General features: G+C 32.2%; 2 protein-coding genes across 2 annotated transcripts; one reads left to right on the top strand and one right to left on the bottom strand.

The window, feature by feature from the left end:
• Positions 1 to 35,882: 35,882 nt before the first annotated feature.
• LOC123689930 lies at positions 35,883 to 37,631 on the top strand. Its single transcript, XM_045631998.1, has 2 exons — positions 35,883 to 36,083; positions 37,339 to 37,631. Exons 1-2 carry the CDS (start codon positions 35,895 to 35,897, stop codon positions 37,471 to 37,473), a joined length of 324 nt encoding a protein of 107 aa, XP_045487954.1. The 5' UTR covers positions 35,883 to 35,894; the 3' UTR covers positions 37,474 to 37,631.
• A 23,974-nt stretch (positions 37,632 to 61,605) lies between these two features.
• Positions 61,606 to 123,829, bottom strand: LOC110992232. Its single transcript, XM_022257955.2, has 7 exons — positions 123,662 to 123,829; positions 86,652 to 87,014; positions 79,427 to 79,544; positions 70,640 to 70,809; positions 68,001 to 68,072; positions 64,914 to 64,992; positions 61,606 to 63,092 (listed from the first exon to the last, which is right to left on the bottom strand). The coding sequence occupies exons 1-6, from the start codon at positions 123,738 to 123,740 to the stop codon at positions 64,925 to 64,927; spliced, it is 870 nt and encodes a 289-aa protein (XP_022113647.2). The 5' UTR covers positions 123,741 to 123,829; the 3' UTR covers positions 61,606 to 63,092; positions 64,914 to 64,924.
• Positions 123,830 to 144,179: the final 20,350 nt, after the last annotated feature.

Genomic DNA, 144,179 nt, shown 5'->3' with positions numbered 1-144,179 from the left:
CTTCAAGTAAATGCAAATTTTGTGATAAATTAATGTCTCTAACATTAAATCAATACAATTAAATTTAGAATATAGAGTAAGTATATAATTCTACTATTACCAAAAATATCTAACTAAGCAAAATGGTGTATATAAACGAAAAACTGCGTCAATAACATAACCATACAACAAAACACCGCACAAACATTTTTCAATATAAAACAAACTTTACAACACTCGAATTCAAATATTTTGATACAAGTGTAAAGATGAGTTCGTTCAGTACATTCACTCATCGTAAATCAACAAAAAATATCCGTGTATTCTTAGAAATTTCAGCAACATTTTGATTGATTCTCGCAATATTGAAACAGAATCTGTTTTGTACATTACAAGTGGCTTTCATCCTGATTGGAAAGATATTAATCAAGATACGGTTCAGATTGATGCTTACTTTGAATATTATTTGGATACAGAATACTACTTTATTCTTTGAGCTGTAATATCAATATTAATATAAATTTTGATAGCAAAAGCAGAGTTGGGCTAGTGGCTTCAGCGTGCGACTCTCATACCTGAGGTCGTAGGTTCGATCCCCAGCTGTGCACCAATGGAATTTCTTTCTGTGTGCGCATTTAATATTTGCTCGAACGGTGAAGGATAACATCGTGAGGAAACCGACATGTCTTAGTCCCAAAAAGTCAACGACGTGTGTCAGGCACTGGAGGATGATTACCTACTTGCCTCTTAGATAAAAAAATAATCATGAAACAGATTCAGAAATCTGAGGCCAAGACCTCGTTGTAGCGCCACTGATTTTTTTAATAGCAAAAACACATACTTTTGACTAAAATAACGTTTATTTATGTCCAGATGATGCTTTATAAAGTCATGGGAAAGATAGATAAGACTCGCGTAAGTAAAAAAAAATATTAATTTATTTTGCAAGCTTTAAACGTAGTTGAGCTTTTAATATAAAAGTAACGAGTCTTACTGTACCTACCGTTTTCGTTAAAACTGTCTCTTTTTATCACAATGTTGACCCAATAGGATGGAAATAAAAGAAAGTCATATTAGTTAGAAGTGTTATTTGATTAATTGCGAGTATCTATTTACTGTTATAATTGGTACTTAGTCTATTCTACCATTTAAGTACTATTACAAAGGTATTAGTAGTTTTGTTCACGTTTCAAACCGTTATAACTGCGATATTTATTTCACACAATCTTAAATATGAAAAAGCGTTAAAAAGTCGTAAATCAAATCCTCAAAGTAAGTCCCTTATTTATCATATACGTAGTACGCACGCTTGCTTTTGATCTCAGCCACTCAGTGCCTATACACCTCAATCCCTTATAAACAATAGGCGAGGGTGTAAGCACGTAGAAATTTGCACCCTCAAACATAGGACTTTGTACTATTGAAATCAAGGTTTAATGCTCATTTTCATTTAAACAATAAAATTTTCTTTCAAACAAATATAGTACATGTGTTCGTATTGGGAAATAATTTGGGTGTTGATTGTGTTTGGACTTTGTGGGTAATTTGTTTCTATATGCGTTTATACATTGCAATTATTTGCAATGTGAAAGAAAATGTGAGTAAATAGGCGCTTTTACACAGAAATAATAATCTTTCAATAACAATATAACCATAAAACTTTAAAATTCACTAATAGTATTAAAAGATAATTTTTCTAATTGTCCGTTCATATTATGATTTTTTATTATTTCAAAAAATTCTTCAAATCTGATATAATATATTGATAACAGTCAAATATACAGTACATACAAATTTGATTAAAAATTATTAAAAAGAAAACTTAAACAAGTTTAAAAAGTAGGGTCCATGTAGCAGTATACCTTTTTAAAAAAAAAATAAAAAAAAAAATTTTAGATTTTTTTTTTTATTTTTCTCTCTAGATTTTCCTCGCCGTGTTGCGATACTTATTCGTTGTGCAAGGAAAGCACCTGCTATAGGGTCACCGGTACTATCTACAATTATTCTTATTTTAACCTTCAATTTTACCTATTTACTTCACACCATACTACTGTTACTGATTACTGCTGTGTTGTGTATTTATGTGTGTGTGTTTTGTTTGTAATAAATATATGTCTATGTCTATGTTTATGTATACCAGGTGCCAACTTTAAGAATCTTGAAATCTTTTAAATCTGATTATATTTTCCAAATACTTCAGATCTGAATTATCTGAGGTTTAAGTCATCCAGATCGGTTCATGGAAGAATTAATTAATAACTTCCTTAGATTTTTATTAAGTTTATTATTTATTTACACTTCATTGCAAAGAAACAATAACACAATACATAAAAATTATAAGGGATGCAGCGGGGGGCCTTATCGCTAACAAGCGATCTCTTCCAGGCAACCGTAGTAAGAAAAGAAGTTGGTTAAAAAGCTAAGCATACCCAAATCTGTATTTTTTTTTCTCTTTATTTTACAAAATAATATATCACAAAATGTTACCAACCATAGCAGTCTTGTTTAGGAGCGCGACAAATGCGTGTTAAAGTAGTTTTTTTTAATTTTGAGTTTATGTTAGTTAGTGTTAGGCTATCTGTTATCTGCTTGGGTAGACTATTTATTAGCCGCGGTAGCAAATACCGCAACGTTCTCTCGCCATATACGTTGTTTGCTCTCGATGTACAACAATGCAACTATGAGGTACGCCTAATGTGAATCATAGTTGTTGTAGTATGTAAACAGTAAAAAAAAATTTATAGTCTCGGGTCAACTATGTTTAAGTATATATTATATATACTACATTTACTTTATATGCATATAGAAATATAACTTATAAACAATGTTCAGTTTAGAAATAGAATACATATGTGGACATTGGCCAGTTACTTTTGGAATAGTATTAACAGATTTTCAAACATTTTCAAAAAATTCAAACGAATTCAAATGTCAATTGCCAGGTTGCATCACATAAAATTCGCCTTTGATGTTTTGAGTGGCACTCCCGGAGTCTGGCTCAAAGTCCCCTTCGTCTTACACTTCAAACGTTGATTCGCCTTTACACCTTAGTAGCAGTTAGTTGAAATCGTAGATGCAAGCTCGTCGCTAATTAAAAGACCTGCAATTAGTGTTTGTCTAACTTTTTGACATGCTTGGATTTTACGAAGGCGTTTAAGAATTTGTTAAGATCGTTTGTCTTGATGTTTTAATTTCAAGTACACAATTTATTTAATGGACTTAGGTGAACTTTTTGTACATAAAAAAAAGGATAGATTCATTTAGTAATAATAATAAACCTTTAAATAAGTTTCACACGGATACCTGAAACGGTTTTTTGATCATTTATTTTTTAGAGAGGATTTTTTTGTCGAACGAAATCACAATTGAATTGATGAAGTTACATTTATTTATACGCATACAATTATGTCAATATTTTAACGACCGAATGCTGCCGAACGCGGGGGCTTATTATGCCTTTTTGTCGCTTATTCTGCGGTCTCGCTTGCACTTCAAGCCTTAAATGGAACGCCCCAGAGCGTGGTAACGCCGCATGCGTCATGTTTTTTTGTGCGTGCAGACGGCTCTATCGAATTATAGGACGTCACGTCAAAAATTATTTTACGCTATTTAATTATTATATCTGAAGGTTTTATAATAATTTCAGTGACGTAATATTGAATGTAGTGGTTCAGCAGTAAATGACGGTCACGCTTTAGTTTTTTTTCACAGTTTTTAGTAGCGTTTAAGTTTTTACTAAATATAGTCCATTTTGCATAAAGTATTTAAATTGTCAGTTAACTATTGTTCATTATTCTGTTCAAGCAAATGCATTCAATTTAATAAAATGCATTTCGTATGAAATCCTACGCTTTAAGTTGTTTATTTTAAGTCTTATTTAACTTGAAGAGATTAGTTTCTCAGTGCAGACATTTATCTGTTTCCGGATAAGAATTCCGTTTTTATTAACTTTTCTATTAGACGTGGATTGCGTTTGTAATTAGATTTATTCTGAGAAAAGATTGTACGAATGTACTTGGTGAATATTTCTTTAAACAGTTTTTGTTTTGTATTTCGTTTATCGCGTTTAAAGATAAGATGGACAGTTGTTAAACATTATAGAACTGAAATTAAAGCAATTGATGTTAAGATTTTTAAGATATTTAGAAATTAAATAATTATTTTGATAACATGAAAATTAATAATAAAAGATCACGTCAAAAGCAATTCTTTCATTCTATTCTCTTTCACTTCATATAAATTTTAGAATTTATATCTATGAATCATTATAATCAATATATCTATCATTATGAATGCTTCAAATCAAATTTCATTTATTCGTATAAATAATTAAAAATTATGTAGATCTTCCGCCTTATTAATTTTTTGTTCTACGTAAATATAATTATCAAATCAATGTATACTTAAATACTTATATTGTGAAACTATTTTAAAAGAGCTAATAAGTATGGAGTTTCTTGCCCATACTTCTCCATATGAAGCAACCTTTTGGAACGGGCAACTATTTTATTTAATATTTTTAAGATATAATATGACCTTTTAATGCCTTTTGCATAGGCCTAATTGAAAAAAATGATTTGACATTTTTATAGAAAAGATACAACAAAAGTGTTCGGAAATTTTGTTTTTACACTTCTTTATGCTACTACATTCTTGAATTCAAGAATAAACAAACTACTAACTTCTGACAATTCTATAAATTTATCATTTATTAAAAATTTATACAGAATTCTACCTTCGTCTGTAGTCATAACAAATGGGGGAACTTCATCTCATACAAAGGGTTAATGATATCAATATGCACCTATCCCTGTATGAAGCCATAAGAAATTATTACCAGGGAGTTATAAAACGAGTTCCAATCGCATTCGACGTGAGCTTAAAAAGACATTGTGCTATTCAACATCAAAGTGTCATATTGAGTAACTCTTTGCAATTAAAATTTCAATGCAGGCTTACAGTTGCCAATTAAGTAGGTCTCAATGCTAGTAATCTGGTTACAGGATTTAAGTTAATTAACTTTTCAGGCTGTCAAGAAGATATTTTCTTAAAACAACCCTTTTCAACTATTATGTCTCAATTTTCGATTGACACAAAACTGCATTTCACTGTGAAAGTACTATTCAGTGTTTTTTAGGTTAATTCAAATTAAGCAGGAAACAAAATACCGTATAACCTTGATGTCATGGATGGAGCGTTTCTTATGGCAATTTTTGCCCCACACTACACCTATGTGGCCCACTGAAATAATTCCGAAACAATTCTAATTAGGGTCATTCAAGAAAATCGTAACAATTCTTAAAGGCCGCCAACACACTTGCGAACCTTCCGGCAATGTGAGTGTAGATGGGCCGCGGTAACACTTAACATCAGATGAGCGTCTGGCCCGCTTGCCTCATATGATTTATTTAAAAGATGTTTGTAAGTTTGTTTTAGTATCATATATTCCAAGAATTTGTGAAGTTTTGCTACAATTGAGCTTACTTCATTGACCGAAATAAAAAACACAAAATATTAAAAGCTAAAGAAATAATAAGTATAAAAACCCTTGCCTTCCAAATGAATGAAATTATGTCAGGGCAAGCCTATGCTGAGTGCTACTCAAAATTTATAAAACTGGCATCGACAATAGATCGAGTCATTATACAAGATCGATGTGAAAGTTAATTGGATCGGATGCCACTTGAATTCGTAATTGGGAGATTATACAGCCTTGAGTGCTTTCTCAAAGCAAATGATTCTATAGTTTTATTCAAGTCATTTGCGCCGTTTTCATTGCAATCTCTCTGATATGACAATGTCGGGAATGATTTTTTTTATTTTATTTAAAACAGACTAAAACTTAGTGACATTACGTGGAGGAAAAATATTTTTTCTCGACCGGCCATCGCCATTTTGAAGTGAAACTTCCTTAGGCGTATGAGGGTAAAAATTTTACGGAACGCCACGAAGATGTGCAGCGTTTTAAAAGGGTGAGAGCGATTGAGATCCCATAAGAGAGAGTGAGAAAGGGAGATCGAGAAAAAATACACAATATTGGTTGATGTATTCGTTTAGTAGTTACATATTAAAACTTTAGATGGAAATTCTATCTATTTATTTATTATATTATCATTAGCATGTATACAGAGTGTAAACAGTATACAAATACGTGAAATCAGTGATCATATACTGGAACATGATCATCCGTTGGGGCTTTCATCTTAGAATTAATAAATTTACAAAGTAGTTTTACTTGTGACATGTGTACTTTGTACACACGCACTTTTTTTGTTAGTCATTGCTTTGATATCTTTTTTGTACTTATTTTGTTCATAGTGACGACCTCACTTTAAATTTCGTAGTGAGTGTTGTGTACGTTTTAGTGAACTATTGTGATGTAAGGTATAAGTATCAGTCTAACTTCTCTTTACCATACTAATACAATTTCTCAAAATCCTACCAGCTGACAATAGTGTACGTTTCTTCTTGGAAATGATACATCAGGACGAGGTATGTGTTCAGGACTTATTATTTAGGTATAAATTGTGTATTGACGGCCACCGAACCGTTCTTTACAAACTTAAATTTTTTTATTCACCAAAACAGTAAATTTGTATATATTATATGTAAGTGTATACTTTTGCGCACATTATTTATGACATGACGTCAGCTGAATGCTTTCAGTATTGAAGTGCCAGATCTAATTGTGTGATGTATTTTATACTGTGTGTGTGAGCAGTGTTAGCCTAGTGGCTTCAGAGTGCGGCTCTCATACCGGAGGTCGTAGGTTCCCGGCTGTGCACCAATGGACTTTTTATGTGCGCATTTAACTTTTGCTCGAACGATGAAGGAAAGCATCGTGACGAAACCGTCTTGTCTTAGAACCAAAAATTCGACGGCGTCTGTCAGGTACAGGAGGATGAACACGTACTGAGTCCCAGACCTAAAAAATATGTGTTAAATTAATTAAGTATTGACTTAATGAACAATATATTTTTGTCAATACAATTTAAAAACACTAAATAATTTACAATCTTATCGCTCACTCAATTGAGTCTGAATTTTTAATTACAATTTAAACCCAACAATTCAACGCGTACCAAAGAATAAAACAGAAGAACCGTTAACAAATAGTGACTTTAACCGGTGGACGTAAATCGCTTTCCGGTTAAAAATCGCCCAATAACACCTGATAAGCTTAAATCCGCAACGTTAAAACTAAATGAAGTTTCCACAATGGTTCCGTAACGATCCATTTGCTTGTTACAATGAATGGATCGAGTTATCGCTCATCGGCGTTGTTCGTTCATTGCAGTCAACTGCACAGCTACAACGACCTAAAATTACTAGATGTGATTCTAATTAAAACCAACAGCTGCGCGGTTGAGCGAGCATGTTTATCGGGCTTACAGCAGCCCCAAAAACACATTGCAAAACTTAGTTACTCACTGGTTCTTGGACCCAAATAGTTTCTTGGAGTACAAAATGACAAACTTCCTTTCAGCTGGAGTCCTCCTCCCCTACTCTGTCGATTCAGCGGTACCTCCTGGTGTCTCACCAGGACGAATCCGCTAAATTTCCTTCACCGCCCGATCTTTGTCCAAGGGCTCAAGATGCCCCAGCCGATGTAAAAAGTTATGAAATATGTAAGACAAAGGTATGTATATTTGAAGAATCATGCACAGCGCTTACCTGATCTATGCTTCTTCCGAACAAATGCCGAAACAAAAGACTTTGTAGTCCTGCTCAACATTACAGGCGAATACAATGATAGTCAGTAGAATAGGCTTTTATTTACGGTAGTTGTGAGACAATCAAACAGATTAAGACATGTAAGACAGAAGGTAGATGTTCCTCAGTATCGTGGCTATGCATCGAGCAAAAAATATCGTTTGTACTAGTACTTGCTTTTTGTACTAATTCCACGTTAAAGTTAATTAACGTAGATGTTGTTTTCTCTTACTAATAAAAATATAATTATAATTTTGAAAACAATACAGTACAAGTAATTCTGTTTAAAGATTCTTAATTAATAATATCTCCAGGCTAAAAGGGATACATAATACTACTAACATTAAATTATACTATTTCTGTGTTTTATAACATTCTAACCTTTTTTATGGATAAAAGCTTGCCAACACTCGGCACACTGATACATTGGTAAACACAAACACAAAATACAAATTTTTAATGTGACAAGCACTTACAGGCAAACATGACATGCACAAATAATACAATTATAAAACAGAACAATTGTTAAATAAAACAACTACCTACCAATAAAAAATTAAGATTACAAAAACAAAACAAAACTCAATTTTGAAATGTGAGGACGTAGCTCGTTTATTGGTTATACAATGCCTCTAATGTAATGTATATACAAAATGAATTGAAATTACACAATTCGTTTAAATTACATTTACCTCATTTGATTTGAGTGTAAAACATTATCAAACGCTAAATTATTTATTTAATTTTAACATCACATCTAGCATTAGTATATCTGTTTAAGTGCCTAAGAAAAATGAGGCAAAACAGCGCGAAAGAGTCACTGTATTCCAACACCAAGGCTTTTACCATAATGGATGTTCCTTGTTCATTCGTGCTTCACTTTTGTCCTACAAATTATACGCTTCGCAAACATTAATTTACTCTACATATTGACTTCTATTACGTTTCAAATATCAGTAAAGATTAAATAACTGCTTTTCTAATTGCGCAATGATTTAAAATGCTGTGCATTGATTAGGCGATAAATTATCTACAGATTTCAAGTCAATATTTTTAAAGCAGCTATGTACGACTCAGTTTTATATATACTTAGTATCTTGGCCAAATATATCATATTTGTCTCCGCCCCGATTACTAGGCTTTAATGGTTACATACGTTGGTGCGGTGGTTGCAGGCCTTTCCGACAATAAATGATACTTGATTAATTTGAGATCTAAACGTGTTTAAACATTCAAACTTTCTTTTAAACTCTCTACGTTAAAAAGTTCCTACAAAGTCTCGTGTTTATTTTAGTATACCGCGACTTGCTTCAAACACGAAGTCCTTATCAACAGCGTATAGGTATAAATAAAACCTCATTTATTCGTAAGCCGAAATCATCTTTATCACAATAAAGATATTTAAACTAATTGGGTTCTTCGTGTTTAAAAATGTACGCATGCATAAATATATCAAAATAATCTTGAAATAAAATTTCATTATTGCTAGAGATTTCAATCGAAAAACGTTTATAAATTATGTAGAAGTTGGAAAATTTAATTCAATCTTTGTATTTTACTTACAAAACAACAATAATGTTTCATTAGGTAAACAACTCGTAACTTCTCGTAAATCTCAATAAACGGTTCCCTAAATACTAACTTTCTATTATACTTTAATAACATCTAAGAAAGGCATTCATTATACTAAATCATTCGTAAACTTTTAGCTTATATTTATTTTTAAATTATACGAGTAAAATGTGACGAATACTTAAATGATCCTAATCCTTGGGATTGATTTATTCCAGTTCAAACAATTTGTATGAAAATCTTAGCGGTTAAAAAGAGTGGCGGAACGTTTCTTGCCAGTTCTTCTTGCTCGCTCTACGCTCTTGACTTGCGAACTGGTGCTAAATGTAAATTTAAAATTAATTACATTTTTTTAAGTGTACTTGTTTACCTGTATGAATAAAGATATTTTGAGTTTTAAAAAGACGGTTTCCAATTATACGTGTATATATTTAGGTTGACAATAATTGTAAAACGAATAAATGTGAACACATATTGTAATTCATTGAAATTATATCACCATTATAATCGTACACTATGACTAATGAACATAAGCCCGTATGAAATCTTCGGTAAGGCGTAAAAATACCAGTGAAAATCCTTATGTCATGTACGGAAAGTATTGATAATAGAGCACAATGATGTACCACAGTTTATAGAAGACATATAATACAATATGTCTAACTTACTTAATAACATGAATTTAGGCTTGCGGTGCGGGGATTATCACCGCAAGGAGGTGGGTTTGTTTACAAAAATATGTCTGAAGTATATGAAATAGATTTTCAAAGTAAAAATTGGAGTGATTCAGCAATATCTATTTTTAATGAGTCTTAAAGAAAAACTTAAGCTAATGTTTCTTTTAGTAAAAATACAACTTTGAAAGGTCAAAGTGAGGAAAAGCTACAAAAAGTAAACCTAGAGTAATCCTCTGCAGGCTTTCACTTTGTAGGCTTTGACTTAAAGGTGGGAAATGCGCTTTTCTCTCTGGTTAAGAATATCTTTTAAAAACATTACTTTTAGCTATATTAGTAAAGATTTTAAAACAAAGAATTTTAAAAGAAAAATATGATATTTATGAAAAAAATATAAGAAGCAGTAAAAGTATAATTCATTGGTTCATCTATATATATAAAAATGGATCCCTATTTCCGTCTGTCACGACATCACGCGCGAACGGCTGGTCAGATTTCGCTAATTTATTTTTTGTTGTGTTTGTCTTTGTCCGGAGATTTTCATTTAAATTTCAGAATAATTGACCAACATATTAAGGAATTCTGACTTTTATTACGATAACAATTTTTTACAGTGCTTTTACAATTCAAACATGTTTGATGTAACCCTATGGCGTTTGACATAACATTGACAGATTGTTTGCTGGAAGTATCTTCAAACTGGATGTAAGAAAAATGAATATCGTTTGAAATGAATAACTTCGATTATGTTTCGATCAGATCAGATCTTCGATATTGATAAAATACATATAAAGTAACTAGCAGACCGGCCAAGCGTTGCTGTGGCTAAGGTTTTTGTGACATTACATAGTAGTTATTCAAGGGAAACTGTAGGAGAACTGATGTGAAAGGTTGGTACTTTTAACACAGCGCCATCTGTTAGAATTCAATTCAATATCAAATAATAAACAAATAATTTGCAATAAAATAAAATTGCGACTATAAATAAAGACCTAAGCTATCCTGTCTCTTAAGTTGGACCAGACTGCTCACGGTGTGCCAATTTAATTTAAAATCGGTTAAGTAGTTTAGGAGTCCATCGCGGACAAACATCGTGACAGGAGATTTATATATTAAGATTAATGTATGATTTCAAAAAAAATATTCTTCATTCACATCAACGTTTCAGTATGTTTTGATAAACTAACATACACGTTTCTAACATAGCACTTGGTATATTTGATTACAAAGATGAAAAAAGACAGCTTAACGTCCGTCAGGTCCTTTATTATAAAATAGACGTAAATAATAACATATAATATTACATATCACTCTCAACCTACAAATTGGATTGAGAAGGCTGGTAATCTAATAGCATGCAGCAAATTGTATGAAATGCATATTTTTAAAGCTAGTTTTGCGTCCCTAACGAGGTCTATTCATGCAAAACTAAACTCGATTAGCTACTATACGCTACAAATTAATTCTAGGATTAAAACTTAACTTTTAAATACATTTTTTTATACATTATACAAAGCTACAAAATATATTACATGTAAAATAATTTATTTATAGTAACAAATGTGTGGGTTTTATAGCTGATTAAGCATATCATTGCACATCAGTAGGTTTTTAGATATTTGGCAGCCCTAAACTTATTTGAAATGATCTAGTTTTACTCATAGTAAAACTACTTATTAAAAAAAATTAATAAATGACATTCAAAAACTAATATAATCTAGTTTGAATGTCATTTATAATTTTTTTAAATAGTTTTACAATAAGTCCTTCAAGAAAGGAGCGTACCAATTTTTAAAAGGCCGGGAACGCACTCGCGCGCCCTCTGGCATAGAGAGAGTCCATGGTGGTATGACTTAACATCCGGTGAGTCTCCTGCCCGTTTGCAACCTGTTCTATAAAACAATTCTGAAATGTACCATGAGATAAACGATTAACAACAGTTAGTAACAGTTCTTTCTATCCATTATTTGGGATGGTCTTACGCCCGAACCCAATAATTAATCCACAATCTCAGATTGAAAACAATCTGAGATCAGACGATGATTGATCGATCTCCTTTCTGCATCCTAAGAAACAAACCCTACGAAAACAATCCATTTTTAGCGGCGGATATAATAAACCAAATAAAGTAAATAAAACCGTAATATTAAAAGATACATGTCTATCTTCAAAACATATCAAATAGATTTATAATTATTATAAAAACTGGTGTAGGTAACCACACTGTCATTTTCTTACAAAGGTGAATCCACATACACCAATCCGACCTATCATGGTTAACTTGTATCGACAGATGGCTATAACAATCCGTGGATTTGTTATTGGCACGCTTTTATCAATATTTGGATTAAGATGTCTATGCAAAAATGGATTGAAATAGGTTATTGGATTTTGTTGTTAGGCGAAGACATCAAATATTAGAATACAAGTGTATTAGCAAGTAAATGTATGTAATATGTGTATGTTATAAGTAAATTGATTCAAATCAAATCAAAATATCTTTATTCACATAGGTAAAATATGTAGGTTAATGTACACTTATTAACGTCAAGAAAAACAAATTAAATTAAGTAATTAAAAAGTAATGTATGTATGTAACAACATAAACAATATTTAAGCAGTATATTTTACGAAAATGTTTCGTATTTTAAATTATAATGAAACAATCCGGGCTCCACTTTAATTTCTATAATAAACTTTTGAAAAATATAGCAGAAGAGAGAAATGCAACAATTTTATTACCGTGAAGCGTCGCCTCTATATTTTTAAATTAGTGTATTATGTTCTAAGGAGCTTTTATTACTTAGTTCACCATATAACTAGATTTATTTTAACTTTGAGAATAATAATTCAGAGAGAATTAATAAAAACTGTGTCGACTGAAATAAGTTTTTTTTATGGCTTTAATTTGTGCCAACAGTGTGTGTGGAGAAGGCACGAAGAAGATTGATCGGTGACTGAAATAAGTTGTTGCAAGAATCAATCAGACTTAAATGACACTTGACATACTTGACAATTAACAGGAAATTATTGTTAAAAATAAAATTGGCGCGTTCTACTTTGTCTATATGTAGTATAGTCTGTGATTTTTTTTCCAAACTACACTAATATGAGTTTTATACTCTATACTCGGTGACTTTACATTACACACATTACTGTCGATCTTAAGTTCTATGTGGTGTAACTGACACGACTTTGTTTTATATATTTAGATAAAATTTAATCAACTATAAAATGATTATTCAATTACAACCACACTCTTCTGACATTTGTATATACATTTTCAATTACCTCTTGTATAGGTATAATAATATAGAAACCGGAAGCGGGCTCTCCCAAGCAAACCTAGCATCTTTTGTACTTGAGGCAAAGAGGGCCAAAAAGACTTGGAGCGAGGTGAAATACAAGGCTCGGGACTGAATGCGACGGACAATTACTATGGACAGCCTTTGTCCCATCTATGGGTTAAGTCATAGTGACTGAAATATATTTACAACTAGCTGACCCGGCGAACTTTGTTCCGCCTTAATGGCAATAAATAAGCAGTTTGGGTTTTTTTATTGGAAAAAATACAAAAAAATTAAATACCTACATTAATCATTCATTACTATTTCTGTATTTTAGTACATAGGTTGCTCTTCACTTAAGTACCTTGTGATACACATTTTTTCATTTTTTGTTTTATTATCAGGCGCAAAAACAAACAACGCTGATGGTCTTCCGACCCGTGAACATGCCACGTATAATTGACCATGGGAAAAACATGAATGTTCTAGATTTAAACCACAAACTTTTAAGGATTGGCCTTGTGATTTGTTGATGGTCATGGCAAATGCAAGACGTATCGGAAATTGAAGTCTTTTAAATTCAAACGGCATATCGGTTGGGATCATCGGGATCCTCGGAATAAGAACTTCCTCACCTTTGAATTTTCCTATCATTATCGTAGCGTAAATTACATTGTTCTTCAATTTTCTAACCACCAAACGCATACCATTATGTAGTTCAGGTCATCTACATCGTTATTCTTTTTCTTCTTTTTTATCAGTAAGCAATGTAACTCTCATGTTTGTTGTCAGCTGCAGTTTCGTCACATAGCGCCATAGATTTGACGATTTGAGGCAAGCGTTTTTCGTCGACAGCCGTAGATCTTGGAATTACTGGCAGTATTTGGCGGAAATCGCCAGACAGTAAAATCATTGCTCCTCCAAAACATCTCGATTCATTGCGTAAATCTTTTAATGTTCGGTTAAGTGCTTCCAATGCACGTTTATGCGCCATTGTGCATTCGTCCCAGATGATGATTTTCGATGCCGCTAAAACTTTGGCCATTGCTGAGTGTTTTGCAATATTACACGTTGGTTCTCCAATAGTTTGAAGATTTAACGGTAATTTTAATTCTGAATGAGCCGTACGGCATCCTTCTAACAATGTGGCTGCTATTTCAGAAGAAGCAACTGCAACCGCTATGTTGGATCTCGCCCGAACAGTTGCTAAAACTAATGACATGAGGAATGTCTTGCCAGTTCCACCAAGGGCATCTAGGAAATATAATCCACCATTTTCATCATCGTTTGCCTTCATTAAAGTATCATAAACTTCCTTTTGTTGGTATTTCAACAGGGGTACATTCGTTTGAACTACTAAATCTAATTCCTGGTGATCATATTCACGTTCCCGTTCCAATACTCGATTAAATGCGTCATTCGACAACAACAACAAATAGAAACATTCATCATTCTTTGGATGAACTGTATACATACGACAATACCGAGTTTTATAGTTCTCTTCACTGTTTATACGAATGGGCAATAGCACTATCATTATAATTAAATTGTAAATTGTAAAAATAATTAAACGTATTTATTTAATAGAAATATTTTGAATATTGATTTCTTACAAATATCAAATTGTCATATATACGTCATTACATAGCTGTCATTATACGTCAATTACATAGCTATCATTTGCGTTTTATTATTCCAAGTCTGATTCTTATTTGTTATACCACTTTTTATAGTGACTGACGTTTCATGTCAAGTCCCACGGGAACGCTGTCGAACGGGATAAAAAGTATCCTATGTCCGTCTCCTGGCTCTAAGCTACCTCCATACCAATTTTCACTCAAATCTGTTCTTTCGTTCTTGAGTTATAAGTGGTGTAACTAACACGACTTTCTTTTATATATATAGATTACGACTTTTCTCAAAAACATGACAGATATAATTTATTCTGAATACAGAAGGATCTATTATCGCAACATATGGAATGTTGCGATAATGCATGCCTCAACTCTATTTGACAAAACAAAAAATTACACTGACTTTTCAAATGAGGCAGTTACAAAGAAAAACATTTTATAAGAAAATACATGCTTACATTTTATTTGTGAAGATTATCTTATGAGACGCATGCAAGTCTACAAAAACAGAATTACAGAGTAATAAGAGGAAGAATGGCAATAAAACTGCGACGTTATTATTATATACTTCGCAGCCAAACAAAAATAGACATGTAAAAATATTTTATTTGCTTATTTTGCTTATACTGGTATCGTAAATTACGTATACCATTGAATATAAAGTATGCATTAGTATAGAATACATTCATATCATCAGCTTAGTGCGATTCATTTCCTTTGTAAAACATTCTTCCGTCTTATTATTATGTACATTAATATGCCATTAAAATATTTTAGATCAATTATAAAGTTTTTGTCATTTCGAGTAAAGCATACTTTTTTAATTCCTATCAAGTTTATGAATAGTATTATTACCATATTATAATAAATTTTCAATATGTAGGGCTTGGTTAAATAAAATACGATGCTAAAAAAATATAAAACAACGTGTCCAAATTAAGATGGACGAACATTTGAAACGGTTATCGATATGACGATTCAACACATATATTCAAATATCATAGATTCAAACGAAATAATAAACATTGATATTTAGATACCTTCTCATTGGAGGTTTTCCTTGATTTCCCAAAACAAAACGAATACCAAAACCAATTCGACTTCGGGTCCTTCAAGAAAAAAGCGTACCAATTCTTAAAAGGCCAGTAAAGCACTCGCTAGCCCTCTGGCATTGAGAGTGTCCATGGGCGGCGGTATCACTTAACATCAGGTGAGCCTCCTGCCAAACGGGCCCCCTGTTCTATAAAAAAAAAATGTACCCGAAATAAAAAGAAGTATTCATGGGATCAAACGATTCAGATATGCAGAAAAACGCATATAAAATGCAAAAGAAATCACTTTATTCAAATATAGCAGAGAAGATAGGAGCTGCCGCTCTCTCTGTATGGACTCTGAATCCTGGGAAAATCAAAATCCAATACGTTATTGATATACGATGTGACTATTCACACTCTGAGTAAGATTCTGAAAGGTGAGAAATAGGGCTTGGCGTAGACTCCCATGTCGAAAATGTATTTGTTTTTAATATACCAAAGCAATAGTTTGAGCTGTCTCATTTTTAAATTTCACTTTTAAGTGCCACAATCGTAGTACGTCCATAAAAAAGAGGAAATCCAAGAAGTCTTATTACCAGGAGGAAATATAGTGCAAAATTCACCGTACGTAGATAAACTTCGTAATAATATATCTACATGAACATAGCTATATTTTCCGGCCATTTCCTTCGAACATGTGAGGCCGTATTTTATTTCTATTTACTTGCATTCAGTTGTTTAATGTTTTGTAAGGTTGGTACTCCATAAATCACTCAGAACAAAGGCGCAGGAAAATAGGAATAAAATGCAAAGGGGAAAATTTATCTTTTTTATTCTTTGCGGAATAGAAACGTGGGTATTACTGTTTATCAGGAAGCCAATGGTTATTTTATTTTCCTTAACCTTTACAAGCTCTGTGAGACCCTTGAGCTCGAAGTCAATTTTTGTAACTTCCAGCTATTTTCAATAATTTTAAACTCTGGTATGTCAACCAGCCCCGCTTTACCAAGCACAGATTGACCCCCATGATAGTCATATTGACATGTTATAGGCATTAAGCGGATGATAACGGGATATCAAGGCCTTACTTAGTAAGGCTCAGCAGAAATATTCTCACATATAAAATAAATAATTTCATAATGAATATACAAACCAATCAATAGATTGCAAGCACTGATATACAAAAAGCAGCAAACAATGCAAATTTATTCATTTATTGCATCTATACAGACAGAAACTTCGTCAGTTGATAGGTACCATATCAGTTATTTCTACCGCAACTAAGCAATTGCAATTAGCATTATTGAGGAGGCTGGAATGATAAGGAGGGAAATTAATTAATTAAATAAAAATATGTATTTCTTCCTTTCTATACTGGATGCCCTCTGTCCTACCTAGTCAAATAGTTAAGTACAGGACGGTACACTAAGATAAACATTAACTCAAAGACGGTATAAATAAATTTGTGAATCACCAAAACAATATTTTATTTATTATGAATTACATGAACAGTTGGTGTTTAAAAAATGTTAATTTTAGAGAACAAAATAATTACTACGTTTATCTTCTCGCTCCGTATATTTTCTTGCTTCGTTAAGCACATTGTGTTAAATATTTTTAACACTATGTGGTCTATTCGAACAATGTAAATGTTTTTAGACTTGGCTACATAATTGGATTAGTACGACCGCGAAATTGAAATGATACTTTTCGGTTCAGTTCAATTATTTTTTCGGAAATTTGTCTAAACATTGTTAAACTCGCATAATAAATAACCAGTGTATTCTTTAATATATTGGTAAGAATTTAAAACAAAAGACGAATAGATTACGATGTTCTTATGTTAATTGGTCAATCTAGGATAGTGAGCGTTTGGGGTCGAAATAGCGATACCGTTCAGAAATCATAGGCAAATAATTTTTCATTGATCTACTTTTTACCACTTTTATGTCGTTTACTTTTATTTTATTGGAATTACGAATAGGTAATTCCAATACATGTAATATAACGATCGATAATAAAAAATATGTCAACCTGGCTTAATGATCCTGGGTTCGATAGCTGGCAAAACAATAATTATGGATATATAGGAATATATGGAATTATGAATATGAAAACAATGTTATTACTATAAAATACGTAATTAATGCCATATTAATTTTAAATTGTAACGAACGGTTAATACCTTAAACGACATCACAGGAGAACGAAGAGCTGGCAGCTACCTCGCACAAAGAATTAATCTAGCTATTCAAAGGGGGAACGCTGCCAGTATCTTAAGGTTAGTTATTAGGTATATTATTAGAATTATGTTTTTTAATATATAGAGATGTATCTGTTTTGCATACCTTAATTGTATATTTGAAATTTCAGTAATAAAACCTTTAAAACATCCACTTAACTCGACCATGATTGGGCCTGGTAATTGACAACAATAAAACATAATATTTATTCCTATAATATAAACGAAGATATGTTTTTCTAATTAATGGTCATGTCATGTCAAACACAACATATCATGTTCACAAAAATACCGGTTTTTATGACAAATGCGTTGCTGTGTGGTTCGATGTTATTGAAGCCAAAACATTGCTCTCTGGAGAGCGCTCTAAAAAATTGTTTTTGTATTTCGTTTGGCTAAAAATATATTGACAATAATGCTTGATTAGTTTATTTCATAGTATAGTCTTTTATTAACATAACTTTGTAAAAGTTATGTTAATATAAAGAAAAACACTCTTTTAACGGATTGAAGTTATGTATTATAGTAAACTTATAATTATTTAAACATTATTTTAAATTTAACAGACGTTTCGCGTGCTTTACAGCGTGCGTGGTCACGGTGACTGAAGACAAAAGGTGTTAAATGTCAAAAAAGTATCACAGCTGTAGAAAATGTTGTATTACAGTACTACAAATATTTTAGGCATCAGTGTGAAGTCGTAAAAACGCGCTTCACTCTTGTATCTCAAAACTAATTATGTTCATGACAAATGGAAATGTCTCGACCCTGAATGTAAGACTTAGTACCATAAAAAAAGTTTTATTACCTTTATCAATTTATAATAATACTTTGTAGGTTAAAGAAATTATAAAGATTGTATATATGTTTGTTATAAATACGTTTTATTAAAATAATATACAAAATGTATAAATGCAATATTAATAAATAAAATATTTGCGTGGACTCCTAAATTATACAATTGTTTTATTCGCTCCCAATTAATTTAGGTTAGGCCGGCCATTATCGTTGTTATAGATCGTATTATTATTCATAGAATTGAGATTGAACCAGTGGAGCAAACGAGCTCGCTCTAGGGATTAGTTCCCGTTCCTCACTTAGCTATTTAGACTGGACAGTTAATAGCAACGATATTTGGTACGGACCAACTTAAATATTTAGTATAATAATTAAAAGCCAGCATATTCTAATTATCACTACAAATCTTATTTATAAACCAATCCCATCATATCGTGTGTACGGCTAGATCGATTTCGCTTATTCTTTCAAAATAATAAAATTTAAGAATACTAACCACGATGCCTTAATTTAATTCATACGTTTTTGATGTAACCTTGGCGTTTAACATTAGATGGACAGAATGCGTGCTGCAAATTGCAGGGGATGTAAGAAAATTGTGTTGATAAAATAAATATAAAATAATCAACAATACATTTATTTAAAAAAGGTAAAATTTATTACATTTCGCATTTCCTATGACTTCCAGGATTCAATGACAGAAAATCTAACTGGTATTGTAATAGTCTATTGACTATATTTATGACTAGATCAGCACACTACATCAAAAAACTTTTAAGTCAAGCTAAAACGATAGATATTATATACCTGTATAATATCTTTATGTATAAAATTCTGCTGAAAGTGTGTATGTCACTGAACTCCTCTTAAACGGCTGAATCGATTTGAACGTTATTTTTTGTATGTGTTTGGTAGGCGCCAGGAATGGTTAAGATAAAACCCATATAAATCATATAAATGTATTTAATCGTAATATATAAATAGAACAATAAATGAAAATAGTCTTATAAAAAATATTTAAATAAATAATATAAACTTGTTATATCAGACTATGCCATCAATGCCATATCTAGTATGTTTTGCTTGGTTGACCGATCAAGTTTATTATGTCTACCTACATTTTTATTGCTGTTTTATTTTGTAATTGTCTAAACGTACCTACATCTGTGCGCTCTAATAATTATTAATCTTAGTTTATATTGTTTCTCAGTAAGTGAATTATGTATTCAATTCTTATGAGAAATAAAGTTATTTTTAACATTAACCTTTCTTTATTCAGACCACCTCTTTAAATACAATCTTTTTGTAGATAACTGGTAAATCAGTTAAAAAAATATGTTATAAATTTCGCGTCTCTTAAAAGATTACAAAATCGAGATTCGGCATAGGATAATAAATTTATATCTTCTAAATAAAACAATCAGCAGCAAAATCTCTAAGGAATTCGGGTTCCTTTTTTAAATTTCAAATTTATCGGTAAGCGTTTCCGGAAGGACTTAAGAGCTTCCGGCGATTATTTCTGTTTTTATAATATTGTACTGTTGAAAATCAAATTTTAATTTTAGCCTAATGACAATATAAAACAAAAGAATCGGTTTTCTGTAAAGTCGGTTTACTGACGACAGTTGAACGTGACAACGTCCTAAGAAAATACTGATGGAATGGTAGCGATTTAATTTTATGTCTATTTGTTTGATATTTATTTTTCATGGATATAGAGAAGGAGGTAAAAGGAAATCACAATTGAATTGATCAAGTTACATTGAGAGAGAGAGAGAGAGAGAGAGACAGACGTCGAACGCTGCCGAACGCAGAGGCTGATTGTCTTTGTCGCTCGTTTCGCGCTCTCGCATGCACTTCAAGCATTAAATGGAACGCCTCAGAGCGAGGTAACGCCGCATACATCATGTTTTTTCGTGCGTGCAGCTGGCTCCATCGAATTATAAGACGTCACGTCAATATGTCTCTAATTTTAGTTCTTAAAAAACTTCTCTTATAATCAAATAAGCGACTAAAGTTCAATAACGGCCCCCGGCTACAAGAATATTTGAAATTCCCTTTAAAACTGCCCTTTATTTTCAGTATTTTAAGTGCTTTCCCGTGTCGTATTGAAACGCCTTCAAATAAACAGAATAAATTAAGTGAGGAAGTTGAAAGCGAATAGGTAATTACACGTCTAATCGAGTGGCTATTGGTCTTTCTTATTAAGTTGTTTATACTTGAAAGCAAACATTTGCTAGAGCTCGCCGCAGTTTCTATCACTTCCAGGATTCAATGATAGAAAATCAAACAGGTCTTCTAATTGTTTCAATATGTCCATAGATTTGCGTTTTTCTTGATTTTCTTTTATTTTATGTTAAGGCAGGGCAGGAGGCTCACATGATGCTAAGTGGCACCTCCGCCCATGGACACTCGTACTGCCAGAATGTTCGCAAGCGTGCTGCCGGCCTTTTAAGAATCGGTACGCTCTTTTCTTAAAGGACCCTAAGTTAAATCGGTTCGGAAATACTTCCGTGGGCAGCTGGTTCCACATATTGGTGGTGCGCGGCAGAAATTGCCTTAAGAATCGGTTAGTTGTGGAACGATGGACGTCAAGGTGATACGGATGGTATTTTGTATTCTGCCTGTCCGATGATTTTTATCTCTCCAAGTAAATAGGTAAATTGTATTGCTTGTGTTATTCTATGTATTGTATTCTCCAACATTGAAAGACTCATGAAAATCAACATTCCACTTGTGGCGCCACTTCTATGTTTTGTTATTGTATGTGTATTTTTTCTGTCCTTTGTGTTTCGATTTCGTTTGTAATAGTAAAGATATTTATATTTGTATTTATTGTACCGTCCTCAATAATTGTATTTCATTTATGAATCATGAGCAGATTTACTGCAGTACCTATACCCCTCCCCCACTTCCCCTTGTCAGCATAGCTCTCAAAAAATCTACTGTAGTATTATTTTTTTGTAAGAATCCTCAAATATGGCATTTCAAGCAATAGGTTATATGTGCAAAAAAGTAAATAATTAGTGTCGACGTAATTTTAAGAAAATCAAAGACAAATTGTGCTTACTTAATACTTGACGGCCCCTAAATGCATTTAACGCATATAACAATTAAAAATGTAAAAATGATTGAGTATTAACTATAACAAATATCTAAATAAAGCACTAGAACAACGATACATTTCATATTAATGTGATGGATTTTATAAACGTATTTTTTTACAAATTATATTAAAGTTCCATCTGTTTTCGTCTTTTCTCATACATAATTATCATTTGTGTGTTCGATAATTCTGAAAGGATGATTCATCACTAAAACAGACGTAAATAAAACATCACAACGGCATTCCTTTCAACAAATGTCAAAGCCATTAATTCTAACACTCCACGTACGTGAAATGTATTCGGTATGAAAATTTAAGAATGTTGCCCGATACTCCCAGGGGATATGACCGCATCACGCTCTCTGTGTGACGTAGATATCTCTGACTGGACGGTTAGCAATTTCATTAAAACATTTATTTATTTTTATTTAATTGTTTATTTCGGAAAACAAGGTTCCATAACAATGTTAGTAATTACAATTTGATAACTTAAATCTAAGTGTTAGTAGGTTTACATTATATTCATACCGGAATCATTCCGCATGAAGTAGCAGAACAGTGATTGTATTTATAATTTGTTACTATAATATACATAATTATACATATAAAAAACAAAGAGTAAGTAGGTGACATTAGTTACTATGCAACGGACGGCCTTACCGCTAACAAGCGATTTCTTCCAGGCAACCTTAACGTGGAACAAGAAAATATAAACACCTACAGAAGGTAAAGTTCAAGAAGTCGATGATTAATTAACAAAAAGAAACTCAGAATAACATGCTTCTATAACTAAAATAATATGTATTCACACACAATTAATATTATATAAGTAGTAACGAGGCAGAAGAAAAATGATCAAAAAGAAGACATTATGCAATTCAGATCTTTTAACACTGGAACGCTGAAGGAAAAAATACGCGTGTGTGTGTGACAAAAATAATGAAAATCACCTACTAAATTGACAAATGATATCATGAAAAAAATTTAGAAATCCCAGTCCTTAAAAAGGTTGTAATGGCACTGATATACTTTCTTTTTTTTAAACAAAGAAGCTAATTAATCAAGACATGAGAGCAACAATAACGTTTCATGCGTCTCCAAATCCTTATATATCAATGATAAAATGTATTTGAAACAGGCTTGACATTTTTCAGATTTATTTAATAGAAACGTGCCACTTAATAATCTGTGATCGCTTTGAAAGATTATTGTTTAAGATTTACATATTTGAGGACCACTTAAATTATTTGCTTTTGCAAATCTTTTTAGCGTTTTCTGTTATAAATCAGTAATAAGTAGTTAGTAGTAGTAGGAAAAAGCGAGCTGAAGTAAGTTGGTGGAGAGGATTAGGAGAAAAATGCGCAAAACAGAGAGAGGTGAAACCAATTGGAGGAAGCCTATACTCAATAAGAGGTCCTTGAAAAAAAAAGTGATATATAGATATTTTATGTGTGTGCATATTATGTATTTTGGTATTGGTATATTTTGTACAAGGAATAAATGAGGCTTAATTATTATCATTATTAAGTAGTATTAAATTTTGTAGTAGTAGTAAAAAACTTGAATTAAATACAATCATTTTTATTTTGTATTATGTATTTTTTAATTTCGTAATATTATAGCTAAAAATATTTATATAGAAGCATTTATACTAAAATATAGCCAAAGATACATTATATTTACAAAAAGGTAAAAAAAAATTATAGATAAAATAAAATATAACTAAGTGATACCTAATTTGGCTGTTTTGTGTGATAATGTAACAGGATATGCTCATGATGCAGGTAATTTTGTGATATGGATATTCTTAATACAAGGAGTATCATATCAACCATAATGTGCGATAGCTTTGTCCGGGCTGGGTAACACTAAACTGAGTTTTAATCATAGTTAGTGTTAATGTCAAAAACATTTAATAAAGCACGACTATGGTTCTTGTAGGTATCATATGAGAAAACATTATATACACTAAAGTATTAGTAAATATAAAAAAGCGTACCAATTCTTAGATAGAAGATAGAGAATAGCCAGCAACACACTCGCGAGTCCTCTGGCATTCTCTTCTATAAAAAAAATATAGTAAAAAGAAAATTTCATCTATTTTATTATCTTTAGTTCTGTGTCACTTTCCAATGGCGGATATATTTACGATCGTATTTCATTTCATTGGCTTTGTGTATATGTGATAAATTGTCTATTTAATAAAATTGTATTCCGATCAAATTTGATATTTGGTACTAAGCACAACTTAATCAAATTATACAACGTTTCACAAAATAATTTTTAATATTGACTATTTTTTACATACATCAAATGCATAATAATAAATTTTATAACGGAATTTTGTATTGTATATTTGACACTACAATACAATACTACTGGGCCAATATCAAATACCCTTTTCTTATTGATGTGGGTAAGTTTTAATATGTAATATAGGTTTTTTTATAACTAGTCTGGCCATAAATACTGTTACATAAAAACTTTTCTTTTTTCAACTTTTTAATTATTTTGAATTTGGAACACGTATATTATTTTAAACACTTCTTTTGATTTTGCGCCATTTTATATTTTTTCCTATTATATGTTCTATCATCTGAATCAATCATCAAAAAAATCATCAGAATGTTCTGACATCATTCAAATTACAATATGAAATCGGGTGTAAAGAAAATAGGACAATATGAATGAATTTTACCTTTCAAAATCTATATGCAAATAATATTTTTCAATAAATAAATATGTTTAGAATATATATTCTAAAATAAATACATGCATACACCAACCATCTGAGGCCACAATATATTAAGCAAATCTTGTTAAATTACCTAGAAACTCGTTCTTCATATTAATATTTACCATCGATCCCAACATTTCCCGCTGCGTAACACATAGCTACTATTACGGAGATAATCTCCAAACCCTCGTATATCAAGTGGCTAGAGATTCAGCATTTACACCGCTGGGTGCCTTATAAATTAATTACACTAAATCACGTATATTCACCGCTTAATTTCAACGTATTCGGTAGGCCTTAGGTTTAGAGATTTTCTTATAAGTGATGACAACTTATTAGAGTTCTTTATATTACAAATCATAACAATATACTGTAAGTACATTCAATGTCATACGGAGCAATGTGAAATGATAAGGCAACTTAACTGTAGTTGTTAATAAAATACAAAGTCAGTTTTTAATTTAAAAAAGTGGTGGAATTTTTTTTGTCTTTTTCTCGGATTGTTGTTGCAAAGAAACACAAATAACGAAATGTATAAAATAAAAGTGCAACGGGCGACCTTATCACTAACACGCGATCTCTTCCAGGCAACCCTAGTAAGAAAATATATTAAAAAAATATTTATCAATAGAACCTCAATCTAGAGGAAAACAAAAAGAATAGAATATAAAAACAAAATCTCAATACAAACAATCCACATGCACGCTGTAAAGCACGCGAAACGTCGGATAAATTTTAAATTATGTTAAATAATTATAAGTTTACAATATATAGCGTCAATCCGGTAAAAAAGTGTTTTCTTTAAATGTGTAAAAGCTATGTTAATAAAAGACAATACTAAATCACTTTGACCAAGTTTCGAGGAACTGATTTTGATTTTTACATTTACGTTTATGTATGCAAACAGTTTTATAGCATCACAAAGTTTATCTGTATGCCAATAAACAATCGTGGTAGTGCTCGTTATTCAAACAAGACTAGGTATAAGCTACATGAGAAACCGGGGAGATTAATTTGATATGAGCCTCTTTTTCCTCTGTATAATGGAATTTTATACATATTTTATTTATATTTAATTATAAGCAATTAAGTGTACCCAAATACGTAAAAATAAATTCGAAAAAATTGCCATAGGCATTCGTTGTAGCATTAGTAATCCATTTATTTTATTTATTAACACTTGCTTGAAGAAATATTACTTAAATTTAAAGCAGGGCAACTGGCGGCCTTATCGCTATCGAGTGATATCTTCCACGCAACCACTGCGAGAAAAAAATTATAAATTAGATGACATAAGCAAGAAGTGCAACAATATATAAGACCTACAGTGATTTATACAATTGTATGGAACAAAACAAAGCAATTACTGATCAGAACAATATTAAAAAAAGAACAAATAAAAAATCTTAATAAATTTTAATATTTTGCGTCTTATGATGTATTCACAATTTATACAAACTTATACAAAAATTAATACAAATTTTATACAAACATTTGAATATGAAACCATAAATGATTAAAATAATCATCAAAACTATTTGGTTATTATTATTGTTATTACAAAAGCGAACCTTAATCCTAATCACGCCGTGTAAAATTAAACCGAAATTCAAATCTCCAAAAGCTTTAACAGTCATTGCTAGATATCCAATTTAAATTTCATGAATATTAACTTGGACTTACTATATTAGGAACTTATTTTCCTTTATATAAGGAACTAATAAACTTACTCTGTCTTGAAATGGGCTTCATATTGTTATTAATACATAGTGCATATATTATATATTAACATAGTTATAACATTACTATAGAAAAAAAACAAAAGTCAATACAATAAGTTTTTTATAATTAGTTATTTTCTTAAGCCTCTTATAACTAGTTTTTCTACCTTTAATTAAATCACAATTCCTTATTTAGGCTGACCGACATCTAAAAGCGACGCTATTATTAACAACCGAAAAACATATAAGCAAAGATTATAACATATAACAAATTAAAACATTACATATATATTAATTGTTAGGATAAGTTCAGTAATATACTTGCCACGGCTCGGGGCAAATTGAATTACCAAATTAAAAGTGTTCAGTTGTAAACAATACAAATATGGTAATTTCAAGTAAAAAAATTTAATTAGTAACGAATAAACATCCGAGTATTTCCATAAAAAACATTCCTTTCACGAATAAAACTGTCATATTTACCACAGTAGTTTGTCACAGCTATAAAGCACGGGCTTTTAAGGCATTTCTGATTCCATTTTCAGGTAAAGGAAGTGACCTGATTCTGAGCGACGTTTCAGAATTGCATTAACGCTACCGGCATTCAAATCCTATTTGCTCATCCTTTATATCTTAAGCTTAGAGCTAAGTTTTAACAAGGAAATAGATTATACACTCTACTTGCTTCAGAATATATTGCTATTCTGCGTTTTTGGCGAGATATTGTCGCAGGTCCGGTTTCGTCTCAATAAAATCTGTTTAACAAAAGATGGACTAGCATACATATAGATTTATTAGTAGGATTTAAATTCTTGAGTCATAAGGCTTTTTGTATATGAATGTTTATTCCTTGTACATGTCGAGCTGTGGGGTTGATCTGTATCTTCGACCACAATTACCATCTAGAGTGTTCAGATGTGTTGTTCGGATTAATTCTGTGTTGCATTATCGGACGTTAATGCAGAATACAAAAGACCATACCATTCCACAAGTTTTACCACGCATCACCACTATGTGGAACCAGCTGCCCACTGAAGTATTTCCGAACCAATTCGACTGCTTCAAGAAAAGAGCGTATCCATTCTTAAAAGGCCGGCAGCGTACTTGCGAGCCTTTTGATAATGTGAGTATTGCTTAACATCAGGCGAGCCCATTTGCTTCCTAATACATAAAAAATATTAAATACGCTTATGAAAATACTACGTTTATATGAAATTGCTAATTTAAAATTTGGTTAACACGAAGATTCTTATTCTACTATTTTACTTCAAAGTGTATCATTATTTTCATTCCAAACCAATAATATATTATATCTATATAATTTAATTAATTAAAGAACTATTATCAATATAGTATAGCTATAGACCACCTGTAATATGCCACCTTCGACCCTATTTCTTGTGCAATAAGACAATAATTTTTCTGCATTTTATTATGTACAAAAATGTAAACAAATAAATATTAAGGATTCAGTAAGACAAATGTATTTACAGTATGCAACGATTCTCGTGCTATTTACAGCGCTTCAAAACTCAAATGGGCCAATTGATTTCCAAGCACCTCAATGGAAGCACTTAGAGCAATGATCTGGCGAGACGAGAGTTGTAATAGCTCTGATATCTAAAATCCAGACATTCCTATAGTCATTGCGGTTACTTCCAAGTTTTGAAGTGGATACTGGAATCCGAATGCAAAATAAACTTTAGGAATTCTTTTATGATGTTTTCGTACAATTTGTTGAGACCAAATACTGCAAATAATTTATTAGCATTTAATATGGAGTTCTACCTCGTTGTAACTTAAGTGACAGAGAAATCATAGCTTTCAATATCATTAGCGCTGGTGTTGTAACTTTGAGAGAGCAAGGAAAAAATGCAGCATCGCTATTTAGATATTTAAGATGCTTCCATCTGATTTAAATAACTGCATAGTCCTTATTTATTTTAAATTTATGTATGGCCAAATTTCAATGAAAATATAAAAAACCTATTATACTAAGCTACTTTTATAAAATTAATGAAACCCTTTTGCAATCCATTAATATTATATTTTCTAAGTACATTTTCAAATCATTGTATTTTACCGCCATGTTATGGTATATCACCACCCATCATAGCGATTTAAGAATTAACCTTAAGTCAAATTGGTTTAGAAATACTTCAGTGGGCAACTGGTTAAAACGGTGCGGATAAAACTGTCTTAAAAACACTCAGTTGTGGATCTACGGACGTCGAGGTGGGAGCTTGATGACGTTGGACATTGCGAGTTAAATACACAACAAAAAGATGTTTCCGGCAAAAAATTCCCGCACGTACAGTCCCATAATCTCTCGAATAAGTATGCGTTTTCTGTAATTCATTATGCTTAAACCAAATCTTGTAACGCATCTCGTGTGTATGATGAGATTTACAATAATAATATCCACTCGAGATCCAAGTTGATTGCAATTATATTCGGGATGAAATATATTAAATAGTTAAACATAATTACAATTACAGTATAGACTAAATACAAGGACACTCAAGGGCCTGTGCAAATTTTGATGTTACAAAGAGTGTTAAATGGAACGAATGGAAATGTATATTAAAAAACAAAAAAAAGGACTTTTAGAAAGTTTGCTACGTATGATGCCGATAGTCGAGTTTATTGCGGGCTAGGACAATAAAGCGACAAAGTAACGTACACAGCTTCGCGGTTTTAAATTATTTCGGCAACTTATAAAGTACTTTTATTATTTACTTGTCGTTATTGAGGGTTACTGTAGTTCTATGTGGAGTCATATACATGGCTCGACATTCAGTACATTTCATGTCCTGAATGTCAAGCCTATTCAACCCCTATTTCACCACGGGCCTAGAGAGAAGACTGAAAAGGGCAAAACCATTTGAACTAGTCAATTAGTGTGTACGTTAATAGTTAGTGCTCCTTGAAGAAAAGAGCGTAGAAATTCTTAAAAGGCCGGCAACTCACTCGGGAGCCCTCTAGCATCGACAGTGTCCATGTTAATGTCCATCACTTAATACTGTAAAAGCCGTCGTGTGCGGACGCAATTATACATTTGACACGGATAAGCTACAAAACAAATACTCAATGTTTTGAAAAAATCTTTGTTTACCAATTGTTACTCAATCCCCTCATATTGATATTCACAAGAGAATTAATAAATAATCCATAATGATTATGTAAATCTGCGATACACAATATTTTCGTTTCGATTGTAATCGAAACATGAATCCCGACAAAGTTTAATCGTTAAAGCCTTAAATCTGCTGTAGGTTCCTCGTATTATTCGCTCAAATATGGCCGTTTCAATTTCAGTACAATAATGTACAATTTAGTATCGTCGGAATTTATCTTATAATATAATCTATAGAGCTAATAATATAAAGGAAATATTTGTATTTATCTAATGAAAGAAAGAACTGGACTAATTCCAAAAAATATTTCACTATTTAAATAAAAATATTTGCGTAGAGATGTGGGATCTCCCTGCATCTTCTACCGCATTTACCATGGAGAGTGTTCAGAGGAGTTGTTCGGACTGATACCTGCTACTGAGGTTCATCATCGGATGTCAAGGCAGAATACGATTCTTAAGGCAATTTCTGCCACACACCACCACCATGTGCAACCAGCTGCCCACTGAAGTATTTCCGAACCAATTCGACTTAGGGTCCTTCAAGAAAACTGCGTATCGATTCTTAAAAGGCCGGTAGCGCGCTTGCGAGCCTTCTGGGAGTGCGAGTGTCCATGGGAGGCGATGTCACTTAACATCGGGTGAGCCTCCTGCTCGTCTGCCTCCTGTAACAAAAACAACAAAAAACACGTTATCCCTTAATAACATACTACCAATATGATATCTTTTTTCAAAAATATTAAAGAATGGCGTCTTACCAGGCCGGGATAGTCTGATAGACGGAAAAAAATAGATATAATCACACAGTTAGGAGCTGATAAATCAACAAATTACGAATCTAGTTAAAATCTCTAATTTGTCAGCCTAAAATGTAAATACCGCTACATAATAACAAGATAAGTTTTTTTTAAGAATCCAAAAATTGTGTTCTGTAACATAAAACTCAAAATTAGTATGTTTTGTAGATCTATTATACAAATCAATAAAATGTCAAATAGCAAAGGTTTTTCTACGATCAATAATTGGATATATTCATAAAAGTTTGTTCGCTAATTGAGGACCTTGTAACGTTAGGACTATCACAAAGGATTACGCTTTCCATAAAGGGTTAGAATTAGTCTAAATTAGTCTAATTTCAAGTTTCATATACGTCTCTTTCTGTCAAATTGCTTATACGATGTAATGAAAAGAGACTTATTATTTTATTTTTACTATTGAAACAGCTTACAAGTTTCGTAAATGAAAATACCTGGCAATTAAAATAAGAGTAAGAGGCGGTGAGTGTCTTGTCAATACATCTCGTTCGTAGAACGGATTGGAGATTTTATTTGTTTTAAAAAAAAACAAAAAACACACGACCACCTTGGTGTCGTTTGGAGGTCTGAATCCCGGCTGTGCATTAGTGGGCATTTTGTTTATGTATGATAATCATACGATGAATGAAAAAGTAGGCAGAAAATTGGCTGGCCGTAGAGCTAAATATTTGAAATACAGGAATCTGAGCCCCAGACCCATAGGTAGGCCAATGGATAATGGAACAAACTATTAGTTGTTAATAAACAAATGAGTACCAACAAAAATGACAACCAAAGAGAACAGAGATTTTACTTAAATAATCTACATAAAACCTATTAAATGTTAATTTAGCTAACATTGATTTTGATACGACTAAGAATTCACAATCATTTGTTTGTATCACATAATATGTAACGAGGCGTCAATAAGTAAATGCAAACCATTTAGCCAATATGAACGATAGAATTCCAACCAAAATACAAAACGGTCACCAGTGCCCATACATTTGTCCCGCGCCAAATAGAATTGTATATGATCCAATCCCATTTTACTATTTCCTACAAATCCAGCCAGATTTACTAGAGACATCCCAATATTTTTTCACTCTCCCTAACCTATATGAACGAGGGCGTATAAATTTTCAATGGAACTCACATATTTTCATAGCAAAATACGAATATATTGTGAGGTAGATTTGTGATGATCGAGGGGTTAGATGGGGATTTACTTGTTTATTTGAATGGCAGTAATATGGGTTTAATGATGTTTTATTACTAAAATATTTTCTTCAATATTTAATGCTTAAATTTTTGAGACTCAATAACAATTTTATATATATATAACCGATATATATATTTTTTTTTTCTACAGCTGTGATACTTTTTGACATTCAACACCTTTTGTCTTCAGTCACGCTGTAAAGCACGTGAAAAGTCATTTTAAATTATGTTAAATAATTATAAGTTTATAATAATACATAGCTTCAATCTGGTAAAAAAGTGTTTTCTTTAAATGTGTAAAAGCTATGTTAATTAAAGACAATAATATAAAGCCGACTTCCACGAACCTCAGTCTACTGTTTTGTTTTATTATGTCCGATAACTCTCCATTCGTTTATATACAATATATATTCAATCGATTTTAGACGTTTTAAAAATATTAAAGTCAACATACATAAACATTGACTAAAGAATTAAGTGCGGGCCAGCGTCAATCCCAAAAAAACAAAATGTATTTAAAAAACTTTATCAGCCCGATATGTAAAGGTAGCTTATGTGAAACGTTGGTACTTTTAACACAGCGCCATCTGTTAGAATTGTATCAAAGAATAAAGAAATAATTTGCAATAAAATAAAATAGCGACTATAATTATTAAAGATCTTAGCTATCCTATCTCTTAAGTTGGACCATACTGCTAACGGTGTGCCAATTTAATATAAAATCGGTTAAGTAGTTTAGGAGTCCACCGCGGACAAACATCGTGATAGGAGATTTATATTGTATATTAAGATAATCAAATCAAATTCTTTCATTAATCAAATCATCCTATTCCTATATACGAACTTTTCGGCCTTCCGAATAGAAAAATAATCTTTTATGGACCGAGATTTCTTGTTTGATTTTTCACTGGCATTGGTCGCAGCTTCCACTATGAATTGTTTAATCTTATGTACTTATAATAACACACAGCTCGATTAATACTTTGTCGCGCCTGGCTTCATTGGCTTACATTTTACTTATTTCGAGCACATACTCCTTACTCTTGAATATTTATATCATTTAGATTTTCACTTCACTATTTGCCATAAACAAATTGTTAATACAGTTACTAGTCATCATGTCATATTATAACAGTTACGAAAGAGAACAAAGACAAATATAGAAATTTCTAAACCAGTTCGTTATTTCAGGCCATATTGTACAATAAAATCTAGTGTTCAAATTGTAATAAGCACTGACAATAAAAACTGGCGCAGTATTTCAAATAAAATCTGAATTTTTGTCATCAAAATCATAACGATATCAATCGGCTGAGCGACTTTTAATTCAGTTACAGAATGCAACGATTATTCAATATTTTATTTAAATATCAATCATAGTCTTCGTGTATTTTTGTGTAATTTTTAAATAAAATTTAAATAAATCGCGAGAGAGAGAGACTGACATAATATAACATGTACAAGTGAACCAAGGACAATAGTATGAAGAAGGATATATTTATGAAGTTTTTTGGCGTTGACGATTCTTAAAAATTAAAAACTGAACCGCTGAAGTTAGATATTCATTTTAGTTTTTTAATAAGGCGAAAGATAAAATTTTTGAAAATATTTTTATTTTGTTACGCCAATGAAGTATAACTCCTGACGAGTGTACATATACACACGTTTTTTCTTTTTGGTTTTGTAATAATGGTTACGATGTACCCCAAGATACTGTATTCGACGGCACAGTTACCGGTAAAAACCTTACATACAACGATCAATAAGTACATGCATATATGTGGCTGCCATCAGCAGATACTTCAAAAATGTATTAAAAACAATATTGAATACTCATTAACTTATAGTTATGATGATGCATTATTTATTTTTCAACAAGAAAAACTTGAACAAAAGACGTCTGAATTATTTGAATCCGATTCTAGGAGTTTCTGTACTTCTGTATTTCAAACTGGAGATGAGAAAGCATAATATAATGGTAATAACTTAGTTTATACTTAGAGTCCTTAATTAAACTATTGCTAATTAACTTTTTCTTATTTCTTTCAATTTAATTTATTATTTTTATAATAAAAAGTACGTGATTTCTATTTCTTGTTCTTAATTTGATTGACTTTGTTTTTTTCACTACTCATATAATTTGGCTGTGTTGTGAGATGATCTGTATGTACTATTTTTTTTATAGAACAGGGGGCAAACGGGCAGGAGGCGCACCTGATGTTAATTGATACTACCACCCATGGACACTCTCAATGCCAGAAGGGCTCGCGAGTGTGTTGCCGGCCTTTTAAGAATTGGTACGCTCGTTTCTTGAAGGACCCTAAGTCGAATTGGTTCGGAAATACATGCAAAAACTGCCTAGAAAAACGCGCAGTTGTGGACGACTGATGGACGTCGTGTACTACTGTATTATTTAATAAAGTAATAATAAATAATTGGTTACTAAGCTTACTAAGTAATTATTATATATATCATATGATATTTCGGAGAAATCTTAACACCCGAACCTATATAATCCTTACTTAAAACGTTATTAAATAACAAACCAATGTTATTACAACAAATAATTCCTATTAAAAATATGTCGCTAAAATGTTAATATTTCTCAGACACAAGCCATTAATGGTAAACAACTTTGCAATAACCGTCTTGTAAGTCCAATATTTCATCCTAGGCAAAGGGAGGAGATTAAAACTGCGTACTTCATTAAAATAGCCTCTCGTATAGAAAATTAAACCGCGCCGTAAAATTTTTAATGAACCATTATTTTAACGTTGAAGTTACAAAGTTCTAAAGCTTTTTATTAAAATGTGTTTAAACCTTGTTTTATTGCGTTTTGGGTTTAATTAGTTTTATTAATGTAACGAATAAGCCCAGTTATTCCATACAATTATTATTTACATACATTAATAAATAGTTCTAACTTATCATGTATGAAGTTTAGTGAAGTTTTTGTGAGAAAATAAATAAAGATTATTATTATTATACAATTATTTAAATGTTTGTTCCGATTCTTGTAATGCAATTCTCCAAAACATTATTTTGAAGTTTGATTTAAATCTGCCAGGTATAGCTGGCGTTACGTTCCATTGTTTTTTGTATACTCGTTTGTTGTCAGTGTATATCCTGTATTGTAGCTGGCTGATATTAAATTATTGTATTACATAGTATTTATAAATAAAAACCATTATACATACTAATAATCCGTTCCACAACTGCGCGTTTCAAGGCAGTTTTTGCCGCGCACCACCTCTTTGTGGAACCAGCTGCCCACTGAAGTATTTCCGAACCAATTCGACTTAGGCTCCTTCAAGAAAAGAGCGTACCAATTCCTCAAAAACCGGCAACGCCCTCTGGCATTGAAAGTGTCCATGGGCGGCGGTATCACTTAACATCAGATGAGCCTCCTGCGCGTTTGCCCCCTGTTCAAATAAAAAACATATAATATACTGGCATACCAATAATTATACAAAAAGAATTTGCTTCTGAATATTATAATATTTAAGACATAATTAATTTGGCAATGACCAACGACAACCAAATAATCCAAACTAATACGTCACACACAAAAAAAAAAATCCAAATATCTTAAACATTCAAATTTAAAATTTTCATATTTAACAATGCTACCTAAATTATAGTTTATTACGTTAATGACTTGGAACTTATTAAAATTCCTTATAATAGGGGAATCCAAGTAGGAAATTTAGTCAAATAATTGGCGTTCAAAAATATATCTTAATATATAATAAGCTGTAAAAAGTCAAGTGACGTGTAGCAGTGGGGTATACTGGACTAAACTGGTTTTCAGGCTATATAAGCACGGCGCGCTGTATGGTCGGGCGCACTTCTTCGACGCTCGCACTAGATATAGGACGTTACTATTGTTGTTGAAATTGTGGTTAATTTCGTGTAATTTAATTTGGTTATTTTTAGTAATTTTATTTGTTAATTTCTTACTTCAGTAGTGGGATTCGTTCTCATTTCTGATTAGTTTAAATTAACGCCCACGTGGTTTTATTTTAGTCAGTTTGAAACGCGAGTGATATACGTTTAATAAAAATAATGGAGGGTAGGCGGTGAACACGTAAAAAAAAGACGGTGTGCCCGTCTCTGGGCTTGAAGAAACGTTACAGTCGATATTAAACCGTCAACCGACGCAAGCGACTGAGCTATGTCCACCAGTGGTGTCACCACAACTGTGCTCAGCAACACCACCGCGAGGGGGTCGGCCCTTTGTACCGACATGCGCAACACCATCGGATTTGCTGCTTTCTTCCTTAAGCGACACTCGTTACCACCTGGTACTGACGGTTCGCACAATGGTACTGAGAACGCTCCGGTGCCAAGTTCAAGCAGCGCATGCGAGTCAAGCACTGATCTGGTACTTAATCAGGTGACCGACAAACTAGTAAGTGCGTTGAGCACAATTCTGGTAAGATCTAACTCCATTTATATTTCTAATTTTTTCGATATATGGTGTGAGGAGGAAGACTCTGCGCGGTTGTCTAATTATTGGGATGACCGTGAGTGCTTATCTCTGATTGGATATTGTTTGAAAGGGGATGCTAAAGTGTGGCTAAATGAGTGGCTTAGTAATGATCATAGTTGAGACAACAGACTCTGATAGTTATCTCATGTATTGCGTGTTGTACGAGGAATGAGTGAAAAGTAAATTGTCGCAGTAGTTATTCGGGGTATTAAGGACCCACAAGTTCGCGCCGCCGCGACTTGTGCTAATTTATCATCGGAAGGCTTAGTTAAATTCCTCTCATTATATACCCAGCCCCTAGAACCGCGCTCTATAATACAAAATCATGTTAAAAGGCCAAATTTGTGAGATAATTCCCGAAAACGATATAATTTTCAGTCTAATATTAAATGTTTTTCATGTGGGGAAATTGGTCATATACAAATTTTGTGTCAAACTAAGAATGAAACCGCACCAGAGTGGGTCTCTACATCAATTCAGTCATCTACAAACAATTCAAGTTTAGATAAAAGGCAGTTTTATAACATAAAAATTATTTGCACATTTTGTAATAAGGTAGGACATAAAACGGAGGACTGTTTTGTTCGACAGCGTTCCGAGTCGAGCGGTAGGCTAAATTAGTTATAGTTTACCGCCCTTATAAAATGTCGTATGATGAAAAATTACGCGTTAGAGATATCATAAAAGATGTGTTGAATCAATAAATAATTAGAGATAGAGATTTGTAAAAAAAAAAAGCGATTCAGATAGGCTTTGTGTCGACTTTAAACTTAAAACTCAAAGACAGTTGGAATACCCGCTTCCGTTAATTGAGGACCATAATATTGATTGGCTAGATAAAGCTACCTATTATATTTGCCTTGATATGGCTACTGGCTTTCACCAGATAAAATTAAATAAAAAAATCGACACCACTCCCGAGATTCGTAACACCTGAGGGTCATTATGAGTACATAAAGATGCCATAAGAATTAGGTAATGCACAGGTTGTATATCAACGAATTATATCAAATACGTTACGATTTTACATAGATTAGGCAGAGCCCTTGTGTGTTGTTATTGTGTATATGACGTATTATTACCTAGTAAAACAATAGAAGAGGGTTTAGGTACATTACATGATGTGTCAGAGATGGGGGTAAGGGTAAGGGACCCAGACAGGCCTTTCCATTAATTTAAAAAAAAATGTAACTTTCAGACTACGGAGATCGAGTATCTATGCCGAGTCATTAGCAATGGTCAAGATATGAAGACATCGTGCATTGCGAGGTTGACTCGCATGGGTGTGCATTTCAATGGCGGCGATTTTGCATTTGTGCCAAGCTGTTGGTAAGCTAGACTCCTGTATGCGCGGACCATATGTGGTTTTAGCGACGTTGTGGCAGGACAGATATGAACTAAAATTAGTCGCTGGTTCTTATGGTAAAGCTGTCGCGGAATACATGTTGCCCTGGCGCGGGGAATGGACCCCTGATATGTGTGCCGCATTCTTTGAGAGTAAGTAATTTTTACTTGCCTTTTCAAAACTTATGTATGTTGATAAATGTTTGTGAAAACTGTCATTTTATTAGAACTGCTTATCATATAGGTAGTACCTATTTTGGTAAAGACCTGCGGGAGTCTTGTGTGATAGTAATGGAGTCGCTCTTACTATCAAAAGCAATGGAGTCGCTCTTGCTTAGTGTGATGTACAGTAATGGAGTCGCTCTTACTGTTAAAGCAATGGAGTCGCTCTTGCTTAGTGTGATGTACAGTAATGGAGTCACTCTTACTGTTAAAGCAATGGAGACGCTCTTGCTTAGTGTGATGTACAGTAATGGAGTCACTCTTACTGTTAAAGCAATGGAGTCGCTCTTGCTTAGTGTGATGTACAGTAATGGAGTCACTCTTACTGTTAAAGCAATGGAGACGCTCTTGCTTAGTGTGATGTACAGTAATGGAGTCACTCTTACTGTTGATAGCAATGGAGACGCTCTTGCTATGTAAAAAAAAAAAAGAACTAATGTTGTGTCGAGAGTAATGGATGCGCTCTTACTTTCGATGAAGTTATGTTAATTTAACGTTATAATAACAAAAATGATGTAATTTTTAGGTGGCGCTGATGATGACGATAGTCCTTCACCACAACCACCGCACGTGATACAAGAGTCATCAGCAGGTCAAGTTTCAACATGCCAACCTGCCTATCATCACACGGGCGAGGACGCACCGTCGTCAGGAGAGGCCGAATAAGCTGTAAAAAGTCAAGTGACGTGTAGCAGTGGGGTATACTGGACTAAACTGGTTTTCAGGCTATATAAGCACGGCGCGCTGTATGGTCGGGCGCACTTCTTCGACGCTCGCACTAGATATAGGACGTTACTATTGTTGTTGAAATTGTGGTTAATTTCGTGTAATTTAATTTGGTTATTTTTAGTAATTTTATTTGTTAATTTCTTACTATATATATTTCTTGTGTGCGTGTGTATGTGACTGAACTCCTCCTAAACGACTGGACCGATTTAGACGAAATTTTTTGTGTGTGTTCAAGGAGATCTGGGAATGGTTTAGATTCACAATTTTGTCCGCTGGACAATGTTTTTTTAATTAATTTTCAATTTATTAGTTGTTGTTGATTTTGGAATGTTTTACATTGGATCCGACAGACGGCGCTACCATCGCAGTGTCAAATTTTAAATAATATTCGAATTTTAATTTTAGTCTGTCCCGAAATTTAAAAAAAGTTTTGTTATCATTGTGTTATATCGTGTGTGACCATGTGCTGGATCGTTAGATATTGTCATAACATTTGAATAATAATTTTCATCAAAATGGCTTATTAAAAATTGAAATTTTGAAATTAAAGACGTGTAGACAGGACAACGTCTGTCGGATCCGCTAGTTTTATTATATATAAGAGAAGAAAGATAAGATTTCTCTTTACTATGCAAATATCGAGTATAAGTATTAAATCGCTGAAATTCTCGTTTCAAAACATTGGAGCTCAGCTACTGGTCACGGAACGCAAACCGTGACTTTTGAAAAATAATATTTCTTTCGCCGTCTCAGACTCACCGTTGCATTTGTGCATCTGCAGTGTAAGTTAAAGGAGCTTTCTGATTCTAAGAAATCTAGTATTGTTATTTGTTTCATGAATTTTTGTTTGAAATTTTGAAACTTTATTATCAGTGTACGACTTGCGGAACTAAGATAAGGTCTTTAAAGGTGGAAGTATTGTGCAACACCAACACGACATCGGTCATGGAGAACGCCAAAAAATAAGAATTACAAAATAAACGTATTAATGAATGTAATTTTGTTAATGTGATTTTATATAACACACAGTTAATAATTATAGAACTATAGAATTCAAATTGTATGTATCTTACGTTTAAAAAAACAGTCAATATTAGATAACGCACTTTTGCTAATTTATAGAAAAACAAATGCAAACAGAAAAATAAATAAAATTTCACAAAAATTTGTCACGAAAATAATTTTATGATTCTCTATGTCAACGGTATTATGTATCGCCCACGTTCATTCTGATATAAACATAAGCTTAGAGAAGTGTTTAAAAATGGATCTTCTTAACAACTTCTTGCACTACTAACCCGTGAAAGCTTATAAATTAAACTACCCGATTACCATAACGTGGCCAGGTGTGGGAATAACTGAGTCGTCGCAATGCGGTAGCAGGGATCTCATATTCATAATATTGTGAAACGATGCCCAGGGACGTCAGAAAATCAAAATGTTTCTGTCACGTCGAATTTATGTATTCGGTGCAATGACTGGTAAGGCCATTGCCTTGGGTATTGGGTTTGAATCCCACGAAAGATGAGCTATTGATTCCGTTATTGTATTTTTGATTTATGTTTGTTGATACACTGTGAGCGTATGACCTATATTAAATATATTTTGATCTGAGTTTTTAGACACTTTTATTTAAACGTTGTTAAAAATTTAAGCCAGGTCTCCCGAGACCAATGCTTAAACAAGTTTATGTCACAAAGTTTATTACCTATTTATTAGCAGTGACTAATTTTTCAAGGTTAAATTGAATATTGAACTTTAATGTTACGTTAACATTAAACTAACCGAGAATGATTTTTAATAAATCAATAGGTTATCTAGTTTATTTTTTTATATAAATAAAATTCTGCATCTATGATCACTTTTTGTATTATTAAGGTTAACAACATTTATTTGTGTACATAGAAGATGAGATGTTGGGAATAGTTTAACAATAAGCGTGCAATCAGACTGAAGCACAAATACTGCTATAAATAATTCAACACTGTCTCAATTTTGAAGTAACCTTCGTAGAACGAAATGGATGTCAAGATGAAGGATTCATTAGCTTAAAACGCGTCAGGCTATCTCAAAGTATCCGTCGCCGCTATAAATATTCTACTAAGTTCAGATGAAGTAACAGTTTTCAGTGCAGCGAGGTTATATTTTATTCTCACGCCGGGGCACTTGTTAGTCGGCGTGACATTTACAGATGATTCATATTTTATGCCCATCCAGGTTTATTGAGGTGGAAGGTGGGTGGTGTTTCATGAAAGGAAATGGTAAAATCGACATATTTATTTACACTCAATAGTCAGTATGTATTTTATATACTTTATTAGAGTGTTGTAAGCATTTTGTAAGGAATATTTTCAAATTATCAGGCTTTTCGGCAAAAATACTTGATAATCTTTATTGAATAGATGGTGTTTATACTACGTATTTGCGTGTTGTTCTCACGAGTATGTAAGTGCTTGCTCCTATTTCACCATGCCTCCTGCTTATTTATAGTAGACAAATCTTTGTTTTAAATTTATTTTATTATTCTTTATTACTCAAGATGTCATATGGAATATGGCGTAATGGTTGCAGCTCCTTACAAACATCGTGTAAAAAAAACTTGGCAATTAAAAAGAGTGGCGGAGAGTTTATTGCTAGTTCTTCACTTCCGTTCTACGCCCTTGATTTGAGAACTGGCAGTAAATGTAAAATTAGAATCATTTAATTTTATATATCATTTTTTTTTTTGACGTTCATATGTGTACATTATGTTTCCTATATGAATAAATGATTTTTTGTTTGTTGTTTGTTTGTTCAAGTTTAACGTATTTAATAAACTTAAAATGACTTTCAATAAACTTCGAATTTAACTAGTCATATTAACCTTTATTTAATTATTATTAAAATTCTATGTAGTATAAAGAATTACCATATATGTGTGTAAAATGTATATTAGAAAAACAACATCTGTATTCCATATTACAATATACATGAAAGTTTAAGTATCAAAGGGTTGCCATCTGCAATCATTTCGTATGAAAAATATAATGGAATTATGGTAAAAGAGTTTTTACTGGATTAAATATGAACGTAATTGTTTATCAAATAACAAGCTTCGAGGTGTATTTATTTTCGCATTAAGGGTTATTTCGATGACTGTTTATTCGATATATTCAGTTCAGTTTCTTTGAACGTGGTAAATTATGTTTATTTTATTCAAATGTGTGTTATATAATTTTATAAGTAAATTTTCTTAGCTATTCTTCGAAGTAATTGAGACCAATATTCATTAAGTGTAATACACAATTTGTTGTTTTAATATTATAAATTAAAAGTTTAAGCCATGTAAAACACTAAATTTCAAGTGATGAGCAGTGCAGGCTGCTCAACTCAGATCCAACTGAGTGCATCTCAGCTGAATTGAAACTACTTTTAATTTTCAAAAAGTTCGGAAGGAAATTCAGCGTTCTTAATTCAACAATACCATAAAGTTGTGCCAAAAAAGTTGCTTCGAACCATTACATTCGTTCGTTACCTCTTACACTACTGGGTATTATTTTTAGAACAGTTTCCTAAGCGGATGCGATTGTACTGTTAATACAGAATATGTCTTATAAATCCATAACTTAAAATTTGACAATATTCTATGTGTTTTAATTTGTATTATTCTGTAGAATATTTTTGCCATGCGGAATAATTTTTTTTTTTTTTAAATCGAGAACAATAATAATACAAGTATCAAATAATAGTACGTGACGTTTGCAAGGTTTTAAAAACATTGTTGAGTGATGAATTTAATTCAAAATATTTATTTAATGAAATTTATATGAAATTGTTCAGCTTTATGTACGGTATAGGATCTGGTAAAGACAAAAAGAATAATGTTTACATATGCGTTGAAAACTTATTATAAAGTAAAAACACATCACACGCCCTCCAAAGGTTATACAGTTATATCAAAGTAAAAAAAGATTCAGAGAGAAAAATTCGCGCAAAGTATGACTCATGTTAAAAACGTAAGGAATTTAAACGGAATTCCCGCCTCAAACCTGGTAAGAATATCTTTCCTTCCCAAGACAAGAATTGATTCAGTTTAAATTGTATGCCCTACAGTGCATTATGATAGTACTTAGGTAATTGAGATGCGGATAAATTATAAAAGAGCACTTGCGTTCTCTTGGATTTATTAGAGCGTCAGTTTGCTTTGCATTTAAAAGTCAAGCAGAGAGCAGTAACTGTTTGTGGGAACTGATTGGTTAATATGCAATGGAAATATCAATCCATACTTTTATAATCAATGCGCAATTTTTTCTTTACCTCAATTTTCATACTAACTCATTAAAACAGTACATTGTAAAGTGTGCGCTTCAGACTTAAATATCTGTTTGGCTATTATTTGATTTTTGTAATGAGCAAGGCAAAGGCGAAGGTCCTAATATTTCCCTTGAGCAAAGCGAGTGTCATATACAAAAAATCTAAGGGTGTTGAATGGTTTACCCCTACATACTTTTATATATATTTTCTTAACTTCTATCTCTATAGTTTATATAATGTATGGTGAATTTTGCAGTCAGCGAAACCCTATTAATACTTATCATATGTAATATATATTGAAAAAGATTTAAAAAAAATCATTTCAACTTTGAAAAATATAAAAATGAGTCGAAGAAAGTGATTTGTTCGTATCAAAGGGTGGATAATGTATTAAGTCCGTGAGCCGAGAATCTATATAATTCACTTCCACGTCATTAAATCGAGATATATCGGCTCCGGAATATACGGTTACAAATGGATCTTCTAATGATATATTATGTACCTCTTAATTTGACCTAGACGTACTAATTAAATAAAGGTTACTTTAAATATTTAAAGATATAGTATTATATAGCTTTTATAGCGATAAATACATGTAACTTAATGTCCTTGATTCGATTTGGCATCAAAATAAGTAGCATTGGTAGATGTTATAGGTTATAGAGGTTTGTGGACTCTGTTTCCGCACTTAGATTTCACTAGGACTGTTTTGCGTGAAGCCCTGGCTGAGCCTGCCTACCAGAAGCACAGAAGTCTCCTAGGCACTTCAACTTCACTTCAAGGACTTCTGAACGTTATCTAGCCACAGCAATTCCAGGACTATGTGGGTGACTGATTCATCTGCACTGAAACAGCCTCTACACAAGGGGTAGTCTGTAGCACCTTGGACAAAAAGATTATGGAGACAATGGCCCGTACTATTGTTTGGAGATTGGTTCTATTTAAGCTTAGAAGTAGTTTTGTAGATGTTATAAGGACATGCTTCATTGTGATGATTTATATTTCCACCAAAACATGGCGTTATGTATAATGCATAATATTAATAGTATTCATTAAAAATCCTGAAGGCGCATTAATGTGGCTGCCCCATACTAGGACATACATCCATGAAGGACTTGAATCTATGTATCTAAGTATAGTTTAGTTAATTTGTTGCAAATAAATAACAAATATATTAAGTTTTTTCTTATAAAATTAGAAAACGATACATTATAATTATGTGTAATTTTATAGTATATGTAAAATAAATCGTAAAATAAATCGTAAAATAATTTAATTATTCGTTACAATTGTAATAACAGTCCATTCTATAATTTCGGAACTATAATTATAAAACAGGGTGTGGTGATTAGGGCGGAGCAGACTACCTTTGATATACATTATAGGTTCACAACGAATTTATGTTAGGCGTACAGGAGGCTTCAAAAGATAGTATAAAATAAATGTAGTAGGTAAAATCTTTTAGTTGGGTTGGTATAAATATTGCTAAAGTAAATAATGATCATGAAAAGGTTAAGGTAATTTAAATTCTAATTCACACTGAAATAGCCATGAATGAAAAGTATTAAATTGCAGAAATGCATTAACTTCTGAAAAAGAAACTTTTCAAGAACAATGAGTGTTACAGAGGGTAAAATTTGCCATTAATTTTCTGTGAACGGCGTTTGATACGAAACTTTGAAAAGGAAATATACTTTTAAAGTTAAAAGACTAATGATTCAATCAATTTTTTTTAGAATTATATAAAGTAACACAATTAGATGTTTCAGAGCTCCACCAACACGTGAATGTAAACAACTTGGCATCGCGGGCCTCGTGAGGAGATAGAAAAGGACAAAACCATTTGAATTAGTGCATGAGTGTGAGTGCACGTTAGTCTTACGAACTAAACAGTCATACACACAAAAAAATTGTATACAAGAACAGAGTGACTTCCCCTTTATAGACTCTGTTAGAAATATTATTGAACACTCTCTTATATTAAATTCAAATTTTAAATCATTTATTTACTAAGGATACATAATATGAACGTTAATAAAGAAATACATGTTTAATGCTTCTAATTTTATTGCTGCCAGTTTTCAAATCAAGTGGGGGAAAGTGGACGAGAATAACTGGCAATAAACTCTCCGCAACTCTTCTTAATCGCCAAGTTTTTTTTGTAAGGAGCTGCAACCATGTTCCATTACATCTTTAAGTAATTCAGTTTTTAGGTTTATATATTTATATACATATATATCTGAAGGACCAAAAATCAAAGATTTATCCTCTATCAGCAGTAGACAAGCAACTTATATTCTCTTGGGAACAACACTCCAATATCCGTTTAAGGAAATTAGATTGGATTTAAATTACTTATTAGTATTAAGTTAGGCTTGATCTTAATACATAAAAATTATGTCTTGGGCAGAGAAAATATATATTAAAAGATTATATTAATATTTATATTTATACTTTAATACTTAATTGACAGGCATTTAAAAAGGGCAAAATCTTAGGTCGGAAGGAATATAAACTGAATTTCTGATAAAATTACAGGCACCGTATCGTTTCAAATTGTAAAAAAATACCACTAAATTAATGATTCAAATGGATATTTGAATCATTAATTTAAGACACATTTACATATTGTAACAGTCCTATAACCATTTCTGAGAAGGACCTTTATAAGGTCCGTGCCCTAAAATATCCTCCATTTATATCAAAGGCATACTATGTCTTCTTGACAACTTGCAGTGCACATTGCAAGTCGCTTAATTACGTGCACATTTCTTGGAGCCATTCCATTCACTATTAATAATTACCAATTAATACGCTTACAGGTACCCTTAGTTGCTCAAGAAAACAGCGAAGTCTGTAGAGTAGTCTGTAGAGCCCCAGATATTTTCGTTCTTAAATTTTTTCTTCGTCAGTGTTCAAACTTTCTAAAATATCAGTGTTCGTTTATTCTAAAATTCTGCTAGTTTATAATTAAAAACAAAACGCGCTAGTAAAATCTAAAGTTGGTATGGAAAGATGCGTTACAGCGGTTAATCTTATACTAGTATCTGTATAGTTATACAAAATTTATCCTGTAAATTTAATTCAATGTTTTCCGTGACGAACGAAAAAGAACCACTTAATGACAGGAATTGATACGCCGGAATTATATTCATATATAACAGAGGCATACGGGCAGTAGACTTAAACTCTATATAATGTCTATATGTAAGTCCCTTATTTAAGAAACCATCTCACCCGCATCGCCACCCGATTATTTTGCAAAGCATCGGACAAGCTTTATAAAACAATCAACCTTACATTATACAGACACCATGTCTCCAGTTTTGTTAAAGAAATTCGTGACAACACGGCGAATGGATATATAAATTGATGTTTTCTCGTATTCCCATTTTAGGGCCCAAATGGTGAGTTGCCACTGAATTCACTAATGGATCGGTCGGCCTCATCACTCAGGTATAGTTCCCAATTTAACATCCTCGCTGCCTCACGAACTGGACCATTGATTCTTAAGTAAAGAAACTGTAGCATAATGTAATTTTGTGTATGAGTTTACAATTTTATACATACAGGAATTTCTACAACGGGAGTAATTAGAATCGGTTCTTCTTTGTGTTTCTTCAATGTTTTATATTTTGGTGCGGGCGGCACGTCTTCTTAAATAAGAGACTTACATATATATGGACATCGTCTCATTAAAGGAGTGTTAGTCAATTGCCCGTAGGCCCATGTTATATATGAAAATAATTCCACTGTATCAATTCCTACGTCATCAAATGGTTCTTCTTAGTCCGTGAAGGCAAAACATTGTATCTTAGATTTAAAATACGTGTGTGTGTGTGTAACACAGCGCGTGTTTAACAATTTCTGCGTGTAAGCTGTCCTTACAGTAGGTAAAGTAGTGAGCTAATAAAAAAACTAATTATAAACTACAATCGTTTCTGTTCTACTACATTCATTGATTAAAGCTCGTTTTGTAAATACAATCCTAATTAAGCTGTACTGGGCTGTGGCAAGATTCCTAATTACTCGATATCTGCAGGTAATGGACCAGAGGCCAGGCATACATCAACAGTGTTCAAGCGAAATTCAGTCCTATGTGACACTGCTAAGTATTAGATTCCTCTGACACGATGCAGTTATGCGAACCACACTTGTATTAGCACCTATCATATTAAGATTAGCATAAAGGATTTAACCATAGTGTTTGTTTAGACTTAGTTGACATAGCTTATGTTTTATCAATATGATGTAAGTACATTTTTTAATTACAGAATAAGAATGTGTACATTTTTTATTATAGTAGGTAGAATATTCTTAATCTTGTCAAATGCAAAGGCTTAGCTTTTATTAAAATATATAAGCAGTAATAAGTAGTATAGAATGGTGTATCCTTTATTAACGTTATAGTCTTGCCGAGAAAAATTAACTTGTAAAATAGATATAGCCATAAAAATGATGACAAACATTTGTTTTGTTTTAAGTTCAGAAAAGGCTTTAAAATTATTATTTAATTCATTTGGTAAGACAACCTTAATAGTCTACATTAAATATGTAGTTAATAAAACAACACATTTATAGTCGCGAATAAATTTAATATTGAAAATTTAATATACAAAGAAAATAAATCTGAGCCGAATTAACTTTTACAGTTAAATCATTAAATGCTTTTAAAATGTACCAATTCTTCCATTCACTGTCCCATTCTTATGATTACAAAATTGTTCAAGGTAATAATATCGTCAATTTACCATTCAAGAGATCACAATTGGCGTAATAGCTCCATCACTGGCAAATGAACACGAAAACTGTATAACGCTATGACAAAGGAGATAAGGTTTAATATTCTATAGCAGACCACAATAACTCCCAAGACAATAGACAATTATCCGAATAGTAAATCGAATAAGCGATCCGATGGAATTGTAATAGAAATCGAGATATCGATAAAATAATTTCGCGGCTTCGATAATGTTATCCTGACAGCTTCAGATATGTAATAGGAAATATTTTTTAAACTTTTCCCTAAAATATATCTTACAATTATTCTATAATATTAGCAATGCTTCTTAAATTTTTTTTTTTTATAGAACATGGGGCAAACGGGCAATGGTTTTATAGTAAATTTTAAGTACATACATATTAAATAAATGCGCAAACAATACAGCAATCTTGTTTTGTGGAAAACGATTGGTATCTCAAACTTATTGAGATGTCTGGAGTCAAACTAGACTTACTACTGAATGATCACTTTAAATTAAGCTAATTTTCACCACAGTTATAGCGGCCACCAAAACTATACTAGACCTAATGTTTCTCAGACGAAGAAATTTATTGAGTTATCAATATCTGTTCTTGTGGAAAACGTGCCGTTGGCTCACTTAGATTAAAATTCTGCCTAGCTACTGCTTGTGTTACTTGCTTTGTAGATGGAGGCTATTTATTTTATCGGAAAAATATTTTATTGTCTTTCAAACTAACCATAATATAAACATTAGATGTTAGGGTCCTTCAAGAAAAGAGCGTAACAAATGAGTCTATGATTAAATTATTATTTAGTACATTTTAATATCTAAGTTATTAAAGTTCTCTTTGAAAGAACAAAGCAATTGCAATAAATACACTAAATAAATAGAATGGCGCAGGATCAGCTAGTTTGTAAGTTTCATTGTCTGTCCAATAATAACTTTACTAATCAATTTTCTCATGTTATGGTGAAAGTTTTTCTATAAAAATATGTACCTTTACCTTTTAATCCAAAGTAATGTCGGATATTGGCGAGTTTGTCATAAACAGTGATAAAATAGATTGTGTTTAGGAAAAGCTCTTGATAAATATTTAAAGTAAAAATTAAATATATTTCGTGTTTGGAAATATTTTGTTGATGCCAAACTCAGTAGATATTAATTTGAAAATCTAGAGATATATTAGTAGTGAATTATATATTCTAGATGTCCTGGATAGGACTGGGACTTAAGTCTAGACAGGAATTGGAACCTTAATACTTTAATAACAACGAATTCCTCAAATTTAAAAAAAAATTGCGGACATACAATGATTTTGTATAACCATTTAATTTTAAATTTACACTAAGAAACGATACTCTTAGTTATTTTAAACTTTTCAATTTTCATTAAACGAAACATTCCAACCTTATCAAAGCGATAAAGAAAATAGAATTCGTTAACAACAACCATAAAAACGATCGCCCCGTGCGCAAACAGCCTAACTCCAAAACTCTTACCTAAATTGGATCCGTGAATAGATATCAGTGATTGAATTAGCCGCTTCATCGACGCTATCTGTTACATCGTGATTCGATTGCTCCGTGTGAAATAGCCTAAGTGTCGGGAAATTGTTTTTGTCGATCACGGAATATTATGCTTGTTTTGGCTAGGAAGTCGGATATCTTTGCCAACTGTTCCCTTATATAAATCTAGGAAAATAGAGCAAAGAGAAAATAATGAAACGTATGCACAATGGAACTTTTACTCATTAATATGTTATTTAAAATAATCTTATTAAAGTAACTAACAACAATTATTTTGAATGATGTATCTATGGCCGCGCCGTTACGAATAATATATTTTAACGCCAGAACTTAGTCTTTGCATATCAGTGACCAAATGCCTTAACGTTAGTACGTAGTAATGAAGAATTTTCATTAAAAAAAATCAAGCAAAGGTACTTCGATTAGATTAGCAGATCAAGCGACGCAAGCGGAACTGGATATGCCATACACTCCCAAGAGATTCCAAGGAAGTTCTGGATTGGAAGCGTGACTGACTGTCCCTAGGAAATGGATGACGTACATTTGCAGATGAGGTAAAGAGATTCAGAAAAGATGATGAATGCATTGAAGGCTCATTATGGACGGGCACTATCACATCCAGGGGTCGACATTAAAGAAAATTATTAAATATTAGTTTTCATAGAAGTATATGATAAATGTGGGCGTAAGTTTGTTATGGATCCACTCACTTTGGATCACTGAGCCCACGAAGTAATAATATTTGTATCGACAAAGGTCAATTTCACGAAGATTGTTCACATTTTATTTTTGCCTACTACAGCCCCGCTAAAAAGGCTTTTAATATAATCCATGTCCATTCAGGATGTTTCGTCTACTAAAATAAATGATACAAAAATAGCAGCGTTTGAACCCACGTTTACGAGTCACTGGTTTGTATTAACTGAAGTCTTTGATCGCAGATTTGATCAAGTAGACGGCAAAAAGGTTAACATTTACATTACACGGATTTAAGATGAATTTGTGTTTCTTAAAGAGTTATTATTTTCCGCATTCGATGACTTATATATTGTCAATACAAATTGAATAAAGGCATAATAACATATTCAATGGCAGCACATTAAATAACAATATTATAAATCTATACAATAAGGAAAGGAAAATCAGATATATTGTATCTTATTAGATACAACTCACCTTCGCCTTATTATTGTGTTATAGAAAAGTATATTTAGTTATAATTTATGTAAATTTATTAAACTCTGGACGTTTTATGTAAGAGGAAAATCCCAATAGTACGCCGAAATGTAATTACTGTATTAATTTTAAGACAATCCCTAGAACGTAGCGGCTCGAAAATTATTTCCTTTGAAGAGTAATTTTAAGTTATAATAGGCGTACTTTATTCAAAGTGTACTTTCTGACAAAGTCATTATGTATTTAATGAATAAGCTTAGAACACAACACATGTTATTATTAAGACAACACCGAGTTACGACATAAATAATATGATAGCGTAGCAGTGTCAGAGCGTATCTGCGTAGCGGTGCTACGAATATGCTACAAATTAATATTACGCCCGTGAGAAATATATAATAGTATATGGACCATGATCGGGTAGTGTTTTGCAAAATATATTTAAAATCTGATTTTAACGTAATCAGTATTTTTGGTAACATTTTTAGACAGTTACGAGAATGGAGCAGTGTTGGCCTAGTGGCTTCAGCGTGCGACTCTCATACCTGAGGTCGTAGGTTCGATCTCCGGCTGTGTACCAATGGAGTTTCTTTCTATGTGCGCATTTAACATTTGCCCGAACGGTGAAGGAAAACATCGTAAGGAAACCGACATGTCTTAGACCCAAAAAGTCGACGGCGTGTGTCAGGCACTGGAGGCTGATCAACTACTTGCCTATTACATTTTAAAATGATCATGAAACAGATTCAGATTTCTGAGGCCAAGACCTAAAGAGGTTGTAGCGCCACTGATTTATTTTTATATTTTATTTACGAGAATGACTGTGACGACATACAGTTTGAATATTATTTGAGCAAAAAAATATATTTCGAAAAAAAATTATGCTTAATACCTAACAAATATTAAACATATCAAAATGGCTATTATATGAATCTGTCATGTCCTCTCTCCTGATATTTGATTACTGCAATAACAGTAATGGGTGTTTCGATAATAATGAGAGACATCACGTTGGGGGCAATTGATTGATGACTCGTATTACGAAGTCTTTATTGTTAATATCATTTACGAGTCGCGATATCATCGGAATAATTTGAACACCTTTGCTATACATTTATTGGTAATATTAATAACAAACTATCTTAAAATACTGATTATTTCCTGGTATCAGATTCGCCACTTTAATTGGAATTCAATTTCTACCAGTTAAGCCTAAATTCTATGGATAAGTGGCATGAAATCCATTTAGCAATTATGAAGGTAAGCGAAAACGTACAGATAAACAGACAGATTTTTCTCAATCTTTTATGAAAATCGAGGCTCATGCACAATGCTTTTGATTATTTTTTTATTATGCACACACACAGCTTCACTGGTGTATTTTATTTATTAATAATAATAAATTGTTCGACGGGGAAAGTTGTTTCGTAACATATTTCATGAAGTACTGTTCTCATGGGGTATAAAATCAATTTGTATTACACAGTACATGGATTAGGAGTGACATAATTAAATAATAACTCATTGGCTCTGTATTATTGAAATTTATCATACCAATTTTCCGTATAGATACATCAATAAAGTCACTGTTTATAAATTCACAGTAACTGTCAGTTCAAATAGGCGTAGAATAGATGAGAACAATTCAGGACTTTTATTTTATAAGAAAAAATACTATTAGTAAAGTAAAATTTTAGCCTATTGTCAATTTCGATTAATAATTTCGTGCTTCAAAATATATTCCGTCAGTTTAGATATCTGTGCCTCAAGCTCTTTCTCTGTTATTCTTGAATTTCGTATGAAATTAACTAGAACAAATGTAACTGCTCTCACACAATTTCACTTTTCATATTATAAGTCAAGCTAAACTGTTATTAAAAGTTAAGTTAAACCTGAGTTCCGCTCCATTCTAATTTGTCTTTTCTATTTCGTAGACATATTCTGAGAGCTGTCGTACTACTGAATTTCGGTTTATAAGCTATTACTCAAACGGCAAATTATCGTGACCACTGGCAAGTCTTAGAACTAAAAATCTTATTTTACAAACGGCTGATCTTCTTATAACCTAGCGAAAGCGCCAAAATGTCTTAATCCTATACAATTTTTGTTTTAAAATAAGAGATATTGGATAATCTATACCAGGTATATAAAAAATAGCTCTATAAAAATGAAACTCACTTTTATAATCACCTCGATGAATTGAGGACAGCCCCTTTGAGGGGTTACCGTGGCAGTAATTCAACTGTGCCACTTCCAAATGTCGGGGCATGTCATAATGTACATAGCTGGAGACAGTTTAATCTATTTCGTGTCTCCGTTATGTATTAATTTATGTTACTACGCATTAATGCGTTTTTACTTAGGCATATATTTTTAATAAAAAAAATAATAAATAAGTGGCACTACAACCTCTTTAGGTCTTGGCCTCAGATTTTTGAATCTGTTTCATGATCAATTTTTTTTTAATCTGATAGGCAAGCAGGTGATCAGCCTCCAGTGCTTGACACACGTCGTCGACTTTTTGTGTCTAAAAAATGTCGGTTTCCATACGATGTTTTCCTTCACCGTTCGAGCAAATGTTAAAAGCGCACATAGAAAGAAAATCCATTGGTGCACACCCCGGGATCGAACATACGACCTCAGGTATGAGAGTCGCACGCTGGAGCCACTAGGCCAACACTGCTCTATGTTTTTAATTATACTTCGAAAATGTCTCTAGTTTATGTGAGCTTCAGATGTGCAATGCAAACATTTTTTTTTTTTATTTTTTTATTTTTTTTATTGATAAAGATTGCCAACGCTCGGCACACTGATACATTCGTAAAAACAAACACAAAATACAATTTTGAATGTGATGAGCAATTAGAGGCAAACATGACATTCATTTTGAGCACATACAAAAATCAATCGAAACAAATTTTTAAACAAAATAAACATTACAAAAAAGAAACAATTACAAAAAACTAAACCAAAATCGATTTTAAAGTGTGAGGGGAGCAACTCTGGATATCCAGACCTAGCTTGTTTATCAGAATGCTTAATCTGGACACCGGAGAGCTTTGACCAAAACGCGTCCTACGGAAAGGAGGGACAAATGAAATAACGGGATGCCTAGGGGATCGAGAGGGTACATGAATCTTAAATTTAGAAAGAAGGTTCGGACAATCAATCTTATTATTGAATATCTTTGCTGCAAACGATATATCAATAATTTTTCTGCGATTCTCCAATGACATCATATTAAAGTGTGCCAGCCTGGTTTCGTACGTTGGCAACTTTTTTTTCGAGATGCCACTGGAGAAAAGCAGACATTTGTTAAAACAAAGAACTTGCCAATATAAAGTGATATGACGGTGAGAGAAAAGTAATTAAAATATAAGTAAATAAATCATATTTAAATAAAAAAGAATGTTCAGAGTTGTTTGTTTGACGTCGAGGCAGAATTCAAAAGTCCACCCATATCACCTCAACGTTCGTCGTTTCACAAGTGGGCGTTTTTAAGGCATAATATTACAGTACATACAATAATTTCCGAACAAATTCGACCTAGACTTCCTTGAAAAAAAGAGTGTTTCAATTGTTAAAAGGCGGGAAACGAACTTCTGACCTCTCTGGCATTGACAGTGTTTATGGGCGGCGGTATACCTTTAAATTAAGTGAGCCTCTTGCCCGTTTGCCCCCCCGTCCTATAAAAAAAATACACACATCTCTCGCTGCTTACGAAACTTATAAAGTCCTAGAAACAATGGGCTCGAAACTGAAACATTGGTAAGAACATACTTTCACAAAAAAAATTGTACATACATTCAACATACAGTATATAAACTATGTGGGTATGATATACCCACTCATCAGACGCAAACGAGGTCGCGATTACAATTCATTCCCTTTGTTAAATTTGGTCGACAATTTGTTCGCCTTACGGTTTCTCATCACGCGCCTCTGTCAAAATTCTCATACGTTTTGATCGCGTTATTATGTGCGTCGCTGAAATAAATGACGTCACAACGAAGATATAGAAGCGCTTTACGAACTATTTCTACAAGAAATGGTTGTAGTTGGAGCCGTGGTTTTAGGTTTAGATTTTTTAGGCTATTAGGGTAAAACCCGGATAGTTGCCTCGGACGGATACATGCCCCGGTGTTTAATAAACTATATTACGATTATAATTTGTGATAGCGCTTTACTACAATAAGTTGTGACCACCCCGAAGGCCTAAATGCCGCATAAGCCATCGGAATAGGCGCACTTGTTTTGTCTGTGTGAGCAAAAATCTTCCGTGGCGAAACTTTGACGGGCGTTATAATTATATTGGTAAGTAATTACTATTGAATATTTTTATTACTGATCGTGGTTTCAGTCAACTTATTGCTTTTTTGCATGCATTAGAGTTTAAATTCCATTGTTTATTATGTTTTATTCCTGAATAATTTTTATTTATTTCGCAAATAAAAAAGGCAAGTATCCGCATCAAAAAGGATAGTCGCCCTACTTACTGTCGCGGATAGTTGCCCCTAGAGTGACAAAAAATTTCTTAACAAGCAAAGACGGATTTTATTTTTTTGCTGTTTTTTAAATTTACTTTGTCTCTAACTTGTTGTAAATTAAATAAATATCTACACCATAGTTTTATATATTTATTCTAGATAAGCAAAATGCCTCGCAAATATAAGCGAAAATCAGGCGTGGTGCCACGCAACATCAACTGGACAGAAGAGAGCTTAGCACTTGCCTTCGAAGAATTGAGACAAAAAAAAAGGTATCAATGAAATTTCACGAACATACGGAATATCCGCTCGAACCTTAAGAAGACGCTATGAAAAGAGTAACCAGCAACTGCTAACTCAAGGTATATTTTTGATTTAAAGGTGTATACTTAGCAGTATAAATACAAAATTCTATCTACATACCTACCTTCTTATCTGACCTTATTGGATTTTTTGTCTTTTCTAGGAAAATATCCTGTTTTTGGCTTTGAGAATGAAAAACTAGACTGGTAGCTCATATATTAAAGCTCGGAGACGCCGGTTTTCCTCCTGACAGAATTGTGATTCGCCAATTAGCTTATCAGTTTGCTGATAAGTTAGGATTAAAGCACAACTTTAATAATGAGAGTAAGCTAAGAAGCTTTCTTGAAAGAAATCCTGAAATAGCATTGAGACAAGCTGAGGGCTTATCAATTGACAGAGCGATGGGTCTTAATAGAACAGAAGTTGCAAATTTTTTCAAACTCTTAACAACTAACGGAGAATAATTTGCTGGATAAGCCAGATAGAATATTTAACAGGGATGAAAGCGGTGTCCAACTCAATAATAAAATTGGTACTTGCCCTAAGAAAGGTGCTAAAGCAGTTAAATCAGTTACTTCTGGCGAAAAAGTTTTAAAAACTGTTAAATGCATAATAAAGATTACTCTAATTGATATAAATTTCTTTCTATCCAAAATAAAAATCATACTGAGGCAAGTATCCCCCGAAGCATTTTCTACGCTAGGCTACTATCCGCCATAGTAGGCAACTATCCCTCTTCTGAGAGATAAAATAAAACAGTATTTACTCAAAACCTTTGTTAATTATGTATACAAAAATAGGCTTTTATAGAAGATAAAAGACCTATGTTGTGAGATACATACTGAATAATTTTCAGCAAGTTCATATTTTTAAAAAATAAAGCTTTTTCGAAAAGTGGGGCAACTATCCGGGTTTTACCCTAGGGTGCTAATAATCGAAATATTTCGCCTAATATGGGTTATGTGTATAAAAAACATCCAGATGGTCAAAGCCTGTGAAAAAATTTCACCCGAAAGAGGCTTATTAGAAGCCTTCGAATACTTTTATAAATTATCTATTCCTGTCATAGCCAAGAAATTGTTCAATTTGCATAACAATGACCACTTACTACTGACCTTCATAGGTAGGCTTTAGTATCGCATTAAAATTTCCATTTTTTTAATTTCCTATCCAGTATGTCTAGGTCGTTGTAAGCTCAGGTAAGTGAGGTTCCTCTCACGTCTGAAAGACTCAAGCGAGAATCACAAGCAGCCATCTCATACAAAATGAAATATTTTCATTCTAAACTAGTTTCAGCGTATCAACGACTTATTCAAAACTGATTCAAACGTTCGGGCCTACCATAAGCTCTAATTTCGGGCCTATTGACAACGAACGAACTGCATCGATTCCCAAACCAGTCAGTTTATGTTTCCTTGTGATTGTGATAATCAAATTATATTCATTTAATTTAAATGAAAAATTCCTGTGACCTAACCAAGTCAAAGTAAGAAGAAAGAAAACTGTGACCGAATAAGCAATTCTGAAAAATATAATTTTAAGTATTTTGTATCAGTGTCCGAATATAAAAGTTTAAATGATACCAAATTAAATAATTTGATTAATACTAGCCTATAAAGTAATAGTATACTGAGTAAGTAGAATATACTGTTATATTATATTTATCATATATATCTGATTATATAATAGGAGAAAAGAAGAGAAGCGATTGGTCACGTGATCCAATCTTCGATACCAGGGAAGCCCTGATGGAATCCTGTGTTTCCTGAAGGTTTAACTTACCACTAGTCATAGATGCTACTGCATCTACTCTCATCTCAGAATGACTCATCTCTGGCTAGTGACTCGTCATTACTGTTGTAAATGTGAAAAATATGAACTATAATGTACCTACTATAATATTTTTCTAACTGTTTTCTAACTTTTTAAAATAAGCGAGATGTTTTGGAACAGCTTTATTTTTTGTCGAATTCGCTGCCCACTGTAGTTTCCACCCATAGTTAATTTTTTTTATCACAATAGACATTTTCTAGAAACGACAAACGTATTGTTACTAGGTTCGTTTACGGTCATAAGAAGTGTGCTTTCAATAGTGTCTTTTGTCACTTGAATGTCTGAATGCTTCATCTCCATTATCAAAAGTTTTTGGTAACCCAGCTAGCTGCAACAAGCCAAGTCATGTATTGCAAATGATGTTCTACGGGTTTCTGATCCGTCTATTATATGCGTAACATATAAGGTCATAGAACTGTAACACGTAAACAATTTTTATAACGCTAAAATTAAAAAAAAAACAACTTTAATTTATCCCCACAGTTGTACTTACATATGTGACCATATAAAGATGAATCTATCGTGAGTATCAACTTCACATCTTCTGTAGCTGATACAATAATATCTGTACATTACATTCACACCCTCTTGACATAGTTTTCTCGAACAAATTACTTAGTTACATTCACAGTATGAACTAGAATATGAATGTCACCACTATGACGCACGATGCCAGCAAAGTTTGAACGCAGAAACTTGTGGATTTACTTATGAAAAAAAAACGATTCTTTATTTTAGATTAGATATGTTATTTAAAAATATTTTTATTATTTAAACGAACTCTTTAGTTTAAAATCTAGAGAAAGCGAAATCTGGGCTTCACATAAGAAATGACTTGTTCACTAAGACAGACGAAGTTTTACTGCTGGCTTTGAGGTATCGAACTTTATTTGTTTTGTGTATACGATTTCACTTCGTTATTGGTTAAGAAATAAACTCATACAGACTTTTCTCGTAAAATAACATTGTCTATACGTTAAATATACGTTGCTAACAAATTAAACTTAGCTTTGTAGTTTTAATATTAATTTGTAGTTTGTTCAACGAAATTTCGAGATTAAAAGACATGTATGGTTTTTGTTTTTAATGAAACTATATTTTATACGTATATAACTATAAAGGTATTGATTACTTAGTTATATATTTTTTATTGCAGTTTCCTTTTTGTACATTTATCTAACTTTTGTATATATTATGTATTTCATTTGTTGCTATATTTATAGTATAATTGTTTATTTTTTTATATACTTTTGTTATTGTTATAAATAAATAGCTGAATTATTCACTTGCTTTTTTTAAACCTCGCTCGCGTTTTTCAGCTTATATTTTACGAATATAAAAAATATTAGTTTTTTAGAGGCTATATTTTTTGGATACTTTCCAATTACCCTTTTAAAGTGCTTCATTATAATAATATGATATACTAAAACCCATACCAACCATAGATCATAAAACATAAGTTGTAAACAATGATTCGCATTTCCTTAATTTTAATTAATATATCAACGTATTACAAAAATTGAATATTAAAAATCACAACTAATCAAAATCTTACATTTTAGGCCTTAATATCCCATACTGTATAAACTTGAGTAGGTACCTATTCAATACGAAACGGTTTTTGAAGCCGACAATAAGTGAACTATAAACCTTCAGTTTGGTAAATAGGCAACCAGGCAACCTGATTTATTCTCATGGCCCACGGCAGCGTTCAATAATTGAGCCAGGTTATTCAAGGGAGCCGTCCATCGCATCTATTATTCAATTTGGTACCCAAAACTCTCGGGATCTGAAGCATTCGAAAACGATCCCTAACTTGATTCAACTACGGTTGGTGATTGATTGATTACTAATGTTTATTTCCCTTTCGATTTTTTATAAGAATTTATAGATAGTTTTCAACTGCTAAATGAGTAAGACATGTTTGTGACTGTTGTCACTCATTATGAGTAATTTCTACCAAGGCCCTTAAAATAGTATTAACCACAAGAAAAATAGTATTAAACACATCTATACTTACTGTATAGATGAAGACACTCCGTTCTTGTGTTTATTGGTATTTACTAATATTTAACACTTAAAAGTAATGTGTTCAATATTAATAGAAATATTATATAAATAAACAAATAAATACATAAGAATTAACCTGAAACTTCTTTAGGCACATGAGGATATTTTTTTCAGGGATGAAACGTCACAAAGATGTGCAGCGTTTTTTCGAAGAAATGTGAGAGAGCGATTTAGAGATCAAGAAAAAACACATGATACTAGGTGATGTATTCGTTTAGTAGTTACATATTGGTACTTTAGATGGCAATTTTGTGGCATCACGTATTGTGCAGAAAACGCAGATTTTTCAATTTATATTATCATATACATAATATATATAAATACTTGGATTAATCATATACTGGTAGATTATCATCTATTGGGGCTTTTATTTAGTAATAATTAATTTACAAAGAAATTTCACTTTTGACATGTGTACTTTGTACGCACACATTTTTTTGTTTTGTTCTTTGGTTTGATTGAAAGAGCTGTTTTACTTAGATTAGGGACTTTTAAGGAATAAAAAATAATAGTACACAACGACCCTTCAATTTATTTAAGAAATCTCACAATAAAAGTCTTCATTGGATCTTATCCATACATGGCATATGCACAGCGAATGTGACCTAACAAAACTAAATGCGTACAAATATTTACATTAGCCCTTATTCATGAACGGATGCAGTATTACATAGTAAGCTTATTATACATTTAATACAAGAACTGCTTCAGCTACACACATGTTTTCGGACCAAACAAACAAAAAATTTGTTTTTAAAACAGGGGAACACTCATCTATTACAGATGTTAAGTAAGCCTAAGAACACTGTTACAATTCGCTACTGTACTAATACCTCTACGGCCAACTGATACCACATATCGGTGGCGCGGTTGTGATTGACGTCGAATTTCCATCGTCACAAGTAACTTTCAATTGTATTCCTGTATTAAATTTAATATAGTAGCTTATAACGAATCTGGTATGTTAAAAACAATAAGACAAAACATGAAGGACATGGTTCGCTAAAAACATGTGTGTAGTAATAATGTTTTATACATTTATTAAATCATAATACTATCGTGATATAGTATTTTTATCGGGCCTTTTATACGGGCATTTATATAATGATAATATTTATATTATGATATATGATGCTTGCAAATAATAATTTAATTTCAAACACTAGAATAAGGGCAATAACATTGCTTTAAACATAAATAGTTACAAAATCAACGGTTACCCTGAAAGGGGAGAATGCCCCCAAAGTTTTTAATTAAGGCCAAAAAGTATATAATTTTGTACATAATATATACGTATATCGTTTAACAGTTATATACCGTGAACTATCCGCGGTTAACATTTCAATAAACATTAATAAACTTGACTACTACGGTACTAACAGCCGTACTTAAAAAAATACGTTTATTTTGGAACATAACATCATCCAGGTATCATTTATTCCACGTCATTAGACAGAGTGTATAGGCCGAGAGAAAAAGCCGGCGTAAAAAAACTCTCGTCGCTCTTTTAAAAAAAAGCAAATCATCAAACAATACTACAATATTTAAAACAAATATAGCAAATTAATTAGAAGTAGCCTGCCCAGCACTAGTCCCAGGCCCTTTTATACGTTAGAGACGTTAATTAAATGCTTTATGCTAATAAAGCCAGTAGGTAAAGATTTAATTGTATGGAGTATCACGCCCATAATTCGAAACCATATATTGTGCAATTCTTTGGAATATATCCATCCTATGTTCCATTGATGTTAAATGAAGAATTAATTATTAATATCGAATACCAAGAAATATATGCCAATGCCCAACAAAACTTAAGTTAGTTTTGAATTACAAAACGCATAATGTTACAATGGCATCGTTATTCTAAGATGTACGGCTGTTAATATTAAATTAAAGTAAAACGATCTCTTATGCCGGATATTATAAACAATTTGAGAAGAAAAGACAATTGCATGTTAGATGTTCATTTGTTTTATAATTGTCACAAACTACACTGAAGGTAAGATACAGAGTCGAAACGTTTGACGCAATTCATACTTAGACTTATGTTTAGACTCCATTCTTACTCATAGAGGTCATTGAAATAATCGATGTTGGAAAGGGACCTTATAAGCACATTTAAAAACCCAAAAAATCCAAAAATGTAAAATTAGAAAATAACTATACTTTTGACAGTTTAAAACTAAACGCTTTTTGAGTTAATTTCTGTAAAAAAATCAATTAATAATATAATTTACCTTGCCCTTGACCCAGTTATACTGTTTCAGACATAATTGCATTTAATCGGCCCAGACTCGTGCCCATAATGGCTAAATGATTCATAATTTACTAAAGTAATAAATTAAGGGACATTAATACGATTATTGACTCAAATTATTACAAAAATTGTCTGTCATTATCGTTAATTTTATTTGGGAATTCATTGGCAAAATGAGTCAAATATTTATAGAGTTTACTAACGTAATTCTATCATGGATTACGTGTTACAGCATGTTGCCACGTTACAATTATAAGCTCCATTTCTCTTAGAAAACATCGCTTAGTTAATGTTGACATCCTAAGGGCCTGTTTCACAATGTATGGATAAAGTACCAAAGAGCTATGCAACACATATTCGAAACATAAAGGTTCCGAATAAGATACTTCGCATTTCATGTAAAATTGCGCTATCTAACAGTCGTGAAACGCAACATAAGTGTTTATCCTATCAATAAGTAATAAATAGCTTATAAACTTATTCTGATATTGTAAAACAGACCCTAAGTTTAATAAATAAGATATTTGCTATATAAATTTAAATCAATGGTATTCAAGTGAGTAATTGCGCTGCCCATTATGTGCCTCATGTAATTGACGGCTTGATAGCGCCGATGAGATCACAAATTTCACTTCTAGATATTAGGTATAATCCAGAACATCAGCAGTGTTGGCCTAGTGGCTTCGGCGTGCGACTCTCATCCCTGAGGTCGTAGGTTCGAACCCCGTGTGCACCAATGGATTCTTATGAGCATTTTACAATCCCTTGAACGGTGAAGCAAAACATCGTGAGGAAACCGACTGTAGACCCTAAAGTCGTCGGCATGTGTCACTAGAGGACGATCACCTACTTGCCTATATAAACAGATTCAGAAATCTGAGGCCAAGACCTAAAGTTGTAGGGCCAAAGATTTTTTTTTACCAAACTTAGATTGCTTCTAAATTTAAATTCCAATGACACAATTTATTAAAGCGTAGGTAGCCTACAATCATTCCATGTGTCATAATAGTTTTGAATTTAATTCAATACCCATGCCAAATAATATTAACGTATTTATGACATTAATGATCAAATTAAAACCGAAGTGTTTAGGCCCTCCTATTCATCTATACATCCATATGTACATTACGCTAGAATAAGAAAAATACTTTGAAAATATTAATAAATTATTTTTTTATAACTGTACATTTTCATAACTAACATATATTATTTTAAGCTAAGTGGTAAAAAGTCTTATATTACAATGAAATTATAGTCTTTGACGTATTTTTGGTTTACGAGCGATTTATGCTGATTAAAAACTAAAATTACTAGATATAATGCCACAATTGTATTAAAAAGCCTATTGCACCGTACCCTGACCATACTAGGAGCGTGCTAAGAATAATATACAGATGCGACAGTTTTTTGGTTATAAAGTGCCTTTCTGAGCTCGGTTTCGTACCCGATACGTTCTTAATACGCTCATAATCGATCGAATGATACAGTTAAACAAAAAAAAGTATCACCTCCCAAAGTTACATTCAAACTAAATTGATGTTTGAACAATTTTAGTTACACACACAGTTAATAACAATTGTGTAACACTCGCTGCTAATGAAATCCGATACATTAAATTAATTGCTTAAAATTTACATTAACATTTCTTAGTTCAATATCAGCGCTGATTCCGATTATTATTAAGATAGGATCACCATCAGTATCGTTATTAGAAGTTACAGGGAACAGATCTTTTCAACAGAAAATCTCGTCCATGTTCATATGATCGGAATCGGTGCTGATATTGTGTAGTTAACAGATTTTATCTTTCCATATAAACAATATCAAGACATCTCAGAATGTTTGTCATTCGTCCACAAATTGTCTATTGTTTTTAGTAAATTAAATACAATTCCGTGTATAATCTAATTTATATGATTATAGTCTGTTAGCATTTGGTTGTGACTAGAGAAACGCAGCAAAGCAATCTGAAACAAAAATGAGTTTTACTTTAGTATAGTGGACGACTTGAACATTTTTCGCTGAAATAAAATCAATTTAATAATAACATCGTTTACAAACAGCGGGAACAAGATAGCTTCCTTCAAAATATCGTCACAAGTATAATGAAATATGATTAAGAGTATATTTATCAAGCATTGGTACGCTCTTTTCTTGAGCGAGGTCAAATTGGTTAGGAAATACATCGGTCCACTATTTCTGACCTTACAACTTTAAATATACTTGTATAACAATATATAACATCCTGTATATAAAAGATGATAACTAATGAAAAATTAAAAGCCACTCGCGCGGCCAATAATAATAGTAGCAACAAACAGATAAGGGTAAAAAACCGCCTTCACCGGGGAAGGCGATTTACACTGCGTACTTCGCTCACTCCAGTGAGCTTCCGTCCTGCCATTCAGGCGATTGACCACCCCGCGACGGCCTAAACCGAAGTGTGAGTCTCAAAGGAACAAAACAGCCCGAGCTGAACTGTAAAGGCTCTTAAAGCAAACAGCGAGATTCCATAAAAAAAAAACAATAGAAAGTATTGTTATTAAAAATCGATCTTTTCAACTCAAAATTTGATTACGTAAAACCCTTTCATTATCTATTCGATAGCTACTAATTGTAATAGCTCTGACACTTATGCCGACCTGAATTACGAGACACATCATTAAGGTCAACCTGACGACCCTTGTTTGGGTTCTTGACTTTATCACGTGTAAGGGTCTATGTCAACACTTATATAACCTTCTGCTCAGCGGTCTTACTATATACTTTCTAATAGTAGAACGTGTTGTGAATACCACTTAACAAAAGGTGAGGCAAAAATCAGTACAAATCATGACAAATTCAAAAAGGCAGTAAAGATGCATGTTATAATGAACATAGTTGACTAAAATTGTGACGGCTAATGGCGACGTGTATCTCGCTCGTATATATACATATTAATATTAATTTTCTCATGTAAATATAATATATCTGTTTTGTAATGAGAAATAAAGTTCTTTAAACATTACATTATTATAATAGGGAGGGACTGTCTTTTTCCAGGCAACTGTTTCATTTTTTAACTGTCAATTTGTATTTGACTTTTGTAATGTTAATACCATTATGTATGGTCCACGATTAATCTTGCTTGCTGAAAGTTGCTTGATTAAAGCATTTATGTTAATTTGATTAAATCGAATACAGCGTGTATATCTGACGATATTTTGAATGTTGATTTGTAGTTAATATATTAATATATTTTTATTATTTTATTTAATTAATTATAATTTATTTTTATGAGCTATTTAAAATGTTCTACAAGGCGATTTTATTGCTCCGTCTTCTGCCTTTAATTCGTCTATCCTAGACGCCTTACGCCTAAACCATTGTTGACCACCTAAGATAGATATCTTAATCCAAATAATGATAAAAGGGTGCCAATAACCAATCCACGAATTGTAATAGTCATCTGTTGATACAAGCTATCCATGGTAGGTCGGATCGGTGTATTTGGATAGACCTTTGTATGAAAATGACAGTTACACTGTGTCAATATGCCATCTTAAGATTTTAACTTATCTGTACCAGTTTTTGAAAAAGCAAGGATGCAGATAGCAGATCGATGGACAGCACGGCCTGATCTCAGATTGTTTTATATCTGAGATTGTGGATTAATTATTGGTTTCTGGCGTTTGAGGTGAGCTTTTTATTTTAGTAGGTTGATCGTATATTATCGGTAAATCACTGTATTAAACTCGCACTGAGTACTTGTGAATTTTGAGCACATTAATAAAATGGGTTAAAATTACCTCAAATCCATTTATGGCAAATACAGATTGGCTATAGCTGACAACGTAAGTATCGTTAATGCTGTTTGTACACTTGAACCTGAAACAAAGAAAATTGATCTATATTATTATTTATACAATTTAATATAGAACCAGCATTATCTTCATTTATTATAAATCCAAAACTAACCTAAGATTTTCAACTCTATAATGCTATGCATAATGTATTATGGTTTCATGTTAACGTCAAAGTTATTATTGAAGAGTTCGCAAAAAATCTACCTAGATATATATGTACGAAATCTTAGCGGACTGTATTAGTAATTTAAAATAATATGAATTATTTTTCAAATATATGTTAAATAGATGTAAGAGACAATAATGTAACAATACTTTAGATTAACATCATATTATAGTTGTTATGAATGAACCTAAATGACTGCTGAACAAATCTTACGCGGAGTTGGAGATGCTATTTACACACATAAACACTTACTCATCCACTCATGGTTTGGTATATAACTGAAGCAAATTAGTAATTTATAAATTGTAAAAATACGTTGTTAAATTTAAAATTGAAAAAAAAATCGTTATGTAAGAACTAGAAACCTTGACTTAAGTATTTTTTACTTAAAATGACCCTAACAATTGTCATGCATTATTTTTGTTTTCAAATTACTGATTACATATAAAATTACATTCTTATTACATAGTGCTTTAATCTGTTAAATAATTAATTGGGTAGTATTTACAATATTCTTAATCTACATATATATTAATAATCGAAATATAAAATTATTTGCCATTAAAACTTAGAACAAATTTAAAAAATGGTCCCTTTCACGCTGGCAGCATTTCCTCGCTATGTATGACATATTTATTCGTTGAACAAAGATATCACCAGCTCTGCTGTCACCGGTACTATCTACTAGCCGCAAACTTAAATCTTTAATTAGCGCCTGTGCACTTGAACCCCATGTCCCAAGAGTATATTATATACTACTCCAAAGGGAACAAAATCGAAGTTGGAGGAAAGACACTTATATATGAGCCGATTAATATTTTCTGCCTGCGAGGCTAACGTGTCCACACAAGAAACATTCCATACGAAAGCACATCGCATTCTCCAAGGCGACATCGCATTCTTCCGATATTTTATTTATTTATTTAGTATTTAAATAAGAACATATTCAAGCAGCAAACAGAAAATTCCTACATAACCTCTTTACAAACATCTATTCATGTCACCAACGCGTTTATAATATTATCCCCGTTACATTATAACATTTTACAATAGCATAGTAAATTGGGACAGATTCCAGTGCACAATTCGTCCGACAGTGTAGCGGAAATGCATTCAGTGCGCACTATAGTCCTGGGTATTAGCGCTATGTAAATGGGACGCTTGTATCAACTGACATGATTCCGAAAGGAATTTATCTTTATCCCTCTTAAATATCGGTAAATTGTCCCGAGTTTCATCAAATACGAATTCGTGTACGGTATGTTACTGTAGTTATAGTTATTAAAACTATTTGAAATATGTAAAGAATAAGCTTACACTACGTCACCGATCTCTCTGATGAATACGCAGTATGCGTTCCATCCCACTCAAACGCACCTGCGCTACGTCACCGATCTCTCTGATGAATACGCAGTATGCGTTCTATCCCACTCTAACGCACCGGCGCTTCGTCACCGATCACGCCAGACCGATGTAAAACACAGTATGCGTTTTTTCCCGCTGTAACGCGTATTGGCTGCACATTTATTAAGTCATCGTGTGTTAGGTTTATTTTTGTAACGGAATTTCTTGATTCGGTCGCCGCGCTCAATGCTCGCGATAAAAAGTTAAGCTTAAGAAGTTTTGGTCTAATTTTATATAGGTAATCCGCGTTGACACCATTGACATCGGTCTCTGTACTCAGTGGCAAAGAATTTTATATCTCCTGTTTACAACGTAGTCTCCACGAATAAACTCTTTTTGTAGGCTGGCTACGGACGACTTACATTGTGTGATTTATACGCTGTAGGTATATAAGGTGAAAACAAACTTTCGGTATTATAATTTCATATCTTTTTCTGGTCTTAGTCAAATTACATTTGTACTCTATTATATCTATAATGTATAATTATATGTATAATTGACATAATAGAATTAATTTTGTCTGATTAGACTGATCATTCTACTTCATGGATACTATGATGGATACTTGATACTCATCAACATAGTTAAATATAGCAATTAATTAATCAAAATACAAATTAAACCTGTAAAACGTCTAACAATTTATAATCCTAAGGGAAGATTGATAGCCGTTAATTGAAAATATACTTAAGAAAATCTCGTTAAGGATTTAAACAACAAATTAATTGATCAAATTAAATACTTGCTTAAATATTTTGTTCGTTTGGTTTTAGATATTGGTTTTAACGTTTTGTTACATATATTTATGGTATGTATCTATTTATTATACAAAAACCTACTTTAACTTTAAAAAATGTTTACTTATATACAGACAAGTTTTTTTTTACAAACCCTTTTACAATAAAATTAAATCAAATCAGTCCATCCATCAAAAGTATAACATAGACATAAACATACTTTTACCGTAAGAAGCTGTGAGGTCCATATAATACCAAGTCGGTTAATTTACACAAGCCCTACTTAAGGGACCTTCTGTCGCAAGTTATTACTTAATTAGCTAACCTAAGAAAATCTTATACTGACCATATAAATATTAAATATCTTGTGTGTTTTAATCTAATTTATGATATTATATATTACTTTTTATAGTTATAATTTTAAAACTGCTACTGTGAATACTCTGTGTTTATACAATGCCTGCTTGGTCACAAAGCTTTCAGTTATATCCACTAAGAATAGATCAAAAATTTCTTGAACTGTGAGATTAATATGCCGGCCGTGACGTTTTTTTGCTCGACGATTTTGGCAGATAAATGTCTTAAAAGTTCTCACAAAACAATGTTCAATCACTTAAAGAAACTGTTAACATTACATACACACACCAGACGTATATATTTTCTCTGAAAATAATTCTTCAAAAGAAGTCAGGCATAGATATTTTTTATAATATAAATTTTTACCTCTTGAACCAACAGCTGCTGCTAACTGCATGTCTGCAGCGGTTGGCATCTCTGGTGTCGTACTGATAGGACCTGGAGGCAAAGATATTTAAGAATTAAAAAAGCAAGAATTATATAAACTACTTAATCACGTCATACATGTGGAGATTGCACAAGCTAAGTGATAGTTCAGTAATCACTAAATGTTTAAGGTAAATATTAATTTTAGAAGCACAACTGAGTCTTTTGATTTTGGATTGTCGTTTCTTGGGCAAATAGCAAAGGAGTGGTCTTTGCCCCTTTCCATATAAATTGTCATTGTGTCAATCGCATTTATTTTTCAGTAAACTCCAAATGTCGGACTATAAAAGTGATAACTATTTGGTTAATATGTATTACTCAAATCTGCTACATTACCTTGCATCGGTTGTACGCTCTTACTTTAACTGAATAGTTAAAGCTAATTTACATGCATTAAAATCATAAAACAATACGAAATCACAACAAATAAAACTTGTCAACGAGGAAGATTAATTAATAAAAGCAGGTTTTCCACCATTTCTATAAGATAATTTTTCCAACAATAGCTTAAACGAAGCATAAAATTATTCGCGAGGACTGCAGGAAATGTGCCTTCCTCCTCGTTTAGATAGCTGGCCAAACTTGCCGCTGATAAAAAGCTTAAAGCCTTACCACAATTTATATCCGAAATTGTTATTTTCATGCCTACCTTGAGACACGTTTCTTTCTTCCGCTTTAATGAGCTATAAAGCGCTTAAATTGCTCGTTTTCAAGTTTAAATGTAACAAGACGATATCTGTTCACAATTAAGATTGTTCAAGTTTGTTGTTATATATTGTATTTCATATTAATTACATACTCTAGATTTAAATTAAGCAATTTAACTCCAGGTGTATAAGAAAATCATCTGTCTATATTTCAATTTGTATGTAATAATGAATTGTATTTTTGAGATCAGTAAAATGATAATTTTTTTTATTATTTTCTATTTTTTTATAGAACAGGGGGCAAACGGGCAGGAGGCTCACCTGATGTTAAGTGAAACTGCCGCCCATGGTCACTCTCACTGCCAGAGGACTCGCGAGTGCGTTGCCGGCCTCTTAAGAATTGGTACGCTCTTTTCTTGAAGGATCCTTCAAGAAATGTCTAAATGGTTCGGAAATACTTCAGTGGGCAGCTGGTTCCACAAAGTGGTGGTGCGCGGCAAAAACTGCCTTGAGAAACGCGCAGTTGTGGAACGGCGGACGTCGAGGAATATTTCACAAATCGTGAAAAATATATCTGTCACCATTTAATGCAAACCTGGATGGACGAGCTATAGTGGACACAAATAGTCCGTTTCGCTTGCAAAAACTTGCATTCGCACCAGTTGATTTTTACGCTTGATTAGTTAGTATTTATGCAAAACTATGTAAGAGAGCGAAACCCACAATTCCAAGTATGCCGTCTAAAAGCGAAATAAAGCGAAACGCCGGGGCGGGAGCTTGTGAGCTATAAAGCGCTTAAATTGCTTGTTTTAAATAAACATCTTTGCGGTGCCGACGACGATATCCTGAGACTTTAAATTTTCATTTTCGTGAAAAACTCGCAATTGTGTTTTTATTGCGGTTACAATTGTTTGGCAGTAAAATGTAATGGCGGGATTTGTTTATCTATGTAATTTGTTTTTAATTTACGATTATGATTTTTTTTGTTTTGAAACTTGTAATTTAAAATAAGAAACGCTGTGCACTTTGTCTCTTGCTTAATGAAGCAAAATGCGAATCTATGTTTGGACTTAGTCGAAATAAATGTGGTGAACATATTGTTGAGTCAGATGTTATTGAATTATTTCCACACCTTTTCTAATGTTTAAGACATCCTTACAAAGGTAGCGTAATATATCGTTTTCTTTATGTGTGAAAAGGAAAGTCATATTTCTGCGTTTGTTCATTGACGTTTTTGATTGTATTTGGCCAAATGCAGACAAAACAAATGTTATCTCGCGTATCCAGGACATCCATATCTTTGTGTTTTAACTAATTGGCTATGAAGACGATCACACCCTGTTAAATTCTACATAAACCCCTCGCAATGTGATAGTAGGGTCAACATAATAGATCACATTTGACATCTGTCAATTTAGATTCATAGTGTTGGAGACATTCAGTTCTCTTTAAAACAGAAATTGTTTATGAAATGAAAGACATGAAAGTAAATCGTAAAATGACTTTCTTTTGTCATTATTACAAATGAAAAAAACGGAATTTTTAAAATTGAAACAATTGTGCATTTTTTTAAAATAAATAAAGATTTTTACCCAGCGTACTTACGCCTACCAACGTAACCTACTTAGGTTACGTTAAAATTTTTGTTTGTCAAATCAAATCAACATTCGTTTATTCAGTTTAGATGCGTCTTATCAAAAACGTTTACAAAATTCGCGACAGCAAAAGTACGCCATCCGTTCGCAAAACTATCAGGAAGCCTTGTTCTGGGAAGAACGGGCAAGAAACTCAGCAAGTTTTACCATCCCTCTACATAACAATAATTCAAAGGAAAATGTCAAATGTGATAACCCTATATTAGCTACAGTGCTTAATACTCCTAACATACGGTGTTCTACGTTAAATAAGCTTGTACGGTATTAATGACCTCACCTGGATAGTATATAGCCTCTTTCCGCACTGCGTACTTGGCTTGCGGTATCCTAAGTGTGCATATGAACTCAGCTGCGGAAGGCAGGTCAGCGTCGAGTAGCGTCACCGTCGCCACAGCAGAATACCGCCCATTGACTAGCTTTAGGTGATGTGATACGCCATCTAAGTGCCTGAAAAAGATATAGCAATATTATATTTGATGGATATATATTTCTTGACGAATCAAGAACAAAATAAAAATGATTAATGAACAATGTATGTATGTATTGAGAGTCTTAATCGAAACATAACTACGCATACATATTTTACACTTTATCTTATTGCCTAACTGCCCCCATGAACTTCGTTGCTATTTAATGTGATTTAAGTTAGCCTACGTGTTTAGTATATACCAACATGGAACATTTTGCTGTGCTATCTCAAATACTTTTCGGTCTTCCGGATCGAAAACGTTTTAGGTTGTTCTTTGAATTTTCCTCTATATGAACATAAAAGATCATGTCATAAGTTTTTAATTAACGAATAAAAAATAGGGGTTAACTGTATAGGGTTGTATGTATGGTGTGTAAATAAAAAATAATCCTTTATTGAAGAATATATATTTTCGGATAGTAATACACTAAGGCGATTTTTAAAATCTAGTATTGTAAACCTTTATTGCCATACATAAGGTGTTTTTCCTTAACAGTTCCAGATTGATTTCTGGCAAAGCCAATTTCTTCTCATGCCTACTTCTTAATTCGACTTAAAAATATTTACATAATAACAGACAGACACTAACACGTTGTACGGTGTTTTCCTTCACCGTACAAGCGACTGTTGAATGCATACGTAGATTGGAAACGTGCGTAGTCTTTGTTAATCTCAGGGATAGTCGCACGCTGATGAACTGAACTGCTGATGAATGGCTTCAGCCAATAGGCCAACACAGCTCATTTATATTAGGAATAGCATATAAAAAAGGAATTTAGAGACTTGTGGACCCGAATACAGTAAGTGAAATCTCGAATAATTAACATATAAACAAAAATTACATTGTTTATTAAATGAATATCAATATTCTTTTTTAAATTAAACAATAATTCAAAATGGTTTTATTTCGGTATCGAATTCTAGCGTATAGCAGTGGATACGAACGTCAATTGTTATGATTATATAATTATATTAAAAATAAGCCGTTTATCGCTAAGAAACGTACAATTGAATATTAATTTCACGGGGACAAAATGTATAATTCTAAACACGAATTTAAACCCAAACGTTAATTATTCCGCAATCCGTTTTAAAAATTTATTGCCGACATAATGGGGAAAATTTCATATATCAAACGGGTTATGAAAATGACATTTAATAAAGTAATTTGGGAGGCGCTGGCAGCCTCCCAGGTGACATAGGCTCTTAGTTTTAATCACCGATACCTTGCCAAGTACACGGCTAGTTCTTAATAATCTTAACCTAAATTTTAATGTTAAATCACATCACATTTAATTGAACTCTGTAAAGAAGTCTTTTGTTTCTTTCTGTCAAATTGTGCTGAAAAGAGACGGAACGATGCCTGATTTTTCATACAAAAGCAGGCTTTTTGTCGTGTGCAAGGCCCCTTGTCTATTAAGAACAAGCCAAGAAACTGAGCCGAATTTTGTTTGTGAGAATAATGTATGAAAATGTATTCAAGCTGAGAGTTTTTAAAACTTTTTATGCTCTGTGGACGAGATTTAGTGCTAAGTATGACTTCTCTGAGATCGCGCCAAGTCTCAACTGTGAATCTAACTTTAAAGAGGAGTAGCAACTTAATATACAAAACGTTTTTGAAGTGAAACTTCTGTAGGCGTATAATGGTAAATTTTTCCCAAGGAAAGTCACAAAGACGTGCGGCGTTTTGGTTGAAAAAAAGAGAGAGACTGATTGAGAGAGCGAGAAAGGGAGATCGAGAAAAATACACGCTATTGGTTGATGTATTCGTTTAGTAGTTATACATTATAACTTTAGATGGCAATTCTGTCGCATAACGCCTTGAAACGCGGATTTTTTATTTATTTATATTAATATTACCACGTTTACAGTGTGTAAACAGTGTGAATATGTGAATATAAAAACATGCAGTGATCATATACTGGTACATAACCATCTATTAGGGCGTTTATTTTAGTCATAATTAATTTACAAAGAAGTTTCACTTCTGACATATGTATTATTATATATTATTTTATATTAGTGTTATACTTAATCTAATTAAATGGCTCTTAGCGCTAAAGACCTAAAGTACTTAGGCTAAATAAAACGATCCTTGACAAAGGGTACAAGAAAATGTGTAGTTAATGTTCACAGTATTACAGCCTCATACGTATTTCAAAAGAATTAAGCAGGCCTTTGACGCATTGAATCACATTATATTCTTTACAAAAACTTTTTGTATGAATGCTGCGAAGCCGACACCATTGAAAGAATTATTTTAATTACGTACGTTTGTTCCAACATTAATCACTGACTGTATAATTATTAAAATTACAACCCCCATTTTATAAAAGGAAACACTAGATAATATTATTTCTTGTAATTACAAACTACTGAGTAAATTTAAAATATTTCGGCGATTAAAATGTAAGTGTATTATATAAGTAAATAAGTTAAAAATATAATTGTAGTTAATTATAATATACGTAATAACTAACCTTAAATTATTAAAATATATTATTAAAAGGAGTCCCTTAGTATATTAATACGTATTGCTTCAATCCGAACTAAAAATGTGTCATCGGCAATGCCGACTGTATTAATAATTGTTGGTAGTTGTTATTTTCTTTCGCCTTAGTTTTATTTTTAAAAGGCTTCTGCTTAGTTCGATTGATGTATGGCATGTCTTTGGTACTATTGGAATGCCACAGCTTAAAGAATATTTATTCTGTAATACCATTTCGTTCAAGGCATCCTTCAAAGGCCGTGTGAGGCCAACAGGGAATACAAACACATTAAGTATGTATTTAAAAAGTATTGTTGAGCTGTCAAGTAAGAAAATACCAAGAGTAGCAAAAGTAATAGTGTAAAGGAAAGAACTTCTTTAGTGCCTTTTTGGCTAAATAATAAGTTGAGACAGACGTGAGCACTATATCTTTACACCTAACCTAAATAAAGTTCACAAAAGCGTGGTTTAACCCTTGGGAATTCATGTTTCTCGACAAACTGTTCAAAGTTACCGTTAATTGGTTTTATCCTTATGGGAACAATTTATTTAACAATATAATTACGTCGCTAATATTATAAACTCGATCTATAAGATTATTTTTAATATAATATATGCCTTCATCATGCATTTGCATTTTGTTACTACTAACATAGCTGAAACTTTCTCCGTGTCTACGCGTGCAGCGGGTACTTCAATGAAGCCATTTTGTTGTTCCGTTTCTTACATATTAGTTGAACACAATACTTTATCGATAACAGTATGGTGATTGAAAAATTATGTTTTTAAAGTTTTACATAAAATCTTACATCACTACATAGTATAAAACAAAGTCGCTTTATCTGTCCCTATGTCCCTTTGTATGCTTAAATCTTTGAAACTACGCAATGGTTTTTGATGCGGTTTTTTTAAATAGATAGAGTGATTCAAGAGGAAGGTTTATATGTATAATAACATCCTTTAAATAGTGTAGAAGTACTGTTATTTTTGGGGTTTCTAATGTGATGTCGTAAATAATTACATTTTTTCCGCTTACATTGCAAACGCAGGCTGAACTCTACGAGTTTTATCAAAATAATGTACTAAGTATTGTACACAGTTTTTCTGTAGTGTATTTAGTATCAGCATTGCACCTGTGCGAAGCCGGGGCGGGTCGCTAGTATCAAATATATTTAAAATATATTAACGAAATTTTTGCAACATTATGCTCCATTGAGAACTGACTTTTCTTGTCTAGCAACACAAATAGTTAAAATATGTCGTAACTACTTCAAATATAATCTAAGGACTGTTTAATGTTAACTGATTTATCTGCAAAATTTTGATATTAAATATAAAATTGACCTTTTACAATATATTAGCTACAAGTGTAATTAATACAGTATTTACAATTTTCTTAACGTACAAAGTAATAATAAAAATCATTAAAAAGAAAATCAAAATAAATTTTAATATTTTGAAACCTGTGGCTTTACCTTTAACGTGACATGTGACAACGTCTTATAATTCGATGGAACTGGCTGCACGCACGAAAAACATGACGCATCTGGCGTTACCTCTGATCAATTTAAGGCTTGAAGTGCAAGCGAGAGCGCGCATCGAGCGATAAAGAGGCACAATAGGCTGCGTTCGGCAGCGTTCGTTCGTTAAAAAATTTACATAATTGTATTTATGAGTACAAAATATGAATGTAACTTGATCAATTCAATATTGATTTCCATATATTCCATCTCTATAAGTATATCCATACAAAATATTTATCAAACAAATAAAATTACAATTTTCTTTTAAAAATTCAACCATTCCATCAGTATTTTCTTATGACGTTGTCACGTTCAACTACAGTAAACCGACTTTACAGGCAACCGTGTTTTGTATTGATTTTATGTTTAATATAAAGTATAAATTAAAGCAAATACATCCATTAGAATTCATAATAATATGCCCTAATTCTCAAAGCGCGTGACGCCAGTGAACTAAATTTAAACCTTCAAATCCAACACAGGTGTTTGTTTTCCACACCAATAAACGCGATCGGGCTAAATGGACTGTCAAATTATTTATATGCAAATAGTTATAAGCTTTAAAGCCAAATTGGGGCATTCCAATCGGAATTGCAATAAAATGCGAAATTTAAACGAACGCGCGCAATTGGAAAAACACAGTTATTTACCAGTCAGTATAAAAAATACAACTAATTATCATTTTCGTTCCAATTATCAAATGTTAACACTTAAGTTTCTAAGTTCTTTATTTAGCTCCATTAATTAAAAATAACACAGACATATTTATGGTACAGACGATTCAGAGTATTATTTTGTTTAAAGAATAATAAAATCTTTCTAAGAGGAAATTGATTTTCTATTTCAAGTAGTTTAAAAAGTCTGTAAGTTTCACTCTGCAATATAAAGTTTTCAGGCTTGTAATATTCCACGATGTAGTTTAGATTAAAACAATTGAAAGCTGTGCTGAACGAACAAAGATAAACTTTTATCCATATAATTATCATCATTTTTGTTTTACCTTTTTTTACCAACAATATTTTTTGTTGTTAACGCAAGAGTCAAGTGTAGTAGACATCCTTAATTGTATTGCACAAATTGTTTTTAGGTAGTACATATTTCCTGGATAATTTTTCTTTACAGGCCTGTTATAGATGATCTCTTAAAGATATTATTACTATGTATATAAACACACTAGCAGCTTAATAAGCTGATACGCGCGTATTTTGAGATTTGGAGAAAATATCCAATCGATTTTTAAAAGAGTTCAATGATGGTGCACTGATTACACTTTCCGGAAGCCTATTCCAATTGGCCACTACCTGGTTTGGGTAAAAGTTATGTTGCATGGTCTTAAGTTTTAAAGAACTACCCCTCAAAAAGTGTATTTTCACTTTAAATAATTAATAGTTAATCATATTTTCGTAGTAATTCAATTAACATAGTAAGCTTGCTGACCTACAAACTATATGAAAACCCTTATCTGAAACGTTACAGGATTTACATTATCTGGCATAATATTGAAATTATGGCATGAGCAAAGCATACCGCAGTATGGAATGTGTATATCACCTATAGGAATCAAGGTGCATGAGATTACTTGGCCATGCTATTTTAATTAGGATAATGAAGTCCTCGGCGACGAACGTTTATTGGAATACGCTGAATATTAGACTAGGTACACGAGTAATATCTAAGTCGAACGGAACAGTATTGGCCTAGTGGCTTCAGCGTGCGACTCTCATACTTGAGTTCGTAGGTTCGATCCCCGGCTGTGCACTTGGACTTACTTTCTGCATTTCAACATTTAACCTTAGCTCGAAAGGTTAAGGAAAACATCATGAGAAAACCGACTCGCCTTAGTCTCAACAAATCACCTACCAATTTTTTTTGCTTTTACTTTTTTAGGATACAATATACAGAAATGCATACAAAGTAATTACTTAATTTAATTTTTACACCTCTACGAACAACTCCTATTGTTTTATTATAGAAGATTTTACTGAACTTAATGGACGACGTTTGCCGGGTCAGCTAGTAATATATACTTATATATAACGCTCATATATATTGCTGTCTTTGGTTTTTAACACATTCTGGGATATGTAAATAATATTTGGCACTGTCTAGATGTGTTCAATTTCACTTCATTACACTTGAATGAAAAGACCACGGTTCTGTTTTTACAGAAAAAATACTTGCATTTCAAAAGTAATCTTAAAGACACAGAAATAGATTCCAGCTTACACAAATTGCTATGAATACATAAAATATTGTGTGTTTGACCGTACCGCATTGCGCACTGCGGCTAACATTAATGCAATATCTTTTTGCTAAAGGGGTGAGACAATCCCACTATTACGGTAATCTCCTATCTTAGCTTTACCTCAGACCAGTTTTCTAAGCATGTCACGATTTCATGTAAGAACGGGGTTATTTTAATCACACCATAAGTTATATATAACTAGCGGATCCGACAGACGTTGTCCTGTCTACACGTCTTTAATTTCAAAATTTCAATTTTTAATAAGCCATTTTGATGAAAATTATTATTCAAATGTTATGACAATATCTAACGATCCAGCACATGGTCACACACGATATAACACAATGATAACAAAACTTTTTTTAAATTTCGGGACAGACTAAAATTAAAATTCGAATATTATTTAAAATTTGACACTGCGATGGTAGCGCCGTCTGTCGGATCCAATGTAAAACATTCCAAAATCAACAACAACTAATAAATTGAAAATTATTTAAAAAAACATTGTCCAGCGGACAAAATTGTGAATCTAAACCATTCCCAGATCCCCTTGAACACACACAAAAAATTTCGTCTAAATCGGTCCAGTCGTTTAGGAGGAGTTCAGTCACATACACACGCCCACAAGAAATATATATATTAAGATAATAATATATACCGAGATTTAAATAAAATTATAAACTGTATATTAATTTAAAAAAGATGGTAAATTAATTATGAGATTGTAGGTGATCTTTACCGATATACATCATTTGTGAGTGTCTATAACTAAACAATTCAAAGTCTTTGTGTAGTAGTCGAATTTTAAAATTTGGAAGAAAAACGGTCCAACGAAATTGTTTCTTACGAATTCTGACTTAACGATGACAGATATTTGACTTTTTCTTTCAGGCAGACGGATCCGCACATGGACATTCGCACTACCAAAAGGCTCGCATGCGCGCTGCCAGCCTTTTAAGAATTGGATCGCTCTTTTTTTAAAGGATTCTAAGTCGAATTGGTTTGGAAATACTTCAGTGAAGAAGTTGTTCGGCAGAAATTGCCTTAAGAATCGCTTAGTTGTGGAACGTCGGACGTCAAGGTGATACGGATGGTATTTTGTATTCTGCCTTGACGTCCGATGATGAAACTGAACTGCAAGTATTAGACTGAGTTCTAGAAAAGTTGTGGAGTATTAAGAATACCCATAGCGCGAAATCTTCTGTATTATAAGCACACTTACACATACACACACTCACTTTCACATCATCACAAAACAAATGAGGTAAATAATTTGTATTTTTTTGTAACTGTTTGAACCTTTTTATATAGACAATATACATACACCCTCTAGCATATATAATATATATATGTTGGAGGATTACGAACACAAAAAATATTTGTTTCTTATAAAATCGTTTTATAACATAGTAATCGTTTAGTACAAGCCTCTTAGAGTTGTAATCACTGGCTAATCGCTTCACAATACCTGTAATCAGATTATCCTTGACCATATGTAATAGTTTAACGTATGGATTCACGTTCACCTTGCATTATCATTAATGCAAAGTTATTATGCTTATCACTACATAGTATAAAACGCAGTCGCTTTCTCTGTCTCTGTCCCTTTGTATGCTTAAATCTTTGAAACTACGCAACGGATTTTGATGCGGTTTTTTTAATAGATAGAGTGATTCAAGAGGAAGGTGTGTATATATGTATTTATTAATTTATTCGGAAACCAAACAGAAACATCCTTACAGTAAAAAACAAAGTCAAAAATAAAACACAAAACAAACACACTAGATGAATCCACAATAGGTTACACTTATATCACCATATGATACAAACAATATACGATATATAATATGTATACATATATGTATAATATGTATATATGTATATTAACATCCATTAAATAGTGGAGAAATACTGTTATTTTTGAGGTTTCTAAAATGATGTCGTAAATAATTACATTTCCGCTTACATTGCAAACGCAGGCTGAACCCTACGAGTTGTATCAAAATAATGTACTAAGTATTGTACACATTGAAAAGGTCTACAAAGTCCGTGATGGTATATGTCTATATGGTATATGTCGCGTATATTAAATACGATAAATACGAGAAATAACAATACACAATAAAAACCTGCTTTTCATCAACATTGCACCCGTGCGGAGCTGGGGCGAGTCACTAGTCATATTATATACATTTTAGTTAAATGTAAGTCAAACAGCACAAAAATGATTCAATTCATCAGTTTTCAAAGAAACAGTATTCTTTGAATTTAAGTGTGAAATCAAATCCCTTCTGATTGTCATTAGAGTCTGAAAAGCGATAAAGAAAAGTCCCAATTACCTCTCAGGCGTGGCAAGAGTGAGGTTTGGGGCGGGGAAGGCGCCATCCGCCGCACAGATGACGTTCACTGTGTCATCGTCCGTCTTATTCTGCACCAGCCGGAAGTTCGTCTCCGGCGCTGAAAACATAAAAGTACCTGAGTTAAAAGAAAAAATATTCCAACGAGTAGAATGTAATAAATAAAATTATTACATAAATGTTATCTGTAATGACGTTTTTCAACTACTTCTTTTATTGTTTCTTTAAACGATTTTTGATATCTGCGATCTTTAATTTCTTAACTGATACAATTTGATTGAAGGGTAAGTATGAAAGCGATTAGATTTAGCGATTAGATTAGAATTAGCGATATTAATCTCTTTGTCTCTTTCTTTGTTTGTAGCTTTATTCTTCAATTCGGCAACAACTGTAGTTTAGTATGAAATTTTTAAAAACTATAATAGTTATTGGAATTAAAGAAAAGGTTGAAATTTTATTTCCTGTTTAATAAAAATGTACATCATATATACTATATGTTTTTACATTTAAGATTTTACATGAGGAATAACTAATATACCAAAGTGTATATATAGGTGTTAATATGTACGAATTTTAAACAATATTTTTACAGCTGAAACAATTTCCTTAAGCCAAACTGTCTGGCACATTTTTATTTTAACTTTTAAGCCGAATTAGCGTTTGTTACCAACTTTTCTTGCTGTTTTCGGTTTTAATTGTACTTGTTTGGCTTAATTTCGCTTAAATTTAATGTATTTTTTAAACGACGCTTGAAAGTTATATTCCTACGTCCCTGTTGGAGTTTATTTGTTTATACTATTATGTTAAAAATGTTTAGGGCTGCCACAACAAGATGTAAAAACAATAAGAGTTCAGGCTCCCGGTTGATAAAAAAAAAATATATTTGAAATATTAAACTGGTGAAATAGAAGTTAAAAGACATGTTTCAATAAGACAAAGATTATTCTTATAGATTGTTACTTGATAATAGTAATAAAAGAAAACATAACACAATTCAAAATAAAACTACGTGCAGCAAGCGACCTATTTATCGATTGAAAGTGAATTAAATAATCAGGCAAATAATTATTATGAGACGTAGGATCAGCTACATGATACGGAAAAATATACTGCGAAGAATACACAAAAGCAGTCGATTTATAAAAGATCGCGCAAATTAGACGGAAGCTATACTTGGCGTTTTGTGAACTCTCTCGAGATAGTTCTTTGAACCTCTATCACAATTATACCGAGTGCCGTAGTATACACACTTTAATGGAGTTCTCCGTACTATTTCTAGCGGATGGGATATTTTAATATCAAGGGAATTATTCCGCAACTGAAGCATTTAAACCAATAATATAAACTTTTATGGAAAAAAGAGTAAAATTATTTATCGACTATTTATGCTACAGGGTTTTCACTGCATATATTATGTAAATTATAAAAATAAATCAGTGAAGCTTCAATCTCTTTAGGTATTGGCCTCAGATTTCTGAATCTGTTTCATGATCATTTTTAAATCTAATTGGCAAGTAGGTGATCAGCCTTCAGTGCCTGATACACGTCGTCCACTTTTTGGGTCTAAGACATGTCGGTTTCCTCACGATTTTTTCCTTCACCGTTCGAGCAAATGTAAAATACGCACATAGAAAGAAACTCCATTGGTGCACAGCCGGGGTTCGAACCTACGACCTCAGGTATGAGAGTCGCACGCTGAAGCCACTAGGCCAACACTGCTCAATATATATAATATGATTCGAAAATCACATTTGTGCACAATAAAAGTATTTTCTATCTAGATGCTTATATTCAGAACATTTCAACTTCGATAATATAACTTGCCACAAAAATGGCGTCGTAAATTTTCAAACTGTCACGAAGTTTTGTGGAAAAATGCACACATTACACATAGACGATATTATGCACGGTAAGGGCAGATTTATTGGGGTGCCCTGATTTTGAACGAAATTTCTTATTATTTGCGAAAACAAACTTTCATACAAATCACTATTGTATCAGTATGTAAGTGCGTGCTCCTATTTCACCATGCCTCCTGCTGATAGAGGACTAATCTTTGTTTTTAAGTTATTTTAATATTCTCTATTACTCAAGATGTCACATGAAACATGGTGTAATGGTTGCAGCTGCTTTTAAACATTGTGTGAAAAAAAACTTGGCGATTAAAAAGAGTGGCGGAGAGTTTATTGCCAGTTCTTATCTTCCGTTCTACGACCTTGATTTGAGAACTGGCAGTAAATGTAAAATTAGATTCATTTATTGTATATTACTCTTTTTTTGACCTTCATAAGTGTACATTATGTTACCTATATGAATAAATTATTTTTGACTTTGTTATGTAGAACTATTTTAATAGGTTTCATTTAAATGTGTGTATGTATGTGTGAGTGGATCAGAATCACACCCGAGCTTTTTAGACCACGCAAGATACCAGGCAATTCAAGTTGATAACAGCTAACCTTTAGCAAAAAAGTGGCACCAGAAGAAGAGGAATGCACGTCAAAGATATATGTTCAGGATGGTCCACCCCTAAATTATTATTATTTTTTTTTTAGAAAAAAATAGTTTTTATTTTTTTATGATACAGAATACACAATTATATATAACCCTTCATTTTCAAATCTCCACGATCAACCTCTATTTTTTATTTATGAATTTAAAACTTATGATTGATCTCTGAGGTTTATATAGAGAAAAATCACAGAAGAACCTAAAAAGTTTTCATTCCGGAAAACCGAACAGTTTCTGGGGTAGCATAGCAAAATGTGTACTAAAACTGTAGGCTAAATAAAGTCACATAAGGAGAAAAGAAGTTCGCGAGGTCAGCTAGTATACAATATGATTTTATTCACAGTATCTATCCGAGCGTAAATTGTAATTGTATGAAAGAGCGAAAATCATCATCTGAAAGGCCGAATTTACGAAAATAAATATATCCTTTATTCCCATTTCATTGTGTGAAAACATTTTAACAATTTTGTCCCGACTATTAACCGCATATGGCATTCGTCGTTTCCTTCCGTGAGCCCATACAAGTATAGATATAAAAAGATTCGGATACCAGATGCTGGTTCGTATAAAACTTGCTTAGCTTTACAAAAACATAAGGTTGTGGCCTAAGTTACAAAGACTTTACTATAAAAGATCTTTAGGAATAAATTATCGTGATTAGTGATCTATACGCCATGTATGTTGCTTCGCGCAACATCACTTAACAACACCAATATATGATTTGGCAAATATAAACATACACTTTCCTGGTAAGTGAGTAACTATATATACTAATGCTTTGAAATAACCATTGTCCCACTATATCGTAAGTGTTAATAAGTAGTATATAAAATAGTGTAAAAATTTATTATTAAATATGAAGGAGACGTGTTAGTGTTAGCAAATATAAAATAGTAAAAATCTTATATTGTATTTTATATCACTGGCCTTAGTATGTATATAAGTTAATTCTTTAAATAATTTTGACGTCCTATTTGACAGAAAGCTGTATCCAGTTTCCACCACACCAACTTCTTTCTATTTAACATTATGTATACAATTAATAAATAAATGTATTAAACATTATTACCACAGATATACTGACGTTCGATTTAGGAATCTGGCGCTTTGTATTTATTCTATTAATAAACATACTAAAATTTTACCTAAAGCCTATATCTTATACCAAAGTACGGGTAAAAGGGACGTTTTACGAGGTATGGACGAAATATGAAATTCGACCTCTGCAAAACTATGGAACATTATTTTAGTCAACTTTTATTGATTTAATTTGAATGAAACAGTATTATGTTTTCCATAGTTTCACGTTATTTCCAGGGAAATCTGGGATTACCATATCCGGGGAATGGGAATGTGAAACAAAAGAACACATTCCGTTTTATCGGCCAACAGCATCTGTACACTCAACTTATTCTGAATTGATTTAAAAGATAAACAAAGATGGCGTACTTTCAAACAAAAGACGAAGGATCGAAGGATGAATATTAATAATAATAAATAATCTTTATTTCTTCTCTCACATGATTATGATGACAAGGTTATTAAGATTAAAGTAAGATGATAACATTTGGAAGTGTATGTGAGAGACTGAGACAGGAGACCTGAGTGTCAGAAAGCCAGCTTCTCCACCACCGGACAATAGAAGAAAATCAGTAAGTGCTAAAAGAAAACATTGTAAATGGTGGCGTAAAAATAAATTTGGTATGTGTTTGTGTGTGTGAGTGTGTATGTTTGTCTGTGTGTGCAATGAAATGGTTGTTACAAAATTAAAAATATATGTTACTTGTCTTTTGTTTTTCTTTATGTAATAGAAGGCAAACGTGTAGTTCATCGGATGTTAAGTTTGCCAGCAGGCTTGCAGGCTTGCAAATGCGCTGCCGGCCTATTAAGAATGTAGAAGCTCTTTTCTTGACGAATTGGTTCAAAAATATGATATTACCTATTACTACACTTGGTGATTTTTCGTTTTAAATGGTTAATTAACATTATATATAACAGTGAAATGGACTTAACAATTAACGAAAGATTTTTTAAATTAAAATAAACTCCGGAATTCCGAACTTGTTCTGTTTCTAAAAATTACCGATACTAAAACAAATCTAATTTTTAAACAACAATATGAAGAGTATTTAAGTTATTTATTTAATTAACTTTCACAGATTACAAATCATTCTCCACTCTAAAGGTCTTTCGTAATATCCTCACGTAAATTTTAAATCTGTATTTTTGTATGGTTGTTGTGTGAATTTGGTTGATTTTTATCTATCAGAACACAAGCTTGCTTATCGTCTTTGTTGCCTATTTGTTATTATTATAAAATTTGTAATTTAAACATAATAATAACAAAAAATAATAATATTGTATATTAAATTGTGTAACGTAATATTTTCTAGAATTTAGAAATTCAAAATAAACTTATTAACGCGTTGACATGCGACATAATTCACCATCACTACTTCCAATTGCCCAATTCCAAAAACACTCGCAAAATCAGACACCATACAGCACTAGTTTAGGTGGACGGTATGAATCGTTGTATAAGAAAATAATTAAAAGTGCTTAAAATAATTCACCGCTTGAAAATGTTCAGCCTACGTCAACTGTTCAAATCCATTTAAAAGATAATTCGTACGAAATGCAGCCTCTAGTGCTATTTTGGGTTAATATTTTTACGATACATTTAACTTTGCTCATGCATATTAATCGTCAAAACCTTACCACAGGTGGAATCACCAACAGTAGAGAATTATTCCAAGTTTAAACACACTTTAATGTTCCTACATTTTTACCCATGCGCCAATTTGTTATAATATTCAAAAATTGATAATTTGGTCCTTCAATTTTTAAGGACGGATAAAAAATCAAATGAATGACAAATCAGTATTACAAATAAAGATAATATTATAAAAATAAATAAGAAATAGCTCGCATTCAAGCACTAATATATCACGATTGCTAATTGAGAAAAAATTAGTCGTCCATATCTTCCATAATTAGAATAAATTATCTTTGCTATTGAACCAATTTATGGGCTCCATATTTAAAGTTCATATCAATCATATCTTGAGCACAAAAATAGTCCTGCATCCATTAATCATAATTTTCAATAGGAAATTAATAGTCGATACGATACACCAACTGAACAACTGAACCGCAAACTTGTAATTAAACTTTCCATAATTTTTACTAAATGTGGATTACACTGTGGTTGCACATGAGATCCGCGCTCCGCTCCATTAGTTAAATGAATTAAGTTTCCAACACACGAGTTTGCATGGTTTAAAACTTTAGTAAGCTTTCCCAAACTTTAACTTGACATATTCTGGTTATCTTTATTAACATCGTTATTTTTAAACGTAATTAAGCGTTGAAAAGTGTTTCTTTTATTACATTAGTATTGACTTCTACAGTAACGCATTTTTAAAAGCAGTATCAGTTTTTAAGAATAATAATAGGTATTATGTGACTAGGAATAAATTCGCGGAGAACATTTATACGAATGACTGTAAAATGTCACTTTTATGCCTAAAATGCAAGTGAGAAGGATGTGTCTTGTATCAAACAATATACATTGAGACATATTATTTCTGTTTATATCAGCTAAGCTCTGATAGCACTTTGAGATGTTCCATTCATATCAAAGTCTACTCCACAAAATTCTATTTCTAAAAAATAAATAATTATACGAAAGAAAACTCTTATTAGTTATAGGATGGTACTTTTTATATTTATTTAAGATTTTATCTTTTATTATATTTATTTCCATCATGTTAATATAAACTGTAGGTTTAGAATATTGTAAAAACTGTACTAAAAATGATTTTATTTTTCATTAAATGATTTTAAAATTTACAAGCTTTTCTTATTATTTGTGTTTCATTTCATATAATTAAATGTCATAAACGAAATCTAGTTAAGAACCAAAGCTTAGCAGAATAAGGATTAGCTTTAGTCAGCTTGATTAGAGAATTACTTGAAACTTTGAAATCTTTAAATCAAGATAATATCAAGACTGGATTTAATCTTAATACTGTTGAGATAGAAGGATGTTTTCAGACTGAAATAGGTCTAAGTACGTGTATATTATGTATACATCTGTGCGGAGTCACTAGATTCTTTTTTTTTATAGGACAGGGGGCAAACGGGCAGTAGGCTTACCTGATGTTAAGTGATACCGCCGCCCATGAACACTTTCGATGCCAGAGGGCTCGCGAGTGCGTTGCCGGCCTTTTAAGGCGGTATCACTTAACTCGTTTGCCCCCAGTTCTATAAAATAAATAGTATTGCGCATTGGTAGCAGAGCAACATTTGTATAAAAACATACTGCGTAAAAACAAGATTTTTATTTTAAACAAACTTGATAGTCAATGAGATGATGATATGTGGTGAAGTATAAAAGGTTGTATAGATCTATCTGTCTTCATCGGCCAAAGGTTAAAATTGCCTTTGGCTTGCGAACATACTTCGTCCCGTATTTAAATACATTTTTGGCTTAAAGTATAAAAGAGCGATTTTTTCTTAGAAACATGTTTTTGCCTACGAGTAGTTTATGGGACAGGTAACCTATAACCTAGTAAGAAATTCTACATTATCCTATAAACCTTATGATTTACAGCCTTGCGTAATAACGTCAAATGTCAAATAGCCTTATAAATCACTAGACTGACAATAAACCGTTATGATCAATAAAACTTACCAAAGACAATCATTTGTTTTGTTTTCGAATCTTCCTCCATAAAAGTGGAGACTACGCAGGTATAATCTCCCGAAATATCCGTATTTGGCTTCACTATTCGTAGTGCTCTGTGCATTTTTAAGGGGTCATTGGAGGCTTTATATGTTAGGTCCACACGGCCTCGTAATATGCCCATATCTTGGGGCTTTTGCGAGGCAATCCACTGGTATACGGGCCTCGCTTTGTTCTTGAAGAACCACTTCACCATGAGACCGGCTGTGTCATTACCATATGTGTAGTCACAGTCTAGTATTACCGCGTCCTCAACACCATACTGAATTATTTCCGGCACAACTACTTTCACTATTTTCACTGCGTGCAGTCCTGAAACAAAAAATATTTAGTAATTAATCTAAGTAGATCTCATACATTCTATCAATATGTTATACATAGTCAAAGTCAAATTCAAAAATCATTTATTCATAGGTAATGTATACTTATGAACGTCAAAAAAAGAAATATAAATGCTTCTAATTTTACATTTACTGCCAGTTCTCAAATCAAGGGAAAAAAATCGTAAAACGGAAGAGAACTGGAAATAAAATCTCCGCCACATTTTTTATATGCCATTTTTTTTTGTTTTACTCAATTTTTGTAAGGAGCTGCACCATGTTCCACATGACATCTTAAGTAATAAATAATAATAATATAAATTAAAAACTACTTATTACTTACTTACAGGTTCATAGTATAGGGCATATTGTATTTTGTGTGTGTGTAGCATTCCCAATTTGGTAAACAAAAGATTGAAAAATTCGAAAATTAATACAACTGTATACAATGAACTACAGTGGAATACCAAAAGTTCTTCGTATCATAGAAATCAGTAGTCCCATTCCCTACCGATTCATGAAGACTCAATCAGTAGAACAATTTCACGTGCCAGGCGCGCTCAGTTGATACTTCAAATTTACATTATACTCACATTTTCTGCTTTCCTTAATAATTAAGCTTTGTTTTAATAAATATTGAATTTTTCTACAGTTTATCTACAATAAAAATAAAATTGTATTATTAATAATGATAATATTACGAGTATTCATAACCCTTCATAGCACGGGTGGATTATTATTTTATTAAAAATGTCATATATAGCTTACTTTTTTGTTTATTCATGTTTTGTACAAAACTATAGTATATCACTATCCGCTGTTCTATTTTCGCTGTATGTTATTAACCTTGGTATACAATGTCGAAACTTAATAAACCTATATTAATTTAACATTAAATATATTTCTTTATTTAATGTTAATTAAGAAACTGCAAAGGTTTAAAAGTAAAACTAGAAAAAGGGTAAGTACCTAATTAAATAAAAATTATCCACGAGTTGCTAAATTTGTCTCAAAGAAGACCTCTTAACCTACTTAAAATTTTTGTTGGTAAACTGGAAACTTATTTGTACGCACCAACGCTGATGAATAAATAAACTCTAATTTACTTATAAGTTTAATTAAAACGTAAGCTTTACAACAAATAACGGTATAAAGAATTTCGTAAATATGTGATTGAAAATATACATGTATATTACTCATTTTTTTACGGGATAAAAATCTAAATAAATTGGCTCATGTAACCAATATTAATAAGTTTACATTTAAATATATTTTTCAGACAGAATTATCTGGTCGCAAATAAATGTAGTGCTATTTTATGCTATAAATAAAAATGTCATAGAAATGAATATTAGAAAATCAATTCAAAATGGCTTCACTCCAAATCCGTCCTTCAAAATGTCTATTTATCAAACCATACTCCTTTCGTTTATAATAATAACTTTGCCGTATCATATTCTGGTGACAAGGGATTCAAATTAACGAAATTAAATTGTCTGGGTTAGATTTCGGTATCACGTCGGCTGAAACACTTCAAACCTTCTAAGTATTGATTCAGGCACTATTATTGTGAATTTTTCGTGTACTAGTTATATCACTTTTTTGTTCGTAGATCTTTAGAATAGCATCGTTAAGAACATTTTGCCATGCCACCATTATGTTTTTGTTTTTTTTTTAGATTTCTATTTAATTTAAATACTTAGGTTTAGGTACATTTTACAGCGAAAACCTAACATGGTTTATCCGTCGCTGTCAGTGCTCACTAAATTATTATACAAAAACTATTACGACTATTATACTAAACTATAAGCAGATACAGTGACTAAAGTTAGGAAGTATATTTGTAACTATCTATGAAGTGTTTGTTTATCTTCAAAAATATGTTCACAAATATGTTCTGCATCTCCAGTTGCAGTTCATTTAATACGCTAGGCAAGTAGTATATCCATGTTCATTGACCATACACATTATTGAACTTAGGCAAGTGAAATGTTTTTTGATACAGTATGTTACGCAATAACCTGTCCATCGAATTATATCTGAATTAATACATTGGATCTTTAATAAAGGGGAATCCTGATTCTCACAGAGATAGATTTGGGAAATAGTGTACTGTGGTTCTGTTGATGAACGAAAGATATGATTTTGGCATAAAAACATTACAGTTTTTATATAGAAACAAAAGCAAACGGGCAGGAAGCTCACATGATGTTAAGTAATACTCACGTCCATAGACACTGTCAATGCCAGAGGGCTCGCGAGTGCCTTGCCGGCCTTTTAAGAATTGGTACGCTCTTTTCTTGAAGGACCCTAAGTAGGATTGGTTCGGAAACATTCTAGTTTTAACATAATTAAAAAGCTATTTTATATGTATTAAACATTGACATGTATAATTTAATATTATTTGTATGGTTTCATTAACTTTATTTGATTATCAAATATCACTGTAAAAAGCAAAGTATATCCGTCGCCAAAAATGAATTGTCTTCGTACGGTTTGGTTACTTGGATGTAGGAGATCGATCGACTGTCACGATCTGATCTCAGATTGAAAACAATATTAGATTGTGGATTAATTATTAGGTTCGGGCGAAAGACTGTTAATGAATATAACCCACGTCTAAGCTATTAACTAGTATTGTAGAAAATTAAGTAAACATCATATAAGTAATATAATAACAGCCATAACTGTTATTTGCAAATTTTGTTGTTTGTGAACTTATTTGTTTATAGAAAACAACATTAAATTTGGTTATATCGGAAATTCTGTTAACCGGATACAATCAAAAACTTCTACTATTACGTCATATATCACAAACAACAATTGTTATTCGGATAATTATGTCATTAATTAAATTAACAAATGACTACGCAAGTGATACGCGAAAACTAACATAATTGTAATATTTACATAATGAAACTATGATTTCCAATTAACACAATTATACTATATTTAGAATATGTGAGCACATTTTAACAATTTTTTTTTGCTGGTACGCGGCAAGAACTTTGTGGAACCCTCTGCTCACTGAAGTATTTCCAAACCAATTCGACTTAGGGTCCTTCAAGAAAAGAGCGTACCAATTCTTAAAAGGCCGGCAAGGCACTCGCGAGCCCTCTGGCATTGAGTGTCCATGGGCGGCAGTATTACTTACCATCAGGTGAACCTTCTGCCCGTTTGCCCCCTTCTATAAAAAAAATACATTTTTATTACAAAACCACTGGACGTAAACTTTTAATCAGGGTTAATAAAACATTACCCACCATTACCATTTGGAATTATAGATCAAACATATTATCTAACATCTAATAAAATTTCAACAGTCATAATATAATATTGCAAACAGAAACCACAATATTCCACTAAGAGCACTTGCAATACAAAATCCTTACTAACAAGGTGAATGTCACATTTGTGAGGTTGAGGTCAGCAGACACGGATGCATGCAGCTTTATACCACAGGTCGGGACTTAAGGGTCCCGTGTAGGGCCCCACTCAATATTAAATTAGGTCATACCAATTTGTTTTGTAAATAATAATCATCTGATTGTTTGTTATACGAGTTTAAATTCCAAACATACCTACTATAACATAATAATGATAGTTTATGTATTTAATAGACAATTTCATAACATAATTGGTAACGTTTAAGTATAACTTAGATGATTCCAACTTATAAAACTTAAATGATAATAGAAGGCCAATGCAGTGTATATCTAAAAATTCAAATGTTTGCGAAAACTTCGAAACTCCAATAACCAAATCATCCTTCAATTTGAGGCTATACCAGACTGTTGAATTTACACACAATACGTCCTGTGCCAATTATCGAACTCGGTCCCACAGGTCTCGTCTGGGGCCCTATTAACGTGGACATGTCCGGCCCGTCCGTCCCATTCCAATTTCCCTAGTGTTACGATTGTGTCAGCGTCTTAACTTTCAAGCATCATAGTGTCAGGTGCTTAGCGGTTCAGAATTGTCGACTTGTTAGAACTGAAATGTTATTCTAAATTGTCTAGACAGTGTTGAAATATCACGTTTGCAGACATTTCAGAAATGTGTGACATTTTCTGGACTCATATCTGAATATGCAAAGTTCTAAATGCTTTTTCAAATGTTAGGAGAATGTTTGGAAAGTTTAGGTGTACATAATAACTAAGCTTATTAATTGGAAGCTAACTACTATTTTATCAGAAGAGAAATCTGTCATATAAATAAATTAAAAAACAATAAATTTTATATATAGTTTAGTAAAAAGTTATACCACATTTTGTTAAATAATTAATTATATAAGTACATAAGTAATTAACTGTTTTGTGGTTATTAAAAGACCGAGCCAGCTCTCATGTGATCCTCCTGCGAGATTGCCCTGTTAAATTAAAAAAAAAACTGATTTGTATTGCAACACATACATTAAAACCACCAGATACTGGTCACGCACAACACGCAGGGATGTCTACGTGGAAACTAGCATCTGTATTATTAGTTACCAAATAGTATTGAATTTTTATAAAAATTAAAAAAAATTCAGGTAGTTATAGTATGATTAAGTTTTTCTCATGACATGGGTCTTTACGAGGGCTACCCAGTATTAAATGTGAAAATGTTCGAAAAGAAAAAAATATAGTGAACCATTGCAAATAAAAAGACTTGTTCAATGACTTATAGCCAGCTTAGTAGACATTTCTTGTATGCTTCTTCACAATAGTAGGATGTAGACCAACGAACAAATAGTACTTAGGACACTTAGAGACAGTCCAGTGAGCAGATTATATAGTTCTCTAGATTAGATAGATATTCTTAAAAAATCGGTCTTCTGTATAGTAGGTTTTTTTATAGAACAGGAGGCAAACGGTCTCACCTGATGTTAAGTGATACCGCCGCGGCCGCCCTTAGACACTCTCAATGCTAGAGGTTTACTGAGGATAGTTGAACGTGACGTCTTAAGAAAATACTGATGGAATGCTAGCATTTTTCAAAACAAAATTTTAATTTTATTTTTTTAATATATGTTTTGTATGGATATAGAGGAGGTAAATGGAAATCACAATTGAATTGATCAAGTTACATTTATTTGTACGCATAAATACAATTATGTCATTTTTTTAACGAATGAACGCAGCCGAACGCACCCAATTGTGCCTCTTTGTCGCTCGTTCCGCGCTCTCGCTTGCATTTCAAGCCTTAAATGGAACGCCTCAGAGCGAGGTAACGCCCCATGCGTCATGTTATTTCGTGCGTGCAGCCGGCTCTATCGAATTATAAGACGTTGTCAAGTCAAAAAATTAAAGGTTTTCGTAAATACAGCTTATTAAAACTAACTAGTCAATTGATAATAATAAATAATAAAAACTATTTAGCCACACATTACAGACATTTACCAAATATTTTACAACAGTATGAAACTAACAAAGCAAAACCAGATTGATCTAAGCCTTCATTCCGCCCATGCCATACAAAATCGTTACAATTTACGGTGTCATAACTTTCAACCATATCTAGCAAGGAATATATTTCCTACCTGTGTCAGATACGTATATTGCCTACAAATTGTAACCATAATATACAAGCGGTACATTGCTCTCTTCGCATGGCATGGATGTTATCTGGGTCGTTACTGCTTAGCGATGTACGCGTGTTTATACAAGTTTATAGTTTTGCAGGTGATATGGCAAGTCTAGTAATTACAGATAAGAAATGCGTTTACCCCTACGGAGCATACATCGTTTTGTAAAGGTGATTAAAATGTTAATTTGAAAAGGTTTATTGTATACTAGCGACTCGCCCCGGCTTCGCACGGGTGCAATGCTGATACTAAATACACTACAGAAAATCTGTGAACGTTGTATATAAAAATGTGGGTTATCCATAAGAGATAGACATATACCATCAGGGACGTTTCTGTAGACCTTTTCAATGTGTACAATACTTAGTACATTATTTTGATAAAACTCGTAGGGTTTGGCCTGCGTTTGCAATGTAAGCGGAAAAAATGTAATTATTTACGATATCACATTAGAAACCTCAAAAATAACAGTACTTCTCCACTATTTAATGGATGGAATCACTCTACCTATTAAAAAAACCGCATCAAAATCCGTTGCGTAGTTTCAAAGATTTAAGCATACAAAGGGACATAGGGACAGAGAAAGCGACTTTGTTTTATACTATGTAGTGATTATTTACGACATGTGAAGGTTTACGATACAGATTTGTTAATAAGCAATAGTATGAAACAGAGGAAATTGATTATAATCTTGAACCAGGTATGACATCTACTGTTGTAACTGTCTTCTATTTTTTTTATGGCTTTAATTTGCGCCAACTGGGCACAAGGTACTTTGTCAGTGTCGAGTCTGTCAATTAATTATTATTTGATTTTGAAACTTAGAGAACAAATATTAACGTTAGCCAATTCATAACGCTGTAGACGAGAGCAAAATCTATTAAATAAACGTTCAATAATTGAGATCTAGTCTAGAATATTATTTTTTAATTCAATTCCGTTCACCCTTAGCATTGAAGGGTTCAATGTTATTTATTTTTAAATTCGTTTGGGTTTCGGCGCGAGAATGATTATTTAACTTAACAAAATGTTCAACGATTAAGAGTGGCGGAGAGTTTATTGCCAGTTCTTCTCTTTTCCGTTCTACGCCCTTAATTTGAGAAGTGGCAGTAAATGTAAATTCACAATTAATTTAATTTTTTTTTGACGTTCATAACTGTACTTGTTTACCTATATGACTAAATATATTTTTGTTTGTTTGTTTGTCGTAGTAATAGATTTTGACGGTAGTTCTAAAACAATAAGGAGACAAGCTCTCCCATTTCTTATAGACGTTTAGACATGCTAAATAACAATTACTTAATGTCGTAGTGTTTTATAAACATAACTTTTACACATTTAAAGAAAACACTTTTTTAACGGATTAAAGTTATGTATTATTGTAAACTTATAATTATTTAAACATAATTTAAATTTAACCGACGTTTCGCGTGCTTTACAGCATGCGTGGTCACGGTGGCTGAAGACAAAAGGTGTTAAATGTCAAAAAAGTATCACAGCTGTAGAAAATGTTGTATTTAAATAATTATAAGTTTACAATAATACATAACTTTAATCGGTTAAAAAAGTGTTTTCTTGAAACAATGAATGTCTCTAATAGCCCTAATGCGATCGCTTAAAAATGCTATAGAATCGATTCTAATAGAATTTCCGTTTACACAGTGGATAGCATGAAATGGGTCAGCTCAAATTAGGTTGTTTGGTCACTCCATTACGCCTCGGGAAAGTTGAAAAGCGCGAGGAACGCTTAAAAGAATTCGCCTTTAAACGGAAAAAAGAAATTCAATTTTATACTACTTACTGCGGTGTTTAAAAGCCTGGGGGTTTATTATGGAAATCTGTTAAGTAATAAATGGACTACATATAAGTAATATATATGAAAGCTATTTCACTCTATTTACTCATTTGCGTTCTCTTTTGATGTTCATTTACGTTCTCTTTGGTGTAGTATTACATGTTAATTGATAAAATAATATTTTTTAATGATTAAATTTTAAGGTTAGTTATTAGATATATTTTTATGTATTATGTTATTTGTTTTGAATAAAAGAAATAATATTTTCTCAATATACTTGTAACTTTTTTAACGAATTAGTAGTAACTGTTAGAAAAGATAGAAAAATGTAGTGGAATAAATAAATAATAACAATAATAACAACCTTAACATTCAAATTAAAAAAAACAGTTTGCTCCTTGTAGTACTTTTCATGCTGGCAGCATTTCGATATTAGCAATTTTTATTCCCTAATCCGGCCAATTGAATGTAACCGCTTATTTTATGAAATGCCTAGCTGAAACGAGCCACATTAAATTTAGTCATTAAAATGACCTTTCATTCCAAAGGTAATGTTCTCTTTCGACTTATCTAAGTTAAATATTGTCCTATACCTCAAAAAACAATTGTCTCAAACGTATGAGATAATCAATATCATCTTTATACATAAAGTTCAATTTAAAATCATGAAAGTAGCATCGTACGTCTTTCCGATGTTATTTAAGTTTGATAGTTTAAGCCCTTCACAAAGCTGCATTCGGCTTATCGATGAAAAAAAATTTAAAATTCTGTTTAATAAATTAGTAGGCATTGAACAAAGGCGGGGTGGGGTCAATTTATAAATTACATTGTCGCTAGTCAGGATTGTTACTACTAGAGTTCTAACTTGATGAAATCTCGCATGTACTTAATTATTAAAACACTAATAATATGTTTTTAGATTAGCTGTGTTGGCCTACTGGCTTGAGTGTGCGACTATCATCTATATAATAAGTTCGAATCCCGGCTGTGATATTTTTTTCATAGTTTCTCATAAAGACAAAAATGTCCATTGGATGTAACGATCGCGTTGTACCCTAAAGTAAAATATCACCAAGAACAAGGCCCAAAGTCGACGGGCGTTTGTCCCAGAAGGCTGATCATCTACTTGCCAATTAAATAATTATCACAAAACAGATATTTGTTTCGTAAAGATTTACCGACGCCAATAAGGATTATCGCTGTATATCATTCATACGTGTGAATGTCACTATACTCGTCTTTAACGACTCAACCGATTTGAATGAATTTTTGTATGCGTTTGTGTGGCGAACTGGGTGGTCGCGGCGGTCGCGGTAGATGGCGCTGAAGTCAGTACTCCCATACTTTGTTTAATATCCTAATCGCTTGAAATATCATGCTTGCTGAAACGACGGATTTTTATGATGTGTCATCATTTTATATAAGTGCATTCGAATGTAAAATATGATAATTTTATATTGTACTAATATTTGACTACATCACGATTCATATTGTTCAACGCTAATAATAATAATACTTCGACCGGTTCGAGACAAGTTTTGCTAATTTGGTCTTTTATAAGAACGCCGGCAAAATGCATACTTACACTTGTAAATAACCGGAAATGCTATGTTTCAATGTCTTGGGTGAATCGAGTGGGATTCGACTCCCCCAAGTCACCCTCTCTGCTACTTACAGAGCCGGACGAGCAATAACCACTAAAATACATGTAATAATATCATCTCTACCGCAGATACTTCTTTAGTAACCAAAGAATTTCTATATTGAAATCAGACACAACATTTTATATATTTATCTAGTCTGTTAAAAACTAGTATTTGTGTACTTTAATAACCACGTAATTGAATTCAGCATTACATAAAACTTTTTCCTGGAAAATATGTCAGGTGAATCTAGGTCAGAGATGTTTGAGAGTTGCATACGCGATGTCAGCTATCACAGAAGGCCCATTAGGTTAAGTGATAATGTACAGTGTCAGCATGCTTCATATTGTATCATGCGTAATCCTGTATTTATTTTCATTTCTTATTTAATTATAAGCGTTGTCAATATATAAAGATACTTCCTATGCATTACTTATTTATGTACAGGTATACTATATTAATATTATAGTATTATTTATGGTAATATAGAATTTAACACACTTTTTCACACATACACTCTCTCACCTTACTCACAGGGAGAACACTTGAACTCTCCACACCATAATATAATACCTACTTGTTAAATAGATTGTACATTATAATGAAAACGCACATTAAAATAAATATATATATTTGATTGGTTTGGCGCTGTAGCCTGTATGCTGAAATACAGGTTCAGACCTAGTTCAGCATCAGATAAACCTGACTATTTTTGTTTATATAACTAGTGCAATTTAGATATAAGTTTTTCCTGTGAAACAAACTTGAAATAAATTATTATTATTAAAAAAATACTCGTATAACTAAACGCGGTAGGTGAATCTCTTGTTTTTGACCGTTGTTCAAGATTAGTAAAGTTATTAATTAAATTCCTAAAAACACTCGCAACTTCACTAAAAGTAAAGTATAGGCGTTAAACGAATATAAAGCTGAGGTTGGTTCATTTCAAGTAAATAACAACTTAAAGGAGATTCTTTAGATTTTAGCGACAAATTATTGTCTAAACGATGTGTTTTCGTAAAGTTTTAGGTACCTACCTAGGTAGTACTTGTTTCGGTACCTACCTTATTTATTTAAAGGAAACGAACACGATCGCCTTGCGTAAAGGGCCGCCGCCATTGCACCTATACCACTCCTATGAATATTCTGCCAACCAGTCGATCATCGGTTCTCTGAAGGTATTTAAGTCGTGTCGGTTTGGAAATACGTAGAGTTATTTTCTGGTAGCGGATATGGCAAAGAGAGTTTGCGCTAGATATTATATTATGTACTAACAACGTCGTACTAAATCTAACCCCACGGGAAAGATTACAAAACTTCTAAAATCACAGATAAACGAAATTATTTTTGTATACAAAAACAACATTAATTACGCTATTCAAATTAAATTTGTCTGTAGTTAAGATATTAATTCCCCAAGCTATTTCAAAGCATTGAATAACAACTCAAAGGCCAGCTGGTGCTCAAATCACTAAATATCAGTATCGAGTTTCAAAACTTGTTTACGCAAATTTATTGAACCGAAAACTATCTGTTTGTGGGGATAGTTCAAACGGTACGCCTTTATCGGTGTGCATTTGAGTTGGTAATGACATCCATTTTTGAGCAATGATTTCAAGGGTTACAAAAACTCTTCATTGTATATCATGATGTTAAAAAAATAGTAAACCTTTATTTATAACTTATTTAGATTCCAGTAATAATATAAAACAGATTAAGTTAATAATTCTATTTTTTTTATTATTTTGGTAACACAATGTACACTTATGAACGTCAATACAGAAACATATTAATTGCTTCTAGTTTAACATTTACTGCCAGTTCTTAAATTAAAGGGCGTGAAGCGGACGAGAACTGGCATATTAACTCTCCGCCACTCTTTTAAATCTCCAAGTTTCCTACAAAATGTTTGTAGGGAACTGCAACCATTACACCATGTTTCAAATGACAATTAAGTAATTAAGATTTAAGATAATGCAACGAAATAGTAGAAATTATTGCAATATTTTAATAGCTCGCCTAATACTGTGAGGACTGTAATCACCTTTAAATTAATCAAGCAACACAAATTGTCTAAGTATAGAGTATTTTTTAAACATACACAAGCAATATATAATATTGTAGAGTTAAAGTTTAAATTTGTAATATTTTGAGATGTTTACATAAAAAATAACCCTTGACTTTTCAATTCTAAATACATTTTAAACTTTCACCAGAACAAAGTCGTGGATTATTAAAAACTGAAAAGCTCCGAAATATTTATTTATATATCGAGATTTCAAAGACCATAATATGTCAACGATAACGCACAAAAAATATTGTATACAGTTCAAGCAAGCAAGTAAATTAACAGGCAAATAACCTATTTGTATCATAAACAACGGGGGCAAACTGCAGAACGGCCATAAAAGCCAAATACCACAGTCGATGGGCACCTATTTCTCACTGGACGCAATGTTAAACCTAAACCTACTATTAAAAAAAACTGATTATCACCATAAACATACCAAAGTATACCGTAAATCCGTTTACGTGACACAGGAAGTGTTTTAAAATTCACATTTACATAATTTCGATAGACAAAAAGAATCACGGGTAAGAGAAAATTTGCGAACGTAAAACTCCGAGATAAAATTTAAATAATGAGTGCTGGCATACGATAAATGACAGTGAAGCGATCGTTACTGTCACATGCAAAAAGTCCCTTATTAATAACTGCGGTAAGGCGGAATGCACTTGAAAAATAGGTTAAACAGATCTTAAGATAATGCTTTGTCGTCTTAACAGAGCACAACTCGAGTGTTACTTAAGATTTTGCTTGATATAGTAAATAGACTTTAACCTTCAAAGCCTGAAGGAGAAGGTTTGTAATTCCCGTGTATAGTATTTTTTAAGCATAGCTTTTAAAGGCAGGCCCCACTCTACGTATATATAGGAATATTACATATTATAATTTATTAGAAGTATTATTGGTGAAATTATTTGTAACAATGAATGTTTACATAAACAAATATACAATATTTAATAAAATGTATCTTCTTTATTGACGTTCATAAGTGTACATGAAGTTGCCTAAACGAATAAATGACTTTTTATTTTATTTTTTTTATTATTTGATCGAATTTCACGAACAAACGAACGAAAGAGAACGGACGAAAGAACTGGTAATAAACTCTTATTATAATACATTTTAAATAAGACATACCATTATTTTTAGTAGAATAGTTCCTTTAGTTGCTGCTTGTACAATTTTATGTAAATTTCAATGTAGCTAGCCTGCCCTAGTTTAAGTTACGACGGGTAAGGGCTGTCCAGTGTATTTAAGTAAATATGCTGGAAAGTATAAAAAATAATTAAAATCCTACCAGTGTTATCACTTATAAACCTCTCTATATAATGAAACCATACGTTTTTTATGGTTGGGTTTAGTATTTATTAGTTTATATATAAGTTATATTATGTATCACAATAATTCTCTTAAGCAACGACATATTGTACAGGAGGCACTTAAGCTACTTAAACCAAAAAAGGCAGCTGGCCCGGATGGTATACCGCCTTATATATTACGAGATTGTGCCGTTGTACTTGCTGAACCACTGCTCCACATTTATAACCTATGTCTCAAAGCAGCAACATTTCCCACATGTTGGAAAACCAGTCGGGTGATCCCAATTCCTAAAGTAAGATGCCATGATAAAGTAGAACAGCATAGACCGATAGCTATTTTGTCATGTCCGGCGAAAGTATTGGAAGCGGCACTTCAAAAATGCATATTTAATCAAGTGAGTTCCCAACTATCGGAAGCGCAACACGGGTTTCGGCCTATGAGGAGTACCACTAGTAACCTCTTGAATTATATGGCTAATATTAGCCCAGCTGTGGACAGTGGAAAACAGGTAGACGCTGCTTATTTTGATATCAAAAAAGCGTTTGACCTGGTCGATAATGACGTGCTTTTGCAGAAGTTTGCACATATAGGATTCACTCCACACTTATTAAACTTTATGGCCAGTTCTATGGAAGATCGAACGCAATACGTGGATTACGCGGGGTGTAGGTCAGAGGCCTACTTTACGAGATCAGGCGTGACACAAGGCAGCAATTTGGGACCGTTAGAATTTCTGATAATGCTGAATGACCTACCGAAAGTTGTCAAGAATGCAAAGTGCTTGCTCTTCGCTGATGATCTCAAACTGTACATGCCTATAGAGAGTATAGATGACTGCATTCGGCTGCAGGAAGACATTGATCGAGTGGTTAACTGGAGCAGGAGAAATAGATTGGAGTTTAATTTGGCAAAATGTAAAGTGATATCTTTTTCAAGGGCACGGTTAATCACTCGGTACAATTATACCATTAGTGGGCTAACCTTGGCGCAAGTCTCAGAGGTCAAGGATTTGGGAGTTTATTTTGATACGAATCTTGGGTTCGCGCGACATGTAGAGATGGTATGCAAAAAGGCGTACAGAAATCTGGGGTTCGTATTAAGAACAGCTTGTGGCCTTGAAAACATCGGTGCGATCAAAATCTTATACAACGCGCTAGTGAGAAGTCACTTGGAGTGCAACGCAATGGTGTGGGCCCCATATGAGGCTAAATACAGTCTCATGTTAGAGCGAGTACAAAATAAATTCACTCGCTACCTCTACAGGAGACTGTATGGAGTGTATCCCTTGTATCCGCTTATGTACCCGACCCTGTTTGTTCTGGGTATGGTGGGGTATGACCAGCTACGCCTCAGAAGAGAGGTAGCTGTGACCGTTTATATATTTAAAATACTTACGGGTCGGGTGCATAATCCGGATATAATGGAGAGACTGGGTCTACGGGTACCAAGTAGAAACCTGAGGCTTACGTCTAAGCTTTTGGATGTACCGCGCGCACATTCCAACTTGGTTAGCAAAGCGCCACTCACGCGAGCAATACAGATCATTAACAAAATTTCCATTGAGGTGGACCTATTTGTTTGTACGCTGGCTGAGTTCACAAGAGTTGCTTGCTATATTGTTAGTTATAAGGTTTAGGAATTTTAGTTTAATTTTTTAATGTTTGTATGTAGGTTAGTTGGTGTGGGTAGTATAGTGGATTTCTATCGCATTAGTTGTAACTGTAAAGATAGGAAAATTTAATGGAAAATAAATAAATAAATAAAAAAAAAAAAAAAAATATTAAAAAAAAAATATATTTTTAAAATATTTAATTTTTCATGATTAATATCAACATTTGCATGCTGATATTAATCCCTCATTATATATCAAAAAGGAAGACGCAGGATGGAGGGTTAAGATAAAGGAGATGGTTAACTCATCTCAACATCATGGGGGCACCTAAAGCCAAGAAACTTACTTCTGGACTTTCCATCGAGAGAAACTGGGATTGGGTCAAAAAAGCATACCAATGGGCCATCGGATCGTCGGACGGATATCGATATTAACACGCTACAGAAATGTACTTACGGCATAGGTGGCGATATTTTGTCTTAGAGGCCATTCTCTTTGATTTATTACTTTATAATGCAAATAACACAGACATGTACCATATATTTTTGACAGCTCAATCATGAAATTACGACAATATTAAAAAATAAATAAATAAAGTAATATACCTATTTCATTTACAATTACAAAGTGAAATATTTAACAACCGGAAACATTGAAATTAAGTAAACAAAATAGAATTCATTTTCTTTTTAATAACTTTTTTTTTTCAATCATCACTGAATTAATTTCGAAAATCTTCTATTGTTTCACATTCTCTATTCTATTTTAAAAATTTGTTTTTAATTAATTAGAAGCAGGGAACAAAGTAGCGCTTGCTACACAAAAATATTGTTGTTTCTGTGAGATGAAAACGAGCGTCGAATATAGGTCAGCCCATCCTGAAGTAACTTACAAAGATGTTGGAGGCTGTCCCAAGTTACAATCTACAAGCGTAGTGAAACCTAAAACTAACAAAATCTGCCGAGTCATCTTTTTTAATCTTTTTAGTTTTTAAAATGAGTCCATTGATTTCAAACATAGAAATGCCTAACTGGATTTATTTGGCTGCCATTATATCGTTGTAATATCAAATTTTTAATTTTGTGTTTCTCATTACTATTCAGTTCAAAATAATATAATATAAATATAAATTACTACTTATAGTACAGAAACTTCACCGCGCGACTTCTAACATAACATAACTGTATTACGCATTTCCTTAGCAACGCATAATATAGCACCATTTAAAAAAAAATATTGCATTACCTTACTGTGCGTGCGTTTTTTTATTATTTACTGCGATTTTGCTTCACCGTACGAGAGATTATTAAATGCGGCCATAGACAGAAGTTCCATTGGTCCAAAATATTTAAATTAAGGAATGTATGAAATCGATCGCATTGTTAAAATTGGTTAGGCTGTTTGATCAACTGACTAAATATCGTTCAGGCCGTTAATCGTCGCTGTTTAGTTTAGAGGCCTAGTTTTCAATTAAACGGCTTACTAAGCTAGTTGGCTCCGACATGTATATAATAACAACCATGTGAATGTTAAGGTTGATGCATTTTTTCAAAGATGCATAATCGCTACCGCTTATACTTTATGTCGCCTGCTCAAAAGTATGAAGCGTGTAATTTTCTTGTGATCTGAAAATGCCCGCGGCTCGGGGCCTCTGCATCCACTTTGTTATTATCTATTTGCACTTTTTACTTAATTAAATTACGGCCAAATGTTCAGAGCATATGCGCTCCTCCTTAAATGTTCATTTCATGCATACACAAGCATTTAAACGGCTTAATTAAAGCTGAAGCTAAAACGGAGAATTTTCTGTTTAAATGAAAATATTTTAATGCGTTATAGTTACTTATGTGGCTTTTGTTTGAACAGTACATGTAGTACAAAATTATGTATATTAGTAAAAATGAATCTCAAAATATGGCGATAAGCTCATAATCTGATCAAAATGAAAGTAAAAATGATTATGTTATAATAAATAAGATAAAATTTGTAAAAAATTTAGGAAAAACCTAAAACCCAGTTTTTGTTCCGGAAAAGCTGTAGTTTCTATTCAGTAAAATATTAAATTGCTGACAATGTTGGAATAAATGTACATAAAAAACTTGGAACAATATAAAACTTATAATAATACAGTTTTTATTATTAACAAATATAATGTAATATAAACTTAATCAGTAGGCTCAATTTTAGTAATTAGAGGGCCTAAAATTATTACTTTGTATTAATTTATTTTGTTTCATTTTGAAAACAAATCTGAAGATAGAGACATCTATTGACACCTATGTACATTTTTTTACGAAAAAGTTCCGTTCCATCATAGAGATGTCGCTAGCTTCGTCTTCGATTATATTTTTTGTAAGTAGCAACAAGGCTGCATAGTAGTAGTATGTGTCATCAGCTCAATTGCGTCTATGAGAAAGTTATTTTTATAGAAAAGGAGGCCACAAATTCTAAATAATTGAAAAAATAAAATCTAAATAATTTGTTATCCTGATAAAATTGACACGACTAAACTTGACTGAAATATTCACATAAAATCAAACATGTTGGTCACTAGACCTGAAGCCACGCTGACACGCTGAAGCCTAGTGGCTTCAGCGTGCGACTCTCATCTTTGAGGTCGTAGGTTCTTTCTATATGCGCAAAGGCTGATCACCTACTAGCCTATAAGATTAACAAATGATCATGAAACACATACAGATATCTGAGGCCCAGAGATAAAAAGTTAGAAGCGCGATTGATTTTTTTTAATTTAATAGCTTAAATTATTTTTCATGTAACGTAATGAAATATATTACAAACTTAAGTTTATTATGTATGCAGTACTCAGCAATTCTATATAATAAATATTAATACGTTTATAATTGAGTTCTCGTATATCAACAACATAGTAATAATTACGGGAATATTGAATACTAATTTCCAAATATTCGCTATCATATTATTATCGTTATTACTATAAATTATTTTCAAGAGAAAACAGTTTTGTTTTATTTAACTGTTACATTATAATACGTCTTTCTTTTAATATATAAAGTATTCAAATGTGTACAAGTATCCCTTAAAACTCCAAATCTTTAAACGACAAGTATAAAAATTTGTTATGATATTTTTTTTCGAATTCAGACATTCTGGGTTATAGTTGTTAATATAAAATACGGGATAAAGCCTTAATAAGGTTTACATTAAGACATTAGAATGATTTATTAATCAGTTGCGGCTCCCATTCCTGAGGTCGAAGGTTCGACCCTCGGCTGTGCGCCAATGGAATTTCTGTCAATGTGCGCATTTAACATTCGCTTGTACGGTGAATGAAAACGTGAGAACACAGGTTGCCTTAGGCTCAAACAGTCGACGGCGTGTGTTAGGCACTGGAGGCTGATAACCTGCATGCCAATTAGATTATGATCATGAAACAGATGCCTGAATCTAAAAAGCTACAGCTACATTCACGGCTGAGCGTACCAACACCTGGTGCTGTATAAAAAAAATAGCTACGCCAAGGCAATCTAACTATTTAATCACCTACGCACAGACACAACGTGTAATGCTTTCAAGGAGAATGTGATTATACTTTTAAATGCTCAGTGCTTTTATAAATTAAGGGAGTTCTTAGATTATAAGTTTTCCGGCTCGAAGGACCAAAATGTACGGTCATCGGGTTCTTTAAATAATAGAGAATTTTTGGTTTACTTATATTAACCACTCGCGTATAACAATAGAATATGAGTGAAATAATGAAGTGTTAATTGCTATGTAGAGAATGAATGCAATTAAACAGTCAAAGAGAGTGAGTGCCTGCGCCTGACTATGCTCTCAGGGCGTAACTCCAAAGATTTAGGAAATCGTCGCGCATAAATTTTGATTATAAAAGTGATCAAAATTTACAGCCTTGGTCCGTACATATATTAACATATAATATAATAATGTAAGTCTTTATTGCCTTTATTTAAATAAGAAATTTGCATGCCTCTTTGCCATAGCTGATTACTATCCATACTCTTTTGAGGCAAACAAAGGATTCATTTGGAGATGTTTAATAGTTTCAATGCGTTATTTACAATAGAAATCAAAACCGTGCCTGATCAAATACAATTTGTATATTACCAACAATCGCAACATGCTCCTTTGCAAGTCAGTATTTGCAATGGAAACAAAATTTGCATGATTGCTATCCTCGAATACATGTGCTATACAATTTTAAGCCATGCTCCATTAGAATAGAGAGGCAAATTATTTGATTGTGGGAAACCAGCAGATGTACTGTTCATGTTATGCTTGAACGATGATCGATTCTGGTTATTTTTACACGGCATGAGACAGATGGTTTGAAATAAAAGCCTTTGTTTGGACTTTGGTACATACTACGAAAATGTGGTAAGTTTTAAGTAGTTTAAAAATTGTGCGGTAAACATTAACAAACAATTTTCGTAGTTTTAAATTACTTTCTCTCAGATAAAATAAATAGAGTAGTAACCTAGTAGTAGTAAACTCAGAAGAATAAATCTAATTATTTATATTCATTATAAATTCGTAACACACTTTACGTAGAATGTCTGACATTAGTAAATTTTAATAATACTGTATAGGTATTGAACATATATATAATATAATATGTGGTGGTTATATAATCTTTGGTATTGAAAAATATGAACTCCGAGATATACTGGAGTGAAAATATATTAAAGTTCAAATATATCAAGTGACTGAGTTTCGGAATTAAAAGGCTAAAAAAATTAATTATTGTTTCCTCTTTATAATATAAGTACTAGTAGTGTAGACTATAGGTTAATAACATGTCAGTCTTAGTATTTTTATTGTATGTGAATATTAATAAATATGTGTAGTCAAGCGTAAGCAAGCGACACAAATAAAGCTTGACTATCGATGAATCATCAAAAGCAAAGGTTGCCACACGAATTGACCTTCATATATCAAATGTCATGCTCAACGAAATTGACACGAAATATTTCTATTAAATCCGTTTCTTCAATAACTCTTTCTTACGTCTAGACAGCTTCAAAGCTCAACTTGAATGAGTTTAATCCAAGTAATTGTTTTTTCGAAGGCTCACGTCTAGTCAAAGTTTTAAATTAGTATTTGTAAAAGGATGGATTATATGGTTTCATTAAAACTTTCAATATATTTAAACAGAGAAATGTTATGGTTAAATAGAATATAAGATTATTTGAAGTAATTTAACGTTTTTTTATTTAAATTTACGAAATTCCACAGCAACTCCGCGTCTCTGAAGACAGTTTTTGCATGGGCGGTCCATGGGCGGCGGTATCACTCAACATCAGGTGAGCCTCCTGCCCGTTGGCCCCTTCTATAAAAAAATGTACTGCCGGATATTTCGAGTGATTAGGATTTTAATGAAGTATAAAAGTACCGTGTGCAGCACCATCTGCAGGGCGGAATTGTGAAACAAAACCGTCCAAATGTCACCCAAACACATAGAAAAAACATTTATCGATCCACGCGTTTAAGAAGAGTTCAATGACACACACATACAGTATATTAAAAGATATATAAAATTTATACAATAATATTACAGTTATTACTTTTATACTAAAAGTAAATATATATTTTTTAAATGTAAAACCAAACTAGAAGAATGAAACATTAAAAAAAATAGAAACAAAAATTATTTCAGACAACATTTGAAGGAAATAGAAATTAGTACAAGTATAAAATTTTGCAATCATCATTTCACCTTGTGTAGAATCATTAAAGGTTAGATTTGAACAAAATTCGCGTCTCTATTAATTAAATCGGAACAGTGTAAAGTGGAACACCGGAGTACCTGATATCCCCAGACAAAGCTCTCATTATTTTAAAATTAATTAAAAGTACGAACTTTAGTCCGCTTCTTTTTACTTTTCTGAACTTTTTTATCTTTTGTAATCTGCTATTCATTCAGCGGATATGTAGAGATTTAATATTCGCATTTTAAGTTGAATAATCATGTTAATTTCATACAAAGCAAAATTTATCTAACACAGCTTATTGTGTCACAATTGTCTGTAACTCATGGGTTTGAATTAAAGTACAGACTTTGTTCTTTTGGAGGATTAATATTATATAATACATTGCTTTTAGTTCAATAGTTTTCGTAACTTTATTACTTACGTATGCAAGCCACATCTAGTGGGTTGTAGAATCTTAGCAGATTGTTTTTCTAATAGTTACTAAAAACATATTTGTATAATATTAACATAAAATATATTTAATGCATATATACGCGAGTTTATTACGTTATGTAAAAAAAAACATATCTATAACTTGACACATTTCTTGCTTAGTTTGCGCTAGAATACTTTGGTATCTATTTCAGGTAATAATCGAATAATAAACTATATATAATATATCAAACGATATCTTGAAAATAGACCTTCATATAGCTAGCCAATTTCAAACAAAAGAAATACCACGCCTCCGGCTTATCGGAATCTCGGCCAAGCAGGAGTGGGAGAATCGTAAAATTCATTGGACGAATCTAATATAATAGCGATTCGTGTCTCATAGATAAATTGGTTTGGCCCTCAAAGTTTTCCATTCGATTTGGCACGTTGGAAAACTTATCTCAAATATCAGGTCACACTTGAGAAAAATATTGTGTTTAAAATATAATAACAAATTTTATCGTTTCAGATAACTAAACTATGTTCCCGTAAGACCAACCTAAATATTTGCAAAATATCTTTGAAGAGTTACTTAAAAAAAATCAGTGGCGCTACAACCTTTTTAGGTCCTGGCCTCAGATTTCTGAATCTGTTTCATGATAATTTTTTAAATCTAATAGGCAAGTAGGTGATCAGCCTCCAGTGCCTGATACACGTCGTCGACTTTTTGGGTCTAAGACATGTCGGTTTCCTCACGATGCTTTCCTTCAGCGTTCGTGCAAATATGAAATGGGCACATAGAAAGAAAGTCCATTGGTGCAAAGCCCGGGATGGAACCTACGACCTCAGGTATGAGAGTCGCACGCTGAAGCCACTAGACCAACACTGCTCTGAAGAGCTACTTATCTACACTAAAACGTAAGGAATCAATTTGTTTTCTAAATACCAACATCCGACCAATAAATGATGATAATATTTCAACAGACTAATGCATGATAGACCAGTTAGTGATAATATTACCAAATAGTTATCTCTGAACTTGATATAGATATATATAGATAGTATCTCGCTGACTACAATAGCTGAAATGCACTCGGCAGTTATATGATATATGATACACACGTAAATGTAATGAAGGGTTTCGTTGAGAGAATTACTGAAATATCCCGTGTGTTCCTATTTGTAGTGTTGGCCTAGTGGCTTAAATGTGTGACCCTCATACCTGAGTTCGTAGGATCGATCCCCGGCTGTGCACCAATGGACTTTCTTTCTATTTGCGCATTTAACTTTTGCGTCAACGTTGAAGAAATACATCGTGTGGAATCCGACGTACTTAAACCCGAAAAGTCGATGGCTTGTGTCAGGCACAAGATTAGCTATTTGCCTATTAGATTGATCTATTAGAATGATCATGAAATATATATACAGAAATCTGAAGCCCAGACCTTAAAGGTTGCCTGAGACTGAATATATATTAAAGTGTTGTTTTGAATTTGGATAACTAAAAATATATACAATTAGTTATACCTTAATTAAATAACTTTTTATTAGATTAGATGGAGGTATTAAAGGAGTTTTCTCAAGTACAATCTAGATGGCTTGCGGTCATGCATAACTGTTAAGCGACATCATACTCATAACGTCGCGTGCTAAGTGCCTCATTTTGTTGCAAAGCCTTCGTTAAGCTAAAATTATCCCATCTTGACTTTTTATATACGAAAAAGTGAAATTGTTAGCAATAATTTTTTAAAATATATTTTAAGTTGTTGATTGGTGAATGGGTATTTATTTGATTAAAATAAGTTATTTTTGATTCCTAGTTAATGATGATGCTTTAACAAATCAAACTCTGTAAATGTTAATCCTTAGTTTAATTAGCATAAAATAGAAATAAGACAAACCAAAATTTGACTTCATAATTTAATTAATCTTTATTTACATATTCGGAATACGGAATTTAAATAAAAATTACATTAAAAGTAACCCAAATGAAATCGATTAAAAATCATCCAATGACACGTGACTTGTTCTTTTGAGAATATTGGTAAAAGATACTTATAATAAGTTCCGTGGTGATAAAGCTTTTTGCAAACAAAAGCTTCGCGTCACTTTATTAGAATTCCTTCCCAAGACTTCCGTTTTGTCAAAAGCTTAAGAGTTAAAATGCATTGTGTTTTATTAACTAGATATCTTAATACTACATTAAGATAATAGAAAGAGATTAGAGTAATTGAGTAGAAATTTTTAGAGTTTTCATATTTTTTTATAGAACACAAACAAATGGGCACGAGGCTCACGTGATGTTAAGTGATACCGCCGCCCATGGACACTCTCAATGCCAGAGGGCTCGCGGGTGCGGTTTTCTTGAAGGACCCTAATTCAAATTGGTTCGGAAATAGTTTAGTGGGCAGCTAGTTCCACAAAGTGGTGGTGCGCAGCACAAACTACCTTTTATTTAGTCAAGGTGTTTGGTGTTTCCCATAAAAAAAAACATTTTTTATTCATTTTCTATTTTTATAAAAACTTTGTAGTAAACTATTAATATACAAATTAAAGGAAAAGCAATATAAACAAAACAAGTAAAAACTACAAATTTTTAGGTTTTAAGTTTTTACATTTATAACAAGATTCTGTTGACAGTGTTAGTTTAGCAATCAATACACATATTGTACATTGAAAACGAATGTTTCCTTCTATGTGAAACATTTGCTCTAGCATTCATTGCAAAATACGGTCCAATAATAAAGGGCAACATAAAAACTTCGTAAATTATTTATAAAGATAATCTTCCTCACTATAATTAGATAAATAATCAAATTTCAAAGGTCAAATAATGGCTAACATAATAGCGAATAGGGTCACAAATGTCAACATGTTAAAAATTCGCCTTTACCAGATTGGCGAGATTGCGAAGTGGCCGTGTAGGTCAGCCATTTTAGGAAGATCAAATTTACGATATGAAAGGGTGAGGTTAGTGACATAATAAAATGACAATTTATTAAATTTCGGCCCCGAGCACGATACTTGTACAACAATATTATATTTCTTTGTGTAATTTATTTGATAGGTTCTGAGCGGGTTTGTTTGGCAAAAAAATATTTACTTCAAAGGTTTTTGAAGAATATAGTATTTTACAGAGTCTATAATCTATTCTATTTGTGTCTACCAAACGGATTAATAGGTTCTGACTGGGTTTGTTTGGCATTTTTTTTTTACTTCAATGTTTTTTAATATTAAATAAAGGATTTTATAGATTATATAATCATGTCCCTCTGTCTATATACCAAACGGATTTTTAATAGCTGTTTTCAACAATAGATGAAGTCTCGGTTCTTATAATTAGTAAGATTATGATAAGAAGTATGCCGTGGCGTAGTATTAATTTAATTTAATTCATTTATTTGAAGAACAATAAAAAAAAATATGACGGTAGAACCCAAATTGGTCACAGTTTCCAACCGAATAATAAAACAAAAAGCGATCTCTCACGAGTTTCAACATTTCAGTAGAAAATTTCGTCGAATGATGTAACAGCTCAGTGGGGTATTACCGAAAATGACAAGGCATGACTGTGCGCTACCCGTTAAGTAATTACATGCACGTATTTCGAGGCTTAACATACTCTATACGGGGTGTGTATGATTTAGGATTTTATGGGATTTTGGGGATTATTGTCTTAAGGATATTTGGAATCCAGTAATACGCGAATATTGCCTTTTTATAGTATTTTTTAAACGTTACATAATTCTGTCATTATTCTCATGATTTATAGAGATAAACTTAGCAGCATTTATGATATAGTACAAAATATATGTTCCGATGAATTCGAGCCGTGATTATAAATCAGTGTACCACAGGGTCATGTTCTAGCCTCTCATAATTTCGCTATTTTTAATAAGTTTCTAACTATTACGCTTTCAGTGCAGTACCACCAGTTATGCGAATGATCTACAGATCTGTTCTTAAACAACACTTGATGAGCTCCTATTAGCTGTTCAGGCAATAAATATAATATGTTACTAAATAATTCATTTTATACTATTTTTTAAACCTTATATATTTCATTCGTTATTCTCATGTTTTGAAGAAACTGTTAAAGCATTTCCGATATGTTTAGTACAACATATATCCTCCAAATCACAGTGACATACCTCTATTGATAGTTGTAAATACACGGATATAGTGGAGTGAAAGTGAATGATTTTTATTTTGGTCCCACCCTTGAATACCACTTATTCTGGAGTTGAGCGCACTTCCCATTGTAACAATGAAGCAGGTCGTTTAATTTTTTAAATTTCAATTGTTCAATTTATGTTTAATATAATATTTTCTATATACCTTTTTTAATTTGTTTAATCAATTCTGTAGACTGATATTTAAGTTCTTCGTGTTTATCTTTGAAAATACGTTTGTATTAATAAATAAATGTAATTAATATGAGGTTTTTTTTTTAATTTAACATTTATTCTACTCCCCTGCTATTGTGTCCAGAGGCTTTTTCTACCTCACAAAATTATACATTTCATTACTTCTAACACACTATTTCACGAATTACGTGCAACGCGTCGAAATACGCCCCGCCCCGGCTGCATCGGTAATATTTTTATTTTTAATATTCATAGGCGATGTGAATGAATACAATATAGTTACTTTTTCCTAAGCAAACTTAATTACACACATTACGAACAAGTTTATTATATTTAATGATAACATATTGCATGAAAGGCAAATTTTCCTAAAAAGGTAGAACTTCTATGGAAATGTCATGGCCACCTCTTAATAATACACACGTCGCTCAAAGCATTTTTTAATCTGAAAGCTGTTACATAGAAAAACGAGTATATTTAATTGGGAACATTCTGACCTTCATACATGTAATATTAACTAAAGACGGTATCACTGTTAATTATCAACACAAATTATAACGACCTGTTTCTTTTGTAATCGATAAAGTCTAAATGTAAACTGATTTAATATTGTTTTTATTTAAAACATTATCAGCATTATATATTCCTCATATATAAGATATATCTGTATGCGCAATTGACAAGGAATAAGCTTAATTCAAGGTTGTCAAACAACAACCCCATTATATTTGCTTAATTCTCACAGTAAATTAATCACTGAAAAACTGATTTTGGTTTTAAGTCGATTTTATTGATAAGATTTTGAGGTACACAAAATGAGCTTTCAGCTTAATTTATTTTGTCAATATTATCACAAGGGATTAAAGACAAGCCGATAAGTAAATCTCTACAGCTACTTTTTATAAAACTTTTATAAGCCGGCGACGCACATCTGTTATTTAAGTAGTCTCGGGATTAACAGCAGTTAAACTTTTATATTTTCTCAGGGACTTTGATTAAGAATTATTTTCCAGTTATATGATAGAAAACACATGTTCATAGACATAATAAAATGACATCCTCTAGAAGTTTGTGTGGAAATATTCGTAATCACTTGTAAGAGTAAAAGATCGATATTTTATCTCTATTTCTGATAATTAAACTAAATGTAAATCTAGTATGTTCAGAAACTAAGTTGCCTTAATAAAAATACTTCTTAAAAAGGGCATATATATAGATGATGACGAACTTTTTTTATAGATTATATCTTAACTAATACGAGAGAACTACAATTCCTACATTAAAAAACAAAAACTTTATCCACCTATCTCTTTGTTTTAACGAGTTTAACAGACTTTCACGATGTATTTATTGATTTAAGCGCTAACTGCTATTAAGCTCCAACGTCAGGAACTAATGACGTTCATACACTGATGAATACACGGTCTTATCGATTGTCCATTACTTTGACAGGTCCATTACTACACCCAGCAAAACATGCGGAAATGTAAAAGGAGAAAAGGGGTTTAAGCTTAAATTTTAACATTGCGGAAGTTTTAAAAATTTGACATTTAATAGTAACCAACGTTTGAAATAAGCATATATTCATATTAGATCCGTGGGGTCCAGCGAAAACGCTTTTTAGGGAAATATCAAAAATGTTAGTCGACATCACAGGAGAACGAAGAGCTGGCAGCTGCCTCGCACAAAGAATTAGTCTAGCTATTCAAAGGGGGAACGCTGCTAGTATCTTCGGAACTTTGCCTAAAGGCGAAGGCGCTTTTAACAATATATTTTAATTATTAAATTTTAAGGTTAGTCATTAAGTATATTAGAATTTCTATATGTACAATTTGTTTAAATTAATAAAACTTATTAAATTGAATGAATAATATAATATAATAATTAATAAATATTATATTGAAACTAAGACTTAATTTCTTGTAAGTAATATTAAAATTACGTGATAATAAATCACTTGCATTTAAATAATAAGTTACGTTTGTTGCCAAACAACTTTGACTCGCCCATTTATCAAACCCTGCATGCGTATCAAAAAGGCTATTCCAGAAAATCCTATTTTTATAAAACCTTCAAATGCCTCATAAATATGCCAAAATCAACCCACGTAACATTAACCACATACTTCTTACACGTCCTATTTATGGCACAATTTTTATACAGCTTAAATCGTCCCGAATTCTGTACTGCGCTGTACAGATAAGTTCTTATCGGGCTTTTAGCATTTATAGCGGGAAACTTGGGCTAACTTAGTTTGTATTCAGTTTGCGTAAGCCAAAATACATAAGGTCGAGATCGGGAATTTGTGGGTATGGAGTCGTTACCAAGTTAAAGTTTGAAGATAAAAATCTGTCGATAAGTTTCGAGCCAGTTATGTCAAACAGTTTATATACTGTGTGACCGGAAGTGTGGGATGTTGCCAAATAGTTTGTGAAGATTTCGCTTCATATGATATTGTGTGTACAAAGTTATTGGCAATGGTTGATAGAGAATATGTACTTTCACGTATGTAGTATTCTAATTTAATAAGATAATTTTTGATGTTGATTAGATTTTCAGAAACTAGACAAATTTTACATTATATTCAAATCGTAATACATAAAAATTACCAGCTCGAAGTGAGCTGTGAAAATTATTTTTTCCTTTTTAGTTTTTTTATATATATTTAACAAAATAGCAATAATAATAGTTTAGATTTTGTACAATATTTTGAAGACTGACTAAAGACATTATACCAATTAAATCAACAGGTGACGCGAATATTATCAATTGCTTTAAATGTTATATCGGAACATACAGTATACAGTCGAGTGATCCGTTCTGGGTGCAGCGAGGCGTTTTCACAATTTCGACCGCTATATTTTTACCAGTTCGTTTTGAGTAAATGCCTTTCAGAATACACGAATAGCTGAGCGCATGTACAGGTGTAACGGTCGCCCTTTTTGCTAAATATTCGAGTAAAATCCATAGAATGCACGAAACTTTATACAAGGAAAATATTCCGATTGCTTTTAATCTTTTATTTAATTTCTAGAACAAAGGTAGCATGTGATTTGTGAATGAATAATCCACTTGGATAGAGGTTTAGATTAGTCGTAATAATCGTCTTGCTTCCATATTACAGAAATTTGTGGCTGCGTATAAATGGGACAGGAATCTTAATAATGCAGTAATTATTCTTAAAGTTAAAGTGCTCACTAATTGCTAACAGCAACAATATAACATTTAAATGAAACTTATTTAAATAATATAAACCTGTATTTTAATTTAATTTTTATATAAGCCTCGCGTTAGTCAACGACAATATACACCAAATAATAATAATTAGATTATACGTATAAAATAACGATACGATTCAGTTAAAACTGTTAATTTTAAAGATAATACATATATAATATAAATAATAGGTTTAATTGACTAAATCACAGTTCGGTGTTTTTTATTACTTTAAGGTTAATGTTTTATGATCATTTATTTGTTGATCTTTTAAGGTCGTTCGAGCAAATGTTAAATGCGTACATAGAAAGAAACTCTATTGGTTCGCATATCAAACCTATAACCTCAGAGCTGAGAGTCGCACGCTGCAGCCAACAGTACGCTTCAATACATTTTGCCAGGCATAAATGTATGTCGGAATCTTATTTTTTTTTCTTTATGCAATTATAATTTACGTGCTAATTACATAAATTGAGACCACCTTAAGAAGATTCATGCTTGGTCAAAAGCCGGAAGCATTTACATAAAGCTCCTAAACGATGGAGCACATTTATCAGAGTCATATCCATTATTCAACGATACAGTACTTACCACGTGAGGCTGGCGTGTGCCCAAAGATAATACGCGGTTTAACGAAATTTGCTATCATATTTCTAGTCGAGATTTTTCGCGAGCGTCGTTTTCGTGAAAATTTGCCCCGTTATTTCTCGTCAGTAATAAAAGTCTGGCTCAAGATGTAAATACTAACATTTAATGAATGTAGTGTATGCAAACGAATTAGCGGTGTCAATGAATCCATACAAAAATTGGTGTGATAAGATTTCTTAATATAAGTATCAGTTGTGTTCAAATAAGTTGTAAAAAATTAATTTAGTTTTTTAAATAGCGGTATTAGGTCGTACGATCCTTATTAGGATAAAATCCTCATTAAAAAATTAACTTCTTGCAATTTTTTTGCTCAGATTTTTCTCAATGCCTTGTTCAGATCTTTGTTTTGAATGATAGGAATCTTACGTGGAAAGTGTATAGGTAATTTTAATTGTTGTAACATGGAGCGCCTTTTTATGTTTATTATTGTCCGGTTCTTCGTTTTAATGAGTTAAGATTCAATATATCATATTAAAATTATAATAATTATTATATTTAAAAAAATATTATGATGAATATTAGAATCAATTCTATATAAGTTATCGGATAAACTAATTTATTAATATTACAAATGAAAAACAGCATGTAGTGCCATCTATTGGAAATAATACGCATCATTTTACATCGAATTCGTGTCAGTTCGTGTCAAACTATAAATTAAATATGTTACCACATATTCAACTATAAGATATTTAAACGTTGTCGGAGCACTAGAAAAAAATTTCAGCGTGATATAATTACGAGTTATAAAGTACTAATACTTTATTAATCATAAAAAAACAATTCGTGCGAAAAACAGTGTTCACGTGACAAATCTAGACCCATATATTAGACCACGCAGACGCGACAGCCCGTGAACTAACATTTTATTGTGACTTCACTCATTGCTTGGAAAACATTTTTATGTTCCGAAGTAAGCGAAGCGTATATTTGACAAAGCCATCGATGTAACATGAGGTGTTATCACGAATGTTCTTCACTTGGTTTATTTTAATACTAGATGGAAATAAACGAGTATGATATGGTATTTAATAAACTCTAAACAAAACACAAGTGTATGTCAGCTGAAATGGCTTTCGTTTCTTTGATAATTATTATCAACTAGCGACCCGCCCCGGCTTCGCACGGGTGCAATGCTGATACTAAATTACACTACAGAAAATCTGTGAAAGTTGTATATAAAAATGTGGGTTATCCATAAGAGATAGACATATACCATCATGGACTTTTCTGTAGACCTTTTCAATGTGTACAATACTTAGTACATTATTTTGATAATACTCGTAGGGTTCAGCCTGCGTTTGCAATGTAAGCGGAAAAAATGTAATTATTTACGACATCACATTAGAAACCTCAAAAATGACAGTACTTCTCCACTATTTAATGGATGTTATTATACATTTGAACCTCCTCTTGAATCTCTCTATCTATTAAAAAAAACCGCATCAAAATCCGTTGCGTAGTTTCGAAGATTTAAGCATACAAAGGGACATAGGGACAGAGAAAGCGACTTTGTTTTATAATATGTGGTGATTCACAGACTACACTATACGCAATTAATACCAATATATTGAAAAAACAATAATACAGATTGTGTATTGAAAACGTCTACCATTATTTTTTTGAAAATGCACACGAAATCGTACCTGGATTATGGGTATATAATGTATGTGAATTTTTTATTTCGAAAGTTTTTACCTTATAACCAATAATTTAATTATATTGTTTGAGTTTTTAAAAAAGAGGTTACAGAATTGGCACTGAACTACGTTTAGTATCCAAGTCAAAATATAATATTTTATATTAGTTTTTTTATGGGTATCTTTATCCATATATGTATATAACATAAATCGTGCGTATGTAAAATAATTACGTAATTAAACTCCTCCTAAACTAGACAGATTTTACTGTGTTTTTTTGTGTATTTAAGTGGATTTGGTAATGATTCAGATAAAATTTATTTTTGTTCGACGTATGTACATATATGTTAAAAAACACTTGTTAAATACGTTGTAACTATTTACGTAATTTACTTGTGTTAATGTTAACCATATTTAATCATTTATAAGCTATGTTTATATAAAGCAAATTCAAATTCAAATTCAAAATTTATTTATTCATGTAGGTAACAATGTACACTTATGAACGTCAAAAAAAGAAATATTAAATGAATTTAATTTTACATTTACTGCCAGATCTCAAATCAAGGGCGTAGAACGGAAGAGAAGAACTGGCAATAAACTCTCCGCCACTCTTTTTAATCGCCAAGTTTTTTTTTACACAATGCTTGTAAGGAGCTGCAACCACTACACCATGTTCCATATGACATATTGAGTAATAAAGAATAAAAAAAAATAAAAAATTAAAAACAAAGATTTGTCCTCTATCAGCAGGAGGCATGGTGAAATAGGAGCACGCACTTACGTACTCGTGAGAACAACACGCAAAGACGAGTTACCCGCAGTCAGTTTTGCAGGGCATGGTTGAAATGAAAGTGTAACTTTTAATGAATAAATATATTACATACACATCTTTTTGGTCATCAAAATTAATTTTAAATTAAATTTTTATAATTAAGTATAAATTGTGCGAAATAGTTAGATAGATTTTTTATTTTATTTTACTCGTGCATGAAAACTATTTTTCGTATTTTAATCTTTACTTTATAATAATATATCTGTTATTTAATTAACTGGTACTTTCGTAAATGTCTGTTTTTAAAGGGCCACTATCTCGAGAATCTAATGAAGGGTTCGCAAACAATGTCACGATTAAATGTCGCCGATACGTAAGGGTCAGCTTAGAAAAGGCCAACGGATTATTCTGATAACTGCTGTTGGCTATTTTGTATTCCGAACAAACCTTTAAGGCTTAAATCATAAAATGTTAAAGATTTGTGAAAATATTGTAAAACGTTTTTTATTACACTCCAAGAGAAAGGCTGGCGCCGTAACTTGAAAGCCTCTCAGCTATGTGCCCATGGGGTAAACACTAAAAAACTGGTACTTACATAAAAAAGAAAAGACATCACAGTTTTTTTAATTGAATTGTCTCTTCACTAAGATATAATTAAACATAAAAACTTTAAGTCAAAAATTATTATCATATAGGTAATGTACACTTATGAACGTCAAAAAAAGAAATATTAACATTAAATGCATATCTCTGTCTTAATTCGATTTTACATTTACTGCCAGTTCTCAAATCAAGAGCGTAGAATGGAAGATAAGAACTTAGTATATAATATGTTCCTTACATATTTGCAAATATCGAAACCGTAGACTATACATTAAACAGTAATAAAAAACAATAAAACAGTGTGTGAGATAAACATAAAATAATGCGTTTGTCTATACTAGTCTATACTAATATTATAAAGAGGAAAGGTTTGATTTTTTGTTTGTTTGTATGAATTGAATAGGCTCCGAAACTACTTGGCAGATTTGAAAAATTATTTCACTGTTGGAAAGCTACATCATTCCTGAGTGACATAGGCTATATTTCATTTTCAAAAAAAATAGGCATCCTTACTAAAATTACGATAACATTAACATTTGTTTATTATTTGATACAATTCTAACAGATGGCGCTGAGTTAAAGGTAGTTTAGTTTAGGTCCGTGTCGTGGTACCAACGTTTCACATAAGTTCTCCTACGGTTTCCCTTGATTAATTTACTACTATGTAATATAACAAAAACCTTAGCCACAGCAACGCTTGGCCGAGTCTGCTAGTATTATTACAAACGAAAAAAATATCAAAAATATGTAAAATTGATTTTGTCAAGGCTCTATGATTGTCAGCATACCTCTACTACGTACTCGTAGTATCCTACATATACAAATATTCTATTAAAAGACATACCACGATGCCTTGTTGAATAACATTTGTATAAAACTTTTATCACACATTTCGTGGTATGAAATAAACCTATTGATTAGATTAAAAGGATTAAACATAGACTTCTGTATGTAGTTTGTTTTAATTTGCGTTGTGAAATCAACATATATTTTCTATCTGAGTTTACTATTGCAAAATCTGTACAATTTACGTGGATATTTTTTGTCTTAGTAAAGACAGTATTATAATATAAATAAAATATATTAAATTTCGTTTTTGTAAAAATCATACCACTTTCGCACTTCTGAATATTTTCTAATTTTCCTATTAAATAAATACTAAGCTAGCTTTCTTTTGTTTCAACCCAAAGGGCGTTTTAAAAGTTTGCTGTGCCTCTGTGTTTGTGCAATCGTTAGCTCTTAAATGAATGAACCAATTATGAAGCACCTTTTTGTTATGGTTCTTTGCTACAGTTCACGTTTTGTTAGCGACAGGTATAATACACGTGTTTGACCTAAAACGAACGACCGTGTATGCTGATATCATAGAGCTACTCTGGGAGCTCAAAGGATGTCGGGTGTCGCTCAAAAGCTTTTGATTTTATTAAATCAGTTACTAGTAGGTACAAATATTTTCTGACAACAAAAAATACCTGATTTTTGATAGACAATTTGATAGAAAATCAAATTCATGTGCTTCGAGTTGTAAGTTTAGTTTGTCTTTCGTTGAAAGGAAAAAAAATCTACCTTCAAACTTAATAATAATAATAATGCCTTTTATTCAGATCGGCTTAGGTACATACATAAACAAAGATCATAACATTAAATATAAGATATTAAAAGGTTAAAAGAAACTATACAAAAATTCGGATCTTGTTTGATCTGTTTGCCAGTCGGCAAAGGCCTCCTCCAATATATCAACTTAGGTAACAAAAAAAATTGTTAGCTAAATTATGGTTGACATAAACAAATTAAACTTTTGACGTACTGTCCATACACTTGCAAAAGCTTTCAAGACGAAATCAAAAGACGTTTTAAAAACCCCAATGTAAAGGTAATTTTTCATCAAGCACTCAAGCTAATGGAACGCGAAGAAAGCCAACATCGCTCTCACCTTTATAGCGATTTACCGACATTTTCACATCACGAGTACCCTCAATTATGCACTTGCCTAAGAGTGCTCATGTCTAAGATGAAGGAACTAGGGCTTTTGTAACTGAAATTGCATTTTACTTCCAGAGGAACTTCGATTCGCAGGAATCTTTATGTTACTCGATACGTTGACAATAGGACCGATTTGAATAACAAAACATAGCTTACATACGAAGCAAAATCGTTCCATCGTTACTCATAAATAAATCGATACAAATATTTTTTGTTGCCAAAGCTAAAGTAATCGTGATGGTTCTTAGTTACAATTAATGAAGATCTAACCAGGCGTTTCTGATTCATCGCGACGTTACCTACGACAGAAATCTCACAAATTTTTGACGTTAAAAACGACCAGTTACCTATAACTCAAAGCAGGTCGGAAATGTTGCTGATAAAATAATTTTTATTTTATAACGTTATTTATACAAATAATTTTGTTATTATGTAATGAAAGGACAAATTGTCAATTGAACTCATTTTAGAATTATGAACGTCCGCTGACCTAGATATTAGGATTAGTAGTGTAAATGCTGTTTCGAAGTGATAGGTTATTTTAAATAAACATAAATAATAATAATAATTTATATTGTAGCGTATATGGCGATACACTAGATGGCGGACATTTCTTTACGAAGTGAAATGTCTCATGTCTTAATTTAAACCTTTAAACACAATATACACAAATCTATACAATTAACATAAAAAGTTATATGTGGTTCCATTATTTTTTTTAGGTCTAGGCCTCAGATTTCTGTATATGTACACGATCAATCGTCAATCTAAAAGACATAGGTAATCAACCTCCTGCGCCCGACACACGCCGACAACATTTGGGTTTATTTTAAACCCAAATGTTGTCGGCCACTCCGGGTTCCTGACGATCTTTTCCATCACCGTTCAAGCAAATGTTAAATGCTCACATAAAAATAAAGTCTATTGCTGGGGATAGAACCTGATGAGAATTGGACGTTGAAGCCACAAGGCCAACACTGCTTTTCTTTATCTACAGACACTTCATAACATAATAGGGCCTCAGCTAGCTCTATTACTAATAAGTGATCTCTTTTACATATTTTTAATTAATGCAATATCAATTGGTACTATTTATCTCTATAATTAGCGTTATTATCAGTATAAAGCCACGTAATATAACGTATCTTGCATAACATTACCTAACTCAAGTGCTATAATAACATTCTCATATCTTAGTCTTAATTATTATGCAGTGGGGTTTGAGCCCGTCAAGTTTCACTAAGTTGATAAGTGGATGACTACTGAGTTAACTAACGTAAAGGAATCTCACAATGTACGGTTAGTTTGTTCAAAGACTTATTATGCTCTATTTTCTTTGTAAAGTGATGTGGGGATATGTTACATTTCATAATGGAATTCTAAATTTAAATTTTATGCAGTTGTTTACTATACACACCCAGTAGAGAATTGTGTCCAATACCGATACTGTAATTATTATTTTTTTAAACAAAGGATTATAATATGATGTAGAAAAATATTTAATAATTTTCACACTTCTCATACACACACAGCAATATTTCTATTATATATTACTATAAACCATTATTTTTTGATATTTAAAGATAAATATTATATCTATAAGAATTATGCGATGAAAATAACTATGATCCAAATATATTTTTTTCCGATTTCAAAACTTAACATGTTGAAAATTGGACAATCGTTAAGCTTCAGTAAAAGTTTTCCTGACTGCAATGAAAACTGTAATTAACGCGAATTTCTTCAACGTTAACTTGGCTAAGATTTTAAGGCAATTTGTCAAATATTTATTAAATTCAATTCTAAATTCAATGGAGCTAAGCCTTTTGATCTTTTACAGGTATTTTCCAACTTCAATTTTTTTTTATACTGTCACTTCAAAGACAAAATATATATCATTCCGATGCAGCCTAACTAAAGACTAAAAAGCAATTTGAAAGTATTTTTTTAATTTATTAATATAAGAGAGGGTCAAAAAACATTACTAACAGTCTCTATTTAAGGGAAGACACTGTTCTTGTGTCTCTTCGTTTGGTTTTTATCTCCTTGCCACTGTTTAGCACTTAAGACTAAATTCATTAAATAAGTAAAAATAAAATAGGAAGACAAATTCATTTTCCTTAGAATAATTTTAAACTTCAATTACTTAGTAAACTTCAAAAGTAAACGTTTATAACAAACACATATTTTGTGGTTTTATGAGTTTATTTTTTGCCTTAAACCGGACTATTTAATCGAAGATCAAAATACCTATATTAATTTTATTAACTATTATTAGATAAAAGTTGAATGGTATAACTATGTTATATTTACTGACAGTTCTCAAAATAAGAGCGTAGAAAGGATGAGAAGAACTGATAAAAACCGCCAGTTCTTTTTAGCAATTTAGTTTATTTTACGTAACAACAGTAGGCAGCAAAAATGAAGAGCACACTAACTTGATAGTGAGAACAAAATGCGAGTGAATCCCTTTGCTATAAAATGTGGATAAATGGACGACACAAAGACATAAATTAGGCACTGGCTAGTAAAACTAAAGAAACAGATATCGTAACTCAGGTATTTTATATGTGAAGTAACGATCTGTCTGGCTTATGAGCAGTTGATTTTTTTTAAATACATATATACTATATTAGTAATGTAGCATTCCACTAGAAAAATAATTTTAAATCGATCTACAAAATACAAATGTTTCCTCTTTATAAATAAGTATGTATAGATTTTTACGTCTATCAAAAATAGTATCCAATTTTACAAAAACGTCAGTAATATTCCTCATCTCCCTTATTTTGCCTATAACCGAATTCCGATATCATAACTTTTATACGAGATTTTTGCCAACCGATAACGCGAACAATCTTGTTTTGCCAAACTTTGAAACATTTCCATATTTTATGTTCACAAACGAGATTTTATATTTCTGCTAGTTTTTTACATACAATTGTTTAGTGGTATTAAATTGTTTTAATTTGTTTTCAACATTAGTCTGTATTATCACTGATCACGGCTTTAATGTTTGTTCATATTTTAAGTTAAATTAAATACTTACTTAACTATTTTTTTTAATAAGTAATTATTTTATTAAATACATAAAATTTCTAATTTAAGATATACCTTGTACATTTTCGACATTATTATTGTGTAACATTGAACCCTTAACAAAGGGATTATTTAAATAGCATTGAACCGTTAAAAATAAAACGTTAAATCCGGAAAAGGAAACGGTTGGAGCTAGCGAACCATAACCAAAACCATTAACTTCCTTTAAGCCTCAAACTTACCGTTAATAAACGCGAACAGCCACAAACATATCGCTGTAATATGCGTAAGAGCATACTTTGATTCCTTATGGCGAACCATTTCAAAACCATCGAACCACCATAACACTGAAATCACTCGTCGATATGACGTAACTAAGTTGGTGCACTATTATAAGAACGACTGTTCACGTCGACGCGCGGCGTAAAACTGAAGTTAAGAGCTCCGAAGGGTTGCGGGGGCAGGGTTGTTTTGTATCTCGCATTTCCGAGCTAATGTTTCCCTCCGACCACGTGTCGCTAGTCAATTTTCGTCCCAATAAACGTTACTGTTTTTATGGCAGTCGTTAACTACATTATTAGTTTGTATTTGATGTCGATTGGTGCTACTTTAGTGCGTAATTACAAGTGCCTTTTTAATTTTAATGGTTCGTAGTTAAAGGGTGGTTTGTTTTAATGTTCCATGTATAAGCTTTTAGAGTTTGGATTTTATTTGATTTTATATGTAACGTTTTTATTCTTTTATTTCACATTGTGCACTCATGCATTTGTTCACGGGCGGTTTTGTTTCTTCTTATTTGATAAACGGTTGTAAAGGATTTTATTTTTGAAAAGCGAATAATTTAACAATAATTGTCTTAAAACGTTTTTTAATTGCAGCTTTACATTTTAATATTTAATTCGTATATGTTAGGACGAAATAGGTTTCGTACTAAATCAAAATACAATTATTAACATACGGCGCTAGTCAATTAGTATCGTTATGTCTATTTTCGTTGATAATAGTTTATAGTCAAGTGGTTGATCAATCTTTTGCCTCAATCACGTCGTGTTTTTGTGTTGTGTGATCAAGATACAGTGACGCTCTAAGTTTTAAGTGTAAGCACCAAGCGGTATTGTAATCTTTGCGCGTTAATTACATTTGAATCAAACTCGCATACCCTGTACATGTTAGAGAAAATAAACACCTATGTTTTTAAAAGAGTAGGTGGCTCACTTGATTTTACCGGGCTGTAAGTGTAAAAAATTCTAAGAGCAAAGAATTCATGTCGAATAGGTCGAATTGGTTCGGAAAAACTTGTAAAGAACTAGTCTATGATCAATACTATGTAAAAAGAAGTAATTCAGTTGCAATATATAAATTTGTTGTTAATTTATTTATTAACTGATATTATATAATATACTTAGCCTGATCTGCCTTCGCATTTGAAACATCGTTGCCCATTTTGGCCCCAACTGAGGCCAATTGACGACAGAACACGAGTAGCAATTCCCATAATTATTGAAACACTTTTCCTGATTTTTTTTTATTTTTAAATTAATAAAATAAAGAAATCTTTTATATATCACATTTAATATATACGAAATAAATAAATTATATAAAAATAAGTTGTTTTAACTAATCCTTTTCTTAACATAATCTATTTTTCCTTCTTCAGAACACAAGTTAGTTAGTTGACAAGGCTATCTTGTCAACGAGCTCTCTCGCTAAATCCTTAGTGAGCCGATATGTTTCACCGTTTAAAACAAATTACTCGTCTGTTTTCATTTTTCGCCTACGTTGTTGTTGTTGCTTCTCGTCTACTTCGTCTAAGGCCAAGTTGGAACGTATTTTTATACTAACAAAAGGAAGACTCGAAGAACTTATGCTAAGCGTAACTTACGCTGCAAGTCGTTATTAGAAACGTCAAATTAATACATGAATATCAAATTTGATTTTGCAACATGAGCAACAAAATGCCGCGCGTGACGCAAACTTGACAAGAGCCTATTCTAAAAACGCTTAGAATTTTAGACACAAAACTTAACTGCTTTCGCTTTTCATGAAAAATACTCCACAAATTCACTTTTCAGAACTCAACTAGTAAATTTTATTCACATCAACGAGTAGGATATAGTTCAAATGAACTCCGATACATAAATAAATCTAAAGCTTGCCTTTCAGCCCGTGGCTCTTCATAAAACTTGGCAAGTAACCTCCAACTTCGCTCAACTTCAACTGATACTGAACTTGCACGCTGACAACTTAACGCGAGTTTCACTATCTCTACCAAAATGTTACAATCCCTCTCAGTATATACCTTTAGCATTATTTTGAAATGTTTCCACTGATCAGGAATAAAAACATACATATTTATATTTACATTTACATTACAGCATTCTCTTTTATTAACATAACTTTTACACATTTAAAGACTTTTTCACCGGATTAAAGTTATTTATTATAAACTTATAATTATTTAAAATTATTTTATTTTTTTCCGACATTTCGCGTGATTTACAGCGTGCGTGGACACGGTGACTCAAGCCAAAAGGAGTTGAATGTCAAAAAGTATCACAGCTGTAGAAAAAGTTATATTATCTGTATTTATTTCCTATAAACCTTTCATCTTTTAGGCCATATCAAGTACGGGCAACCATATAAAGGACTGTTACTACTTTTTACTTTATTTTTATACTCTTTGTATTTTTAACTGAATTAAAATAAAACCGTGTGGGGGTTAGTTAGTTTAAACAACTTATTTTTATATAATTTATTTATTTCATATATAGTAAATGTGATATATAAAAGATTTCTTTATTTTATTAATTAAAAAATAAATCAAGAAAAGCGTTTCAATAATTAAAACACAAAGTATACTTAGTTTGTGTTACTGCGAATTGCTTCTCGTGTTCTGTTGTTAATTGGCATTAGTTGGGGCCAGAATGGGCAACGACGTTTCAAATGCGAAGGCAGATCAGGATATGTATCAGTTAATATATAAAATAACAACAAATTTATATATTGCAACTGATTTATTTATTTTCTGATGCGATATATTTTTAATAGTGCCACTTATCGGTTCGTTTAAATAAATCTTGCAATACTTATATGAGACAAGCATGCCTACTAAATATAAGTGTGAAGCTCTAACTATAGAAAAGTAATATTTTAATCTAAATCCTGAAAGGAAACGTTTGATATTAAACTATCCTCACAAAAATGGCACACTTGTTCGAACGAAAGCACTAATTCGTCGCAATTTGCCAAAATAGGTTTACGCTATGATGGTAAGTCTTAGATTTCCGTAGAGCGCAAATGAATCTGAAAAACCTTTAAATTTTAATACACAGGAGTTAGTTGGTGCTCTGTTTCGAACTGAATGTGAATTTGTCTTAAGAGACAATAGTATTTGAGTAACAACACTAGCCTTTAAAAGAAAGATTACTCCAAATGCAAGTTGAATAATTTTACATGTTGTTAAATCGGCTATCTTGGTAAAACATCGAATAATTCGCATCGCCCAGGGGTAAACTCGAATTTATAAATTGATTATACTAATCCGGGTCAATCATGCTTTATTAGTTTTGTTATTGTCAGAATTTACGAACCTATTGATCACACGTATAACAGTAGCATTTCAATCTGTGTATGAATTTATGAAAATGTAATGCAATTCTATGTTTATATTTCAATATGTATATTTGTAATTATAATAAGGCGTAGGTACGTATTAAATGTGTAATCAATAGATTTCAACTGTAAAATACATCCATTATAATGTAACTTTTTAAATTTATTTTAATGTTCTGCTCATATAGTTTAATTTTTTATTATTTAACATAAGTTAAGAAAATAGTAATAAAACGTATGGCACTCGGGCACTGAGATGGTAAAGCTATTGCATAGCATTTTTATCAACTTATGCAATTATAATAATTTATTTATGCAGTTTTTTTTCAAGTTGTTTTCTTTGATAGTAATCCAGTCTACCACTCTACCAGACTCAAATTAACACGCCTATATAGTCTGTCTCACTCTAACGCGTACCGGCTGCACCGATCGCGCTTACGCTGCGATCTATAATACGTCATCATGTGTTAGATTAATTTTCGTTATGGAATTTCTGGATTCGGTCGCCGCGCTCAAAGGCCGCGATAAATTCTTTGCAATAGCCTTAAAGAATCGTATATATCTTTTTCAGATATAAAAAAACACTTTGTGTTTCACATTTAATGTGAAAATATATATAATATTAATCTAATAAAAGGGGCAAACGGGCTGGAGGCGTTCCCAATTTTTAGGAGTACTGCAGCCCAAGGACACTGTCATAAAGGTGACGATTACGTTGCGACATTAGCAATAGAGTATGCAGGAGCTCATTTTACCAATCACGAAAAAAAGATGAACCATGGAATCGTGCTTTATTAAATTATAGTTCTCTGAATTCCTGAACGTACCCTCTGTAACTTTTAGTCTGTTCTCTAAGTTATAAAATATTACAATTTGACCCCGTCCAAGAAATTGAAGTTGCAATACTAGCATATGGCATTGTGGTACAATGTGCATTGTCCGGTTTAAGCCCAAGGAGTTAGAAATCTTGCCAGGACTAATATAAAAGGGACAAACAAAGCTATTCAATACGTTTTACGAATAAACTTGTTCCGCGCTGTGGTAAATGTGAAATTTATGAGTACGGTTATTTTGAGTGCATTTCGTTGTATCAAAACCGCAGATGTATTATTATTTATAAGTTACATTTTCGTTATTCATGAACAGTAATTATTCTGTGTGATAAGAGTTTTTTGTTATGATTGTGCTGTATACGTAATGAGAATACAGTGGCAGTAGTGGAGTTTTGGGCAGAAAACCGTTTCTTTATTATTTTGTCGTTTCCATGTGTTATTAATTTATTGGCGCTAATAATTGGCTTGCGTCTGTAAAGCCTTCGGATCATATATATATCATTAACTTATACATAATAATAATTTATTTTTTTCACATAAAACATCTGCAACAATAAAAAAAGAATAAACCAGTAATTACAGAAATATATACATTTTCGAGAAAATAAAATAAAATATAATAAAGTTTATAATATTAATATAATAATGTACCCAATATAGTTACTGTGAAGTCACTCTGAGAACATATAAATTTGTGGTTTTAGTTTGATGAAGAAATTTTGTTTGAATATATTACTACTCAGTTTACTGGCGTTCAACAAACAAAAGAAATATTCACCTTTCTGTCGAGAAAGGATAGTGTCCTTTTTTCCTAAACTAAAGGGATGATTTTCTTCCAATTTAAGCACTGAGTCTAGTAGCTAAGGTACCATCTTTATCACCTCGACGTCCGTCGTTCCACAGTTGAGCGTCTGAAGGCTGTTCTGGTACCACCACTGTGTGTAAAGCTGCCTACAGAAGTATTCCCGAACCAATTCAACTTAGGGCCCTTCAAGAAAAGAGCGTACCAATTCTTAAAAGGCACGCAACGCATTTCCTAGCCTTCTAGCTAAGTGAATGTGGTATCACTCAACATCAGATGAGGCTTCTACCCGTTTGCCTCCTAGTACATAAAAAAGAGGTTGAATAACATGTTAGCGCGTTTCAACACATGACATCATGGCAGTGATTGTAGCTTGTCGTTACTTTTCTCTAAATATGATCTTTATCACATATTTTTCAATTTTATTTTGTTAACATAAGAACTCAACATTGAAATAAATCTGTAATAGAAACGGGAAATACATACCTACTCTGTGTTTAAAGTGATTTCGTACTCAGCGAGACGCTGTCACATCATGACTATTGGATATTATAATTTACGTTTATGGAAATGTGTAATAACGCCATCTATTGACGTGAAGTTGGTATTTGCAAATTAGGCTGCATTTGTACAAAATTGAACATTGGGACGTTCTTTAGATTAGATTCAGATTCCCTGATTACAACAGGATGTGACAGGTATTAAGCCTGTTAAATAAACTATATATTCTTAATATATCATTAAAACTCTTGTTTTAGTAAAACCGCAGTATATACAGATTTGTTTATATTAATGTTTATACGGCATTCACATTAAGTGAAGTAGGAAACTAAAAGGCTTTTTAAACGCCGACAAACAAACGCAACCTTTCATCCAAAAGCTCAACTTTCGTTAGCAAAACTTTTATAAGCGTTTATAACACCCGTATTTACAATTGAGACGTTAATATTGAAGTCGCTATAGGGTATAATAATCTCTCAATGTGTTTATATTCGTACTTATATTTATGTTTGTAAGTTAGTGTACCTGTTTTTATTGTAATTCATGTTTAAATAAAATCAATATACAAATGGTTCTTTACCATCATCCTCGTGTTGTTTATTAGGTTTAAATCTTTTTTTTAATGATAAAGTTAAAAACAAACACAAAATATTTTTTTTAATGTGATAAGCACTTAGAGGCAAACTTGACATTCATTTAGACCGCATAATAATATCATTCGAAACAATTATTAAACAAAACAAACATTACAAAAATGAAACAATTACAAAAAACTAAACAAAATCGATTTTAAAGTGTGAGCAGAGTAACTGTGGATATCTTCAAAAATTAAACTCTTCAATCAAAAAAAATATTCAAATTTATATCATTCCTTCGAGATATTTATATCGATTATATTAAATGGTATGATACAGACACTAGCACAATCACATTATATGTTCAATTGCATATCATATTTATACAAATACAATAAGAAAAAGAAAAATAATACACGGTTTCTTTTTCCAATTTCGTTGCCTTTGTCCTCTTGGGCCATGAGCTGTGAGTGCACAGGCGGTATTTTAAGTTGGCGCCAGCTAGACGGTACCGCTGACACCAGAGCTGCTGTTTTCATCAAGCAAGAAGTCGTAATACAATGGCATATATATCGCAAGCAAATGTTGCACACAGACCAATATTTTTAAATTTGTATTAATTTTTTATTTATCAATTATTGTGAGCAGTATTGGCCTCTCTCAATGCGACTCTTGTCCCTGAGTCCTCTTGCCCCGGCTGTGCACCGATAGATTCTGTGTCTATAATAATATGCGCATTTAATTCGCTCAAACGAGCGAAAACATCGTGAAGAAACCGGATTGCCTTAGACAGACGGCAGGAGGATCACCTATTTGCTTATTAAATTTACTTACAATCATGAACCAGACACAGAAATCTGAGGTCTGCCCCTCAGATTTGTATCCTAAAAAGGTTGTGACGCCACTGATTTATTTATATTATTAGTATGTAGGTTAAGGATATTGTAAATACGTTATATTGAAGTCTATTTGTAATTGTGTAGTATATATTTTATACAAAACTAGCGACCCGCCCCGGCTTCGCACGGGTGCAATGCTGATACTAAATACACTACAGAAAATCTGTGAACGTTGTATATAAAAATGTGGGTTATCCATAAGAGATAGAAGTATACCATCACGGACTTTTCTGTAGACCTTTTCAATGTGTACAATACTTAGGACATTATTTTGATAAAACTCGTAGGGTTCAGCCTGCGTTTGAAATGTAAGCGGAAAAAATGTAATTATTTACGACATCACATTAGAAACCTCAAAAATAACAGTACTTCTCCACTATTTAATGGATGTTACATAAACTATATATACATATATATATACCTTCCTCTTGAATCACTCTATCTATTTAAAAAACTGCATCAAAATCCGTTGCGTAGTTTCAAAGATTTAAGCATACAAAGGGACATAGGGACAGAGAAAGCGACTTTGTTTTATACTATGTAGTGATAAGCAGTCACAAGGTATTAGGTATACAAATTTATATTTTTTATTTTATATAACGCTGTCAATGAAGGCCGTACATCTTAAATATAGAATGCGATCGGACAAAAGGATATCGCTAAGATTATAGAATCTAAGTAGTGCTTAAATTGTGCGACATTTATGTTGAAGATATAAGTTATTGTCGGGTCTCCATTAAGTAATAGGGAGTAAAAGCTTTCCGTTTAATATCACGAAGGGATTTCGAAAGGAAGCGCCCTATATGTCTGCCCTTTGATTTATTTAAGACTAGCTTATTTCGCGAGTTTTCTGGTAAGATTTATAATTTGTTAACGGATTGAAGTTATGTATCATTGTAAACTTGTATTTATTTAGACATAATTTGAATTTATCCGACGTTTCGCGTGCTTTACAGCATGCGTGGTCACGGTGACTGAAGACAAAACGTGTTGAATGTCAAAAAAGTATCACAGTTGTAGAAAATGTTGTATTATCTGTATTTATTTCCCCGGAGTTGGTATCGACTGAAAGATGTAGGGTTTCTGCAAAAATTGCTCACGGTGTCCTCCATTTTCGCGGATTGTATGTGTTGAAATTTTTATTCGGATAAATTTAAAATTATGTTTAAATAATTATAAGTTTACAATAATACATAACTTCAATTCGTTAAAAAGTGTTTACATGTGCAGAAGTTATGTTAATAAAAAACAATACTAAGATTTATAATTTCATATTCAAAATAAATATTAAGAAAACCATTAAGGATAATTGTGACAGCTCTGTGCTCAGTCGTTATTAATATTTAGCGGTATTTTAAGCCGTAATAAAGATCTCAATAAGTTTAGCATAATTTACATTGGTAGTTTAAAATTGTATTCACAACTACATGATACTAAATACATCGATAATTAATCAATCAATCTGTCAGGAAAATAGTCTATACCAGTCTATACCAAAATAAACTTTATCATAATAATGATAGATAATTATATATAGAGATGTAAGCATTATTATTGATTGAAACTATGAGAGACTGAAATAGTAAAGAATAGAAATCGTCCAGACACTGTAAACTCCCATCTTCCGCTTTGTTCGAAACCCGACACATAATATATCAACAGATGTTTCGGCCTCAGATTTCTGATCAGCCTTCTATGCTTGACACACGCTATTTCTAACTGCTCTAAATATTGATTTCGAAGCATTTACTTTTATCATTATTTAAATTTCTTGACCATTACCTTTTTATTGCATATAAAAAGTACCCTCCCATATAATCTGTTAAATGGGCCTAAATATAATGGAGGTATATAACCGTAACTCAACTTGAATGGGAGTACTGTACCTAAGGATAAATTACTTTTTAGAAGCATATTTTAACAATATATTTAATACGACAAATTATTTCTGAGACAAATCATTGCAAATTCGAACTTATATTAAACAATCAAGCTTGCTGAACAAACTATATGAAACATAATCATAGTGTCTATAGATGATTTGCTTAAACACAGCTTCAGTATTTATCTTAAATTAATTGAATAGTTTATTCGAACGAAATTAATCGGAGTTTAAATTTTAACCATCATTTCAAGTTTGCAAAGGACTACCCAATTATAAGTACTTTAATAATAATGAGCGTTACAGCCTTCGTCGAGGCCTTCATCTAAATCTGTTTAATTGATATTTATTTAAACGCATTAGACTTGTTTATTTTGTATGTGTATTATATATACTAGCAGACTCGGCCAAGCGTTGCTATGGTTAAGTTTTTGTTATATTACATAGTAGTAAACTATTCAAGAGTAGGAGAGGTAGAGAGAGAGGTAGGAGAGCTTATGTGAAACGTTGGTATGTTTAACACAGTGCCATCTATTAGAATTGTATCAAATAAAAAACAAATAAAATAAAATTGCGACAATAAATTATAATCTAAACTATCCTATCTCTTAAGTTGGACCAGACTGCTCACGGTGTGCCAATTTAATTTAAAATCGGTTAAGCAGTTTAGGAGTCCATCGCGGACAAACATCGTGACAGGATATTTATATATATTAAGAAATATTAACTTATAAGTAATTGTTATATATACAACTACAATGACGAGTCATCGGAGCCTTCGGGCCAGTTCAATCAGGTCCGGGATCCTCCCTTTAAGTTAGGGGAAGACCAGTTCTTTAGTCCACAGTTAGTTAAGTCTTACCAGTTGACTTCTGGCACATTCAGAAGAATTTATTAAAAGACAGTAACATGTATAATGATAAAAAATTACCTTGATCGTATTTGATAATTGACACACGAAAGATATATACATAATGATAGTGTGAGTGGTAAAGTAACCATCGTGGGATTTGAGTTCGCAACAAAACTATATTACCTCTTTTGGTAGAACACAAAAAAAGTATATACTTTTTGCCATACCAGTAAGTCGGTTATTGTATTCTGTACGTAAAAACGCAACAACATAAACTGTAAATCCAATTCACGATAATACACATTCTAAATATCAATGTACATATTTTGTCAATATCTCTAGCACATTCGAAGTAAAGTTCGGCCTAATAACTTTAAATTTAGATATTTCAGTAAAATATTATTGTTATTATTATTAAACTTAGCTACTATGATAAAACTCCCTTCAAATTGGACAATTTTGTATTTCACCGTAGACTACAGCTCAAGTTACAATGGGCGATGTTAAATAACTTTTGTAAAACTGACCTAGACCAGAGAGATGGTTCTTGAAATGGAAATTGTAATTTAGTCTCAAAAGCGACTCGCTGCTTTGTACGCTCGAATAATTATTATTAAGTAGTATCTTATTTCCTAAGAAACTTGTGGCAATCCCAGTTTACGAATCTGCTTTCCTATACGTACGTTTTTCGATTGTTAATAATAAAAAAATAGAAATTAAACCCGTATAACATCTGCATTCGGAATAATTTCAAAGATCTAAGCTTATAGACTGGAAAAATAAACTTAATTAAATATACACTATATGGGTATATACGTCACTCTGTAACTTCTAGTAGCCATAGTGACCGCTGCGTTTTTGAATACAATCTCGTGGCGCTATTTCTAATGCGTCTCTTCGGTTGTCCCTTCAGCGTTGGTTGGTTACAGCGTCATACTGTATAGCCTATAGATAGACCATTGCGAGTGAGAAGTTCCTTAGATTGGTTCGCTTAAGAAACATTTCCGCTTTTTTACGTTACTTATTTTAATATTAAAACACATCGCGTTGGTTAAATGATTCCGTAGAAAGGAAAGATTATCCTTGATTTTAAAAATCATAATAGGAAATAAATGTTATGAACTATATTTTGATCACGCTAAAGTAGTGGAACTTAGGAAACCATTTGGATCCATTATAGTAAATTCCTTTTAGTGACACCATTTGATTTAATAATTTCCTGCACTTTCATAAAGTTTTCTTATATTTAAGCTGTAGCTCGCTTTCGTGTTAAATTTAATTTTTTCGTGTTTTATTTCATTGATTTAAGAAATACTGTATTAAAATTGTATAAAAATATGAAAAGGCATTTTTTAACACGAATCGCTCTTATCTTGAAGGACCCTCGACTTTGAGGTGATAATGGATGTGTTTGTCTGCGACATCATAGGTTTTACATAGCTGTACCGATTTGGATTACCTATTAATAAAAGCATGTTTAAAAAAATATCGTAACCGCAAATAAAAGTATGTTTTACCTTTCAATTCGCTACGTTGAATATTGTGTGGTCAAAGTCCAGTGAAATAAACACATATAAACTTTTTTTAATTGAGTAGTACCTACATGCTATTCTTTCCACCATGTTATTCTAGAAAAATTTAAAGGGAAAAATACTGATATTAACAGATAAAATATACTAGATCATTTTAATTAAGGGTTATTCATAAAAATAATATCAATTTATACACCGAGCTGTGTCATCAAAACAATTGTAATACATTTATTAAAATATAAATACAAATAACGGTAAAACGATATTGCTACTTAGATTTAGTTCTTCAAATATAGATTTACTGCTGTCCAATGATAGAAACGAAATGCGATTTGAAATAGAAACATTAAATTTAACGGTCTTATTCTGCGAGAGTTTGTATCATATTTTATATTTGCCACGCGGTTATAACTGCGTCGATATAGTAACAAGAAACAACGTTTATTATAGAGGCTTCTCTGATAATTTACAATCATTTGGCAAATAATTATCCGTATTACAGTGTTTAAAAATCATATGTTTGATAAAAGTCATGTTTTAAATTACTATTTAAATAAATTCATGTTATCATGTATAATTAAATGAATTAAAAAAGTGGCGAAGAGTTTATTGCCAGTTCTTCTCTTCCGTTCCTCGCCCTTGATTTGAGAAGGCAGGTGGCAAACCGATATTTTAGAATCATATACAATGCAACAAATAAATAATTATTATAAATTGTATTTTTAATCCATCCCTAGATGGATAAAATCTATATATATGTCGATTAAATATGAACATGAATCTAAAATTGTAAATTTCTGTACTTAAGTGAATTTGGTGTTATACATAATTATATCTATATATATAAAAATCAATTGCTGTTCGTTAGTCTCGCTAAAACTCGAGAACGGCTGAACGGAGTTATCTTATCTTGGTCTTGAATTATTCGTGGAGGTCTAGGGAAGGTTTAAAAGGTGAGAAAAATTCGAATAATTGCCGGGAAAATCCTCAAAACAGCATTTTTCTATTTCCCATACAAACGTTTTCTAAATAAAATGGAGAGTCAATTTGTAATTTATTACCGCTGCATAAAGTTCAAATTCGCGTGCGCGTTGGAGGACCTAATATCGCGTTCTGAAACTCAACAAAAGTGAAAGTGAATCGCGAACGCGACAAAATTGCATAGTCTCAAAATACATAGTACATAAATAAACACAATTTTAGCTAACTTCAGTTGTTACTCTGTCCGATTATTTTTTTAATAAGACTATATAGAAATCGAAAGATAAATCAATAATAATAAAGACAAATTAAATTATAAATCTTAAGTTAAATTCTGAACGCAATCTCAATATGTATTTGACATTAGATTTGACAACCAACTGATATGTCATTCCATCCTGTCGCATTTCAGAGCACGGAAAAAATTATATTATCGTTATATCTATCTTTGTGGCTACGTACGCGAGAACTTTCTTTACTTTGGTGATCCTTTGTGATAGTGACATTCCAAGTAATGTGTTCTTTTTTGTGATAGTGACACTTTACTGCTAAATGAGCGGGAAATTTTCTCACTTTGATTAATTACAATTTACGATGCCGAGGAGAAGACGAAACACCAATTTGCAACATCGCCAAAAATAGCGCAATGGCCAAGATCCTACAGGTATGCAAATTAATTGTTTGGGATGAATGCACAATGGCCCATAAGAGGTCACTGGAGGCACTGGACAGAACGTTGAAAGATCTTCGTGACAACCAAAATATTTTCGGTGGGGCCATGATTCTGTTGTCAGGTGATTTTCGTCAGACTCTTCCAGTTATTCCCCGATCAACTGTTGCTGATGAACTAAATGCATGCCTAAAATCATCAAATTTGTGGCAGTACGTAAAGACACTCCACTTAACATGTTAGTTACATGCGAGTATTTTTGCAACAAGATGAAACTGCTAATGTGTTTGCGAAGCAGTTGTTAGACATTGGAAATAATAAAGTTGCAGTGGACACCTCGACCGGATTCATCACATTACCTACAGATTTCTGTCACATCACAGACTCAAAAGTGGAGCTTATTCAGCGAGTTTTCCCAGATATAGCGCAAAAGTTCAATAACCATAATTGGCTGGGTGAACGAGCAATATTAGCAGCGAAAAATAATGATGTAGAGGATCTTAATGCGACCATTCAGAATTTTCTTCCAGGACAGTTGGTTTCCTTCAAATCAGTCGACACCGTAATGAACCAGGATGACGTAATCAACTATCCCACTGAGTTTTTAAATTCACTGGAATTGCCTGGATTACCACCTCACAATTTGCAGTTAAAAGTAGGATCAGTTGTCATCATGCTGCGTAACATTAATCAACCTTGACTATGCAATGGAACAAGACTGGCTGTGAAAAGACTGATGAATAACGTCATTGAGGCGACAATCATAAAAGGAAAATACAAAGGAGAGGATGTCTTGATCCCGCGGATACCGATGATTCCAACGGACTTACCATTCGATTTTAAACGCTTACAATTTCCAGTACGTCTGGCCTTTGCGATGACCATAAATAAATCGCAAGGACAGTCTTTAGAAGTTTGTGGAATCAACTTGGAGTTTCCCTGTTTCGCGCATGGACAATTATACGTCGCGTGTTCGCGCGTCGGAAAACCGTCTTCTTTGTTTATTTACGCACCACAAAACGAAACAAAAAATATAGTTTATGAGAAAGCTTTAAATTAATTAACAGACTGTATTTTCACAGTGTGTGTCTGTGAATATCAAATTTAAACCTTATAAATAGCCAGTATTTCAGGAAAACTCTGATTTCTAAGTAAGCAACATGATGTATCGAAAATAATAATAAAACTTCATGCTTTATTCAATAAATGCTTTTTCATTAATAATTATTTTGTTTGTTTTAAAATCATTTTATACAAAAGATTAGGTCTTTTATTTATCGATGAGGCAGTACGAAGTCTGCCGGGTCAGCTAGTAGTATATACATAACGTATATGTTACACTTATTGTTGTTAATTTCAGAATAACGCTCTGTGTTTTTGGTCCCAAAAATTGTTTAATAGATTTAGAAATTCAGTTCAAACTTTAATATAATTACCTTTTTTGGATTAAGATTCTCTTAGATATATCTTAGATATGGATTTAGCATTACTTTGAGACTAGGGTTCTTGCTGTATACAAATTGTTCTGAGCATCAACAGTTTTGCGTGTAAATGCATAAACTCAAGTAAATTGCAAGCCTTATAAACTTAGCTGCCTTTCCTATGAAAGTGATAATTAATTTGGGCTTTAAAAAATTAAAGCTAGAGGTGTTTGAAAACGGCATAAATTGAGAAACGGTCCAGCTTTGTCAGAATACGATTTCGTTATCCGATCAGTTGCGCCCCTTGCATACATTGTCCGGATTTGACCGTTCGTGACCTCACATACAGCTATGAACTTTGATTCCGTGGCTTTTCACTTGAAACACTGAAAAATGTCGCTCTGTCACCAAACAGAATATATTTTGAAAATGGAATTCGGTTTAAGTTGAATTTGATATATTTTTTACAATTTAACTAGGTACTAAGGACTGCTACATTTTATGATTGCTTAAACTCAAATTCAGTTTGATTAAGTTTTTATTATTAATTGCGACAATTGTCTCTGGAAAAAGACAATTGAACATTACCTTATTTACTCAAAAGGATTTTTAGTAAATAAAAAAGATTTTCTCATTTTCCGCAACAAGACTCAAATTTTGTCCGTTTTGCGTAAAGCCCTGGCTAATTTAGCCAGCCTAGCTCCCGCACGCTTCCCATAAGCACAGAATTCTCCTGGGCACTTCACAGGCTTCACGGTGCGACCTCACTGTTTCAAGGATTTCCGTTCGTTGTTTAGCCACAGCCTCGCATTCCAGGACTACGTGGGTGACTGAAACTTACTAACTTACTTATACGTAAGTGTCCAGTAACATTCCTTACAGTCTCTATCAAAGGGAATACATTCTGTTCTTGTCTACCTACTATTTTAATTAATTTACCACCATCACTTAAAACGACACTAATTTACATATTCCAATTGTTTTATCCTTTTCAATCTCCTCCCTAGGCCCTTGATATAAAGAAGTACAATAGCCTCAATATGCATATGGCGTGGAGCGATTACATATATTAAATGATATCTTTAAATATTCACCTTTGTTCCGCGTACTCAAGTACTGTACTGTACAAGTAATTGTGAAGCAATAAGCTATTTACCCCTGCTTGACAAGCTTGACAAGCTGTAAGCTCAAGACCTAACCACTGTTCTTAAACAGATAATGACGCTAAACGTTCGTGATCAGCAAACTAATACCACTCAATTTACAATGTCTTGATTGCCCTCAATCAGATCTGGGTCAAGCCATTCAGTCTAATCTAGACTTCAGTCCATTACAGTTAGCTTAGGGTTTACAATCAATCTTATAACAAATGCTGTTAACAGAACAATTGAACTTTGAGATCGGTTGGTACCAACTGCTTCCTAATAAACTGTATGTATGTAATAACAGTATTCCTTATACACTTAGTATAAGGAATACTGCGAAGATTTTTTCATACCTGCTGAATTCCATTATCAAACGGTAAGAAACGAAATTCCTTCCTTATCATCTCGACGCCTGGCTTTCTACAAGAAAGCGCTTTGTTTGTGGCGACTGCCGATAGAGATATTTTCGATATAACTATATAGAAGGCTTCACGAAAAAAATGTAATATTGCCTTAAATGCCGGCAAAACACCGGTAAGACTCTTGCTGTTTTTCATGGACTTCTTTAAGTATAACTAAACGTTAAGTAATAAGGGAAAGGCAAGGCAAGAAATATGAGAATTACATTATGGTGACAACAAAACGCAATCATATGAAAGAAATAAATAAATAAATAACTTTATTAGACACAAAATACATTAGTGTTATGATATGATAGCAGATATTGCATACACAAATTCAAGTCCACAAAATCTCGATTATTTAAATTTTAAATAAGATTTACTATTATTTCCAAAATTTTGATCTAATCAATATTTTAGAAATATATGTAATCTAATTTTTCATCAAAATATACTAAACTGTACCACAGAGATAGTTTATGTGTGTAACAGCCTCCAAAAATATTAACCCAATTTGCCAGTGAGCGTATAAAGAAAACTAGGTCAAATAGTATTTTCAAAATACAAAAAATGATCCATATTAGTATGTACTAAAAAGATTGGCTAAGTAAAATCAAATAATATCAAATTAAGGAAAACGAAGTTCGCGGGGGCAGCTAGTAGTCTATAAAAACACCTCATACTCTTTTTATTGTGATTGGTGACATCTTATTTACGCACCCTAATTAGTTAAATAATAAATGTTATGTCTCGTTTAGTCATTCGTAACAGAGAAAACATTCAACAGCTTTAGGGTCCATTGGGAAATAAGGGTTAGTCACCTGTGATATCATAAAATTTGGTGATTTTAATAAAGCTTATGTTTGTTTGACAAAGGATAGTAGCAGTAGAAGTATAAGCCAAGAATTATTTCCATATGTCAAAAACGTATTGAATTGTCATGCTGCTGTCAATTTGCGTCATGCAATTAATTGAAAGTGGTGAGATCAATATCCTTAAATCTGTGAAGTATTTCTATTTATTTATTAATCCTACATCTAACCAACATTAATAATAATAAAAAATAACACCAAAAATATATCCAAGATGGAATTTTTATTACAAAAGGGAAAAACATGTTGTGTGGTTTTATGAAACCACGGTAAAAGTGAAACTTTTTTTCCCATTATAGACTAAAAATTTTGGAATAATATTCCATTAAGAGTATACATCGCTTTAGCAATCTTAATTTTATACTTGGAAAATTGGAATGATAATGGGACTAATAAAAGTAGATTAAGTCACCAACTAATATTTTATTAAATTCTGTGTCTTAGAGAGTACTATATAGATAATACTTACAATTATTTAGATAATATACACATATTAAAATAGCGTGGAGCACTGGCACAAATGAATAATAGTCTATACACTACACGGTCATCTGCTGCGAACTATGTGCGCCGCCATATTGGCCTTGGCTGCTATGTCGAGCGCCTTTCACTTTATCCCTACTCCGCAGCCGACCGTCACGCGACATGCGCCACACAGACCATAAAGTTTGGGACGATGTAACAAAAAGTTTCACTTTAATTATTATATACATTGAAGTAATACCTAATTAGTCAGTCGTATGTGATGGTGTAAAAGTCAGGGTATGTACGTGAAGGTGCAGGTGATTTTGCAGGTACGAACAAGGAAGGGCATTTTTCTAGAAGTGAGCTGCAACAAATTATATTTGAGATTATGTCATGTAGTTAGGTAAATAATGTATATAAAAATTGCGAAATGTTTTCGTACCAGTATTGCAATAATTTCGTATATTAGTTACAAAATTGTTCAATTGTGAACCCAACCTGGGTCTATAATAAGAGGTTAAGATTGAATTGGGATTCGGTATTAAGATATACAAGTCTTTACAATATCCTGTTATTACATGTAATCTGATATTTCTAAGGTAAGATGTCTTTTATACATTCAGGTCCTTATTGTTGAATATATTGGATTCTGGATTAATATCGAATATTATTATAAGTATATTAGTTTAATCTACCCGATATTCTTTAATAATTTATAAGGATTTGTAACAAATCTTTCGTCGAATGTGTATTTATATTATTTTATAATGTAAATCAAAACTGCATAATGAGATTTGAATAAAATAATAAACATTGTTCATCCAAAAGTTGTTTTTTTTATAGAACATATGCAGGAGGCAGGAGGCTCATCTGATGTTAAGTGATACCGCCGCCCATGGACACTCTCGATGCTAGAGGGTTTCCATCTAAAATAATGAATGTTGAAAGAAATTGATTTTTAGTTTCAGTTTATAAGCAAATGTATGATGTATTTTAAATTATATTTAATTCATTTTACCAGCTTCACAGTTATGATATGAGATTGCAAAAATGTAATTTTTTATTGTCTCTAAGGTGTTTTATTCCCCTCAACCGATTTGCAAGTTAAAAACAAATATACAGAACTGTAATATATTCATTTATGAGTCGGCTTTGGTGATGGTTTATACTCAGATATCTGTGCGTCCGACACAAGTCAACATTGACGGAATTCAAAGGGAGCTTAAATGCACTGAATGAACAAAGGGCTTGACCAATTAACTCCTGGGTTCTTATACAAATACCTTTGTTAAGTATCAACATATAGGACAGAGTGTGCATCCCTAACACAGGTTATAGAACTTAAAAGGGATGTACTAAAATGTATATTTAAGACCATTAACTTAATAAAGAAATTTTTTTGTTTTGTTTGTTTGTTTATACCAATCGTAATACCTACCGCTCTATTTGTAATTTTAAATAGTGCTATTGCAACAGTGTTATTATAAATAGTTAACGACGTAGCAGCGACCACTGTTAGAAATAGGATAAGTTTAAAATTATTAAAATGTTTTACATGGCATAAATTTTTCTAGAATTGGATTTTGAGGATTATTTATTTCAAAGTAGCCTTTTCCACTCTCAGTCGCATTTTATGGCTGTTGGGACGAGTGTCCCAATATAAATTGTTTTCTTTAAACAAAATAACTAGAATGGAGCAGGAACTAAAGCTGTTAAGCTTTGCATTGTAAAATTTAGAATCAGAGAACATTAATAAAAAAAAATAAAAAAAATATCCAACAATAGGTTACTAAGCGTAGAACTGAAAGACGTTCCAATTTGCCCATAGATACCCATATATAATATTCCACAAGAGAAAGGCAAAATAAGCTCACATAAAAAAATTACATTATTAACATAATATAGTACCAGCTGGCCCCGCGAACCGTTTTGCGGGGGCAGCTATTATTATAATATATATGTAGTAGCATCAGTCTAAAAGCTTTACATTACAGTAGTTTATTTCAGTCCCCACGTAAGCCACCAATTAACATTAATAATGTGTAAATACTTCCACGAAGCGAGTGGAAAAGTTCAAAGTACTGTCCAGTTTATGCAAATTATTTGATCATCCCGAAATTATTTGTTAACACATATTTCTATTGAGATGACATAATTTAAAACTTATCAGACATTTTAGATATTAAATAGCAAAACACGTAGCTACGAGATCTGAGCAATGTAGACGCTTTGCTCAGGGGCATACATACGAAGAGGTTTATTCTAGGTGAGATTATTTCTAGGTAAAAAAATAGCCTTAATAATATTTGCCGTATAAGCCGTAATAATATTTGTAAACTGTGGAATACGTATATATTTTTTTTTCATACTCTTCTGTATGAATAAAAAAAAATAATAAATTTAATCAATATTTTAACCAATTCCAAACACCTATTAAATAATTTTAATTGACCTATTCTATACGAAGCACCCGTAGTAAAGTCCGCCCGTGAATATTGATAATTGCAAAAGGCTTGCGAATTTCCTTGCCTTCAATGGAACACTTTTTAACTGGTTCAGAAATACTTCGTTAGACGGGCTTTACGAAAAAGACCGTAAAACGACTAGTAATAACAAGTGTTGAAGTGATAGGAGGATACGAATTTCGGACTGAAATGTAGGAACATTCGTAGAATAATATAAATCTATGGATATTCCTGTATAATATATTTCTTCTGCCCGTTTGCCCCCGTTCTATAAAAAAAAAGATACTAGGAACCATGACACAGGTTTTTTTTTACTTAAAAGGGTTTTAAAATCTTACACATTGTAATGAATTGTTGTCAAATGAATAAACACATTTTTATTTTTATAATTAATCTCTCAAATTCTCGGAGATAATATTTCAAAGACAAAAAGAACACGCTCAAACAAATGTATATTTACAAGTCACTGATTCCGTAATTGGCCGTTCGGTGTTTTTATATGAAATAATATTTTCATTTCATCATATTTTTCTTCAGATAAAGAATAGATTATTTTTCGTTCTCTCAATGTATTATTCAAATAATATACAGTTTATAGATTTTTCAGTGAGAATTTCACTGTCCTTAAATATAGATAAACAGAGAACACTCAATTCAATTCACTCAATTGAGCTAGGATTATCTTTGTTAATCTTATTTCCAAAACTTATTAGGTCACACTTCAATTACATCATCTGCACAATATTCTTGCCAAGTGGGGTATAGGGAAGCCTGTCACTGGCTTAATGCATTTCCTTCGCCAACCACTGGCACCCTTTTGGACCTACATCACTTCGCATTAGCTTTTGCTT

This window comes from Pieris rapae, chromosome 17 (genome assembly GCF_905147795.1).
Source record: "Pieris rapae chromosome 17, ilPieRapa1.1, whole genome shotgun sequence".
NCBI classification, from domain to species: domain Eukaryota; kingdom Metazoa; phylum Arthropoda; class Insecta; order Lepidoptera; family Pieridae; genus Pieris; species Pieris rapae.
The sequence above is the reverse complement of the archived record's forward strand: the minus strand, read 5'-3'. Positions and strand labels throughout refer to the sequence as shown.

Coding starts and splice junctions, on each gene's coding strand:
- LOC123689930 (XM_045631998.1), top strand. CDS start 35,895: ATGCGCAACACCATCGGATTTGCTGCTTTCTTCCTTAAGCGACACTCG. Junction 36,084..37,338: donor GTGCGTTGAGCACAATTCTG/GTAAGATCTAAC, acceptor TGTAACTTTCAG/ACTACGGAGATCGAGTATCT.
- LOC110992232 (XM_022257955.2), bottom strand. CDS start 123,740: ATGGTTCGCCATAAGGAATCAAAGTATGCTCTTACGCATATTACAGCG. Junction 87,015..123,661: donor GCTGTTCGCGTTTATTAACG/GTAAGTTTGAGG, acceptor TTTTTGTTTCAG/GACTGCACGCAGTGAAAATA. Junction 68,073..70,639: donor AGAGGCTATATACTATCCAG/GTGAGGTCATTA, acceptor CTTTGCCTCCAG/GTCCTATCAGTACGACACCA.